Source organism: Nannobrachium achirus (genome assembly GCF_963921795.1).
Source record: "Nannobrachium achirus genome assembly, chromosome: 2".
Classification (NCBI taxonomy): Eukaryota; Metazoa; Chordata; class Actinopteri; order Myctophiformes; family Myctophidae; genus Nannobrachium; species Nannobrachium achirus.
Window position 1 is genome coordinate 40,703,829 of NC_137811.1, and position 144,179 is coordinate 40,848,007.

Sequence of the window (144,179 nt, forward strand, 5' to 3'; positions counted from 1 at the left end):
TCGGTGTTTGCCTGCACACTGCAAAACTCTTTGTTGCAAATATTTAATTTACAAAACAATGCAACTAGTCGCAACAAAACAGTTTTAAGGCCATGTCACATCAATGCAACTCCAGTTGCAACTGCCATTGGGTATAATGGTTGCAAGTAGTTGCATGTTGCAAGGAGTTGCATTGGTGTGGACTGGCCTTTAGAAGAACAAGTTACCGCAGTGGTTACATTTAAGATAAATATTCAGCTGAGTACCAGCATCTGATATAGGAACTAACTGTTTGAACTTTGAAATATAAAAAGAAATTGGGTTCAGGCCATTTTACATTTTCAAGATTAAACAGAAAACGAATTGCACCTGACCTACTTTTTACACCTGTAAACTGTGATGTGACACTTGATTCTGTTCAATACTGATGAACAAAAACTGTTGCACCGACATGCAAGCTATAGATTACCTCCTCTGGTCAAAGCCAGCAAGATCCAGGTCCTCCAGCACTATCAGCATCTCGTCTCCATAGGAATGGGCGGCGACACAGACCGGCATGCGGCACATGTGATTGGTGGAGTAGTTCTGGTACCAGTGAGTCTCCACCTCATAAGACCTGACTTTACGCTGGTGAGAGCCGTCCGTGTTCCAGCGGGGCGGGGACGCGGAGCACCCCGGAGGGTGCTCCGCGTCCTCTGGAAACTTGATGTGTTTGACTACCACTGAGGGCCGTGCACAGCCCTGCAGGTGCACCCTGACTATCTCTCCATATCCGCCCCAGAGGGTCTGGATGTGGGTACCCATGCTCAGTGATGACGCTTCACATGCCTGCAGAATGAGATCCTGGCACTGTTGTTTCATCTCAAAGGCAGTTACACGGGCTGTGGAGGACAACGTATTGTTTTAATGTCCAAGCAGATGAGTCATTCAAGTAACTTTTAGGTGTTAAGAGTCTATTCAATATTGTACTTATGTCATCATTCCCCCTGATTGATTGATTGAATACTTTATTTACTTTATTAACAGTTTGCTTTCAATCATTGTATTGTAAGTACAGTCTATTCAATATTGTACTTATGTCATCATTCCCCCTGATTGATTGATTGAATACTTTATTAACAGTTTGCTTTCAATCATTGTATTGTAAGTACAGTTCAATACAAGGTCTGCTAAAAGGATCAAACCCAAGAAAACACAGCTCATATCTTACATCTTACATCTTACATCTTACATATAGTAATTGGAGAAGGGGTCCATGGAGTCACAATGGCTTATGCTCCCTATTCCCAGCAAACCACTAATCCTAGAGGTTCCACACTTGGCATATGTACTGATCAGTACATACTAAAAAACCACTTACAGGCAGCAGCCGTTCACAACTGGTAAAAACCTAGCCCAACCCTACCCTACCCTCCCTGCCCCTTCCTTGTATATACTGTACATACTGATTGTTTTAGACTTACTGTTACCTGCCCCTTCCTTGTATATATTGTATATACTGTACTTACTGATTGTATAGACCTACTGTTTTCTTTTTTTCTTTACATATCTACTGCATAGTACTGTGTTCTATTTGTCTGTCATTCAATGTTATATGAGATACTTTAATGGTTTTTGATTGATTGATTGATTGAAGGCTTTATTAGAAGTTTGCATAGGAAAATGTACAGATTCATGACGGTACAGTTCACTGGTACAAGGTCTACTAAAAGGAGATCCATGAAAAGACTAAGCTTATTTCAACAGGAAACCATTAAAGTATCTCATATAACATTGAATGACAGACAAATAGAACACAGTACTATGCAGTAGATATGTAAAGAAAAAAAAGAAAAAAGAAAACAGTAGGTCTATACAATCAGTTTCCTGTTGAAATAAGCTTAGTCTTTTCATGGATCTCCTTTTAGTAGACCTTGTACCAGTGAACTGTACCGTCATGAATCTGTACATTTTCCTATGCAAACTTCTAATAAAGCCTTCAATCAATCAATCAATCAATCAGTACTCTGCCAATGTTATAGGCACATTTGCCACCATCAATGTACTTACATTAGCGTACAGTTAATATAAAACAAAATTATTATTCAGGCGCTTTATGTAGGCTACTGATCAGTACTCTGCCAATGTTATAGGCACATTTGCCACCATCAATGTACTTACATTAGCGTACAGTTAATATAAAACAAAATTATTATTCAGGCGCTTTTTGGCCAGCTATGAGCGGCCATTTTGCCCGCTAGGACCACCCATTACCAACTGCGCATGTGTCAGCTGTTGTTATATGAATTCTAGTCATATTAATCTGTGAATCTCTTGCTATCTTTACTTCAGTCATTGGCTTGTCTCCATTGTGGTCCCATCTATTCAATTCATTGCCTGCAGATTAGGAATATAATGGAATATCTATTCGCTTGTCTCTCTCTCTCTCTCACACACACACACACACACACACACACACACACACACACACACACACACACACACACACACACACACACACACACACACAGCAACCACTGTCACAACTCACAATAGTTACACATTTATAAAAGTGAAACACAACAGCAAATGTTTAATTACTGTACATCGCGTGTTTTGGACATTAGGCTACACAGAATGCACAATCTGTCCTCAAATGTGCTGTATTTAAATGTAATGGACGCACCTTTTTCAGTCACAGATATGACAGGTCCAGCACATCACCAGCTCTCTGTCTGAGGTCCGTGAAATGAGCAGAAAGAACGTTTCCGGTCTGGGCGCTGGCAGAAATGCCTATGTGAAATGAGCAGAAATAGCGTTAGCAGAAATAAGACTTCCGGCGCCGATCTCTTCAGAATAAGAGTACCCCTAAAGCCATTGAAAAACTTTGAAAACGGACCATGTTGTCATAATATGGACGTTACAAATATAGATTATTATAGATTAAGTATCTAAACGAACAAACAAAATGCAAATTAGGTTTCTGGGTAAAAAAGAAAGGTTTTAATAACATAAAAACATGATAAATGGATAAATGCTGTTCACTGGAGTGCATAGCCTTTACAAATTTGACTCTGGACAGCAGACGGCTTTTTGTGTCGCCACTTTGGAGACATGCACGCGTGCGGGGAAACCTCCTCTATCACGCCACACTCTCCGCTAAGCGGGGGAGGCGTCCCCTCAATTTCTGCTGGCTTTGCAGTGCAGCCACCCGCTCAAAAAAGTGACATTTTCGGACATTTTCAGACTCTAGTTGGCGCTGGAGAGCAGACGGCTCTTTGTGTCGCCACTTTGGAGACATGCACGTGTGCGGGGAAATCTCCTCTATCACGTCACACTCTCCGCTAAGCGGGGGAGGCGTCCCCTCAATTTCTGCTGGCTTTCCAGTGCAGCCACCCGCTAAAAAAAGTGTCATTTTCGGACATTTTCAGACTCTAGTTGGCGCTGGAGAGTAGACGGCTCTTTGTGTCGCCACTTTGGAGACATGCACGCGTGCGGGGAAACCTCCTCTATCACACCACACTCTCCGCTAAGCGGGGGAGGCGTCCCCTCAATTTCTGCTGGCTTTCCAGTGCAGCCACCTGCTCAAAAAAGTCACATTTTCGGACAATTTCAGACTCTAGTTGGCGCTGGAGAGTAGACGGCTCTTTGTGTCGCCACTTTGGAGACATGCACGCGTGCGGGGAAATCTCCTCTATCACGTCACACTCTCCGCTAAGCGGGGGAGGCGTCCCCTCAATTTCTGCTGGCTTTGCAGTGCAGCCACCCGCTCAAAAAAGTGACATTTTCGGACATTTTCAGACTCTAGTTGGCGCTGGAGAGTAGACGGCTCTTTGTGTCGCCACTTTGGAGACATGCACGCGTGCGGGGAAACCTCCTCTATCACGCCACACTCTCCGCTAAGAGGGGGAGGCGTCCCCTCAATTTCTGCTGGCTTTGCAGTGCAGCCACCCGCTCAAAAAAGTGACATTTTCGGACATTTTCAGACTCTAGTTGGCGCTGGAGAGCAGACGGCTCTTTGTGTCGCCACTTTGGAGACATGCACGTGTGCGGGGAAATCTCCTCTATCACGTCACACTCTCCGCTAAGCGGGGGAGGCGTCCCCTCAATTTCTGCTGGCTTTGCAGTGCAGCCACCCGCTCAAAAAAGTGACATTTTCGGACATTTTCAGACTCTAGTTGGCGCTGGAGAGCAGACGGCTCTTTGTGTCGCCACTTTGGAGACATGCACGTGTGCGGGGAAATCTCCTCTATCACGTCACACTCTCCGCTAAGCGGGGGAGGCGTCCCCTCAATTGGCCCTATTCACGGCCCGCCCACCTACTTCCGTTTCTCAGTTTTCCCCGGGTGCTGACTTCAATTTCGAAGGGGAAACTAGACTGGACTTAAAGCCAACAAATCGTTATTTCTAACGGTAAAGTAAATTATAATGCTTTGTGCTGTTTACCATCTTGTGTTCTTGATCATGCTAGCCGTATTTTATACTTTACTATTCGGAAATTGCATTAAATTTGCGATTTCTGTGCTAACTCCATAGGCAATAGTAGGATTTACCCCTTCAAAACGGGACTTCAGCACCCGGGGGATGCTGAGTGGGCGGGTCGTGAATTGGGCCAATTTCTGCTGGCTTTCCAGTGCAGCCACCTGCTCAAAAAAGTGTCATTTTCGGACATTTTCAGACTCTAGTTGGCGCTGGAGAGTAGACGGCTCTTTGTGTCGCCACTTTGGAGACATGCACGCGTGCGGGGAAACCTCCTCTATCACGCCACACTCTCCGCTAAGCGGGGGAGGCGTCCCCTCAATTTCTGCTGGCTTTCCAGTGCAGCCACCTGCTCAAAAAAGTCACATTTTCTGACAATTTCAGACTCTAGTTGGCGCTGGAGAGTAGACGGCTCTTTGTGTCGCCACTTTGGAGACATGCACGCGTGCGGGGAAATCTCCTCTATCACGTCACACTCTCCGCTAAGCGGGGGAGGCGTCCCCTCAATTTCTGCTGGCTTTCCAGTGCAGCCACCCGCTAAAAAAAGTGAAATTTTCGGACATTTTCAGACTCTAGTTGGTGCTGGAGAGTAGGCGGCTCTTTGTGTCGCCACTTTGGAGACATGCACGCGTGCGGGGAAATCTCCTCTATCACACCACACTCTCCGCTAAGCGGGGGAGGCGTCCCCTCAATTTCTGCTGGCTTTCCAGTGCAGCCACCTGCTCAAAAAAGTCACATTTTCTGACAATTTCAGACTCTAGTTGGCGCTGGAGAGTAGACGGCTCTTTGTGTCGCCACTTTGGAGACATGCACGCGTGCGGGGAAACCTCCTCTATCACGCCACACTCTCCGCTAAGCGGGGGAGGCGTCCCCTCAATTTCTGCTGGCTTTCCAGTGCAGCCACCTGCTCAAAAAAGTCACATTTTCAGATTCTAGTCATTTTTATACACCACGCTTCTTTATACGGCTTAGCAGAGAATAAACAAATACAATTTAAAGTTGTTTAAAAATACCTAGTAGGCTACATTGAGCTCCTATCCCCAACCAGAACATTAATGTAGAAATAATACAAAATAAACCTCATATATCCACATACAGGTTATTACATTTGCATTATGTACCTGTGAGCTTGTAGATCAGGGCTGCCCAAAAGGTAGATCGTGATCTACCAGTAGATCTTTAAAATGATAAACAAAAATCACAACCCCTCTTTTTGGCATCTCTCAATTGAATTAATTTGACTTGGTTGATTTACATCAAGAAGGGCCTGTCAGAGTCAGCTCCCTTCTAAAGTGCAATGCTTTGTTTTCAAGAGTCAGTAGCATTACAACGAACTTGAAAACCTACCACTTCCATACAGAATGTGATGAAGACTTTTTTTTACCACCATTATTTCCATATTTTTCCTTATTATATGTAAGGCCAGTGCCACTATTCCAAAGCTCCCTCAAGTAACATTTTTTGGGAGGGTAGATCAGGTTTAGCTCATCATTTTAAAAGTAGCTCTCAAGTCAAAAAAGTGTGGGCACCCCTGATGTAGATCTTCTATTTTCAAAATATATTTATGTATACATTTGAAAACTTGAAATGGGACATTCTGCATGTTGGGATTCTATCTGTACTATTGATACTGCAGTAGTTCATTTTAATACCAATACTTTATACTTTTACAAGCATATTTTGAATTCTGGAACTTTTACTTGCAACAAAGTATTTTTAGATTGCAGATTTATGGTGACCCCCCACCCCAAGGTTATTAATAGTAAATAGGCCAGGTGTTGTGTAGGCCTACAGCCAATTGGTAGGAGTTGAATTGAATTGGATGGAATTGTGTTAAGTGGCCTTTAGCTTGCATTCCACGAATTTCAATCTGAAAGAACCTGGAAAATTGTGTATGAATAGCCAATTGATAGTACAGTAAAACGAATTGAATTGGGATGGCATTGTGTAAAGTGGCCTATAATAGCTTGCATTCCACGAATTTCAATCTGAAAGAACCTGGAAAATGTGTTGGGACAATTAGAAGTACACTAGTATAGAGACATTATATACTCATTTAAATACATTTGTGTCAGTTTAAATATACATTATTTACTGTACTTTTATTTTGAAGGCTGGAGCCTGGCTTATTTCTGCCAGCGCCCAGACCGGAAACGTTCTTTCTGCTCATTTCACGGACCTTTGGATCAGCGTGTATGTGTCTCCCGCTCTCCCGTAGGAAGTGAGGCCGATCGCCCCCCGCTACCCCCGCCTCCCCGTTCTTTGCTCCCAGACCACGCCCCCCGACCGTCGCGATTGGCCGGCTGTACTCTGCTGTACTTCCTGGCCATGTCCTGTTACTGTTGTTGTCGCACATTCATTTTAACTTTTACTGCCACTATATTTAATCACCCACGTCCCAACAAGTAATGTTTATTTGAAGTTGAAACTTTTTGTTGCACTGCCCTGGTATAACAGTTGTAACTGCACATTCATTTTTACTGTGAATTTTACATTAAAGTGTATCAAAACTGAACTAATGTCCCCTCATTTATGTATATGTATTGTATTTTGTATACTATATAAACAATGTATACTATTCTAGTACTTTTTAGTCCCACACTGCTCCCACTGCATTGATGAAGTGATCACTCAGGAGAGCACTTCACACAGTACAATTTATGTATTTAGCAGGGGTTGCAACGACGCGTTGTGAGCTTGTAGATCTGCTATTTTCGAACATTATGTACCTTTACCTTTTGAAGTATATTTGTCTGATCTAATGTAACGCCTCATCAAGCATCTCTACTAACAATGATGTCATGCAGACAATAGGCCTATAAAATAATGTAGGAGGAGGAGGAATGGATGGAATTCTGATGGCTCATATATCTACCTTTCAGGTGGTGTAGAATTAGCATTCTCCTTCCATCCTTCATAATAATGATAATAATAACAAAATAACTCAAAATAGCCTGATTCCACGCTGGCTACCCCCCCCCCCCCTCTCTTCCCAAACATAATAATAATAACAATAACAATAATAAAATGAACTCAAAATAGTCTGATTCCACGCTGGCTACTTTAGACTAAAGCATCAGTCTCCAGACGTTTTTCCCCCTCTCCCTCTCTTCCCAAACCTGCAGTCACACTGCTTTTCTGTGGGCAGTAATGCCACGCTATTCATGTGGTACAGTAATCGAACTTTACATCATTAGATGGTATTTAGCGACGGTCCAACAACAATATTGTCATCGGTCGGTCGGCAGCGTTGTAAATCACGCGCATTTTCATTTTTCCAAAAGTCCAAACGTCTCCGCGTATTCAAACGTCTCCACGTATGAGATGTGAAAATACTTTTCGCTGTACTGTACTGTACTTGTACTGTACACTGACAATAAATTGAATCTCATCTCTCTCAAACATCCTTCTACGCGTGACAGCACTAGTGCGACGCGACAACAACAGTAACAGGACATGGCCAGGAAGTACAGCAGAGTACAGCCGGCCAATCGCGACGGTCGGGGGCGTGGTCTGGGAGCAAAGAACGGGGAGGCGGGGGTAGCGGGGGGCGATCGGCCTCACTTCCTACGGGAGACACATACACGCTTTGGATCACTACCGCATTGTGTTTCCTTTGACAGTGGCACGTAAATAAAAGAGTGTGATTTACTGCCACCTGTTGGACAGGAGTGTGCACAAAGCTTTTTCAAATTGAGCCTTTTAATTGTATCCACATGATCTTGGAATAATAATAACTGTTATTATTATTATAATTATCATCATCATCATTATTATTAGGCCTATAGTTGTTTTTCTGCTTGACCCATAAATGCTAAGTATGATATCTAGATAGCATGATGTTTTTTTTTTTTTTATAATAATTTTTTATTGAGTTTACACAAAAATATGAGTGACAGAAAGGTATTAGTATATAAAATATACAAACTGCAATAAAACAAATTAAATTACAGACATCAAACAGAAACAAGAACAAAAAAGAAAAGAAAAATACAGGCGGGCGAACAGCACAATACAATATTCATACTGTTATCCATACTTATCCATACACAGTCAATTATTCAGAGTGGTATCAACTCCACACAAGGGGCAAATCAAAAGGTAAATTGAAGGAGTACAGCTGGGGCTTTCCAAACCAGGTCATCACTTCCATTATCAATAAGTGTAGCTAGATCTTTGGGCAAATAGTTTATTAGCGGCTGCCAAATATTTAGAAAATCATCTTCCTTCTCTTTTAGTTTGGCACTGAGTCTTTCCATTGGTAGCACTCTGTATATTTCTCTGTACCATTGAGTCACTGATGGAGGTTTCTCCTGTATCCAGTTGAATAGAATGCATTTTCTAGCCAAACAAAGCAGCTTGTTAAGTATTAGTTCTTCTGGGGTCTAAACCCCCAGAATTTGATGGCAGCCCCAATAAAAATTGCCCAGGATCTTTACATATTTTAGACTTCATAATTGAACTCAGTTCCCTTGCAACACGAGACCAAAACCTTGAAATGTTGGGACACTCCCAGAAACAATGTATATAGGAACCCACCCCGGTTTTGCATTTAATGCACAGAGGCGACCTGCTGGGATCAATTTTGTTCAGGAATTGGGGCGTTCTGTGCTGTCTGTGGAGTATCCTATACTGCATCTCTTTGAATCTGTTGCTTATAAAAGTAGAGTGGGAAGATTGGATGCAATCAGACCAAAGTTCCTTATCGTACTCTGTTTGGAAATCACTTTCCCATCTCTCCACTATCTTATCTATGTTTTGTTTGTCGAAACTCAAAAAAGTATCATAAAAATATGAAATCAGACCCTTCTTCATCTTATACAACATAATAGATTCCTCCAACGGACCACGAAGAGGCTTGTCACTAGGCAATTTAATGTCGGTATTAATATAATGGCAATTTAATGTCGGTATTAATATAATGGCGCACCTGAAAATAGGCAAAACGATCCCCCCATGGTACTCCAAACGAGTTCTTAATCATTTCAAATGTTTAATAACTTAAGACAGCCAAACTAGGGGTCCCCACTGACCTAGCGGTCCCGTCACATACCACATAGGCTCTGATGCTTGACAGTGTCGCTGGTTCGCCAATCCCGATTCCAACAACCTTTGCTGCATGTCACTCCCCATTTCCTGACAGTCTACTGTCCTATCAATACAGGCATAAAAGCCCCAAAACCAAATCTTTAAAAAAAGACAAACTATCTTTTATGTTTACCTGGTATCCTATTTTCTTTGCCCTGGGTTCTCGTGACATTTACTGAGATCTCGCCATAAGTCTCTCTGCATATAAGAGCATATAATAAGAGCTTCTGTGTTCATAAACTCCTGTTCGCATCCATGGTTACCATCAGCACAGTGGTCAATCTCTGCAGTGAATCAAAAGGTTGTATAGCATTGCATATGATAGCACACTCTACGGTTAGTAAGAAGGATGCCTCTTTTTGAGACATGGACAGGTTTTGAATGGTCAAAATGACCTGTATCAACTAAAATAATTTGAAAAACTATTTAGAAAATACAAAAATAGTTTTGCTTTTTTGCAGCGTTGTGGTGACACTGTTTTTTTCTTCTTCTTCTAACAGGATTTAGAAAATGTAACCACACAGGAATCTCACATTTCTACATTTACACACACAGGAATCCTCTGTGTTCATAAACTCCTGTTCACATCCATATTTGCAATCAGCACAGTGGTCAATCTCTAATTAGTCAAGGCACACCATCTCTAATGGATAAACGAACCAATAGTCATTATTGGGTTGCATTGATGGAGAGAAGGGAATGCCTCTGACATTGAGTCGATGGGTGAATCTATCACTTAAGTTTTGGTTTGAGGTGATGAGGTGTTTCCAACTTCAGAGGGAGGCTAAGCTTCTAAGCTGGCCAGCATATGATCCAGACTATATGCAAGCACTGATAGACAGTAGATATAGACAATGGGTTCGCCTTGGTATCACTTCCATATGCACAATAATTAAAAAGGGGATATATACAGCTTTGACAAATTAAGTCAGAAATATGGACTGGTCAAACAAGACATCTATAGATACTTCCAATGGAGGGATTTTTTTGGCAAAGAAATAAAAAGGTCTAAAGAAGAGATTACACCAACTATAATTAAAGGTGCAGTATTCACTTATGCCTATGACTCAAAGAGTAAGAGAGGTCTCGTAAGCAAATTATATAATGGTATAATGTCATTGAAAAAAGATTCTACAATGTATATAAAACAACAATGGGAAAAATAAATGGACATTGTGATAAGTGATGATGTACCTGTATGGTTGGATACATGGACAATACAATCAACAACAACCAACTCTGTATGTTGGAGAGAATTCAGTTGAAAAAATGTGCTTCTTTATAACGCCTAAGCAGAAGTCCAAGCAAACAGGCAACCAATCGGACTGCTGGAGGGATTGTGGAGAAACAGCTGCAGATCATGCGCACATCTTTTGGTCTTGCCCTATGATACAAGTTACCTTCTGGACAGAAGTAACGACATTGGTTTAAAAAATAATGGGATTCGATATCAGTAATACATTTGAATTCTTGTATCTTGGACAATTTCCGGATGGACTGTGTCAGTGTGTCAGGATGATTCTTATTTACTCAAGATACTACGCGTTGCAAGTAAAAAAGCTATAACTAAGAACTGGTTACAGAAGAAATGTCCTACTATAGACCTATATGTTAATATTGTGAAACAATTACATCTTATGGAACAAATGACATACGCTCTGAGACTCCAAAAGGAGGCAGGAGAAAGAAAATGGGAGAAATGGCTAAGACATTTGGGTGATACCTCTGATTCTTTATGAAGGTTGATGATATCCTAATCCTACATGTTCATGTTAATCCTGTAAGCATGACTATACAACTGTGCCGGGCGTCCCATGACCTCTTTTATTATTATTTTTTATTTCTGCACCTTATTTTGTTCTATTTTGTTTTTGTCTGTCTTACATGTTGTCTTCGTGCTTTGTATTGTTTAAAAAAATCTTTTTGAAAAATCTTTGAAAAATAAATAGTTACAAAAAAATAGTCAAGGCACAGAAATAAAGATTAGAAAGGCATAGAAGATGCATGTAATTCTTTGTCCAATAATAGACAACTACAAGCTCAGATCTACTATTTTTGGCAAATGTTCCCCCCGATTACGCTTGCTGGGGTTCAAGTGGTGGTTAAAGCATGATTACATGAGGACAATTCACATGGATCATCCATGTGGATAGAAATATGTTATAAGCATACGCAACATGATCATATCATGCTGCAAATGCTAGAATAGCATAGTTCTGTTGTTTTACATAAAGAGAGAATAATGCTGAAATCAATATCCAAGGACATTGTCAGTATGAGAAAATCATTCATAATTTTCCTTAATACAATAATCGAGGTACACTGGTACAGCCAAAGACTCCCCTGGGAAAGATCAAACATCAAATGATCTCATACTTGTTTTGATATAGTGTTATACTAGAATACCACATTTCAACAGCTGGTAGGATGATTGAAAAAGCACACTTCCTTAAAGGAAATCTCCTCCACCTTAGGCTTGGCTAACATCCACAAAATGAACAGGAGTTATACATAAATACAGACAGGATGCAGGATTCTGTGACTATGGAAGGAAATGATGTGAGGAGAGGAGGTAGTGAAGATAGATATAGTATTATAAAAATAAGTGTTTTTATTACTGCTACATGTCTTCAGGTCCTTGCTGAGTTGATAACCTGGACGACAGCGACACTCATAACCATCAGGCAGGTTGGCACAGATGTGGACACAACCATGGTCCACCACAGCACACATGTCCTCAGCTACAACAATGACAGAGGCACCAATAATGTATTATTATTCATGGTGGAATTTGACAGATACAAGAGGAATGGAAGAATATTACATTGGAAAGGTACAGTATCTAGCTTGGTGCAGCCATGCCCATATACTTCATATTAAGCATTATTGCCCGCAGAAAGCACTTTTGAGCTGCAGAGCATTTTAGATATCATGTCCACTGCACAGAAACACAACACTCTGCACTGGGTAAAATATATAGAGATAAAAAGCCACAATCAGTAAAACATCTCTGACACTCAACTCACATCCACAAAAGCCTCTTTCTGTTCGGCCTATTACCAACACTTCGGTCGTGTTGGAAGTCACCATTATACAGAAATATATAATGCATGCTATGCTTAATGTCATACACTTAATGTCATCTTTTCTTTGCATATTTACCGTACAGTTTGTGTTTTTATTACTACAATGCAGGGATCAGTCATGCTCATTATTTCAACATATGTACTATATCTCCTCTGAGGGGGGACAGGAGCAGAGCCCACTCACCTCCACACAGTTTGGACTGGAACACAGAGATCAGCGTTTCAATCTGACTGAAGTCAGGGTACACATGCTCAGAGTGAGGCTCACTCCCTATGGCTTTCAGGGTGTTCATATCCACCCTGCCCACTCCAATTGCAAAGATCTGGATGCCCTCCTGCCTCGCTTGAGACGCAACCTCCTCTACCATGTCCTGACTACTGAGGCCGCCTGTCCGTCACAATATCATAGCGATAGGCGGGATATTGAGGTGTGCTGACCGTGCACCCTCTTCCTCTGTGAAGGCTGTCTCCATAGTGTAGTTGTAGTAGATGGTCATGGTTCCTGAGGCCATGTGTTCCATGTTCTGTACGGCCTGCACTACCTCGGCCTTGGTGGTGTAGGTGATGAGGGAGAATTTGTTTTGGACAACGCTACCGTACTGCAGCAGGCCGACCCGAGTCGTGTCAGGACCTATTTCCAGGAACTGAAGTAGGTTAGCGAAGAAAGTCCTGACCTTTTCATAGTCGTGGGGACGGATGCTGCGAGAGCTGTCGATGACAAAGACGAAGTCTAGCAGGACACCTTTGCAGGGATCATCTGAGATCAGGGACACAGTGAAATCATTATGATTTTATGACTGAAACCAATGTTATTTCAGATCAGAACTTTGTTCATGAGCCAAGTATTGAACCGTAGCATCCCTATTCTGGGGGGAACATTTGCTATAAATATTTAATAAAGGTGGTGTAGGTTGTTTTTGTGTGGTTATTTGTTTGTTTGTATTGTTAAAATCAGTGTCAAATAGCACTATATTCTGCTAGCAATAATTGCTTGTGTTTGTTCGGTAACAAGAAAATATATTCTCAGGTCGGGACTCTGCACCAATTTAACAATTTAACCATTCAGTTGAGAGAACCACACCCACCCACACACACACACACACACACACACACACACACACACACACACACACACACACACACACACACACACACACACACACACACACACACACACACACACACACACACTAACTTTGTTGGTATAGTGGACTCATTTTGGGCCCGGGTAACGTCGGGTCTGGGGCGCTTGTCTGGCCGGGCCGCATCACAGCACAGCAGGCAGAACAGGCCAAGAGCCAGGGTCCTCAATCTGAGCAGACTAACAATGATGCTGGTGTTGAAGTAAAGAGAGAAGACAAACAAAAACACAGGAAAGGTTGACAGTAACACTCTAAGAACACATTGCGAGAGGGAAAGCAAATGAAGGAACAAGGAACAGGCAAAGTGTCAGAGGGACAGTGGGGGAGAAAGAAAGACAGAGTGGAGATTAGAATATCTTTGGTGAACCACAATTAGAAAAGTAAAAAAATAGATGGTAAACAAAATTGGCTTCCCAGGTTGATTGTACTGTCGTCACAAAAGGGACACAAACACTGTAACAAAAGAATGATCAACATAATAACTGAAAAAAAAAGACTAGACAATCAAATAATGAAAACACAGAAAATAACCAAAACGCCACAATTTCCCAACCCTTAGTAAACTCCATTTTGGGTGTGTATGTGTGATCACAGTAACAACAGAAAGACTGAGACATGATACCTGCCGTTGATGAGGAGGAATCATAATAGTCCAAGATGTAAGCAGAACAATCGTTCAGTTTGTGATACAAGCATGAAATTTGGTACACTTATAGCCAAAGGCATTACCAAAAGATTTGGATATGGAGCCATCATGAATTTTCAACATGGCGCCCATGGCAGCGGTTTTTCAAAATGGCCGCCAGCAACGACTGTTTTCTTATGAGTAATGGATATAATATGGTATTTTAGACATATTTACCATACATAGTACTTGGTAAATGTCTTTTGGATAATTGAAAAGTTGTCATTGAACATTCAAGATGGCCGCCATTTTTCAAAATGGCAGCCGTCACTTGTATGACTGATATGGGTGATCTCCATTTGATGCGTGGAAATGTTCGCGGCCGAACCTCTAGAGTTTCCGGCCACTTCCTTACTGTATTGTAGTGTACTGTAGTGTACTGTACCTTACTGTAGTGTAGTGTACTGTACCTTACTGTAGTGTAGTGTACTGTAGTGTACTGTACCTTACTGTACTGTACTTTATGGTACTCTACTGTACCTTACTGTACTGTACTGTACAGTATGGCATGGTACGGTACCTTACTGTATGGTACTGTACTGTACTGTACTGTAATGTACTGTAGTGTAGTGTACTGTAGTATACTGTAGTATACTGTACTGTACTGTACTGTACTGTACTGTACTTTATGGTACTCTACTGTACCTTACTGTGCTGTACGGTACAGTACGGTATGGTACGGTACCTTACTGTACTGTACTGTACTGTACTGTACTGTACTGTACTGTACTGTAGTGTACCTTACTGTACGGTACGGTACGGTACGGTACGGTACGGTACGGTACTGTACTGTACTGTACTGTATGGTACTGTAGTGTAAAAGCGCTATATAAAATCCAGATATTATTATTATTGTTGTTATTATTATGACTATTGTTATTGTTTTCATGTTATTATAAATTATTGTTGGTGATGCAACTGAAATGGAGATCTCTATCTTTATGCATCTGTCTGTCTGTCTGTCTGTCTGTCTGTCTGTCTGTCTGTCTGTCTGTCTGTCTGTCTCTTTCTCTTTATTGATAGATGTATCTATCTATCTGATATGGAGAATTTCTTGTACATTTTCTCATCCAATAAAAAACGATGTTTGCAGTAGGCAGAGGGATTATACTTTACCACCTTTTAGTACAGGGAAACACGTTCAAGTATGGGATATACAACTAGGTTCTGAAACAAAATTGCCCTACACCAAGCCCGATTGTTCATCCAGTACCATTTAATTCCTGTGCAATCTGTACACCATCCGGGTAGCGATGTGAAAGTCATACAAAGCCCTGTTACCCGTGGCTCGGCTCTCCCGTGCTGGCACATCCTGTCCATTCAGGTGTGGCTAACTACATCTAATGTAAACTATGTACCGGTAGATGTGGGGATAACATTAGATAGCATTTAGGAAACTAAACTACACTACCACTAAACTATCACCATCAGCACATTAATAACAGAAACTATGGCATTATTAAGCAGAGTGTATTTAGCTGGCACTGAACCCCATGCTGAGTTTCACAGCATTGGTGTCGCCTGTGTGCCCTGGCTGTGCTTCAACATCCACCCTATTACATTTCCATTCATCGAATAGCCCTATTTTCTTGAAATTATAATTTAGATTTTGGCCATAATGGCTGCCATCTTGAAAGAAACAGTGATAATATACTGTATATACAGTATACAGTGAGATAGAAGGAAGCTTCTGGCCAATTCCACAGTTCCACATTTTAATTATGCATCATACAAAATTACTGATTTAACACCGAGATCACCAGACAGTCATAAAAGTGACGGCTGCCATATTGAAAAATGGCGGCCATCTTGAATATTCAATGACTACTTTTCAATTATCCAAAAGACATTTACCAAGTACTAGTATAGTAAATGTCTAAAATATCCTATTATATCCATTACTCATAAGAAAACAGTAATTGCTGGCGGCCATTTTGAAAAATGGCTGCCACAGGCGCCATGTTGAAAATTCATGATGGCTCCATATCCAAATCTGTTGGGAATGCCTTTGGCTATAAGTGTACCAAATTTCATGCTTGTATCACAAACTGAACGATTCCTTTATATTTAGGAGCTAAGCAGCTGTACTATAAATACAGTAGCAAGTAGCAACACTTTCACCTCTTGCATACTGTATATGACCCAGCCTCAGATTTCACATTTTAAATGTGAATAGTTGTCATACCACAATATTCACAGCATTTAATAGCTCTTTTGGAACCTCAAGATGGAGCAAATCATAGACATTGCAATCAAGCAACCAGCACACAATTGAACATATTTTAGAGCCATACCATGAAAAATATATGATCTTAAGTTATGCTTATACCATCTAATGGATGAAGTGAACAAAAACACAAAGCTTGCACAGTGTTCTAAAGCCACAGTGATGGGTCAGTGTCAGAATGTCCTTGCTTGAGCAAGACTCTGAACCTACATAACATTACTTGTACAAGTCATCATCACAAACCAGAAAACACATAGACGCCAGTTGGGTGTAAATAGAAGCTAAAACCTATGAAGAGATATAGTGTGGTTAACACTATATTAACCCTGACGTCCCTACCTTAATAGGGGCAGAACAATAACCCACATCTTCTAGATCTAGTAGCTTGTAGATCTGCTATTTTCAAAAGATTGTTGAAACTTAAAACAGGGCGTTATGCATCATGCATACTTTTACTTTGGGTACTTTAGTACATATTGATGCCAACACTTGTACTTTTACTCAAGTACATTTACTTGAAACAGAGTGGGCCTATTTATATTTTGCAGTATTGATACTTCAAGTACTTTTTCCACAACAGTTAACTAGCATGGAACTTATTATGCTAACGTTAGCTTGCTAAGCTAACGGCGTCCACCTGAATTAGGTAATTTGTTTTAATAGCCTAAAGTATCATCCTAGAAGACATATTAAATAAATATCCATCAGAATACAGTAATAATCATTATTATTATTATTATTACACTAAAGGCATCATTTACTGTACCTAAACGCAGCTGTCTCAAGTTGTTGATGTTTGAAAGATATCAGTAGCGCGGGGGGCGTGGTCACGACGCACGCGACATGAACTTGACCTATGAAAAGAGAGTGCGACAGCCAATCACAGGCGAGTTACCATTCAAACACGTCAGCAACGTTATAAATAAGGGTTAGCAACCACAGTTCGTTAGTTGATGATGATAGCGATGATGATGGAAGACACACGCAGGAATCAGCTCGTCTCTGGAGACGTTGAGGACTTTTTCAACCAGGACACTTTCTTCTCGTTAGACCTGGAGGATTTGAACTTCTTAACGCTCGACGGAGATAATTCAAACACCGACAACGAGAGCTTGCAGCAGCCAGAAGAGGACGGTATTGCACCGGCTAAATACGCAGAAGAGCTCAGAGTCAGACTTGCCCTGGATAGACACAAGGCTGACAAGGGACTGTTGATGCAAACTCTTCAACCAAAAAAAGAACGTTATCTCAGCCAGCAGCCTCTGACAGACGACCAGAAGTCTGCTCGGAAGATTACGTTTATTTTGGGTGAACTGTTACACACAGAGCAAGCCTACATCAGGGATCTGCGACACCTGAAGAAGAGCTACATGCGGGAGATGACCAGTGGAGTGGAGGAGAAACCTGCAGGCATCCTCAACAATGAAGCCATCATCTTTGGTAACCTGCAGGACATATATGAGTTCCACAGCAATATTTTTCTACACCAGTTGGTCAATTGTCAGCTTCCAGCAGATGTGGGACATTGTTTTGTGGCATATGCTGAGAAGTTTGACATCTATGTTAACTACTGCATGAACAGACCTGCCTCCAACCGACTTGTACTAGACCACCTACAGTACTTTAACCACATCCAGCAGAAATGTGGTCTCACTGGTCTGCTGAGCTGTACCGGTTCTCTGGACTCCTACCTCCTCAAGCCCGTCCAGAGAATTACAAAGTACCCCCTCCTGCTGAAAGACTTGTTGTCTTGCTGTGCCAAGGGAGAGGGAGGAGAGATAAAGGACGCTTTGGAGGTGATGCAAGGAGTTCTGAAGAAAGCCAACGATGCCATGAACATTGCCATGCCGGAGGGGTTTGATGAGAACCTGGATGTGCAGGGGGACTTTATCCTGCACAACAGTTGCCAGGTGTTGTGGAACCCCGGGTCCCTCATGCGTAAGGGGGGTCACATGTCGCTCAGCCGGAAGGACAACTACCACCTCTTCTTGTTTAAAAACGCTCTGGTGTTCAGCAAGGAGGTAAAAGACTCTGCTGGCATCACCAGGTACCAGTACAAATACAAACTACTGACATCAGAGTTAGCTGTGACAGAGCAGATTGGACAGGACCCCTGTAAGTTTGCTCTGTGGACAGGAAGGACCCCCAGTACTTACAAGACTGTACTCAAGGCGTCTAGTATGGAGGCCAAACAGATGTGGGTCAAGACCATCAGGGAGGTGAGCCAGGAGAGGACAACACATCACCTGTCAGTAGCACTATCCAAACCCATGAGAGGGCTGTGGAAATGGCTGTTCAATCGCATGCAAAGACCCAGACAGGTACGTGGTCGTGGATGAGGCTTGGGACTAGTCCAGAGTGAGTTTGGGCTTTGTGGCCTTTAATGACTGCTGTACATAACAGACTCTGCAACAGGCCCTTACTGGCATGTCTTAGCATGGAACCACCAAGGGCAGTTGGTGGACCACAGTAGAGACATGTGGAATTGATAATGACACTGAATTAATTATTATTATTACTGTATATATTATATTGCTTTTTATAGCACATATTGTTGTTATTACCTGTGATTATTAATTGTTTTATTATATATTGTATTATATATTATTATTACCAGTGATTATTATTGTTTTATTGTATTACCGGTATGTATTAATATTACCGGTGACTATTGTGAATAAACTGAGAACACAGCAAAAACCTGACTGTTCATTTAACTTAACCTTTAAGGGTACATTTGCACTTAGTATATGATCCAGACGAGAGGGTCCTATTACATGTAGCTAACCCAATCAAATGTTTTTTTTTATAGCTGTAGTTTTGTTAGTATTACCAAAATACACTGACAGTTTGTCTGCTTTGTCCTCAGAGGATTTTCAGCTACTTTGAAAGGGTTATTATAACTGTGTAAGTGACATTTGGATGGATTTATTCTGCACATATATTCTCATTCTAAAAGCAGTAGTCCAGCAACACGCAACAGTTTATGGAAAGACTCTAATACGGAGAGCGCACAACTCCACTCACCATGAAAGAACCTGCTGACCACAAAATGAACACATTTATTCATGGTAGCACATTACCTCAATGACCAGTTTAAGTAACCTCGCCCACCAAAGTTTAAGAGTATAGTATCTGCGATTTAGGCTGAGAACATGGTGATATCAAAGCAAGAGTTAAAAGTAGAAATAGTCAGGAACATTTAGTGGGTTACTGATGATTGTTTACTGTACAATAAACAGCAATGATTAATGTAATATCCATAGCCCAAAGGTTGACCACCACTTTGAAAACACATATTTTATACTGTGAGCTATAAAAGGTAGTCAAATGAACCAACTGAATGCGTCTACACAGTAAGCAGAAGAGACTTAACAGTATCTGAAATAAAACAACTACTCGAGTGTCAATGAAATTGTATTTTAATAGACAAATAAATATCACAACATTCTGTTTCCATCCAGTAGCAGCCTGTTAAGGGTTGCATTTTTTTTTACCTCAGAGGACACTTTTCCCTCCATGGAGCAGCAGCACAGATTTGTCTGTTTACGTAGACCTGCTCACATCTGCATAATTGAAAAAACACAACCAAAGGTCCACATTTATCAACCGCCTCAGATTGGGGCTGATCCAGGATCAGTGCACCAGATCCTAGTGAGCAGCTCAATTCATACTAGTGACTTCACCAAAAAACCTGATTCTAGACCAGTGTACTCTTCTGCTCTCGGTGGATAAATAGAACAATCTGGACCTCAGACAGTAAAAACAAAGACACTGTTACATATGAAAGAAATCAATCTCTGAATTGAATCCACAGTGGAAGAGGGTGACAGATAGTGTATAGTATGCTGCTCTTCCATCACATCAGAATATAGACAGATACAGTTCTTTGGAATAATGTCACTCTAGGTGACACTTCATACTTAAAACATCACATCTTAAAAGCACACTATCAAAATAAAGGTTATAAATAAAGACCACACAGAGAGAGGAAATGCGTCTTCGAGTTAACTGTTCAGCCCTTATGTGGGCAACAGGATCACATCTTTGCAATTTGTGCTTAAGACTGTCTATAAGTAAAGACTGACCAAATACTATTACAGGTATGCCAGAGCTTATAATTAATGTAATAAAATATATCATTTATTTATATAATTTGTCACTCTTTGCAGTGATGTTGTATTCCATTTCACCCTGTTACAAATGCATATCGCAAATTGTAAAAGGTCATTACAATAATTGTGTTGAATCATTTGTGTTGTTGGCTCTCCTTCAGATGGAAAATTGTAACTGTGCTACAGTCTGAGAATCTTCAAGTCGAAGTTCATTACAATGTCGGATCATTTGTGTTGGCTGTCCTTCAAAATGTGCCCTTCATAGGCTTTTGCATAACATTTTAATAAATGGCATGGCTGGGACAATGTAAATGTTTTACATAAAAGACTGTATAAGAATTTGAGTTGGAACTGTATACCTTAACCTGTGCTTTATAATAAAAATAAATACTATACTCCTAAAAATAAATGATAAAGAAACTATAAAGAAAGAAATTAGGAAAAAGAAAAGTATACCAGCACTCCTACAAAAGAAAGAAAGACCAAAAGGGAGTGAGTCTTCACATTATTCAACATTGTTGCCATTCAAATATAGGAGATTAAAAAGGGGAATTGTAATTTCCCCCACAGTGCTGTGTACTCTCTCTTCATCTCTCCCTCAACAGCACTATTACCACATGTTCAACACTCCAAAGACCTGGCATGAGGCACAGAGGTACTGCAGAGAGAACTGTGTTGATCTGGCAACCATAGACAACACAAGGGAGATGGAGACCATACTTCGGCTGACAACAGTTATGATGATGATTCTGTGTGGATAGGGCTTTGGAAAGGAAACACTGTAAAGTGGCATTGGTCCCTGGCAGACAAAGAATTCTACAGCGTGGTAGAAAACGATTTTAGTCATTTGGACAATTTGTTTGACTTGCTTCTAACAACCCATCACAACTGTGTTGCTTTGAATGCTTTCAAAGGGTAGGCTATCCTGAGCACTGTCTCCATCTACTATACCCACTTTGCCCACCTAACCCTCAGCCTGTACAGTAAAATGTGCCTTGCCCCCACCTGACTATCAGGGACCCCCAGTACTCAATTGGGATATAATATTTCCTGTCATTGAAATGCCATACATCCTGTATGAGAACATCTCTATAGAGATCGAGGGGCCCTATATATTTTTTTGTGTTATAGTTTGATTTCTATGAATTACATTTCGAAATCATAACAGTGTGTGTGTGTGTGTGTGTGTGTGTGTGTGTGTGTGTGTGTGTGTGTGTGTGTGTGTGTGTGTGTGTGTGTGTGTGTGTGTGTGTGTGTGTGTGTGTGTGTGTGTGTGTGTGTGTGTGAGAGAGAGAGAGAGAGAGAGAGAGAGAGAGAGAGAGAGAGAGAGAGAGAGAGAGAGAGAGCGAGAGAGAGAGAGAGAGAGAGAGAGAGAGAGAGAGAGAGAGAGACTGCTGTGCGGCTGCGCAGGACATTCTCGGAAGCAACATGGTTGTTTTGGTAAACACCACTACTGTCAAACCAACGTTAGCAGGCACGATTGAGATGTCGCCAGCGGATAATTAAGTATTTAAGGGCCAGTATGCCAGGGTAACATTTAGTATGGTTTTCAAACCTGTAGACGACTGGTGTCCTCAGTTTATTATATAAAAAAACTGACTGTCGTTAGCTTGTTAGCCAGCTAGCCTATATTTGCTAACTTAATCCAGGCTGTATACTGTGTGTGGTTCACCATGGATTGCACTGCGTTGGAGCTTGATGCTGTCAAATTCGCTAAAACAGCTGTCACCTGTGACCAGAATGGAAAATACAACGAAGCTGTCTTTTATTATAAGGTAAGCCAGGGTTTTTATAACTTTTACATTTCAAGGTTTCCTCTTAACTCTTGACAGTGTACAAATGGAACCAAATGAATGTACTGTCAGAGTTAGAGACTTGTATGGATCAGTTAGAGTTCCATAAAGGAACCCACAGAGACAGAGTCCCTGGAATGAAATGTTTACTCAAGTAAAAGTATCAATGCTGCAATGTAGAAATAATACTCTATTAACTAGTAAAAGTCCGGAATTCAAAATGTACTTGAGTAAAAAGTATGAAAGAGTTGGCATCAAAATGTACTTAAAGTGCCAAAAGTGAAAGTAGGCCTACTGAAATATTTGAAACTAGCAGATAAGAGCTTGTAGATTGGTAGCCCTGAATACATGACTCATATACATGAGAGTCATGTATTCAGGGCTAGTAGATTGGCGTAGAATATGCTATTTTCAAATAGCCTATGTATAAAATAGAGCCGGTTAATGTTGTTGTTTTTTATTATTATACAATAAAATATAAGTAACTAGTAACTAAAGTTTTCAAATGTAGTGGAGTAAAAGTACAGTATTTGGATCTGAGATGTAGTGGAGTAAAAGTAAAATAAATTGGAAATACTCAAGTAAATACAAATACCTAAACAATGTAGTACAGTACATTACTTATGTAAATGTACTTAGTTACTTCACAGTTTACACCACTGTATAAGCTACGGTATCTGTCAACGTTTATTTACATTTTCATTTATTTTATGGTGAACTTTCACAACTTGTTAACGTTACTGAAACAGCTTAAGGATAACTAGAAATACTGTTCCTTCGAAACAGTGTGGGCTCGATTCCAACCCAAAACAATAATAGTAAAAGTGTCAAGTTCCCAGGCAATGCTCTCTTTCATTTTACTGACGTAAAATGGTAATGCAAATACAATGTAGACAAGCAGTGTTATTACATGAACTTAAAGGACCAGGTCACCTTTGGGACAACCAGATCTTATTTTATTGTTGTGTGGGGACACGATCAACACAATGTTGAGTTATTTTTTGTGTTCAATCTGTGTTTTTAGATATTTTAGTATTTCAGTATGCTACAACTGGTCATATGATGCATTTTGCATCATATGATGCATGAGATGATGCAATATCATGCTACAAAGCATCATATGACCAGTTGTAGCATGCTGAAATAATAAAATATCTAAAAACACAGATTGAACACAAGAAATTACAGGATTGTGTTGATCGTGTCCCACACAACAATAAAATAAGATCTGGTTGTCCCAGAGGTGACCTGGTCCTTTAAAGGTATGGACAATTAAATCAAAATAAAATTAAAATATAATGTGGACGGGTAACCAACAACAAAAGTTCGAGACCAGTAGCATGTTGGGAACTGAAGTTATGGCTGTTTAAAGCCTGGGAAGAAAGATGGGGAACCTGTGTGTGTGTGTGTGTGTGTGTGTGTGTGTGTGTGTGTGTGTGTGTGTGTGTGTGTGTGTGTGTGTGTGTGTGTGTGTGTGTGTGTGTGTGTGTGTGTGTGTCTGTCCTAGGGGTCCCTGAACTACACTTTGCAAACCAGCAAACCACATCAAAGTAATAGTACGCAGATGGTCCTAATATTGACAAGCTTTTTAAAAACAGCAGATCTACAAGATCACAACATGTCGCAATGTCACATTGTAGATCAGCTTCTACGTGATTCATCTACCGTATGTTTTGTATTAATAATAAAATCTGCAAAGTAACAAGTAACTAAAGCTGCCAAATGCAATTGCAGTGGAGTATAAGTAACAAAAGTGTAAAGTAAAAGTTGGTATACAGTACGGGACATGCTGATCCAAATGCATATGGGATATACTAGGATTTAAATGCAGACAGGCTGAAATTCATGGCTTTTAAAGTGTTTGGGGTGTGGTTTTGCCAGGTGGGTCCACTTCGGTTGATCGTCTGATTTGGAAATGCATTGGTTGTGATATCTCCCTGACAACCAACAACAACCACACAGAGTGCCCCTGCGGGTTCTAGGATATATACTGTAAAGCCCATCGCCCGGGAACCTTATTCTTTTTAAGTTAAATTTCTAAAACACTACAAAACATGTGTCAAAGACAAATACAAGCAAACGTCTCCACAGTAACACAGTAACAGTTGTTTGTGTGTCAGTGTGTGTGTATGCGTGTGTGTGTGCGTGTGTGCGTGCGTGCGTGCGTGCGTGTTAATAATTATTATTATTATTAATAATAAAATCTGCTAAATAAAAAGTAACTGAAGCTGTCAAATGCTGTATTTATAGTAGAGTATAAGTAACAAAAATGGAAATTAGAGTAAAAGTACCTAAAAATTGTACTGTAGGTACAAGTACTTGTTTGTATATACTTGAGTAAATGTACTTGGTTACTTTGCAGCACCACTAGCCTTACATTAAGACGTCTCTGCCGAGACTTTCGCATTGTCACTGCAGGGCCGACTTATGTAAGGCTACATCACCACAGAGCAGCCAATGACAGCCAAGCCTTTAATCACAGCTGTGTCAATCAGTAGAGTGGAGAGGGACATTTATTTATAGTTTTAACTATAACTATAGTTTTATACATCACACAGCTTAGACATTTGGATCAAATCAGACAGCAGACCTGTGTGAACGCATTGATATAAATAGCATATCTGAAGTGTGAATATTGCAGCCACAGCGACTTAATATAAACATGGGTCCCTTTCCTCTGTCTCACTCTCTCCCCACTCACTAAACCCATTGGAAATGCATTGGGTGCTTAAAGTTAAACATTTTTATTTTTTTATAATTAAACTACAAAACATTTCAAAACCAAAAGTACAAGCACACGTGTCCTCAGTAAGCTGAACACATAAAAATTTGAATGGTGTTGAAAGGTGTAAGCGTTTAAGAGATGAAGCGCGCCAAAGTTTTGAGGAGATACTGACTGACTGACTGACTATAAATAATGAAGATAACATACGTGTGCTCGCCTTCCAGGCGAGCCCACAATTATTTTAACTCACACCCACATTGGTTTGGTTGTTTCCATCCACCCACCTTCCTCCTGTCTCTCCCCCCCCTTCAACTCACCCACCTTCCTCCTGGTTTTCCATCAATGTGAGGTAGTCCTACTTATTCTAATTTCTTGGACAGTATGTCATAATGAAACCATTGTTTCCTTTTGGATGCTTGTGTTGTAGGAGGCAGCCCAAGCCCTGATCTATGCGGGCATGGCAGGGTCCAAGCTTGAGGCCATTCAGGATAAGGTGACAGAGTATCTGGATCGAGTACAAGCCCTCCATAACGCTGGTGAGTTACCGGAAGACTTGAGTTGAAGCCGATTCTACAAATCTTTTCTAAATCCTTCTAAGGTTTTTGAAAAACTCATGTTTCTATGATCAGTGGTTCTCAAACCTTTTCATGTCAAGGACCCCCAAAATTAGATTACTGTATATGTATTTGGCCACGGATCCCCATCTCAAAATATTTTGGTCCGGGGACCCCCCCCCCCCCCCCCCAGAAGCAAAGATTTTAGTTTAAAAGAAATTGCTTTAAAAATATATTAGTCTATACAGTATATTCAAAGATTTGCGTTTCCATAGCCTGCACCAATGCAACTCCTTGCAAATAGTTGCAACTCCTTGCAACAAAACAGTTTTAAGTCCATGTCACACCAATGCAACTCCTTGCAACAGTCATTGGGGATAATGGTTGCAAGCAGTTGCATGCAACAGTTTTAACGATAACTGTCGTCATAGTTCTGCTGTGAACTCTGTCATCCACTTAAGCTCGAACGTTTTTCTAAATAATATCTTTAGTTAAAATAATCGCGGTTATGAACTTGACACCACACAGTGTGCATTTCACAACTCGGTATTGGGGTTATTGCACCCAGCCCTAGTGCTCAGTGTCTTGTTCAAGGATTTGTTTGCTGTTATGGGATGCAAACCTGTGACCATTTAGTTACATAACTCTAAACACCAAGCCAGCCCCTACATTTGAACAGTTTGTAATCACAGATCTAAGCTAACTTTGGTGAAAGGACCAGGGGAAATTCTCACTGTGTCCTGAGTCATTCTTTCCATGATTTCTGTGTGTGAGGCAGAGGGAGGGGGAGAGGGAGAGGAGAGGTGGAGATCAAGAGAGAGCTTGGGAGAGGGAATACATACAGTACATGAATGAAATGGAAACACCCTCCCCTCCCAACACATGCACACTCACACGCAAGGAAGTGTCCTGATTATTGAATATTCAGTGGGTGTTGTCTCTCCAGGGATCCAAGTGCAGGAAAAGTATTGTACTGTACTTTCAGTCAGTTGTGTGCTACTTTGTGCCTAATGAGAGAAAACCAAAAATTATTTTTTTGGTCCCGAGTGGGACCATAACATTTCCATAAATTATGGGACTGTGTGTGTGTGTGTGTGTGTGTGTGTGTGTGTGTGTGTGTGTGTGTGTTTGTGTGTGAGAATAGTCAAATACACTAATGCATACAAGAAAATGCCTATTGAAGTCCATGGGTGTTGCCGCCAGGAAACAGTGTGCAGGAATTTCAAGTTATTGTGCTGTACTTTTTGTCAGTTGTGTGCTAAATTTGTTCCTTATGAGAAAACCCCAAATGAAACATAATTTGTATTGGTGAATTTTATAACATTGATAACAACGTTGAATCATATTGTTTTGGGGATTTAGGGAGAGAGATGGGGAGTGACAGCAAAGGTCGTCGGGAACAGGATTCGAACCCACGACATGCTGTCAGGCATCAGAGTCTATGTGGTATGTGCCTGGATCGCTAGGCCAGCAGGCGACCACCTCTGTATTTTTTAATAATAGTGCAGCACAGTTGGCATAAGTAAGTCTAGTAATATTATATACCTTGACGTTGTGCTGTGTTTCCAGTGGCTGTGGCACAGGAAATAAACTCAATACATGAGGTTATGTATGTTACATTTGACATTGTCAATCAACACAAACTAGCTGTTTTTGTGCGATGGGATGTTCTCACTGAGCAACTATTCTGCCCTCTTAAATCATCCACTATTATGTGCTGTTCCTTGACTTGTATCCCCAGTCCAGGCACAGAGCAGTGATCCACTGAAGTCGAGGCAGCAGGTGGACTTGGAGCGAGCCCACTTCCTGGTCACTCAGGCCTTCGACGAGGATGAGAAAGGAAACAGTGACGAGGCCATTGAGCTCTACATGCAAGCTGTGGAACTGTGCATCCAGACGGTAGGTGTTTGCTCAGGAAAGGCCTTGAGGGTTCTGTTAGCCTGGGAAATGTAGTTTAACTCTAGTCTTCGTTTGGGCTACGTTATACCACCAGAAAAGTTAGTTTCATATTAATTAGTGTAGTTGCTTTTGACTGAAGTTATCTGGATTGTAAGGCCAGATATCTTGGACAATATAATGTCCAATCAGACAGGATTGGTCATGCTTCACTTGACATCACGATATCTAATATAAATGGTAAGACGGGATTCATTTCCCAGTAGATTCCCCACGACTCGCGTCAGTGCAACCACACTTGCAATTTCCCAAAATTGCACCCTTCTAGTTTCATGCCACATACTGTATGGCATCTGAATGTTTTGAGTAATAGTCTCCTCTCAATGTCCTCTTATTATAGATTCATCCATGGCTGATGGCTTGGCATGTACTATGACCTGTTCCTTTGGTCTAAATGTGCACTTGGTGTCAGGTTCAAAGATCATTGGCGTCCTCTAACCTACATCTTTATAGCTTTGCTCTGGCAATGGGTAATGATACTTTCACTACCTCACCCATGGCATCGGAATTGAATTTGTAAATAGGCTTGCTACATGTAGCAAAATGTTTGGAAATTCCATGAGATGTTGGTCATATACATATTTATGTATATGATGTATATATATTATGTATATTTTATTTTTCATAAAATAACAGGCCTTATCTTGGTCTATTCCCTGTAACTTGTATACTCTGTTCTCATTGTTTGTATTTCAACAGTCCAATGAGACATCAGACCAGGCAGTGCAGGTCAAACTGAAGCAATTGGCTCGCCAGGCTTTAGACCGGTAAGACTTTTAATGATCTGTTTCCAGTGTGTGTATATTTACTTTATTTAATGAAGTTCAACAACTACAATTTGTCAAATGTACCAGACTGGAATAAACAACCACTTCCATTTGATTCTCTCAGAGCGGAGGGGCTCAAAGACTCCCTTTCCAAATCGTCTCAAGCACAGCCTCAGGCCAAGCCCAGCAGTGCTCCTACGGGTGGTCCGGTTCGTCAGTTTTTTCCCCTTGGGCCAGACTTCAGCCTTCATGATCGGCCCCAGCCTGTCAGGGCGGTCCAGTCCAGCGAGCCTCAGGGACAGCGGTACACCTCAGAGGAGATTGAGGTGCTCAGGTTCGTAAGCAGGCTGGTGTCAGCAATAATTGTGCTCCACACAGAAATACAATGTCTTGGCCAGAACGGAAAATGTATGGAATTTGGCAAAACATAGTTAGTAGAGGATGTGTTATTTGCATGTTAATAAATATCGTATAGATCTGTAGACCCATGGTCAATATTGCTGTTCTTGTTTATGACGAATAATGTTGAACCTACAGTACTTGAAAGGTGTATTTCCCAGCTAGCCACTATCAACATAAACATTAAACTGACACAGAGCCAATTTCTTCCAAGTCCAGTCTTTAAATTGACAACTGGAAATGTGTGGATTCTTAGAAAATGAAAACATGTTTTTTTTTTTATAAATAAACGATTTTTCCACTGCTAATGAAAGGGTGAAGAACAGAAATGTCTGTCCCGTCAAGATTACTTTAGATACACATAACCAAAATAAGAAAGTACAGTGGCTCTAATGTTTTTATGTTGCTTGGAAATTGTGTAATGTTTCATATTCTACTGCAAGGCCTGAGATCAAATACAACTCTTGTAATTCTTCACTTATAGGAGCACATCTACAATCAACAACATAGCTTATGTTCCCTTTATGAGTGTGGACCTGAAGGAGAGATTTGCCTTCCCTGTCCCTTTCTCGTAAGTCAAATTTGGGCTGTTTGTCATTGTAAACAGTATTCCTGTATAACCAGTCAAATGGCTTCATACTGTATGTGCAATCTAAGATTATGGCTCAATACATCATACTGTACAATCAATGCAATTCAGATTTGTAGATGTGAGCAAAATTATGTCACTCTATTGTATAATGTATATAAACAGTTTAGAATAATGTAACTGTACAATAATACAGTAATCCATACAGGTGCCTCAAAAAGGTGCGTGATCTTCTGTAACAATTGACTGTACGCACACCCCCATATCATGAGATGCATTGGTATTTATAAAATCAAAGCAACAGGTTTTCTCCTTTAGTTTCCATAAAATGTTTGCTAGCATTGTTATCCACCTTTTCTGAAACACTGGAATTTGGTTAAACGATTGTTTTCTATGTGTGTGCATGTTCCCTTGAACAGAGACAAAATGGGCAAGCTGGCGCTATCACCCAAGCAGAAAGCTATCTTCTCCCGCTGGGTCCGACCAGACGAGATCTGCAATAACCCCACCATGATCCTGTCTGTGTCTAGCTTCAGCATCAAACAGGTTGCATTATTAATTAGAACTCTAACACAGCAGTAGTATCCGTTCTGTAATACAGGCCTGCCCCTGAAGATTTGGAAAGGGCGTAGCAACGGTTATGAGGATCATGACACCATGTTATAGGAATAAGAACAACAAGGACAGATTGTACGATTATATTCCTGGGGTGATAGTGCATGCACAAATCCACTCTGGCCCAGGTGCTGGACAAACGGCAATACAAGAGAAGGATAGAGTCTGCAACACTGGTAATACTTAGCTCTGTTTTATTGCTTCAACGTTTCGATCTGTTTGGATCTTCTTCAGGAATAACGTATCGAAACGTTGAAGCAATAAAACAGAGCTGAGTATTCACCAGTGTTGCAGACTCTATTTTTCTCTACGATCATATTCCTCCCTGCCCTGATGAAACAAACAATATGTGTTTGGAAGGAGGTAGTACAGTTAAATCTTTTATTATAATTATTATGAAATTGTCGCTGGTTCTTCATAACCACAGGTTAAACTCCCTGAAATGTTATGTGCAAACTCAGCCACCAGATGGCATCACTTCATATAATGATTGTACAGAGTAAAAAATAAAATGAAAAGTATAACAGGTGTATGTGATTTGTTCTTCTGTGTATTTTCAGACGGTGGTGTCTGACTGTTCGTTCGTGGCTTCATTAGCCATCAGCGCAGCCTATGAGAGGCGTTACAACAAGAAGCTTATCACCAGGTACATTACATGGTCCCAGTAAATAATGAGAGACACTTCAGCATCACTCAGCATCACATCAGCTAAATATTCATAATCGTCACTGAAACGTTTCATGTTTCTCGCAGCATCATCTACCCTCAGAACCGCAGAGGGCAACCAGAGTATAACCCTTGTGGGAAGTATATGGTTAAACTTCATATCAATGGCGTTCCCAGGAAGGTAAGACGGAGATTGGTTGGATAGAATGGGCATCCACACTCAGTCCAGCATTCTCAAATGGTCATTTGGCAGGTATCCTTGATGTGGATGACACAAAATGTTTGATAATGATGAGAAGATGAGCAGCAAATTAATTAATTGTACAGTGGACAGTGTGTGTACTGAGTGACAGAACATGATTTGGAAGTACAACAAATACCAAGGTACATTCTAATTTAGACTTATTTGGTGATTAGATATGATATTTCGGTACATCCAACATAAATCCAGATTGAAACATTGTGATATATGATAAATAAAGTCTAAATTAATAGTAGTACCTGGCTCTACTTCCAAATGATGAGAATATGTCCTCTTATTCAGGGTGAGTGTGAATACTTACCAACTGTGGGAGTTTCATTTACTACTACACAATGAGACGATGTTTGATACGTTTATCTACCTTTTATGACTGCCATCTACCGGTAAGGAACCCACCAGAATGTGTGTCCTCCCTGTAGGTGATCATAGATGATTACCTGCCTGTGGATCGCAACGGGGAGCTGCTATGTTCCTACTCCAGCAACAGGAACGAGCTGTGGGTCTCTCTCATTGAGAAGGCCTACATGAAGGTCATGGGAGGCTACGACTTCCCTGGATCCAACTCGGTACGTTGCAGATGTTCACCCAGAGTAAAAACCCCTGTTTGAGTATTTATACCGTATGATTATGTGGTTATACTGTATTTTATATTATGCTGCTTTGTATTCACAGGGTCCCCGTGGTCATTATTTCCAAAACATGTATACAAGAAATATGTAACATAAGTTGTTTTTCGCCAAACAGATTATAGCCTAATGTGTACTGGACCTGACAAAAAGAACAGATCTACAAGCACGCAACATGTTGCAGCCTGATTATGTGCCCTAGGATAGTTGGTGTAACAAAAGATTTGGCACGAAATTTGGAATGGAATTATACCGTTCTGTATTCTATGCTTTATTTTTTGCTACACTGCCTGCCTGCTGAATGATTGTTTTATAGGCCTGGAAATTGGTTTAAATATTCTGGAAAGGTTTTGGAAATTCATTGGTAAAAATGTGTGGGAACCCTGTATTCACCAAGATTGCTTATGCACGACAGTGTATAATATAAACATTTCCTTGGAAATCTTACTTTCAAATTAACTTAACGAAGCAGCATTGGTACGGTAGGCGTTTGTTCAAGGTAGACTATCGTTACATCTTGTGTACAGGTACATAAGAGTAAAACTTAATTTGTTTTGGCTTCCTTCAGACAAGCTGTCCTTGTAAACAACAACAACAACAACAATGTATTGTATCATTTTCAGTTACATCATTGACTGTTCATCATCGCCATTTTCACTGGTGTTGTCCATTATGTTTTCCTTCATATGTCTAATAGAACATTGATCTCCACGCGCTCACTGGCTGGATCCCTGAACGCATCGCCATGCACTCAGACAATCAGTCCTTCAGCAAGGACGACTCCTTCCGCATGCTGTACCAGAGGTGAGCGAGCTGTGCACGTTTGCAGCTATTATAATCATTCATCTCTTTATTTTGAAAGCAGATTCCATGAGCCTGTTTATCTGGAAGAGATGTAGCCTTGTCCAACAGTTTGGCTTAAATTTCCCTGTCTGTCTGTCTGTCTGTCTGTCTGTCTGTCTGTCTGTCTCTCTCTCCTCCTCTCTCCCTCCACCACCCAGGTTTCATCGGGGCGATGTCCTTGTCACCACGGCGACAGGGGTGATGACGGAGGAGGAGGGGGAGAGGTGGGGCCTGGTGCCCACACACGCCTACGCTGTCCTTGACATCCGGGACCACAAGGTTAGCATGCTAACACTAACCACTTATCACTGCAGTACACTGTTAGCATATTAGAGTTAGTATGGGTCTGTCTGTCCTCGCATGTCAAATCTATGCGGGGACAGACTCGTACTAACGCTAATTGTGCTTCCTCATTCTGCTGTGCCCACAGAAATAACTAATTTGATAAACATGCTCATTCATTATTACGTTGAATGTGAAATAAAATAATGGGACAGATGGTCATTGCTTTAATGTCTTTAATCAGGTAATCATAAATCCCACTGATGATTCTTGGCGTGTCTTTCTTGGGATGCTTAGATTAGCTATTTTAAGCAGAAGGGTCCTGTAAAGGGCACTAAGTAGGGAAGATGAGATGTTTTCATCAAGCTAATGTAGCCAATATAAATAGCTGACACAGTGAATTAGCTTTAAAAAGCTGCATGTTGATGCAAAGGTCCCTCATGATGACACTGTGTACTGGACTGTGTGAAGTTTTTGATTGCCCAGCAGGGACATGTGAAAATAAAAGGTTCAATTACCACACAGGCAGTGACATTAATCGTAATGATTAATTATGCAGCTCTGCCTGGAATAGAACCTGCAACCTTCTCTTTTGGTGTTGTAGGGGATGCGTTTCCTTCAGCTAAAGAACCCATGGAGCCACCTGCGATGGAAGGGACGGTTCAGCGAGAGAGACGAGAAGAGCTGGACTCCTGAACTCCTCAAGTACCTCAACTTTGACCCCAAGACGGCGCAGAAATTTGACAATGGTATAAATGAACACTTCTGTGCCGTTTTGGAAAACCTCTTCAGCAACTATGAATTATCAAGAGAACAGTTTCTAAGTGGCTTGTTGTACCCCAGCCTTATGAAGTCACACTTTTTGTATGAATAATTGGTACACGTTCACATTGTTGAATCTGACATGGGAGCAAAATGGCCACCGTCAGTAAACAAAGCATCATTTCCTCTTCAGGTGTGTTCTGGATAACCTGGGAGGACCTGTGTCAATACTACGACGTCATCTACCTGAGCTGGAACCCTAGCCTGTTCAGGGAATCCTCTTGCATCCACAGGTGTGTATGATGTATGGTATGTGGTGTTAGTGCAAATTGTCTTCAAGAGTTTTGAAACACTAAGCGGCATTTAAACCATGCAGGCATTGACACTAAGGCTTGCCCACCTTCCCTTGGCAGGTAAATAAAACCTTCGGGCGGGTGAAGTTGGCTTTCGAGTTGCCCGACCGTGCAAGTGCTCATTTGCGAGGGGACGCAACAGTCTATAAACACAACACGAGATATCTGTCTAAACACCTGAATGTGGCCAGTGCGCTCTGTCTGGTCTGTTCTGTGGAATATTAAATAAGAGCACTGTTTACCTATAATGTGCTGTTTTTACTGTTGCCACACTTAACTCACTTACTGCCAATTAAAAATGCCCTCGAGTGGCATTAGTGCCAGCCCTCTCCATAGACTTCCATGTAATTTGTAGTGCACAGATCATGCACACCCATGCACAGATCATGCACCATGTTTGTGCAGGCTGTTCACAGCTTTCAAACAAAAAAAAAAGATTGGAAATCCGTTCAGGCATTCTTGAGATAATAGCCATTATGTTTTCCTATAATGTAAACAAAGATGGCTGCCATGTTTGATAGATGGGGTTGCTATGGGGGTTAAACATGCAATTTCGCGATTTCTATCATGCCTACTACATTTTTTGGGGTCCAAAATTTTTTTTTGAAAAAATTTGTTTTTTGTTTTTTTTCTAAGTAAAAGTCGCCCAAAGTCGCTTGGCAGGGAAGCCCATAGTGAGAAAGTTGCTCTAAAAGTCGCCTGGCACTGTATGAGTTAAAAATAAATATAAAGTGTGAAACCATAGACATATTCAATCATAGCTATGCACTGTTGGTATTGGATTTTGAGGTATTGAGGTTTGATATTTTATCGCACAGCCCCAGAAAGTAAAAAAATAAGTGTTAAATTGAGCGGTAATTAAAATCTTACCTATCATTTTATAATGGACGATTTACTTTTCGGGCAAGTGGCCATGACCTTTGGGCAAATAGAACATGACCGGTACTTGCCCGGTAGGCAAGTGCCTCTGAGACCTTAGTGTCAACCCCTGCAATGTACCCAAATGGCACGCTGCACATTCTTTTAATATTAGTGTGTAGCTGTTCAAAACAGGCCATGAACCATGCATCAAAACGAGACATTGATGACAATCAATTATGCTTATGAGTGGATATAAATGCACCCATTTTCTCGTGTGTGTGTGTGTGTGTGTGTGTGTGTGTGTGTGTGTGTGTGTGTGTGTGTGTGTGTGTGTGTGTGTGTGTGTGTGTGTGTGTGTGTGTGTGTGTGTGTGTGTGTGTGTGTGTGTGTGTGTGTGTGTGTGTGTGTGTGTGTGTGGTTCCTTTGGGCTGTGAGCAGTAGCTGGGATGGGAAGCAGGGCCCAGTGAAGGATGCTTACAGCTTGGCCAACAACCCCCAGTTCAGACTGGAGGTCCAGTGTCCAGCAGGGGGCGCAGCCGTGTGGGTGCTGCTCACCAGACACATCACTGATAAGGTGAGCTTTAGCACAATAGAGGGTATGCTCATGCATAAAGTGAATGGCATATCAAGTGACAAAGTGAGTTTAACATTGTTTAACATTGTTTAATGCAATCAGATAGGACTTTTCTGTTTGGATGAATGGACTGTCAAGGACAGAAAGTAGTTTTTTTTGCCACCCAGTAGGTGTTCCCGCATAACTTCCGGGTATGATGATGATGTCACGCGCATACCCTCTATATCGTTGCTGTTCCAAAGCCGTTCCCTTTTTGTTATTGTTTTAATATTTAAATATACGATGGGCTGTGGGCTTGTAGCTCTGTTGTTTTCACAAGAGGGTGACATTCTTGTATGGTGAAGTAGGACATTAATTTATGAACAAACATTAACACATTTAGTGCCAAAAACAGATCTCCGACTTGACAAAACTAGCGGTTTTGTTCCAAAAACGGAGATCTCGCCCTTTAGGGGCTAGGTCGCTTGTCGCACTGAGGCGTCATATTAGTAAATAAATGTACTCTAATGAAGATTTAGTGAAGAGCTGACTAATTGAATCATATGACCTCTAATTGTGCATTCTAACCATCTTTCTGTTAACTTTGGAATATTTTAAGTCTTTTACCGCTTTGGACGTTCCCGTTCGCCCCATTTTTCACGGCGGCGCGATGCCAATTGTAAGTTCTTTGGCTCGTTCTTTTGTACCTTGTTTTGATGTCTGTAAACTGATGAGGGGTCGCGCGGGTGTGTACCGTTAACACATCTCCCGTAAAAGTGCTCTCAAAAACCCACTGGACGTTAGCATCAATGGAGTAACAAAACGCTTCCTTGTTATTTTCTCTGGGTCTATTGCTCTGTAGCGATTTAGTGGCCTGGACGGATGGGAGCCGACCGCGGCTATTTCACATTAATTCTTGCATGAGGCTGCCCTCTACTGCTAGTATGACCAAAGTGCACTATGTAATGAGGAAAAAATAAATAAAAATAGATCTTTGTCTATAACCTCGCAAAGGTAAGCTGCTTTTGCTGGCACAAGACCCAATAAGTAAATAATAACATCTGGCAGTAAAACTGTTAAGACTCAAATTTGATTGCAGTCTTTTACATTTACTGCCAGCTCGCTTATGTAGTTTCCAGTATGTCTTTATGCCTCTTTGCTTTAAAGAGTTATCATCTGTTACCATTTCATATACAGTACTATATATTAATATGAAGCAGCACTGTCACATCATAAAGGCTAATCGCCCATAATGACCACTGTAAATGTAGAAAAAAACATTTTTATGGAGCTCTGTCATCACCTCAGCTTTAATACAAGCACTTGTTACATGGCATTTTTTCATATAATAATAATAATAATATGCCAGGACACAGAGAAGCTGTGACGGTTTTGATTGTAAAATGCGACCTACGGTCGCAATAATATATCTACTTTTGATTAATGTTTTAATGACTGGTATTTTCTTTTTTACCCAGGATGACTTTGCACAAAATCGGGAGTTCATCACCCTTGTTGTTTACAAGACAGATGGGAAGAAGGTTTACTACCCTGGTAAGTCAAGGGTTTAAGCTGTAACAGTTTGTGATCCAGCGATGCCTCTCCAAACACACTGGAAGTAAAGATTTTCTTTTGCAATACAGAGCTGAGAAATGAACCCTGTGTTAGAAAACAAAACGAGTTGTCATCGCACTATCCAAAAAGTGTGTTGCTAACATTGGCCTGTGTGTCCATCAACAGTATGTTTTACTATCATGTAATCATTGACTAAAATATAGAGTCCTTTTCCTTATGTCACTCTTAAAGGAGTAGTTCACCCCTAAAATTACTTATTTTTCTATTGATTACTCACACCATGGTGACTTGAGTTCAATAAAAATAAATGACAATAATTACAATAAATGTACCCTCATTGATTCCGGATGGGGACCCAAATGCATGTATGCAGGCCAGGGTAATACAACAAAATATTATTGAACTCAAGTCTCCATGGCATGAGTAATCAATAGTAAAAAAAAAATACTCCTTTCCTTTAATCAGTGTGCTGTGTTTTGTGTTAAACTGTCTGGTGCCAAAATGTTTGCCTGACAGCATCTTGTGTGTCTGTCCTCAGCTGATCCTCCTCCCTACATCGACGGTATCCGTATCAACAGTCCCCACTACCTGACCAAGATGAAGCTGACCAGTGCAGGGACGCACACCTTCACCCTGGTGGTGTCCCAGTACGAGAAGCAAAACACCATCAACTACACACTCCGGGTGAGACAGGACACACACACACACACACACACACACACACACACACACACACACACACACACACACACACACACCTATACATTATGTGTACATTATTATGTAAACTTAATTTACATGATACAGCTACTCTCTTTTTGGAATGAACAAGAACCCAACTAACTAATGGACGAGGTTTTACACCACCTGTACACCATTTTATTTATTTGCTGTATTATTATTTATTATTTTGAAAATCAATGTTGAGAATCCTTTGAATGGAAAGTGAATTGACTCCAACCCCCCCCCCCCCCCCCCCTCCACACACACACACACACACACACACGCACGCACGCACGCACGCACGCACACGCACGCGCGCGCACACACACACACACACACACACACACACACACACACACACACACACACACACACACACACACACACACACTACTTGGACTACTTAGTTCACCTGTGTGTGTGTGGAATAATCCTTTTGAATTGAGAAACACACTGTGGTCTGTATCTTATGGTGCAGAGGTCAGCCTAGTGTGATGGCAGCATATCACCCTGCAGTCTAGCTAGAAGGGAGGTAAGGGGTGGCTAGAAGGGAGATGGAAAGAGAGGATGATGAGTCAGAAGAGAGAGGGAGAGAGAGAGATGAAAGGCGGTCTTTGTGTTCTGTAAGAGTCAGGGATGAAGTCCCCCAGAGTCTGCAGTATGCAGGATGAGATCTGAGCTACGTTTGATGCTGGGACTGAGGATAATACATTAATGCATTGCTGGGGCTATACTTGGGTCCCTTGGTATGTATGCGGTGTTGTGCACACATTAGTGAGAGTGAGAAACTGTGTCTCTGCAAGCCTGTCCAAGAGTGGGTGAGTGTATGCATGCGTGAATGATGCCATTAGTGGCCTAACACAATGCTATCACCACTTTACCTATAGAAGTGGCTGTTTTGTCTAGGGGTGCAACAGGTAATTTAACTAAATGTTTTGTGCAACACTGTTTGTGATGAAATATAAAATAGAGCTTAAGAGGTTAATAGATTATAAAATATCTATTCAAATGTATCTGCGTCAATTTGATGATTATATAAAAAAGACAATAATTATGATTATTTTTTTAAGTAATGGACAGAATAATCACTATGAGCGATAGTTGCAGCTCTAGTTTTGTCAAAGGGTGTGAGCGTGCATTTTGTACACGCCTGAATGATTTTTTATCTGCATGTCTTGCCATTCTTGCAAAACAAGATTAGGAATTCAGTGTAGTCAATCAGTATTCTTACACAGAATACTGATTCTGTGTAAGAATACAGTGACATACAGTATAGACATGAACGATTGTGTGTGGCAGTTTAAGTCTACAAATGCACGATTGTGTGTGACACAATGTACTGCACTACATCTGTGTGTTTGGTTTCCTGTAGTGTGTGTACTGTATGTGCAAAAGGGAGAACTATTGCTGGCAGGGTTGAGAGAGAAGTTGTTGGCTTGGGTTTGTTGCGAGAGAGGGAGACGTGCAGATGCATGGTAAGACCGCATGCTCTCCTGTCTTGTGTCATCTCATCTCCTTTCCTCTACACTTTTCACCCCCCTGCGGACCAGTGTTGATTTTAACAGCACATTTTGATTTAGTTTCATAGTCTTTTGAATAAAATTAAATGTACATTTTAGTCGCCTGAAATGTTTTAGTTTTAGTCTTGTTTTAGTCGACTAAATTTACATTTACAAAAAAGATATTTTGGCAGGCCTTGATGACATAGAAACTGACAATTTTACACTTGGTTGCATGCTGAAAATAGCAGAGATACAAGCTCGTAGAGCTCGTAGATCTGTACTGCTATTTTCAGAGTGCAACACCTGAACGCAACCAAACATAAAATGACTTGGATCTCTTCTCCAGTCGTCCCTCCCTGACATTTTTCGTCATAGTTTTAGATACTACATAAACTGCCCTGCAGACTGACATTAACCACTCTGATTATTATTATTTAATTACAGCCTGCATGGGAAACCACCACCTTGGGACTGTGAAAGCAACTGAGTCAGAGTGTGTGCGTGTGCATGTGCATGTGCATGTGCGTGTGCATAACTGTGTGAGGGTTGACTTGAGTTTGTATGTTCACATTCTTTTCTTGTGCATGCAGCTGTGTGACTCATATAGGTGTTTTTTTTTTTTATATGTACGTGTATACAGATACACATGCGGCTGTCCTCAAGTGTGTCTGTCCATCCCTTTATCAACACTACTGCCATACTGGCATTGCCAGTGGCTTATAACAAACTAAAGAACCCTACAAATGTCCACCAGGAGGCATGCCCAAGCTTCAATTTGGCCCTTACAAAGTGTAAAAATGACTCAATATCATATCCTCTCAGCTTCTTCACATAGGAATCCGAAACAGCCCTGTACTGTAGGTAGGTACTGGCCACTACATCACTTTGGGAAAAAAAATCACTCACTCTGAGAAAGCTACACTACCATCCGTTGACACAACAGCTTTATACTGTCTGACGGAGTAATGTAAAACTCTGTGTGTGTGTGTGTGTGTGTGTGTGCGTGCGTGCGTGCGTGCGTGCGTAGGCACTCTGTGTGGATCATAGATCATGCAATAGAGGTACAGTAGAGGCAGACATGTACTGAAGCATTCTGGTGTGTTTCAAAAAGCAAAAGAATTGAGAAAAACATTATATCTAGCTTTACTAAATGATTACCGCTGTTGCATAACATGAAAACAAATGATGTTAAAGAATTAAGTGATATTCATTTTGTTACAGGTGTACTCTGGATGTAAGTTCACCTTCTCCAAGATTCCAACACCCTTCACAAACATAAAAAGGGTACGTACTGTAGTACACGCACGCACGCATGCACACACACACACACACACACACACACACACACACGCACACACACACACACACACACACACACACACACACACACACACACACACTGTAACAATGAGTCCATAATCGTTTATAAATACAAGACCAGTGCCACTTGGGTACACAGCCTTGCACAGCCTACTCTGGGGCAATGCAAGTCAGGAACAACACGAGTTGTGAATACAGAGCCTTTTGCAATACTACTGTTATCCTGTGATGTCAGAGTGATTTTAACCCCAGAAAATGTTGTCACCTTTTTCACCTTGGGGCTGTTTGCATGTCTGGGATTACATACATACATACATACATACACGCACGTTCGCACGCAGGCAGGCAGAGACTTCTCGCATTTATTGGAAGATATAGATGACAATGCAGTTCCTTAATACATTATAGTACTACTATTTTCTGTTCTACTGCCAGCATTTGTTTAGGTTAAGAAACCTGTACCAGTGTTTGTATGTAGTACCATGTTTCAATGGCCCAAATAGCAAATATCCCTTTCTGTGTCTGCTGGTGAGGTTTTTCCATTATTACTGAGTCATCTGTAGGGGTTCTCTTCTCAGTCCCCATTTCACCCCTGGTTTTGTCTTTCCCTATAAGCCTCTCCCTCCCAGCGTTCGTTCACTTCTCTCAAGGTACCCTTGAGACGTTTAAGCCAGCAGTAGTCAGACTGTGGTTGTGCAGGGCACAAATTAAGTGGAAAGTGACAGTGCTGAAAAGCAATGTGCATTCTCTTCCAATCCTGTCCCTGGCTTCTGAACCCAATTCTCTCTCTCTGTTCCCAGTGGTGGAAAAATTACTCACATATAAAGTATCAATACTGCAATGTAGAAATACTTACAAGTAAAAGGCCGGGATCCAACATGTACTTGAGCAAACGTACGAAAGTGTTGGCATCAAAATGTACTTAAAGTACCAAAAGGTAAATTACAAAATGTTTGAAAATAGCAGATCTACAAGCTCATAACGTGTTGTTGTTGTTCGGCTATTTTCAAATAGCCACGGTATAAAATAGGGCTAAAGTGGTTAATGTATGTTTTATAATGTTATAAATTTATATCTGCAAAGTAAATGTAGTGGAGTAAAAGTACAATATTTGGATCCACCACTGTGTGTTCCTCAGCTCAACGGCCAGTGGAAGGGGGCCACTGCAGGAGGCTGTGGCAACTACAAGGACTCCTACAAGCACAACCCCATCTACCAGTTCAACCTGGAGCGATCAGGACCCCTGCTTATTGAGCTCAGAGGGTCCAGGTAAGACTCATCTCAGACCTCATGCAATATGGGCAAAAGCGCGGTCGTGAAATTCCTGGAAATATTTTGAAATTGGAAAAATATTTTTCCAGTACTGGAAAAGTTTTGGAATTGATCAAGGGTCCTGGAAGGTCCTGGAAAAATAGCTATGCATTGTCTTTGGTTATTGATTTTGTTAATACCTCTGAAATGACAAATTAAAAATTGGCCAAATTGTCAAAATTAGAGGCAGAAATTGTGAAAATAGCCTAGCTACATGCTCACAACGCCTCGCAACAATAAAACCGTGTTATACAAAATTCCTCTACTCTTAGTGCTCGTCAGGGTGCCCGGGTCCCCAGTTCAAATATGATTATTTTGTGGGTCACGGCCAAAAAAGGTTGATAACCACTGCCATACGCTACCTGTCTTTGGGCATTGCGCATAGGAGTAAGCGACTCGTTATTGAGCTGAATTATTGTTATATAGTCCTAGAATTCGGGTTAAATAGTCTGGAAAAGTTTTGGAAATTAATTTGTAAAGATGTGTGGGAACCCTGTTTATACATTTAGTATTAGTGATGTGGTCAGCTTTGGGAAAAATATGCGGGAGCTGTGGTAGTGATGATGTGTAGCCCTGGGGGACTCCAGTCAACTTCATTAAGTATATCTCGAGGGTTTAAGTCTATAGGTGTGAGATAGAGCTGTGGGAACTGTATTTAATGATATTTATGTACATTTTAAATCTTTCAATAATCTACTGATTAAAATATGTTTGTAACAGATATTAAGCACATCACCTTTCTTTTGGTGTCGAGATGAATTGTACGGTTTAAATTTTAAACGAGGGTTCCCATTAAGAATCGCAACTCTTCCTGTAGAATAAACTGAAATAAAGCATTACTTGCTTACGTACTGGCCTTTATGCCGACTGGCATGTAGGGCAGCAACTAAGGATTACCACAGTCTACTCTGTTCTGGGCCAGTGTCTTTAACAGACAGAAGTGGAAATCCTTTGCTGCCCTAGATTCCAGGCAGCAAGTACTGTAAATAAGTAAAGGTTTATTCCAGTTTATTATACAAGAAGAGTTGCAAGCCTTTGGAGCATAAAAAGGGCTGATTGAAACAACCATTAATAGACTGCCTCTCCTCGGCCTACATTTTAACTACAGTAGCTAGTAATGATGTAGAGTCTCTCTCTCACATGTACACACATACAGTACACACAGTTCAAAATGACTGGGATCACTGCAGTGTGACCTTTCTGATCTCACTCTACAGCATCACAGTAATGGTAATCGGATAAATATTCTGTTCACTTCTCACACACACTGTTCACAGTGGAGCCCCTACTCACACGCTCATCTCCCTCTCAACAGAGTGGAACAAATACATTTGTCTCAGACTGGCTGGTACAACAGCTATTGTAACCCAGAGTAAAGCACTATAAGAGATAACACCCCCAGTTTGCAGACAACATAAATGCTGTATGTGAAATGTTGTCTACTCCTAAACATTAAACACTTTGTTTGTGTGTCTTTCTGCAGGCAGTACAGTGTTGGCTTTGAGGTGGTGACTGTGTCCACAGTGGGGGATCCAGGCACAGCAGGCTTCCAGAAGAAGAGCAGTGGAGATTACAGGTAGGTCAGGCCAACCCCCAGGAATATATACAGTAGAGTACACCTTTTAGGGTCTGGATGATATCCAATATTTAATATTGCAGTGTATGTAGGAAAATATTATTTTACGACAATGAAAGCCAGGTGATAATTACATACCCACACATAGGCATTTATTTACAAAGACAGAAAGAAAGTGATTTAAATGTAATCAACACTTTGTACATTTCGGAAGGGGTCAACGCCCGAAGGGATCTTTTTTCTTGTAAACCATAAATTAGCATGACATGACATGCATCATATATAGTTCATGAGAAACCGTTTTTATTTATGTCCCTTGCACGCTGTAGTGTTGTTGTTGTTGTTGTCACATGCCCGAGGTCATGTGTTTGGTACCTTAACATGTGCATTGGCTTGCTTTCACAGTATTAAGATTAGATCAAACAGGTGAAGTTACACTGCACGTGTTCAGCAAATGTTTATTTTGGTCTGTCTGTGTGGTCATGGCAACTGAGGTGCGATCTATATCTCCTTATTCCCTGAAGGAGTAAAACCACGTCTTGTTTGTTTACAACAGTGGTTCTCAACCTGTGGGTCGGGACCCCCGGGGTCCCAAAATTATTTTGGGGGGTCCCCAGATGATCATCTTAATTTGCAACGTTGTTTTATCACTCAACAGCAAACAAACCAACATAAAGTTTAAGTGTATAGATAGAGGGTATCTGCACATTTCTAAAGTGACAATTTAAGGACTCTTTTTAATACTGTACAGTAGATCTAAAATGACAAATTAAACATTAAGCCTCTCTCCCTCGTGTCTTTGCAGGTGTGGTTTCTGCTACATGGAGGCAGACCATATTCCAGCAGGCATCTACAACGTCATCCCCACCACCTTTCTACCCAAACAGGAAGGACCCTTCTTCTTGGACTTTGGCAGTGCCACGCCCCTCAAAGTCTCCCAGCTGCAGTGAGGGGAGCAGGGGCGTCACAAGGGCTAGGAAAGTGGGACTGAGTTACTAGGGCCCAAGGTGGAGGGGCCCTAGTAACTTTAGCTATTGAAAAATAGCAGATATACAAGCTCACAGCGCGGCACCGAGTGCTGCGCTGCGAGCTTGTAGATCTGCTATTTTTGAAAAGTCGTGAAAATGTGCGCAAATCTTTGAATATATGTATTTTTTAAGTGAACATTTGTAACTCAAATTTTGCTTCTGGGGGTCCCTGGAACTAAATATTTTGAGATGGGGGTGGGTCCTTCACATGAAAAAGTTTGAGCATCATTGACATGGAAACATAGGTTTCTTGGCACACATTTTCATGATTTTTCAAAAATAGCAGATCTACAAGCTCGCAGCGCGGCACTCGGTGCCGCGCTGTGAGCTTGTATATCTGCTATTTTTCAATAGTTAACATTCATGGGGGGCCCGCAGTGAATCCTTGTACCCAGGGCCCAGAATTTGGTGTGACGCCCCTGGAGGGGAGATCTGCAGGGAGGAGGACTTGGCAGGGTTTAGGAATGCACAGCAACAGAGACATGAAGTGGCATTAAAGGATATTCTCAAGCCATACATTGGATGATGTGGTGGTGGAGAGGCCTGAAGAAAACCCTCAAGATGTTGGATTCAGCTGTTCTCTCCCAGCATCTCTCCGGTCCCCAACTAGCCTTCCGTGGACTTGAATCAGTTTCAGTGGATCGGTTTAAGCCTCAAAGTTGATTCTTAGTTGTTGCCATTTTATAATTGATGGTTCTTCAAAGACTTGTCAATAATGGATCATCAAATACAATGAAATAAAACAATTGGTTCTATTACAGTTTGTAATAGAATCAAGGCTTTAGGGGAAGATTAAAAGTAATGAAGAAAGGTGGCCACAGAAGGCCACCACGCTGTCTTTGCCATAGTAACATAGTAGATACAGTAGTCATCTATTCAGAAATACATGCTGACAACGATATATAATTACTCTCATGTGGCTCTCATGGCCACAACAAATGACAAGATATTCATGCAATGATCATTGTCTTCTATTTGACAATAGCGTTACCCAGATATGGCTAGCAGGATAGGAAATCAACACAAACCTCCAGAACAAGCGCTGTGTCTAGCAGGTGTGTCTAGAGCAGCCCAGAAATACACTCCTGATGGTCAGTGTAACACGCACTCAGTCACTCTGATTTTAGGGAAGCTTCTTGTTGTCAATGCTTTGTTTCACGCCACCTTGACAGGTAACCAGTTTTCTGAAAATTCTTTGCTCAAACAATCCCATCAGGCTCTTAAAGTGTTAACATTTCCTGGAGCAGTTTCAAGATTTGGGAATAAAATACAGGCATTTCAATTCAATACAAAGAGATACAGTAAAATACAACTCCTTGGTAAACAGGTATTATAACAGAGGAAGGTCAGTAGATGAAGAACACTATTCCTTAAAATGTATAAACCGCAGATCAGAGGCTTTAGATTCTTTGTATACAGCTGAGTTCTCTTATGCACCTGTTACCAAATGTACTCAGGTGTGGACTTCAGGACTTATTCAGTCATGTCTGTTGAAACGAAAGCCACCAGCATCTATGGCTAGTGGACAGAAACACAAGGTACAGTATGGGTTTCTACTCAGGACCAGCACATGTGCGACAACACAGGGATCCACAGTGTGGAAGCAGATTGACAATGTCCTTGTTCTGTCAGTGGGCCTGCTAGCTGCATACCGAATATCAGCCTGCCTTTGACAGAGAGGATTCTCACTCGAGAATGATTGATACGACTACGAGCATGAAAACCTGTGTGTGTGCGTGTGAGTATACAGGTACAGTCTGTATCGTAACCATGTATTGCCAATGCTGTTCACTTTCTTTTTGTTTGCTTTTTTGGTACTTGCACTTTTCTACCATTTCTCATTTTATTTTATTTTTATCCCATAGACAATACCAAAATGTAATTGTCAGGTCTTCTCTTGAACAACCTGTATAACCTTGTAATCTGTATTCCCTGCCAGGTCTATCAAATCCACTTGCCACAAATCCACACTTCTAAGACCAGAGAAACACTCGCCAATGTTTATTCTCCTTGTTCGTTGTTCTGAAAAGCAGGTGACATTTATCGTTCACAGCACATATACCGCTGTATATTCCATCAGTCTCTAGGGCCCTATAAACGCCATACTCTAGCTGTACAGTAGCTAGTACAAAAATAATTACACTCAATTGTTAAGCCTAGCCTAAAATTAAATGTCAGCCCCTACAAACAATGTAAACATGGAAACTGATATTCTTGTTTTCTGGCCATGGGGGAAGTTTTGTGTTTAGTAATTATTGATTGATAAAAGGCCAAAGCCCCACTGTAACTGTCCCACCGAAGTGAATGTCACTTTAAATAACAAATGCCAAACAAACAATGGTCACTGCCTCTTGATTTATGATTGTTTCATTACGTTTTAACAATGGTGGTAAAGTTCTCTGATTTTTTACTTGGAGCTATAGTCAGCTTTTTCTTGACAAACGGATGCTAAAATAAAAATTATGTTTTGAAAATATTAAGAAAAAAAATATGCTTCATATATGTGTTTCTGTTCAAAAATGTCCACAAAAAGCGTAAAATAATGATAAAATAATCATTTTGGCCTTTGTCAGACCGACACTTTGTTTACATCCTATGTGGACATTTTTGAACAGAAACACATAGTTGAAGCATTTTTTTTAATAAAATATTTTCAAAACATTTTAGCATGTTTTTCAAGAAAAAGTTGACTATAGCTCCTTTAAATATAAGTAAGAAATACCATAATACAGAATTACTCAGTTACAAGTAAACGGCCTGTATTAAAAATGTTAAATCAAATTACTCAAATATAAATCAATTTAAATGTATTCAATTATGAACACAGCATGAAGAGCTGGTCTTTTCAAAATAGAGTATCAATATCAGTGTTCATTGAACACCCTGCAGGATTGGGCAAATTGTTTACAAATACTGGAAGAGTGGACACAGTTCAACTCATTTTTACTTCGCTACCCTGGTCCTCAATGGGTTGTCAGACTCAGATCGGGCAACATATGTGACCATAATAACCCCAGTCACCACAAGGGGTTAACCATGCCTGTACCCATCTCTCTTGGTGTAATCTGAGTTCCCAGAAGTTCTTTTTTTGCCACAAGGGGGGCGAGAAGAACTTCTGGGCAGAAACCATTATCTCTCTGGGCCGGAAGTCAGCCCAGCTGAGTAGCAGGAAGTTGCACAACTATGGGTTACCAGAGGCAAAGATGGAGGAGGTTTCAAAAAGCCCACGTATCGAGGCAAATCCTCCAAGACTACTCTTGGTGTGTACACCACACATGCACTTGTGAAGAATAATGGTAAAAGACGACTCAACTTCCACACTGCTTATGCTGGCCACATCTACTGACGAGGACATCACCAGTGTCATGTTAGTACTGTATGTTAGTATCAAATGGTGCTGACTATATGATTATGGTTTAATGACTGGTGCTGACTATGGTTTAATGACTATGGTTAATTATGGTGCTAAACAAGTCATGTAGTGGCGGAAAGAAAAAGGACATCTGGGAACTCAGATTAGTCATGATGTGGTCAAATGTTTGCATGTCTGTCGCGATAATGGATTCATGAGCATTTACCTCCCCATAAACCTGGATTCTATCTGTTGTGCCACAACTGAGATGTTCAATGCTGTTTGGATTTCTTTTTTTTTCTCATTTTGACAGAGCCAAGTCAGATTCAGCAGTTATTTGTCCATTTTAGCCAGTAACAGTGTAATACACAAACACAACTCACATTAAAGTTGAGGATGCAACATTTGCCAGTTTAAAAGCATACTGGATGCCTTACTGTACCATTCTAATGGCAAATAGACTTGGATGAGAGCAGGGCAACAATGCAGTGAACAACCTTTTATTTTACGCTCATCTGAAAAACAGGCACATAAGATGTGGAAATAAGATGGAAAGTTCTATCATAACATAGCCCACTGGAAAAATACAGCTATCAAAGAACATTGGTCATGGGTACATCGTTAATAATTCCACACCAGAACGTGACATGTATACACGCATAACATTACATGTTGTACACACACAGACAGGATAAAGTTTACAGGAGCAATGCTTTCCTAACAGCCTCCGAAGCAAGGAGAGGAAGCTTGTAATGGATTTGTTATTTTATTATTTTCATCACCTAACACTGTTCACAATGTGATTTTTATATTTGGCACTCAAGCTAATCAACAATTGAGCATGCCTCACTGAAAGTAATAGGTACGGGACTGTTAACCACAAGTTAATTCTATTCAACTAGAGCTAGTGGTAACAATTAATTTCAATGAAGAATGCCAACAATGGCAGATGTTTTCTCTCATAATGTGACAAGTGCATTACAAAGACAACACAAAAAAATGGGCATATAAAAAGGTTAATCTTAAACTAATGTAACATAGCCAAGTCCACACATACAGTATAATCCTAAGCACTACTGTGGTACATTTTGGACAGCGTGTATCTAACCGCTAATACAGATCAATTTGTTGACACTGCAGAGGATACAATCTCAAATATCACTCATCCATCATTCTGTCAATGTACACAAATCGCTTCATTCACTTCCACGTCCCAGCAGCAACTTACTCCCTCTCCACTCAAGAGCCCTGCAATCTTGGCTGTGTTTAAGGTACGGATAGACATCTCCATTTTTAATGTGGACATCACAATCCAGAAAAAGGTCCATATTTATAAATGTCCATGAACACACTCAGAATCAGGTCATTTTATTGCTTTATCTTTTATCGTGGACATCCTCAAGAGAAAGTGTGCATGCCGTCCCAATAACCGGACAACCGTTTCTCTGCCACCACGCAAAAGCAGAACTCATCATTTAACAAATGGGTCATGGAGGTGGAAGAAGAAATTATTCTTCACTATGAATATTCTCTATCCAATCCATCCATTATTGGACATTTTGAGAATTAAATCCTCTTCAAATCTATAACAATATCCTGCTCACGGCCCGATTCCCCATAGTCTATGCAAGATCCAGACTTGATCACATGCTTACACTGCCTGTGGATGTGGGTAGTATTTTATGCAACTCAATGGAAAAAGTAGAACTAATAATGCTTGAGGGCCCATGATGTACAAACCATGGCGCCCATACGTCTTTCTGAATGCAAAGAACAACACATTCCATAGTACAGGTATTTATAAGGGCATATATGTGAAGGCTTATTATTGAGGTTATTCATTAAACTATTCAACACCTGTGACTTATTTTAAAATACTAAGCAGTCGATGACCATTCAATGCTTTAAAGCATGCTAAACTTTAAAGTCCTCCATTTTCATCACCAGCCATTCATTTTCCATTTGGTAATAAAGGAAGGCAGTCACAGACCTACAAACGTTGTAAGAATAATCTCAAAAGGTAGCATATGCAGTGTATTTACTTTGTTTTTGACATTAAGTGCAGTTATCCATAAACAGTAAAAAACAAGAACCTGGACCCCTATTTTCCCTTCAATAACCATTCACTATCAACATAAATTCATACACCAAAAACTGTGATACTTTAGCTTTAAACGTTCAAAAGTGAATAGTCAGGAAGTGGGGCTAAGAAACACAAAAATCCTAGAACGCAGAGAATCCTTTACTATCAGTCTATCATTACTATGATCCATAGGAACCGTACTGTATATACTGTACACAAACCATAACATTTAGTCACTCACTCATTGTTCATAGAGTTCACAAATGGCACATAGCTGTGACAGTTAGCATGACGATCGTATCTTTAATCAGACAGCTTGAGTTAAGAGCGTCCCTTTTCCCCTAAACCCAAACCTCAAACTCCATTTTGGTTAATGGACGATGGTCTGGGTCGGATTCTGGGGAGAGGTCGCGCAGTCACTGTCCAATTTCCTGGTGTTGTCCGTACGAGGGCGTCGCAGATTGAGAAAGCTGAAGCGTCCCTCCAGATTAATGAGCTTCCTGGTGTTAGTTGTGGAGTTGTTATTGTTGTTGGGAGTGTTGTCCATATCTCCTTCTGCCCCCTCTGCCCGGTCACCTGAACCACAGAAGACATTATATTGTTTTCTACCAATTTATATAATCATCAATAATAAAAAATAATGGATAATTGTTCACAGTTAAAGCTAATACTCCTGCTGCTGTTTCATGCATTACTGTTGGTGTATTTGTGAAAGGTACTATGCACCACAGAAACACTACAAAAACTGTCTCCAGTCCGTGTACTGTACATTCACAGGCCACCCAAATCCCATTCACAAAGATGTTCCCTATCACGACTGACATATACTGTAGTATGAAACACAGCAGCAACAGAGCTTTCCTCCATCCTAATGAGCTGGAGCAAATTGCACTCTGTCTGGACCCACAGGAAGCAGCAAGTGCATGCAGGCCACCTGGTTGGCTGTCACTTTGACTAATAGGCTTTTCCTGTGGTGCAGGTGTTGAGTCAGACAGGCACCACACTATCATAAATCTTACTTGGAACAGATTCTCGGGTACCACAATATCATATGTCTTACTGGGAATAGATTCTCACACTCCATTCATCTCACTTCCGTTTGTCTTCTGCACGCACACGCATACACACGTACAGTGGTGAAAAGTAACGAAGTACATTTACTTAAGTACTGTACTTAAGTAATCTCTCGAGACAGCCTCAGAGTCGCTACGCTTCAAAGGAAGAGAGACAGGCCGAGTGGGCGTCGCCCTTGCTTTGATGATGTGGTTCCCAGATTGGTACTTAAGTAAAATGTTGAGGTATTTGTGTACTTTACTTGAGTATTTCCAATTTCCAATACTTTTACTTCTACTCCACTCCAAATATTGTACTTTTACTCCACTGCATTTATTTGAAAACTTTAGTAGTTACTTTGTAGATTGATTATTATTACAAAACATACATTAACCACTTCAACCCTATATACATTTTGGTCATTTGAAAATAGCTGATCTACATCTGCTATTTTCAAAAGATTTTTATACATTTGAAAACTTGAACAGGACATTTTGCATAACGAGTACTTTCTACTTTTGGTACATTAAGTTTAGCTCCCTTTCCACTATAAGGCCGAACCAGAACTAGAACCAGAACTTTCCAGAACCAAACACTTTCAAGAACCTGTGAAGTTCCGGGACCAACCCTACTACATCAAGAGCAGAACCTAAAAAAGGGTTCCAAGAACCTTGTCTGAAACCGGGCCGTGCGCTATGGAAACATAACAAGTAAAATAATTGGTTCAGCTTCTGGAAAGTTCTGGTTTTGCCTTGTAGTGGAAAAGGGGCTTTTGATGCCAATACTTTTGTACTTATATCCAAGTAAATTTCACTTGTAACATTTCTACATTGCAGCATTTGCAGCATTGATACTTTTACTTAAGTAAAACATGCGAGTACCGTTTCCACCACTGTCTCACACACAAACACACACACACACACACACACACACACACACTGACTAGTCACCCACCTCTCTCCAGGTCACAGTCGGGCGAGGACGCCCCGCTGCACTCGCTGCGCGGGCCCAGGACGGGTGAGATGAGGCCGAAGTCTGACAGCGACACGGTGCTGGGGAGGTCCAGACTGCAGGGCCTGGACGAGGACGACAGAGGGGGCGGAGAGGAGGAGGAAGAAGAGGAGGAGGAAGGGGAGGGGCTGGGCGACGGCGAGGAAGACGGAGAGGAGGAGGAGCTGGTGAAGGGGCAGGAGGAGGACGTGAGGAGCAGCTCCTCCTGAGGGCTGGTGGGGGAGGAGCTGAGGCTGCAGGTGGAGCGGGTCTCTGAGTCGTCCTCCTCGGACATGACGCTGCCGCCGCACGCCTCGTCCTCAAAGCACACCGACGTCACTGCAGAGAGAGGGAGGGAGAGAGAGAGAGAACGGTGATGTTAACATGTTAACATGTTAACATGTTAACATGTTAACATCCATCCAAGGCAGCCCAGAATTACATTGTTACTTTATAATACCTTAAATTTATGTGAATCTTCCCGCTGAGATACAGTATGTCACAAGGGAAACTTGAGAATATCCGTTTCTATTTAGAACCGATAGAAAATATCTTGACGTTTAACCACTTCCCACCAAAATCACCAAGAATAGCAGATCTACAAGCTCTCAACGCGTCACAGCTTGTAGATCTGCTATTTTTGGTGAAGAGATTGAAAAGAACGAACCAAGTGCAGTGCAACTCAAGTCCGTTTTAGTGTAAGCAATAAGTGATCAAGCGATAGTGATGAATTCCAAATATTATCAAAGTATTCTGAGTCACCCCTGGACTTGCGTCACGGCACCCACTTTGAGAAACCCTATGTTAGAGGGACGGAGAGAGAAACCCTATGTTAGAGGGACGGAGAGAGAAACCCTATGTTAGAGGGACGGAGAGAACGTTGGGGGAAGATGGAACATGTATGGGAAGAAAGGTGGTGAGAAATGAGGCATGGAGCAGAGGACGAGAGAGATGAAAGGATGACAGCAGAGGAACAGAGGGGCAGTGGTAGGATTTCAGATGATGGAGAGAGGGAGCATGGATGGAACGCGGATGAAAATGGATGGGAGGACAAAGAGGCGGAGAAGACAGATAAAGACAAGAGGGAGAGAATGAAATTGGGGTGAAATTAATGTAAGAGATTAATGCTTGCAGTATCTGCATCGCAGCATTGAGACAATAATCACTAAACAAGACTGCCGGGTGTTAAGGAGAGGAGGAGGAGATAAGAGAAATGGAAGATATGAAACAGAGAGAAATCAAACAAGTGTTCATAGTAACTTACATAACAGTGACAGGGAGGAGCCAACAGTACAATTACTCATCAAATATGTGTGTGTGTGTGTGTGTGCGCGCGCGCGCGCGCGCGTACGTGCGTGCGTGCGTGCGTGTGTGTGTTACACAAGATTAAATTGTCATCGCTTACTTTTGCTGCATGTGCATGTCCACATTCCAGCTCACACCCATGCACTTTAAACTGTCCAGTTAAAATTACAGCCAATACAGCACATTCCATTTTAATATGGGTTAACATGCAACAGTAATAACCTTGTCTGCATTTGGGTTGGCCAATGTTCTGGTGCAGTGAGGTTAGAATGGGAACGCCGATGCATATATATCTCATAATCAAGGCCGAATGGAGGTGGACCACCAACTTACTTCTCTTTATTCTCCACAGTTCAGCTGCAGTTTCACAATATCAGTGCCAGAACATAATCTAAACTGATCTAGACTGGAGCAAGTACTTGTAACTCAAGTCGTAAATTCTGCAATGTAGAGCTATACTGTTGTACATGTGGGTTTGGAAGAATGGCCATTGTATGGACAAATAGAATTAGAGAGTTAAGATAAGTGAGGGCTCTATCTTTCCTAATGGGCCATAGTGTGGATCAAATCAGACTCCGGCATTAGATCCAAGCTTGATACCACACACACAATGTTATAGTACGTTATTGGGAGTTGGTGACAACAAAGCTGTTGCATGCCAAGTGCTTTCAAGATCTTTTTCTCATCTCCAACTCTGCAGGCTCCAAGGACTTGAGAACTGATACAGTATCTAGAGTTGCAGCTGTCAAAACAACACCTTATTGAAGTAAAATATGCAGAATAATCATTTTGTTCAAGTAAAATATGCTGAATAGTCATTCTCATTCAACAAAGTGGAATATTTTCCACTGAAAGTTGTCAACGTCAACACTTTTTCCCAGTCAGGGAAAAAAAGAACAAATGAAAAAGAATAATAAATAAATATAAACATATATATTTATCTTTCATGAAGTATAAATTAACGTTAAGCTTTTGCCAGTGCTCCTTTCTATCTGCGTAGGCTACAGCAGCCAGAGGACACTCTCTGTTGTTTAGCTTTCACCTCAAAGTTTTCTGAACTTCAAATCTTTATTCAAAAAAAGAAATAAATTGCTATAGCAACAACTTAAATGACACTGACGCATTACCGGCTTGAAATGTATAACAACGTATAGGTGAAGTCCCCAGGACTTTTTTGTGTTATCCTTTTTATCTTTAATGTGTTACTGTACTACGTGCCGTTTATATTTCAATCAAATGGGTGAAATGATACAGGAAAAGTTCTGTTGCAAGTTACAAAACGAGGACCCTTGTACTTACTGGAAATACCATCTGACTCCATCTTGAAGCTGGAGATGTCATCCCCGGCTACGCTGTCTCCCTCGGAGCCGACACCCCGCCCCCGGGGGCCGATGGTGGAATTGCGGCGGCGCTCGTGGATCTCGTCAGAGATCATTTCCAGGTTCTTGAGGGCAGTCTTGTACTCGCCTTTGGCCTGGGACAGCTTGGCCTGGAGCTCGTCCACATTCTTCTTCAATTGCTAGAGCACACGCAGCACAATACATAATGGAGGGATGTTGTGCTTATTTTATAATCTGTTGCGTGTGGAAGGTCTGTGATTTCAGACACGCCACAAAGTATAAATCAAGCTTTAGATTAAGTATGACGGTGACGATGAAAATACATTTCTCAAAACACATTAATTACCTGTTGTCAGACATAAACTTGGTATTACACCAAAGAATACATTCTTCTGATGATTAACATTCAACAGTAGGAACAGTAGACAGATAAGCTATCTAATGCATTGCTAAAGATAATAAGTAGCACCAAAAAGGCACTTTGTTTAACCACCGATTAAACCAAACTTTCCTGCTATGGCCACAACAACACAGTAATTACTTAAGAGGCAACCAGGAGCCAGCACATACCTCCAGCTGCAGATAGTACTTTGCCTTCAGCTCAAAGTAAGGCCTGTGGAAGAAAGGGGATAGAGAAGGAGGGGGTGTTAGAACCAATAGGAAAAGAAAAAACTAATAACCCAGAAAAGCACTGTAGCAACATTATTGCCATGACAACCTGGAAGGGGTGGATGCATTAACTGTGCAGAATGGATTAACACACAGCTGAGGCAACACACAGCAAGCCTGAAAACATAAGTCAGCTCCGTTCACAGACAAACCCAATCATCACATCTGTTAACTTAAACTGACCCTGATCCTGAAACACTATGGGTCGAACATGGAACAAACACTGCCAGAGTTATGCAGCGTTCAAACCTAGATAGTTTGAGCGGCGCGATTACATACAAAGTGAATGCAAAGACGAGACAACGCGCGACAGGGCGCGGCTGGAACCATCCGAACGGGGCGGCGCAAACGGCGCGACTGGTCACTTCGGTATCTTCGCCCCAGTTGGAAAGATCCAAGGAGTTCCCCCCCGACTACACCCATCGTGTCCTGACAGCCAATCAGCGTTGATGTTGTCCAGAGGGATGAAAATGTTTTGGGTGTTTGGTTTTGTGACTTTTTTCCAGGTGTTTTGCCTCGATTCTGACGTGATTTATTTTATTTTCAACGCTAACCAGCACGACCAAAGTGAAGCAATTGAAGCGACTAGAAGCAAAGAAATAGCTTCAGGTTTGAAGTTCTGTTCCTTTTGTAAAGGGCCAGCCATAGCTGAATGGTTACAGTTAGAGAGCCTGCCTGGGAGTACGGAGGTACAATTCCAAGCACAACTCAGCGCGAAGCGACGCATTGTGAGCTTGTAGATCTGCTATTTTCACTAGTTTGGGTGCCGGGCAGTCGTCTAATCTCTCTTTTGGGTCTCGACCTGAAACGTTTGGGAACCACTGGCCTACAGTATTCCTCCATCATCCATCCATCTTAGGCCTAAGTCCGATTTGAAAATTACCAACTGTTTTACTGGAAAAGGTATTACTCAGCCTCTGTAGCAGCTAGAAACTATAAAATCGACATAATGTACATGAACTGTAATACACAAAAATGTGTTCCCGGCCTGAGGGGGTAATACACACAAATGTGTACGTGTCCTTACTGGGTTAACCGCTTATCCGGAAACAATGTATGTAAATACGTATATGGTTTCCAGCAAGCAATATGTTGTGCTTTTACAGCACAGTACAGCAGGTCAGGGCTAACAGAGGCAATGCAGAGAGGACTTTCAACCCTATTGGCCAATGAGCTCACTCTGACAGCTGAAGAGACTATAGGAGTGTGCCTGACACTGCCTTCCACAAACACTGTCTAATGACTGATGTATGGACACGGCACTCGCGGAATGTCTTACGTAAGTTCTGGTTGAGGATTAACAATGTAGTTGAACAGTGGTCTTACTTTATGTTAAGAATGTCCTGTCTTTTGTTCAAGGGTCCTTGTCTACATGAAGGGAAATGGCTTTTTAAAAAGATTCTTACACTCGTCGTAGTAGGTCAATGAGGCGAGGGAATGCACTAAGCTGCACTCGCCGTGAAGACTGTTCTGTTCCCTTGTTGTGGTACCCTGCCTCCAAAGTAGTTGTGAGAGATAAAGTACCTGATTTAACAGTCCACAACTCTGTTGTTTGCCAATATTGGAGTATCACTGGGAAACAGTTACATACTGTATATCACATTTTGAATATATACTTGTATATAATTATACTTGTATCACTTTTTACTATAATGGATCTCATCGTTCTGCTGAATGTACCGCAAGTAGGACTTTGTAGCACTGTCAGTGCAGATGCTTTTTTTTTTCTTTCTCTCTCTTATAGCTTATAGTCTTATAGTTTCATTATTGGTGCTCTACCTAGCATTCAGCCAATTCCAACTCAATGAATGGAGGCAGAAAGTAGCAGAGCAATGTGGTTGCACAGAGCAGGGGGAACTCACTTGGACTTGTTGATAGTGCGTTTGAGTTTCTTCTCCAGCTGTTTCATGCGACTTATAGCTGATGTGTACTTAGCGGCCGTCTCCTTATGAACCAGCTCGCTTCTCGTCTTTGTCTGCTCTGCCTCCATCACCTGCAGAAGACAATCACAAGTCAATGATGAGTCCGTTTTACATGTTTTAATACCCAGAATTAACCATGGAAAGAGTTTAGTGTAAGTGAAATGCAAATAGAACGACCCCTAAAGAAATGAAAAAGCACAAATGAAGTGCGTTTCTGGTGCCCCCTTCTCTTCAATTCACTGTGTCCTCACCCTCTGAGTAGCATGGTTAAGCATCTCCTGCCAGGCAGAGTCAAATTGACGGTTGTCCTCCTCCAGGAGCCTCTGCTCTGCCAAGGAGATGGTTTCCTTCGCTGCCCGCAGAACCTCCGTGGCCCTCTGGAAGTCCTGGGTGGCCTTCTGGGCTTCTAGCTGAGCCTGAGAGGAAGGTAGGAAGAGAGGAGCCCGTTAGGTGTTGAACATATACTGTAAAAGATATAACCAATACAAAATATTCACACAATTTCAACGTACCACATAAGTAACAAGATATGATTTAGTCATATTTATGACATGTCGCACGTGTAGTACGTCCATACACGTGTGCTTATATTTCCATGGATGTAAACATCCTTCTTTGTACTGGCATATACCTACATACATGAACAAATGGGTATACACTATGCCTGAGAAGACACTGAGCCCAACACCACCACAGATATACTATATATACTGTAGACATACAGTATATACGGTACAGTGGCCGAACACAGTATTCCATCGTGCTTATAATGCCATACTCTGAGAGGACATAAGCTACGGGGCCAGCCAATGAGGAAAAATGTACGATTCTACCACTTTTTCGAGTCACGTGTTCAAATACTGGATTCTGATTGGCTAAATTCCGGAGGTTATGAGAGGACAACTGCCGCAAAGTTGTGTGATGACTTGTCCGAGATCAATGCGCCTCAGTGTACATCCGGGGACTTCAGGAGGTAGTCGGAACACCTTTCCCCCAACCAACAAATGAAGGTCGCAGCGGTCCTATGTTTACTAACGTGCGTACTATCGTCGCCGATTTATTTGGATCCAATGCAATCCGCCAACTTTAAAGCCCCTTTTCTCTGAACCTATGCCTTTCTGGAAGCGAACAGCCTCTATTTACGGCCGGAACGGTGCTTTTAACTGACGTTAGCTTAGCTGTAAGCTAGACGCATGGATTAGTATGGAGTTGGCGCCATCTGTTGGTGAGTAGAAGATGTTGTTGGTGGAACTATCTGCTGTCTCGCGGAAGTTTTATAGGCAATAATGATTGTAACTTAAGATCCTTGCAAGTTACAACTATGTGTTTTCTTTCATGTATAAGGGAAAAAGTGGTAGAAAAGCTATTTACCACTCGGGGTCGGACATTATGCTCTGATAATGTCCTGTGTTAGGGTGTTATATAACACCCTAACACAGGACATTATCAGAGCATAATGTCCTCTCACTCGGGGTAAATTGCTTACGTAAGTGACGAGAAATGTGATCACGTGATAACTAGTTGCCCGTCTCTCTGTTGATCAGGCAGTCTATGATCTGATAAAAAAGAACAAACAACATGGTTACTGTAAAAGGAACTCATTAACTATTAACTCATGTAATTGTCACTTCCCATCACAGTGATTAAACCATAAAAAACCGTTAAGATGGGGCACCCAGTGGATCACCTGGTTGAGCACATATACCATCCGTGTGCAACTGACCAGGATTTGGATCCGACCGAGGCCCTTTGCTGCATGTCCTTCCCCATTACTCTCTCCTGCCATTTCCTGTCTCTCTTCACTGTCACTATACAAAATAAAGGCTTGACAATATGATATGATATGATATGATATCAGAGCTTTTTATAGCAAAAAGAACGCTTTTTTTTAAATGAGGGTTTACTGCCAGAATACTCAGATACTCAGAGCAGGGATAACGCCTGACACTGTGGTTCACCTGACACATCACTGTGACATCACAGGTGACATCACAGTGATGTCAGATACTCAAAGCAGGGATCCCCATGTATGGGCATAAAAGGGATTGTATGTTGTGATGTCAAGGGAACCACTCTAACACAATCCCTTTTATGCCCATATATGGAGATCCCTGATGTCATCAATATTAAGCCCATATCTAACAGGACTTCATATGAGAATGCCCATATATGGAGGAAGACAGCCCATATCTGTGTGGCTGGTTCAGACAGGGATCTACATGTATGGGCATACAAGGGTGCAAGGATGTCAGATGTGACGTCATAGGATTTTAAGTATGTTTGGGGTCATACAGCATATCTCCATATATAGTACATGGATCTCTAAATATAGGTACCAGGAGTCTCCATATATGGGTAACTGGTCCGATATACATCACTGGCCAGATGGCCAAGACATAGTGGCTTGTCGCTTGTCGCCTTGAGGCGTCTTACTAGTTAATTATATATGCATATTTTCCTCAGAATTATTCAGAGCATTGTTGTTGTTGATCTATTTTATACTAAGACCATTATAACCAACCACATACACAGCTGACTTGGATAAAAATAGCACAAAATCTGATTTGTCACTGAAAGAAATATGACCAGTAAACAACAAGTAAACAACACCAATAGGCTTTGTGTCCCCGGATGGACCCAAGCCAAGCATTACCATGCATAACACATTAACACATCCCTGACATCAGTGGACTAACCACTCTCACACACACACACACACACGGACACGGACACGGACACGGACAAACAGACACAGCATTGTGTTCTTGCTCAAGCTCAAAGTAAAGGGTTTTCCTCACACATAGGGAAGTGCTTAAAATTTGAACGTTTCATGCTAAACTATAGCCTCGGGTTTGAGTTTTTCTCGACACAATAGGTTTGCATCAATGTGACATTCACTCCATTTGAAGAAAATATGTTCCATCTAGCAAAAAGCACTATAATTAGTTTTCATTTGAAAATAGATCAGATCAGAAAAGGCTAACAACAAAGAACAGTCAGGAACAGACAGTCAGGCTTCCAAACTGGCTCAAAATAATGGGTCATTGAACGCAGCTAAATATTTTTATATTTAATCGTGCTATAAGACAGTAAACTACAAAGTACAAAAAAGGCACCTTTAATGGCACGGAACACTTCAACGTCTTCAACAGACACATGCAACACACAATGGCAGTGTGTTTCAAACCAGAGTTCTTCCTGGCATTGTCACTTTTGTTGCATGTACACAGTATGTCAACATGTACAAGTGCTATTTTGTATTACATGTTTTTTCTGCATTCAAGGAGCTTCCATTTTCTTGATTCTTTCATTAACAGGTATCACAAGTCTATTTTAACTAGCCCTTACCCGTTCAAAGATATGAGCTCCGAAATGATGTGCAGTGTGTGGGTTATGGGATGTGCACTGTGCACACAGTATATGAGGGATGGAAAGTAACTTTAACTGGTGCTTGCATGCTAATATGTAGGAGCATCAATGTAAGAAATACCCGTTCCATTTAACGGCTACAGAGATACTGTGTACCGATCTGCATGATTTTTGGACAACATCTGTAACAGGGCCAGAACCCCCCCCCCCCCCCCCCCCCGCCCGCCCGCCTGCCTGCACACACCCCCCCCCCCCCCCCCGTGTGTGTGTGTGTGTGTGTGTGTGTGTGTGTGTTTGTGTGTGATTGTGCATGGCCTGAACAACAGCGCCCCTCCCTTAACATGTGTGGTCACAAAAGGTACTGTAGGCTAAATAGATATAGATACACCATAAAAATGCTAATATACAGCATACGATTTGTGAAAGTGACAAACGGGCTTCACAGTTATGTCAGGTGTGTTCATATGCTAATGGTGATGCGATTTCAGATCAATTGCTCCAGCCACTGAGGAGAAACGCTGTGACAGACAGACAGACACTCACTCACTCACTCACTCAGACATTCGCAAAATTATAGTATAGATATGATAGATGTCAGATTTAAATAACATCTCTGCTTCATCAGCCACAGTCAGCTCGGTCTGAACACCTTCACTTTAATTTATGTGTTTTGTACCAATGATCCTCATGAGAGAAGTCCGGTAAGTGGGGAGAGTAAAACCGAATCCACAGAGCGTTGCTGTGTGGTGGTTGCGGTGTCGCGGTGTCGCTTGACACCGCAGTTATGATTTCCACTCTGTGGATTAGTCTACAGTATAGAGAACCATCCTCATTTAGCTGGAGACCCCTTGGAACGCCCTCAATGACTCCTGGGGGTTCCCGGACCAGACTTTGAGAAACTCGCACTGGCCCAAACGTAAGGGTTAGTATTGCTGCATGTTCAACAGCCCCTCTGACTCACCCTGTAAGATCCAGAATGATACCTGCCTGTTACGCCGTTACAGTAATGCAATAAGATGCTACAAACAGCACAAAGTTCATCTTTACTTGCGCCAGCAGAGCGTGCAAGTACTGCGTTTGGTAATTTTGTATGTGGCGTATCCGTTTGTGTTTACGCCCATAGCCAAACATGAACCAGCATTCTTGGTGAAGTCACCATCAACAAGTGCAACCTCACCTGATATAAATAACAAGGCACACTCTGCTGGCACGCAAGTAGACCATACACATGGCCAATGAGTGCACAAGGCACAAGTTGGCGCCTCGACAGAGTCAGTCTAGTTTCCTATACTTTACTCTTTTAATCTGTTCATTGTAGCAGCTGGCAGTATGCCTTCCTAGCTGACTGTATTGCGTTAAGCTCTTTATATATCTGTGGGTGAAAAGAGCCGAGTCATGGCTTTAAACCAAACTAAGCTGTGTGTGTGTGTTACTGTGTTTGTCAGAGTAAAGAGAGATACGCGTGCATGCATGCACATTTTTCTTTCCAAAGAACATTTTCTGGATGTTTCACGGTTTATTGGTTCTGAAGCACTTAATTCTCTACTTGAGAAGATGACCTTGCGGTACAGTACCGTATGAGTGAGAATCCGATGGGAGGTTGATAGTGACAGATATCCTTGGCCACAACACATTTTAAGTATATTTTCATTTGTCTAACGATACCAGACAATCAATGATCTCCACCTAGACCTATTGATCATCTGGGGACATCTATAAATACAACTACAAATACATTGGGTAGTTGCTAGAATGGCACTAACAAACCTACACCTTCTGCTTTGGAGACCAATCACTGTTCCAATATGAAGGGCAACCCTAAAGTAATTGTTTCCACCTCAAAAAGCAGTGAGATTGTCCTCGGTCTCTAGTTGAGTAAAACATTTAAGACTGACTTGAGGACCCAATAGCTCCACTTTACTCTCGCCATCCCTCTTTTATCAGTTAAATCTGGGTCACCATCACAGACAGACATCAAGTTCCAAGTACAGAATTATATCCCATCAGGCTACAAATTAGGGGATTCCTCCCCGAACTAACCATCAGTCAACACGTGACAAATTTTACTTGGAAAGGCCAAAGAGAAGACCTGCAAGTTAGCATATTTCCAGACCTTCTGACATCACCGCGTGCTCGATGTAATCACATTATCCGTGGTCATCAATGTGCCAGTGCAGCAAAAGCCAAAACAACCTCTGCCTTGTTCACCATCATATATGGCCTCTTGTGTATACCGTGCTCCTTGAATGCACAATGCTTCAATGCTGTATGTAGAATTGTAGACATGTCATGTGTACCTTATTGTCTATACTATAGCATGCATCTGTTACTGTCTTCTTGCATTATATGCCCCATCCTGTCATTCTTGTACCAGGCTCAGGAGGTAGAGCCACTGTCTTGCGAGTCGGAACGTTCCTAGTTAAATCCCCTGGTCCTTCTGGCTGTGTGTAGACACTTAACCCATTACTGCTTCCGAATGGGCAGGTTGGTGCCTTGCATGGTATCCTCCACTTTCAGTAGGAATGTGTGGGTGAATGTGAAATACATTATAAAGAGCTTTGAAGGGTTGGAAAGACTAACAAGACAATATAAATGCAATCCATTTACTATACCATTTATGTCAGTTATGTCCCATTCCTGTACTAATTCTGGTTCCCCCTTTCTGACATGACACACCTGGGTATAGGGTGGGGAATCAGACCCATCATTTGGGTCTTATTGAGAGTCACAAGTCTACGCATTTGTTCATGTCAGAAATAGAAAGCCAGGGACTGTAGCTTTTTTTTCCCTTCACCCATAACATCATCCTGTAAAAAGTGTGTCAGTCTGTCACGTTGGCCACGAGGCTTCCAAACTACAGTACACGTGTTTTCATCCTGTGCCCCTGCCCCTCTCTCTCTCTATCAAACACTCTCTAGACTAGTAAACACTTCCAGCCTGTTTGGTCTATTTTAGTCAGGAAGCTTTAAAAGTCCATTTCAAATACTGTGTTTTTTATAATTTATAAAGTGGAGAACATCTTCTCTGCATGCACAATAACCATGGTTACCATGGTTACACATTGCAGTTTAACATTCCATATTTCCCCTGACCCAATTTTCCAAAACATAATAGATCATTGCTCTTTTCCTGTTCGTCTTGAACAACAGGCAGATAATGTTGACACTCTTTCAGTAGTTACTAATCTTCCTCAATAGTGCACATCAAATAAAAAGTGCATCTTTCAATTGTGCTTGGCTGTGTACGTGTAATCACGTGACTTTGAACAACAAGAATAGAGTAAACTAAACTGGTCTGAAAGATAGAGTTCTCAAATTCTGCCCGAACCTGACCCGACCCGACCCGACGTTTTCAGGTAGGTTAGAGCCTAGAATAAATACTAATTGATCGGGCCGAGCAGAGCCTCGGGCTCCATGACTCGGGCAACAGAGAACAGAGTGTGTGTGAGAGAGAGAGAGAGATGATGAGAAAAGAGGTAGAGAGAGCTGGGCAATTAAATAATTGAGGGGAATAGAGGACAGCTGAGGATGGATATAGATGTAGACAGGGTTAGAATGGTGAACACCGGTGGATTAGAAAGGGATAGATGGAGAGAGAAGAGAGGAGATCTTTCTCTCTTCAATAGATATAAGTTGTTATATCTATATATACGCATGGTCCATTTCTCACAGAGATGTATTTATTATGTTTGGTTGTAGGTACTGAGTAAGTAGTATTTAATAGATCTCTTCCACATAAGCTCCTTGATCAGCTCTCCAATAAAGCTGCCTGGATTCAAAGACAAGCTAATCCACACCCCTTTGTCACTGTGGTGTGGGTGTGTTGTTGTTGGTGTGAGCGGCCCTGACAGTTCATCTTGGTGCAAACTTCCCGTTTACTCACTGAGCTCTACATTAATTCACCTGCAGGTGACTCCATTCTCTCATTTCCCCATTCTGCAGTAGAGTTGAGACTGAGCATTTGTTTTCACTCCCTTTCCAATTCTCGCTCTCACACATCTGATATTTGGGTTCTTACTCGGAATTTTGATCGCTCTGCAGAACTTTGAGTATCAACATTAAAGCCCCAAGACAGCAGCATGCAATAAGTAATATGTATTAGGAAAGCAAGTATTTAAAGAAGCCACACTCCGCTTTGAACATTAAGAAAGTTGATTTAAATAATAATCTGTTGGAATTATTCACAGCAACCCATGACTCCTTTGAGAGCCCTTAACAGAGAACTCACTAGTGAGCTGGCATGTTGAAGATAAGCTCTTGGCTGTGTCCATAGGCTCCTCTGTTGTCTGTGAAGTCAGCCCATCACAGCCTGACTCTGGTTCATCAAGAGGCCTTCCTGTCTTCCTGGCATCAACAGCATGCCAAATTGCCAACCAAAACAGACTTCAAAGTTCACCCAACTCTGAACCACTTTCACCCCCGACTTCTCTGGCATATAAGTAACACAGGAGAAAGGGGGACAATTTTCCACCCCGAATTTGCCACTCTTAATCTATCCTGCTCAAGTATAAGCAGAGTTCGAGTTACGTGGGTGCCAGTGGGGTCTTAGCTCCCATAGTTAAAGTCTGGGACCCCATAGTCAACAACCCCCTTTGGGGTCTCTTTTTTTCTAAGTGTGTTTTTTTTCGTTTTTTTTTTCGTTTTTTTTAATTTTTTATGTTCCATTGGAAGAATTTATATTATTTATGTTAACTAGATATACTAAATAAACATGTTAGACAGTAAGACTGAACAATGACATCACACCGTTTAATCCTACTATTCATTTTATTATTATAAATCAGGCGCATTTAATGTGGGGTGTGAGTCTTCCTTTACCGTCCGGGTTATAACACACTCGCTGCAATGGTTCCTACCTTTCCCCCAGGGCCGAGGAGGCCCTGGATGCAGACCTACCCAGCTGCGTGGTCTCGCCATGGCCTGGGCATGGGGTAAGCTAGGAACCACTGCATCGAGTGTTTGTTCTAGCCACGGCCCGGACGGCAAAGGAAGGCGGACACGCCGGACAGCAACAAACAACCAAACAAAACAACGCTGTCTTCTGAGCAAGACTGTAGCCTTAGTGTGCCTGTGCCCGTGACAATGTTTTTTTTAGTAAATAAATATGAACCCGACCCGCCTTGTTTTGAGAAAGAAAAATACCCATTTTAGCCGACTTTATGCTACCAGAACGGGAACTTTTGGCTGGATGGCTCAGAGCTCAGATCATCAGATGGAGGAATTGGGAACTGGAGGCTGAGCAATAATGGTGAGTTAATATGAACAGAAAAGACTGCCTGGAGTTGTCAACATAGCCAATGTGAAGCCCGAATTAATATTGTGAAAGGAAAAATATGATTTAATATAGGAAATACCCGTTTTAGCCGACTTTATATCCGCGAAATACCCGATTTAATATGATTTAATATAGGAAAGTACCCGTTTTAGGCGACTTTATATCCGCAATTACCCGATTTTTTTTCGCCGCCGCCGAGCCCTATTCTGGCGGCGCCGCTCTGTGGGTATAACTCGCTCACTGAGTATAAGCCAGGCAGTTAAGGTCTGTGACAAGGAAGTAAGTATTAGTCAACTAAGTAGGGATGTTGATAAGCCACGTTTTCCACCCGGGTCACTTTCAACTAACCATGACCCTCATTGGGACAGTCGCCGTTTGGGGAGAGTCGTAAACAAGTTGTGACTGGCCTAGATATCTGCAGAGTTCAAAGACGGAATGGACGCACGTGCCTCAAGTGTAGGGATGTTATCAACTACTGATGATCTTTAAGTTACGCTCTTATTTTATGGACAAAATTAACCCAGATATGTCACGTCTCTTAGCTGTTTTGACTCCTGCCCTCATTGACCCTATCAATTCTTCTCCCGTGAATGCTGTGATTGGCCTGGATAGTTAAGTGAAGGGTCAGACTGAGGCTTAAACAACCTTGAAGTCGTGAGATCATCATTGCTCAATCTCTTCAAACCTTAAAATTAGATTTCATTTTCCTTTTCAGCTCTTAAAGGGGTATGCTAGCTTTCTTACTTGTAAGAAAGCAGTATAGCTCTATATAGGCATAAAAAGGAGCTTAGAAAACAAGCCATTTACACATTTTACTGATATTCCACATGTCTTTGTTTTCTCAAGCTCACACTTTGAGTAGGTAGGCAACATGTAAACCATTTAAAAGTAGCAATTAGGCAAGCTTGATCATTGGCAAATTTCATCCTATCGTCAATATTTCTCAGCCTTTCGCCTTTATCAGGACATGACAGAGTCACAGGACATACAGTAGATAGATATATAGATAACTTTATTGTTCCCGCGGGGGAATTTCAGTCACCCAGACAAACATCACAAACAAGACAAAGGCAAAAGTCAAAAACATGCAGATGGCATGATGATATTGGTCCAATAAATACTGGAACAGTATGCATTGTGCATTTCTGTTCTTTTGTACAGTTTTTGCCTCTCCTTCCAAAATTAGCTTACTCTGCTGTGGTTTAGGGCTATAGTCTGATTCCCTCACAGTTGTTGTCAGATGAGAGCATTTTTCTGGAACCAATAAAGATTAAGCTGACAGCCATGTAGCTTTCAAAAGGCAACGTGGGTTGCCCTTTGAAACGGAACCAAGTTGGAGATGCAGATTTTCCCCTGACAGCACTTAACTTTCCATCGACAGCTGCATCTCGGCTCAGACCCTGTCCCGACGTTAAGACAATGGAGCCAGTAAAAGCTGTCCATTGCATAACATGGAGTTTCTGGTGGAGAAGAGGGATTGGGGCATTGAGGAAGGAGTTGCTTTTGTCAGACTAATGTGCAGCAGACTGACTGCAGTGTCATGATGACATGAAAGGATAAAAGATTTGATCTAGTGCTACGATAGCTTTACACACACACACACACACACACACACACACACACACACACTAACAACATAATACTTAAATGCATGTGCACACACAGTATGATATTACATATATTCTGATACACAGACACAAGAAATACACATTTATCAGTTTGCATGTATTTATATTGGCTAGGCACGCACGCACGCGCACACACACACACACACACACACACACACACACACACACACACACACACACACACACACACACACACACACACACACACACACACACACACACACACACACACACACACACACACACACACACACACACACACACACACACACACACACACACACACACACACACACACACACACACAGAAGAACAATAGGAAACCCACACCCATACACACAACATTGTGTCAAGGCTGCTACTATGACGCGCATTACTGCGATTACACAACTAAGGACTGATTGGTGTACTACTACTGCAGAGTGAAACACACACACATCCCACGAGGCCGGTACAAGACCAGATGGCTTTGACCTTCTCGCAGTTTCCCTTTCCCCTCAAATCCACCCATCCATCCATCTCTCTACACAACCCCCCCCCCCCCCCCTACAAGTCCCACTGGCCCTTGTCAGCTGTGCCATGCATGCATCATCAGCGAATCCCCCAAAACCTATGAGACAAAGAGAGAGAGAGACGGAGACTGAGCAAAAGCAAGAGATAGGGAGCGGATACGAGTAGATAAATGAAAAAAGAAATGAGAAGCGAATGACAAAAACGAAAGCAACAGAAAGCTAGTCAAAGGCCGAGAGAGAGAGAGAGAGAGAGAGAGAGAGAGAGAGAGAGAGAGAGAGAGAGAGAGGGAAAAGTAAAGGTCACAGATGCAGGCTTGCGGGATGACACAGCACCAGCCAACAGATCCACAGGGTTCTGACTAGACTGGCTTCATGACCATATGGCAACAGATCCCTGATCAAATCTCACGTCTGGAGCATTTCCCACAGTGAAAAAGAAAAAGGAAAAACATTCATTGAGAAGTTGATACTATCTTAAGTTTTGCACTTTGACAGCAAATCGTTAACAAGGATTCATCATGCTTTCACAATTCACACACACAGTGCCGTAGTCCAAAAACACAACCTGCTCCCTCCTGGCACAATGCACTGCAGGTCTAGCTCCACCCAAAATGCTACGCCCTGCTATTTTCCATTCATCTTTAATGAGACAGGTTTGTGGGCTTCAGTCTCCTCCTTTACTCAGAGCCAGAACAATCTCATACATCAACTGAAGTAATCGTCAGTCCCCCCCACCCCCATCTCTTCTTGTTCTCTTTAGCCATCATATTACCCTCTCTCCCCTCACTGCACTCAACTCCAGCTGCGCCAAAAAATCCCTACTACTAATTCAGAGCGATTATTTTTCGATTATTTTTAGGCAATTCCGCGATAGAATCACATTTACACTGCTTCTAAAGACTCCACCTTTTGCACAAAAATCGCGCATTTTACCCGAATGTTCCTAGCTGCTTCTCCTGAAGCTATGGTATTTGCACGATGTACACTTTGTACAAAAGTAATGTGTAAATTTACTGAGCATATCTTTCCCGGAAGTTCTCCTACGCAATTTTCGTCACGAAAGTATCAGGTTACAGTTTGCTTCAAGCCGCCCCCCCCCCCCCCCCCCCCCCCCCCTTCCTCCGAGAGAGAGGGAGAGGGAGGGAGGGCAGTGTTGCCAGACGTACGATAATTATCGTATTTGTACGATAATTTGACCCTCTGTATGATGTACGATCAATAATTCCAAAAATGCCCAAATGTACGATAATTTCGGCATATCATCAAAAAGAGCGTGAATTCACTATTTTCCCTGGCTGCTGATCTGGGATCTGGTTTGGCTTCTCAAAATAAGCCAGGAAATCAGTCAATCTGACCCTAGATCTGTACTTGGAGGCATTAAAAACACTGGTTGCATCTTTCCAGACCAGTTTCAGGCTTTTATTTGTGTAAACTCCAAGAAGTTGCCTGCCTCCACACAGCAAATCTGATGCGTTTTTGTCACGCAGGAGTCTAAAACGAGGTCGTTTCTTACACTAAAGACGCATTTTTTTGGTGAAATTACGTTTTTACGCGAGTGATTTCTCTTTTTTGGCCGTGTACGATAGTTTCATGTCAAATACGATAATTCTGAGCCTCCGGTACGATAATTCAACATTTCCCATCTGGTAACACTGAGGGAGGGAGACAGTAAGCTGGAATATAGGCTACCCCTCTCCCACTACTTACATTGCGCGTGGAATGGATCCAAGTACAACATTAACCTCTATGCTGGATGTGTGAATCACCTAAAAACAGCGATGTTTGACGAGACACACGTGCGTTTGTGTAGTCTGTTAATAACAAGCATGGTACGTTGGTAGCGATACTTTTGTACTTTTACTTGAGACCTGAAGTTGGGAAGTGTTACCGAATATGTGTCGTGTTTCTATGCGAGTCTAGAACGTAACTCGACAAGTGTTATCCTTATGCATAGATTAAAAGCTGCCATTTCATTTGCCTTGATGTTGAAAGTGAACACGTAACGTGTGAAATCAGTGGTGGACATTTTAGACTGAAGTAAAAGTATCAATGAGCAGAGTGAGACCAGCACAACAGAACAGAGTAGCTCAAACGGGACCAATAGTTTGTCAATAGACAGTGTCCACTCTTGCTGTAGCCTCGCGTAACCCATGAGTCCCTGCATGGGCTATAGTGCGCACACATGACAGATTTGGTGAGAGGCTGATAGCCTATTCATTCACTTCACCTATATACCCAGACAGTACAGCGACATAACGCCGATACCTACTCAACCTCTGTAACAAAGGAGGTTTGCTCATTGGGATGATGCATTTGCGACGTCGCTTGCCACACGGCACGGATATTTTTAAATTTTCAACATGTTACACCCATAGAGTTATAATAAGTAGGTTACACCACGGACAACCGCTTTTCGCTTGCGTCGCGTGTGTGAGTGAGTGAATGAGTGAGTGTGCCTTCATGCCTCGGAGATAGAGAGAGCACAGATACAGACAGCGTCTATAAAGCTGCGTGAGTATGATGTTTTAAGCATTGTTTCCCAAGTACTGTGTGGGTCTCGACCCACGGGTGGCTCGCGAAATGGGACTGTGTGTGTGTGCCAATGTTGTGTATTGTAACTGCGTCTTCTATTGCAAACAGTGCTAAACTCTTCAATCAATCAATCAGTCTAGATACAACAACCTCGCAAATTTGCCTACAGCCCCCCCCACCCCCACACCACTCAAAAGTCCTCAATTCAACATATAGGCTACGTCAGTAAAAGTACAAAAGTATTGACTGTCAGCCCAGACTACACTGGACACCTTACACAATTGTTCCTGTTTCCTGAGTTATTGGTGTCCGACCAAGTGTGCCTTTTTGTTCATGATAGATATTGACAATAAGGTATTGAAAACATTTTAATCTGAATTAAAACCTAAACCCTTATGTTGATCAAATATAGAGCAGTCCTGCCTGAGCGCCCCTAAACCCCTTATGTTGATCAAATATAGAGCAGTCCTGCCTGAGCGCCCCTAAACCCCTTATGTTGATCAAATATAGAGCAGTCCTGCCTGAGCGCCCACAGGGCGCGAAGCCTTTCTAGTAATAATAATCCCTGCTGTCACCATTTCAGAGGACCATGGTCTGAAGGACTGAGATATTGGCTCATTGCTTCTTCCTCTCCTTTTCCCTCGGTTATCCTCCCTCCCCCCTTGTATGTGAATCGACAAAGCCTCACATGAAGGACTTAACTTGAACACCAGGCAGAAGACGTCCTTTTCAGCGGTGCTAACCGTTCCTATATCTGACTGTGTGTATGTATGTCCGTCCGTTCGTATGTTAGTCCCGCAGAGCTTGGCATTGGTGTGTGTGTGTGTGTGTGTGTGTGTGTGTGTGTGTGTGTGTGTGTGTGTGTGTGTGTGTGTGTGTGTGTGTGTGTGTGTGTGTGTGTGTGCGTGCGTGCATGTGTACATACGGCACATTTCTGTCAACATGAATTCCTCTGCATGTGTTCACATACTGTATAGAAAAGGCAGAGAAGCCTGTGGCATATGATTTATTCAAATAAGTTCTTGTTAAAGGACCTCAGTCACTGCAATGCCATTGTTGCAGATGCAGAGAGGTGATTGGCAGTAACAAGTTCTGCTACAGGATTGGATTGGATGATGAATGGGGGGTCATCCACTGTCTAAACTCTTTATTTGTCTTGGACCTACACACCACCTTCTGTCTTATCTCCTACTGTATGTTAAGCCACACAAAGGGAGAACAGATTTTAAATTGAGTGTAATGTTTCATGACAAATGAGATCTTTGTTTTTTCTTTTTAAGTGATACCTACACTTACACACCATTTGACGAATGGCACAAATTAAAACAAGCATTGGCGTTTATAAAAAGGAGAGTATGTAACATTTACTGGCACAGAGACTTGGAAGTACATGCCAAGAGAGTCGGCCACACCAGGGCACAGATGGAGCTGGAGTTTGGATCAGGACCGTTGAGGGGTTGAAAACTCCTGAGTGACTTTCTCCAAAAACTAACTAAATAATCGAGGGGCATGGAAAGAGGAAAGTAAAATGGAAGTAATCTTTATTTCATGATGTTACAAAGAACACTGCTCATGGGTTCAGCGACCAGAGCAGCAGACTCAGCACACAGAAAGAAATGTGCATTCAAAGTGGTTAGTGATTGAAATATGCAGTAGCACTATTACGGAGCATGTGGGGACACATGTGGGGCAAAATAGGTCATTCCATGAGTGAAAGATCACAGGTTTTATTCGTGAGGAGTGAATTCGAGGCAAGTTATTGTAAAGGTTCACACCCCTTGCAGCTTTGGAGCTTTTGGCTGGTGGAGACCACAGAGGCGCCGTCTCAAGTGGACTTGAGACACCGCAGAGCAATCTAAAACCAACAAGTCGCAGTGTCGACTCGAGCGTTGCGAAGTCCGCTTGAGCCGACTCAGCGACGTCCGAGTTACGAGGACAGAATCGTAAATCTTCATCCCCCCCGACTTTCGGCACCTCTGCGGGGTCCGAAGGGGGTGCAGCCAAAAGCTCCCATGCCACGAGTGGCCTGAACCTTAATTTACAATAACCCGGGCTGAATTCACTCCTCACGTTTCATTCCTACTGTAGGGCATAGCAGTGAGTGTCGTTTTCTGGTGCCACAAAAAGAAAATTGGTCATTCATTTTTCCCATAGAGATTTACAAGTGTCTAAAATGTGAGTATTATAAATGTTCTTCCTCTGTTACCCTTAATTGACAGGTTTTAGATTATGTAAATATTATAGCATGTACCTGGGGGTTAGAGAGGCTGTTCTATAACCACAGGACAACATGTTCCTGGGAGTTAGATGTCTTCCTGTTACAGGATAGACTCTCTGTCTGGTTTGTTTTACAACAACAGTTTAGTATTTTATACTCCAAGGTTAAAGTAAGTGGTTTTCCAACCGCCCTTCAACACTCCTTGCTGCTGTTGCTTATCTGCAGTAAATAATGTGCACTTATCAGTACTACAATATGGTGGGAGCGTGCAAAGACTTTACAATTCACTGATACCAACTCAATATTAAAAACAGTCCTAGTGTTGGTGTATAGTAGAACATGACAATAAATGATTGGGAAAGGCAGAGCAGTGCAGGGATTAGGGAGGAAAAAAGGAAGGATGGAATGAAGGAAGGGTAATTTGGAGGGTGGATTAGGAAAGCTGTCATCTTGTGTTAAAGTGCCATTACGAGTACCTTAAAGTTATACCATGTAACTTTTTTTATAAAACAAATCTTAAAATTGTCCTAACTGTTAAATCGCTAAAGTTTTAGAACACCCACTCCGTTATTTTCAGCTTCTAAAGCCTTCTCTTTATATGTTTTCTATGATCCTGACCGGGCCCCGGTTTTCGCGGAAAAATTACGTCATCACACTACCGGCCAATCACAGCGAGGGTTATACACTGCCGGCCAATCACAGCGCATCTTGAAGTGGGGTCGCTATGGCGGCCATATTTGTAGTCGCCTGTGTGTCTCTATACTCAAAAGGTAATCTCGCCTACCAGGCAGGGTGAAGTAGTCCGTTTCTCCGGAATGCCTGAACGCACAGGAACCAGGGACCCCCCTAAAGATAGATCTCGGCGAGGTGGAGGCAGACGCGGGGGTGTGAAGGTACGAAACACGGCCGAAAGACGCGGACGCGACCGCGGTTTGCTATAGGGCTACTGACCACTAGTTGAGCATCTTACACAGTATAGCTTTAAGTGTGTAAGTAAGTGTGAAAGATAATGTTGTGAATGTAGTCAACCCTCCATGTGGTCCTGAGAGTCTCACTCCAACTAAAGGTGGTTGGAGAACAAGATGACACCAGGCAGTATCACACAACAAGTGACATGACTAGAAGATATGAGAAATGGAATAGAACAGAATGAGTAGGAAAACAACAGATGCATCTCGTAGCATTGCCCACAGGCATCAGTCTATCTGATAAAGCAGTTGATGGCCATGGTGTCAAGTGCATTAGTATGTGCTTGCTAACACAGATGAGAGTGAATCAAATGTATTCACTGGTCAATCAGATAAATGTCAGTCCTAGTCATAAATGTTTCTGTGTCTGTCTAGGCTTGATATTGATAATATTTTGCATTCATGAGCTTATGGTGAGTGTGATAACATTACCCGTTACCCATCTTCAAACATTAGAACTAGTGTTGTTTTTCAGACCAGGATACCCTCCAGGGTACAAAACAATTGTGTCTTTCATTAACTAAATTTACTTGGGTACAGTACCCCTTTCCAGGAAAACCTTCCTGTATCCAAAAACACTGCAACATGTGGGAAATTATCTAAGGATTCTTTGTAAGACCACATATGCTTTTTGGGGTCCACCGGTGGGAAATGGGAGAGACAGAGAAGACAGATACAAACACCTTTTTAAAAGGGATGCTGGGTTAAAACAGATATGTATAAATGGTTGAAATGCAGACATCAAGTGTATTTATGACTCTTCCCCAAAACATATGTTTTTCTCCTCTTCTTTTTTTGGCACGATTAATAATGGGACAAGAGTACACAACAGTGCTATTGAGCATGACTGACAGCTGTAACAGGAAGATCTAATCACGCCTGTCCTTCACATCCACCATACATTAAACAGGAAACAAGGCTGGTCCATTTCAGAATTCGTGGCAGGAAACTAAGTGATGCCAATGAACCTTCGCCATCCTCCTAACCACTATGAGGGACAAATTGCCAAATTGCAAAATGTGCACCAGGAGAAAGCACACACATAAAACATTTATTTTAGAGCCCCCACAGTACAGAATGTTCTTACTGTCCAGATCAATTTCAGGGGTGAGCTACATGTAGGTTCATAGCAGCGCACAGCACAAGGTCTACTCCACTGTGAGGATCAAGGGCCAAATTGTAAAACAGCCAAGGATAATAATCTCTTTACTTGCCAAGTCCCAAAACTAACTATAAAGGAAATTGTCTTGGCTTAAGTATGTTATGATACATACAGTATGGTACTGTACATGTTACAGACACGTGTATGGTGTACACGAAGTTTCAGCCTGATATTATTGCATAGACTGATGTAAGAATGATGCCAATGGAAATAAAGTGTGCTGGCCTTAATAAATGTTTTCAGTTTTGATTTCAAAGCAATTTGTGCTCATCATCAAGTGAATGCACAATGCAGACACTTGGAAACAACGTAGTGTTAATAGGCTAAATCAGGACGGCTCTTTAAAAAAAAAAGAAAAAGGAAATGTGCATGAAGTGCAGTTATCGGTATAATCAGTGTTGAATTGATCGTGTCAAGCGTGTACACGCCATCCCGAATCTTTCCGCAGGAGCACGCACACAGCCATTCATCGATGTAAAACAAACCCCCAAGTTCACACCTCTAAAATGTTTCATACACTATAGTGTCACAGCGATTATCTACCACAAGTTCAAGATACATAATAATACCATGCATCTGTATGGTAGAGGGTGAGTTGGATGTAAGTTCTTACATCTTAGTATTATTGAAGTACAATTAATCAGTATTTTAGGTATTTTATCAAACACAACAGTCTTAACCAGAACAACTCTTCCTTGACTCATCACATTCCTTGCAGCAGGAGCAGCCAGTGTAAGATTCTCATTAGGAGCTTGGCTGCTACTGCAGTGCAGCGAGACATAGATCTGATCAAAAATAACTCCACTGCAGTCTAGCTAGCAGTGAGCGGACCGAGCAAAGAGAGACAAACTGAGAAAGGATTGATAACAATCTAGAAGGTCGCTTTCCAAGAAACATTTTGGCCCTCATATTATCTAGAAAACAGAGGGCTTTTCTAAGAAGCTTTTGAGAAACCCATTAAAGCTTACTTAGATCAGTGTGTAGAAATACAGATTGAAGATGAAGCTGGCTTGTTGTTGAAATGTTTCTCATTCAAATTGTTCAAACAAGGGGCACTTTCATAGGCTGGATTGGATTCTTGGGGACACGAAGGATGAAATATGGGATCACCAAACTAAAGCTCCCGGAAATTAAAGTTTAATCCTGACCACCAGATAATCTTGAACATAATTAGTGCTCTGCTTCACCAGAAGAATCTGCAGATTTAGCCTGAATTACCCTTTAATTTCAGCGTGCTTGGAGTACAGCCCAAACTCTAAACTCCTACTACCTTATATTCAACACACACACACACACACACACACACACACACACACACACACACACACACACACACACACACACACACACACACACACACACACACACACACACACACACACACACACACACACACACACACACACACACACACACACACACACACACACATCCTCCTGAGAAAAGACAGACATAAATCTGTCAGCAGGTGAGCTGAAAGGTAAGGAGAACCAAAACAACCAAAACTAAACTCTACATCCCCATCTCAGTTCCCATGGGGAAGCTTTGTGGTTTGATGTTCAATGCACCAAAGCCATAAGCCATAATTCCAGATACTTTCATGAAACATACTGTATTCATAGCATCGTGCTGTACTTCACAAAATCAGCTCAGCTCTTAGAGCTGGATTAGAGTCCCATTTATTTATTTATTTATTATCAACTCGTTCCAAACGTTCCAAGCTGCTAGCTTATGATTTTGAGATTACCAGCAGAGGCATTCTGGATGGGTGAAAAAGGATCATCTATCATCTACTGAAGTCAGTCAGTCCTGCATCCCTCATCAGCAAGTGTTGTATTTACTGTACACAATACAAACGAGTCCATCAGCTTGCCAAAAGAGACCACTTAAAATGACTGTGTTGCCATTGGGCTTTAGCAGGACTGGGCAGTGGACTTTTTGCCCTGTGCAGGGCTCTAATGAGATCCAGACCATAATTACCCTAATTAAAGTCAAAATCGATTTGTCGATTGAAACACATCTAATGCCGCTTGATGACCTCTGCGACTTATAGCCAGTGGTCCAGGCCACCACATTACGACATTGACAACTTTTTTTGTTTTGGCGCTGTTTGCTAGCTTACAGTATGGGTCACCAATTATTTCCGGTTCGGAAGGTCATCTGACACGATGACGTAACCAGAACAAAAACAGCTTTCCCTTTTTTTGGGGAAAAAAAGGAAAAGCCTCATAGTGTTAGTCTATGGGACGAGTGGTGAAAAAAAAAAGGATTTCGATACAAAATCGATGAATCGCCCAGCCCAAGTTGCCAATACCCAGCATTGGCATAATTACAGGAGAAAAATTCAACAAATTGCACAAAGAAACCTTTCAAACGGTTTCACATGTCAGTCGATCCCTGCGCTTCCTCTGTGAACATTTACAGCTGTGTGGGCTTATCTAGAAGCACAGGTGGCTGCTTATTCTGCTGCCCCCCCCCACCACCACCACCACACACACACACACATCAGGCTCAATGGGGACAAAGCAAGCGACAGTGTCAAATAATTAATCACTTCCTCTGCACTATTCTCAATCTCAAGCAGAAAGGATGCCATGGCAACTAACTGATGTTGTGATTTGTGGCTACGTGTTAATCTGGTTTATTAGGCGGAGTGCGAATGAAGATCAAACGTATGTCTTTTTTTACTGGGAGAAAAGGGAATGTATCATTGTACAATCCTCCGCTGATGTTGTCAACAGAAACCTCTACTGAAGATGATACGATTCTTCTACTCTTAGTATAGCTTAGCATGCAAAGAGACAGAAAACAAATTACAAATAATCAATTTAAATGGTCTGGCATTTTATATCCTTGTTCATTTGTCAATCACACCTCCCCCCACCTCCACATCAGCCCTTCTGCCCACTGAGAATATGCAGCTTTCCCTCCCTTCACTCATCCATCCAGTTTCCCACTCATCCATCCATCCATCCCTCCCTCCCTCCCTCCCGCATATATACATTCTGCATCTGGGTTACGTCTTTCCGTAACCCAGATGCAGAATGTATATGGTGTCCTGGTGGCTGACCTGTCGGGCTACCCTCCGGGCTTCCCAGTAAGGCTTGGACTCCTCTACAGCCTTGCCAATCTTCTTCAACAGCTCATCCAGCTTCACAGTGGCCTCCACCAGCACAGAGCGGAACTTCTGCCTGGCATCCTGATGGCAGAGGGAGAGGAAAGAGAGAGAAACCAAGAAATTGGGTTAAATAACTTAGTCCGGATAAATAAAAGCATACTAGGCCACATGTATAAACCTTAGATGGCAAGTTAAGACAGACACGATATGAGACATACAGAAAATAAAACCAATTCATACAATTTCAAACTTACTAGTAGTAGACAACTAAGATATTTTTTTACAGGATATAGCTAATGGTTATAATTAGGTCCAGTGTGTGTGTGTGTGTGTGTGTGTGTGTGTGTGTGTGTGTGTGTGTGTGTGTGTGTGTGTGTGTGTGTGTGACCATGACCATGTGAGGAGGTGGGGAGGGCGCCAAGAGTTTGATTTATTAAAGATTTAATATAGCGCATTAGCTTAATTACATCAAATGGCATGGTGGAAAATCTGGGCTAATTAAATCAACAATAAAATTGAACATTCAAAGGAAACTCAACACACTTGACAACTAAGAATTTATAAATAAATGCTTGACCTAAAATAACTATTTTCAACCTCTCTGAATATCACAGAGATTCAAGAATCACATTAGCATTAATTAGATCAAACACAGGGAGGATGGTGACTTGAAGACAAGAACAAGATCTCAGCTTTGCATGGGACTTACAGTAAACACAGTGTCACTGGCTGTTTTCCTCATTCTTTCTGAGAGAGTATTCAACTTGGTGTAAAGTACATTTACTCAAGTATGGTACTTCAGTACAATTCTGAGGTACTTTTACTTTCCTGGAGTATGTCCAATTTTCAATACTTTTACTACTACTCCACTACCCACTACTCCGCATAAACATTGAACCAATAGGAAAGGATCGCAATGAACAGATGAACAGATTAAGTAGCTGCATACAGCATAAATAAAACATATGCATGAAAGTTAGAACGATGAAGCCGTTTTCTGAGATGCATACAGTAGATATACTGTATCTTCTAAATTCTGCACATTCACCATTGCTGCTAAGAGGTTTTTAATGAGTGTCTTACCAGTACCTTTTAACCTCATTTTTATGTACATTTTAACCTCATTTTGTATCCTTACTTTTATTCTATTTTATTTCATTGCAATCCAGTATTATCTCTCTGGATAAAAGCCAACTTCTACTTTATCAAACGACTATGTTGTCCAACAAGAATAAAGTGATTTCAACAGTTTCCATTCTAGAAAATACTAATGCTGTTGCATTTACTTTGATTCTTCATCTCCATCACTCCTGTGATCCCCTTCTAATCGTCACTGTCGGGCAGAAAAACGTCAAATTTCAAATTTGCATGTTTTTCGTAAAGCAAAGCCCCATTTCATCACACAAGACTGTCGCACAAAACTGATGAAAATAGCAGATCTACAAGCACACAACGCCTCGCGGTGCGAGGTGTTGTGTGCTTGTAGGTCGTCTATTTTCACTACTTTCACTACAGTTCGTTTTTAAAAAAACAAACTGTTTTGGACATACAAGGTTTCTACCCGACAACAACATAACTCTTCCTCTCTTGCTGATGGCAGAGATGCGGCGGCTGCAGTGCGGACACTGTGTCCTCACACAGCTGGGGTCAAACAGTGATGTAATTCTTCTCATCAACTATAGGGATGCAACAGTTAATGGACTAATGGCTTTTTACTCCACCATAACAAATAAACCATTTAAATGAAATAATTGATTTTGTAAGTGTTTCCTTCTTCGCTGGTGAAAGTTATGACAGTGCCATGTGTGTTATGAAAACAAGCTTATGTTTAGTTAACATCATTGGCTTCATGAGAAAGCACTTCTGCTTTGCATGCAAGGGGGAAGTACAGTACATTAATAAACATGGGGGATTTCTTCTGTTTGTCCAATTTCTTTGTAATTATTTCTATAGTCAGGCTTGAGTACATGATATACAGCATATCCAATTATGTTCAATTTAATATACACACACAATACACAGACATAAAAGGCATCCTAGATGTTGTTTCTACATGTATTTTAAATATACAATAACATAAACGGACCATGAGGTCCAATAGGGTACGGTCTAACAGTTTGGGAATAATCGATTTAAACAATTATTTAAATTGAGTAAAACATTATTCATGTTGATTCATTGATAATATACAAAACAACTAAAATGTACTTCTATGATTATTCAAAAAAGCAATTGATAGAATAATCACTAAGATAATAATCAACAGTTTGGCATTCGGGGGGTGCAAGTGGTTAAGTGCCTGCCCACCACCGCGGAGGCTGGGTGTTGGAATCCACCGCGGTGCATCCAGCTTTGTCGAGCGTCTACTACAGTGGTTCTCAAAGTGGATTCCAGGGACTGTCGGTTCCTTTATGGGGGTCTAAATGGACCCATACAAGTCTGTAACTCTATTTGGTTCCATTTGTACACTGTCAGAGTTAAGGGGAGACGTTAAAATACGAAAGTTTGAGAACCCCTGGTCTACTATGAACACATGTTCAGGGGAGGGAAGCCGGGCAGGGAGGGTGGTATTTCTGTCATTGAACGTACTCCTGTCAGCAGGAGTGTTGGGCGGGAGGAGTAAAACAGAGGCTCTAAGACTACATCCTCCTGGTGGGGGCTCCTCACTGGCAGGTGAGTCAGTAGGATACAACAACAGTAGTGACAACACACAAATGTGTGGGGGGAGGATTAATTGGCATAATGACTACATTGGGGAGAAAATGGGTAAACAGCAAAAATGTAAATAATCAACTTAGCTCTATCGTCAACATGTTAATAGCATCCAAACTCTCTGACTGCCCTTCATATAAGAGTTAAGGCCCATTCCCACTGGGCCAGATATCAGATAAAAAAATCTTTCTCCAGATACTTTTCCATTCAAAGTGGATGGTAGATACAGATAAAAAAAATATCTACCACAGATATTTGCCACAGATACTTTTATCTTTGGTAAATATTTTTTTATCTGTATCTACCATCCACTTTGAATGGAAAAATATCTGGAGAAAGAGACTTTTTTTATCTGGCCCAGTGGGAATGGGCCTTAGGCAGGTTAGTTTGATGTTGACTCCTTCTTCATGTTTTCAACACTATTTCTCAAGGTAATAAAGGATCATTTACCTCAAAGCTCTAATGATAAACTAAGCTGTTATAATTCAGGCTGTGAGTTCACTCTCTCCATCCCTCCTCATGAGAGGACACAAACACTTCAAGCAAATAGCCTGTTAACCACTTAAACCTTACTTTATACTAAAATAGCATAACGACAACAAGCTCACAATGTGTTTTTTGAGCTTGTAGAGCTTGTAGCTTTGATTTTATTATTATTACATGCGCAAGCAGAGCGTGCAACTGGTTATGTACGTATGTAGGTGACTGTTTTTTTTGAAGACCGTAGCCCTGAAACGGCTGGGATTCTGGGAATGAATGTATGTAGGTGACACCTACAGCCAACGAGGCACCAGGAATGCCCTGGTGATGATGTCAGCAGAGTTTGGTATATAAGAGCGCTCTTGGTAATGTCTTCATTAACGGGCGAAGACATCAGGGACATGAGGCCAGCAGTGCACACTATGTGGCGCGCTCTGCTTGTGCACAAGTAGGCCATGGGTTTGTGGCCTGCGGTGTTCAGCACCTTACTAGCACAGGTGTGCGCTCCCTCCTCTGTGTTTCCCACCCATTATTATTATTATTATGTCCAAAATAGGCATGGCACGTTGACAAATTCTGACCACCACACATGCCACTGGCATAATAAATTAGCTTGGACTGATATAGAACCCCCCCCCCCCCCCCCCCCCCCCAACACCCACATACACACACCACACATTTGTGCATCAGACTTACAAACTGTACAGCACTAAAGATATTTATGGCCTGCAAAGAGAAGACACTGCAAGAGGTCTTACAAGTTGACTGACCCAAAGAAATGTAAGCCATCATCCTTTATAGGCCAATAGCTTCCAAAGATCAGAGTTATGTAAGTCGACTGAGCTTGCTGACACCAATAAGGGACACACTGGATTCCCAAGGTCGAAGTCTGTGTTTTATTGGTTATAGGTTAATGGCACTTACTGTACACACCAACCTTGCAATTTGGATGACAGCGTCTGCTAAACTTCTAAATTCAAGTAATTGTACTGTAGATCACAATTGGTAGCCAATATTGCTGCAGTTACCCTGCCTTGATACTGTGGTGGTGTCCACTGTGAATGTTAAACAGCACCAGACCTTAACACACCTTAACACAAGCATAATTACATGTGAACATATTTCTTCTTCCATAAAGAAAGACTAAGATAAGAAGGACTTTATGTTAATTGTAATGATTGAGCATCATACATCTGAAAATGTCTGTTTAATTTCACTGGCTGTCAATGTCTTATCTGGTCATAAGTTGGCAAGTTGCACAGTGAAGGACAGTTCATGTACAAGGTCCAATAGTTATGTCCCTGGCCCAGACATTATGTAGTGTGCGTGTGATATGATATCCCATAAACTCACCTCCAGTTCTGTCTCACATCTGTTGATGTCATCTGTAGACTGATTGAGTTTCTCCAGTTCTCCCTGGAACAAGGAGAAGTATGGAGAAGATTGAGCAACAGTGAGGAGGTGGAGGGAGAGAGAGAAAGCAATCCAAAAATGTATATTGATATACTAGTGGGGAAAAGGCCAACAGCTGGAATGAATTAGCTTATGTAATGTTGAAATATTATATGCAAAACCCATAGGAGAACAATGGTTTCAAAAGAGCCCGTTTCAACCATGTGTAGCCTATATTGAAAAGGTTTGAAAACGTAAACATTATTATTATATTTTAATAATAATTATTATTAACCTACATTAAAATAGGTAGCCTTAAATAGGTAGCCTAGCCCAGGTTTAATGCAGTTAAAGAATCTCCCCTATAGTCCAGTCATTTTAGGGTTAGACCTAGAACAAATTGCAATAGTAGCAAACTCAACTGATTTTGTATCCTCATTATGTCCTTAGTGAGGGAAAAAAAGTCCCAAGGAATCCCACCGGGGCAAAGTTTTGAAAACGACCTATCTCTTCACTTACTATACACTACAATATAAAGGAAAAAATGACTGAAAAAAAACCTGCTTTAAGTGGGATGTGAGGGGTCTAACTAGGGGTTTGTCATCATGCTGAATCCATTGCAGGCATTTGTTTTGCACAAAAAACATTCTGTGGGCTAGAAATGGCCTTAGAAAACAATACACGTATGGGTGCGTTTTCATGTTAGTCGGAGGCCTTAGGGTTTTTTTTTCTCGTGCTAATCAGTCTAAAAGTTCAAAATTTTGCACAGATGTAGCTCAGGGCATGCTCTAATGATTTAGCTAGGGCGCGCGAGTCTGCAACATTCGGGGTCGCTACAGCGGCCAAGTTGGGCTCCCATCGACTTTAGTGATGAAAAGTGACTTTTCAGAGTTTTGTTGGTGCTGTGGTGACCCCGAAGGTCGCAGACTCGGGCGCCCTAGCTAAATCATTAGAGCATGCCCTGAGCTACATCTGTGCAAAATTTTGAACTTTTAGACTGATTAGCACGAGAAAAAAAAACCCTAAGGCCTCCGACTAACATGAAAACGCACCCATATGTGTATTGTTTTCTAAGGCCATTTCTAGCCCACAGAATGTTTTTTGTGCAAAACAAATGCCTGCAATGGATTCAGCATGATGACAAACCCCTAGTTTGACCCCTCACATCCCACTTAAAGCAGTTTTTTTTTTCAGTCATTTTTTCCTTTATATTGTAGTGTATAGTAATTAGTAAGTGAAGGTAGATAGGTCGTTTTCAAAACTTTGCCCCGGTGGGATTCCTTGGGACTTTTTTTCCCTCACTAAGGACATATTGAGGATACAAAATCAGTTGAGTTTTCTACTATTGCAATTTGTTCTAGGTTTGGCCTAATTTTGGCCTAAAATGACTGGACTAATTTGTACAGCCTGCAAAACACTATATGAATCTTGCCAAAAACTGCATGGGATTAGCATAAATCTGGTATGTCTGTATAGGGGAGGCTTGTAGGCACCCATGGAACCCATTTCCAGTAACATATATTGAGGTGGAAGGTCACGGGACCATTTGAAAAATGATGATGTCCATATTTCTCTCGCCAAAAAAATCATCTAACTTTGAATCATTAGGTATTTAGCCCTCTTCCCAATGAGCTAACATGACATGGTTGGGCCCATTGGAAACCTGAGATTGTCTTGAATCAAATGCTATCTTTACTTTTGAGCTACCTCAAAATCTGAGCGCGCCACAATCTCTGAAATACAGTGTCGTCAGTGATCCTGCCAGCAATCGAGTAGGTGTCATAGGGGTAACAAAACAATGAAAAAAACACATTTGCCCCGGTGGGATTCCTTGGGACTTTTTTTCCCTCACTAAGGACATATTGAGGATACAAAATCAGTTGAGTTTGCTACTATTGCAATTTGTTCTAGGTTTGGACAAAATTTTGGCCTAAAATGACTGGACTACTATCCCTATAACCCTTTAACGCTTAGCAGTTCGGATTGCCATAGAGGTCTATAACAAATGAAAAAGAACTATTCAACAAATCTACCCATTAATGCACAGAAGCTATTCTTGCATTAGCCCACATGCTTTGCACAGCGCTCTCGACTCGATTGAGAGAAATTCGGAAATGAATTTCATCATCAGACAACATGTCAATAAATAAACCGCACCGCATGGTATTTTTGCATGTTTGTTACCTGAATTCTAGGGTCCACCTCTTCTTCTTCGTATTCAGTTTCTTCATCGGATCTGTTTTCCTTTAAATTATCCATTTTGCAGCGAGAGTGAACAAAGACAATCTATCTGACGTTACTGGCGAGACCAACTGACAGCGAATGTAATTTAACGGTCTGTTGAAAACGTTAAATTCCTCGTTTTCTGGAGGAGCCCTAGTTGATGCTGTTGCTGTTTAGCCTAGGCTTGTTTTATTGTAATGTTTGTATTGTATTGTGCATGAGGAGCATCTTGACGAATATCCACGGTCGGACTGAGCCAGCGGCGTCCTTCCACGGTGTCCTCCAGACCAGAGCTCAGCAGAGTAGACAGTCACAGAGTGGGAGTGGGACTGATGATGATGAATGTGCTTCGTGCTGCGCGCTTCTGGAACGCCCCCTCCAGCCTGCGGAACGCCCACCCCAACCCCCCAAAACAAAACGTCAGGAGCGTCAATTAACCTTTTCGCGTCACTCACCAGACGGCCAATGCATGACGAAGGTAACCGATTCACCGACTTGACTAAATCAACCAATGAAATATTATAATCGTCTATTTGCCTAAATAAATGCCTAAAGCTCAGCCAATTAGGTATTTATTATCATCATTCAGCCGTGACCCTTAAAAGGAGTAGCCTAGTTCACCCCCTAAAATGACTTCAATAATAGCCTATAATTGGTATATATATAGACCTATATATATATATATATATATATATATTTATTTATTTATTTATTTATTTATTTTTATTTTATTTTTTTTTGGGGGGGGGGTGTACATTTACTATAATCAATATTTTGTTTTGGGAATGCGACAAAATACATATTGAACTCAAGTCTCCATCAGGAGTGAGTAATCAATAGAAAAAAAGTCATTTTGGGGGTGAGCTAGGCTACTCCTTTAAGACAATTAGAATAAATCTACCCCATTGATTCCGGATCCATTGGAACATGACCTCTCAAATAAAAGGCACAGGTTGTGAGCTGCTTAAATGATCTATATTTAGCAATTTTTTATTAGGTATAGGCCTATCTTTTTAAGTTGAACCTTTTCCCCAACAACAGGCCCAAAATATATAGGGACACCGGTTGAAAGTGATCTGAGGCTGGTATAGCCTGGTATATATCCTGAAGACAAGGCGGGTCGCTGTAAAATTCACAGCTCTTTGGTTCAGATATAGATATATAAGTGTTAAACCAACCAACATGTGATTGATGCTACATGACCTCAGTCAAAGTTGGGGTCGAAGCATTTGTTTTTGTGTTTATGGGTGGCAGTTTTTTTCTTTTTCCTCTAAATTAAGTTAAACTGTCACCACCAGACTATTATGACCAAGATGTTTACTGCAGGGCTCTCCGCGCTGGATGACCATAGAAACATCACACACACACGCTCATTCTCAGATTTTTTCTTTTTTACTTAATCACATGAATATTTTCTTCATTATTTGAGTAATTTATACATACTGTACATTTTGCCTTTCGTATTTCAAAGGTTTTTATGTAAATGATTTACACATTCTTTTGAATACAGGCCAGATGGTATATTATCCTTATTTATCAGCAGCAGCAGCATCAGCAGCAATAAGGTGTTTGACACTTTTCTGAGCTGTTCCCAATGTTGTAAAATGTTGTATAGGCCTATGTTATATTTTACTTACATTTAAAATATGTATATTCTGCAGAATTATTTAGTTGTGGAATTTATTGGGATTCAAATTCTTCTGGTCTTGACCCAGTATTGGGCATGCGCCACCTCAAAATGTGTTGCTATCATTGTCTTATCACCACAGTGCTTTGTTTGGAGATGACAGAACTCATGGTTCTGTTACAAAGAAGAACACCACAGTCTTTTATAAACTAACAGAATGCTTTGTCACTGAAGGTATATCTATCTTTTTTTAGACAATTCAAACAAGAGCCTATCTAATGTCCTTATCCATATCCAACAGCGCCATGAGCAGGGGCGTCACAAGGGGTAGGAAAGTGGGACTGAGTTACCAGGGCCCAAGGTGGAGGGGCCATAGTAACTTTAGCTATTGAAAAATAGCAGATATACAAGCTCACAGCGCGGCACCGAGTGCCGCGCTGCGAGCTTGTAGATCTGCTATTTTTGAAAAGTCGTGAAAATGTGCGCAAATCTTTGAATATTATGTATTTTTTAAGTGAACATTTGTAACTAAACTTTTGCTTCTGGGGGGTCCCTGGAACTAAATATTTTGAGATGGGGGGTCCTTCACATGAAAAAGTTTGAGCATCACTGACATGAAAACATAGGTTTCTTGGCACACATTTTCACGATTTTTCAAAAATAGCAGATCTACAAGCTCGCAGCGCGGCACTCAGTGCCGCGCTGTGAGCTTGTATATCTGCTATTTTTCAATAGTTAACATTCATGGGGGGCCCGCAGTGAATCCTTGTACCCAGGGCCCAGAAATTGGTGTGACGCCCCTGGCCATGAGATGTCAGTGTGACTGGATGAGCTCATTGACGTCATCCTCAGTGACATTCTCTTCTAGACTACTAGTAAGACACCTGAGGGTGGAATGCGACCTCAGGGTGACATGCGACCTCGCCCTAAAGGGCGAGGTCGCGCCAATTCTTGACTATCTGGCCAACCACAGCGTTTCTCTGACGATTCTAGTTGTTATCATTCTGGGGGGAGTTTGTTCATGTTTTTGTGAGGGTATCAACCCTAGGAGACACGGGGAGAACATGCAAACTCCACACAGAAAGGCCCTATCGCCAACCCCACCTAGGGTGTGAGCGATAGGGCCTAAACATGGAGATGTGGAGAACACTATATATGAAGATAGTCCAGTCCATCATGTCATATGGGACTACCGTCATAGACAGTAGCCATTGTTAGGCCGGAGTCAATGGCTGTCTGTCTGTACAGGAAGTGATGTCACATGACATACTTTTTATGCCCATATATGAGTCATTCTGTACCGCATCTCCAGTAGAGCATGTCACCCTGAGGTCGCATGCAGTAGAGCAAAGAGCACGGCACACAATCTCATTTTTGGCAAGCTATGGACAGAGTGTACACAAAATACTGGAGGAGGTGATCTTTCCAGTTTCCACTGAGCAGACTGACAAGTTAAATCCGCATGAAAGCCATGATCTGTTTATGCCTCTCTGTATTTCAGTCATGTCTCTGAAGGAAGTGATGATGAAAAGGGAGGGAGAGGAGATAGAGAGAGTGAGGAGAGTTGTCAGAGAAGAGGAGAGGAAGTGGAGGTGAGGGGTCAGGGAAGAAGAAGAAGAAGAAGAAGAAGAAGAAGCAAGAGGAGGAGAGAGCAGTATGAGTGGGAACTAGAGGAAGGAAATGGGTATATCTGTCATCAATGCATTCATGTAGTTTATTGCAATTCCCATTACTCTGTTGTTAGAAAAAGGGTCACTCAAGGCCATGGCACAAAAGAACAACAAGCCTTCTTTAAGAAGGCTTGTTGTTCTTTTGTGCCATGGCCTAAGAAGCCTAAGAAGGCTTCTTAATGTCTACGAATCTCAGTTCAAACTTCAAGCTGTTAGCAGTCTTTAGCCCGTTTTTGACGAACAAGCATGCATGCTGGATTTGAAAAGAACATGTTTTGGGCAATATGATCAGAATATCCTGGGAGGTACTAGTGGCGAAAAAAAAGAACCTCTGGGAACTCAGATTGCCTGGGAGGAAGCACAGATAATATTATATACAGCTGGTGGTCACATGCCACCGTTCATGGTGGTATGTAGAAATGTAACTGCATCGCTATATTACTATTACTAGGGCATGCCTCCTGGCACAGATTTGGGCTCTATTGAGGGCAACACGTCTTGCCTGTGTTTTACGCTTTCATTATTCTGGTCATTGTTTCAGAGTTCTTAACATTGGATTGTTGTGTTGTTTTATATTGTTTTGTGTTTCTATACTGTTAAGAATTTTGTAAATGTTGTTTATGAAAGGTATTATCTATTAGTATATGAATTATCTATTTATCTACACCTGTCTCTCCGTTTGGCTTCAGAGAAGAGAGGAAGAGGGTAAGTTGTGAAAAGATAGGGTTGGACCTCTGTGCCACACACACACACACACACACACACACACACACACACACACACACACACACACACACACACACACACACACACACTCTCTCTCTCTTCCTTTCATCCTTTATTTTTGAGCGGTGGTCACACCGTCTCCATAGCGTGGCCGTGTGTGTATGTGTGTCTGTCTGTATGTAGCCTCTGGTGTAGCCTGAGTACCCTGGGTGACCAGAGAGGTGCTGTTGAGTCTAGCCTGCCCTGAGCATCAACTGCAATACACACACACACACACACACACACACACACACACACACACACACACACACACACACACCCCCACAACCACCGCTCAGTTCACACGGGTGTGATTTTTTTATTTTGCTTTCATGTTTTCATTCTCACCACTCACCAGCGGAGAAAGTATAGATAGAGGCATTGGATGACCATCTGGCAGATTGCATAACCCAGACATTTTGCGTGCTTACCTCAAGGACACAGGGTGACAGACCGGGCCAGACAGAACATGTTGACACTCAGTGCTAACAAGACCCGACAAGTAGAGGCAGTGAGAACCGTTCAGGAAAACCTGAATGACTTCCCCTTGCTCTCTCTGTCGGCTGCAGTCCCCTCAGGGAGGACAAGCTGTAGGTCACCTCAACATTTCCTCTGTTTCCTGATAAAGATGGCCTGCGGGTGGAACATTCAAATGTATAACTGTCCTTAGTCTACCTTAAAATGTGTAGTACTTTCTAGCCATCTTATCGGGTTCAGGGGTCATCACCATGCCAGCTGGTGATGGACATTTCCATCAATATTTTGTTTTTGCCATGGACATGCAAAAAAGTGATCAATAATATTACCAGAAACCAATATTATAATCAACATGTCCGCGCGCACACACACCATTATAATTTTCTTAGGTCCCAATTAGGCCAACTGAATGTCAGTCTCCAGGTTTTCTTCCAAATATATATGACACTTACCGGTATTTACTATGACACTATGGCATATAGGGGTCCAATATTACTAGTGGTTCTCAAATGTTTTATTTGCACGAACGCCCATAACACTGAGTGTGTACAGATGGAGCCAAATGGACCCTTAGGTCCATTTGGTTCACGTGTACACTCTCAGTGGTACAGACCTGTTATGGTCATTCAGGGATATCTCTTTATGTGTTTCTGGTAATATTATTGTCCTCTCATTTTTATGTCCGTGCTGGCAAAAATTTAATTTTAACAAAAATGTCCACCACAAGCCAAATTTTAAAACAAGCCACTTATCAAAACATTTTGAATAAAGAATAAAATCTAATTCGTTTTGGGGCTATAAAGCCAATCTACAAGCTCACAATCATGCATCACAACATGTTGTGAGCTTGTAGACCAGCTATTTTCTTTTCTTTTCAGCCTATAATGGCTAAAATATCAGGGTTAAAGTCACTAGCGGCTACTTAGAAAACTTGGAGACTGTGAAGTCGTCCTCTGTATACTGGCAGCTAGGGAGCAGTCCTAAGGACATGTGGCATGGTCCAAGTATGTCCATGTCCTTATCAGTAGCCTTACTAGCCTAGGCCTACAGACAGTGTTTCCATCTTACATTGCAGGAGCAAATGGCCACTTAGCTGCCAAGGTATTATACTTTGTATGGTTGTTATTATTATATCGACAGATGGCTTTTCAGAGGACAGTGTTACTTGAGGACAGCAGGAGACAGGATGTTCTACCAGCTGAACTAGTTTTTTGTTGTTAGATTCAACACGTGGTTTCCATGAAGGTGAACAGGTACTGTAGTCTATGTTGATGAGGAAGTCTAAGGTATGCCAACAATGTAAAAAGATACTTGAGTGTCAAATCAGATAATTGTGTACATGATGAGTGATTAATGAGGGGCATGGCAGGATTAAAAGAATGCAGTGTCACAATCATTTTACAAAGGTGCCTAATTTTGATGAGGTGAGGTGAGGTGAGGAGGAGGTCTGGTGGTCAGGCTGTGGATCAAGGGTTTCCATGGATTATGATTGTGGAGTGTTATTAGAGTTGTTATTAATTATTATTGGACACTTTGAAACACTTTCTCTCAACTGAGAAAAATCTTCTTTACTTACTTACAGTTCTGCTCTCTCTTACCTTGGTGCTCCTTCTCAACAGAGGACATGCCATCTGTTTTTGCTCCTTTCTTGCATTTCTTGCATTGGTCACTCACATGCCATTGAATTTAGTTGTTTAATTGTCTGACACACGTGCACCTCATACTCTCCATTATTCCATATTGTCTAAATAAATATCTCACAAAGGATTGAAGGCATGTTTTTTCACGGAATTAAGGCAGCTATTAGCACACATCACGTCTAGCTATCTTATTGTCCTCACCTGATGCAATTATGTGCCGCGTGCCGTACAATACCACAAATCTCCTGCAACATATTCGTGTGCATGCCATCCTGACACTGTATGAGTCACCAAAATGATACACACCTTATTTTTTAGATTAGATTGTGAATATTTAGAATATGTTTTTACATTATAATGAAAATTAATATACAATATTTTTCCTTTAAATAAATTGCCACGGACACAGATAAGTCTTGCCACGGACATGTTTGTCCATATTGATGACCCCTGATTGGGTTCAGAATCTCTCTCTCTCTCTCTCTCTCTCTCTCTCTCTCTCTCTCTCTCTCTCTCTCTCTCTCTCTGTCTAACATAAGATGACTTTTCTGGATGGATCTATGTTTTCCATAAACAAAGCTGCCCCACTTAAAAGGTGATAATAGTTTTGTCTCTATGAGTGACTTTGACCCAAGTGCGTACTGGCCTAAAGTGTGGTTTATGCTTTACAGACCTACAGTACCAGGTCTGTTTCTATCAGATTGCTACCCTGTAGCTCTGCAGATGAAGATCATAGAGAGACCTAGCTATGGTCCATAGCGTTAGTGGAGTTAGGGAGAACTCCACTAACGCTATGGACCATAGCGTTAGTGGAGTTAGGGAGAACTCCACTAACGCTATGGACCAGAGCTAAGAGAGACCATGACATAACGACTGAAGGATATCCAGGGTCCAGTCAGCATGTTCTGATTTATCCAGTGTTGGTGGCGGTGATTTGTCTGAATAACAGGATATGTCAAAACCCCTCCTAAGAGGAAGAACTGGGACTGTGTCCTTCTGTGGCCCTTGAACCCCGGACACAGCCCTGGCTTACTGACCTGTGTATGTGTGTGTGTGTGTGTGTGTGTGTGTGTGTGTGTGAGTGTGAGTGTGAGTGTGTGTGTGTGTGTGTGTGTGTGTGTGTGTGTGTGTGTGTGTGTGTGTGTGTGTGTGTGTGTGTGTGTGTAAACACTTGTTTACTGTCAATGTGATAAATAGAGATTTCTAGACAAGGACATCTGTCTTTAGATAGCCCATGACATAGTAATGTGGTGGAGATTGACTGGGGGTTGGAACATTATCAAGACATCTCTCCATGGTCAAGAATATAGGCTACTCACTGTTTTGTTTTCCTGTGTGTGTGTGTGTGTGTGTGTGTGTGTGTGTGTGTGTGTGTGTGTGTGTGTGTGTGTGTGTGTGTGTGTGTGTGTGTGTGTGTGTGTGTGTGTGTGTGTGCTGTAGCCTTGAGTGTGAGGCCCAGCACCTGTACTTTGTCTCTCTCTAATTAGGCTTCCTTTCTACTTTCTATTACAGGAAGTGGAAATGGAACATGTACTACTAAAGGAAAGCCTGTGACAAAGGACAGAAGGTAAATGAATGCCCAGTAATTATCAGTGGGCATTTAGCTGACATTCTTATCAAGATAAAGCATAATAAGTAGTGTAGCAGGGGCAAAAGCCACAGCGTCAGTTAAAGTAGCAAATATTCAGGGACAGGAAGTTACTGTAATTGATTAGCTTAGAGTACATTCTAAAATCACTAATTAGCAATGCACTCAACTACTCTTGATAAGGCAGGAATGACATCTTATGGCTTATGCTGTTGGTACATTCAGAATGATATTCCATTTATTAATGAACAATTAGCAGTACTTCAGTTGCATATAATAGCTGCACACACCGTCGTTATCGAGGCTTGGAGTGAAGCTGTGGAAAGGTCACATGAACAGAAGGATCCAGTCACAGAAAGAGTGGATAGATTTGATGGCAGCATAAAATAGTCTGATTAATTTTGAACATGAAATGTGTTTGATTTATTGTCTTTTCAAACCAGTATAACAGTTATATTTTGGTAAGCTGCATCATGCAATACTGAAGAAATATGTCACCATAACACTGCCCTCTAGTGTTTAGGTAGGGTGTATGCAGGTTACAAATACAGAATATTTTGTTTCACACTAATTTGTGTAGAGGTCAAGTCGAGTCGAGAACGTATAAATTGTGTGGTCCTCTTCAACATTACAAACAATAGTAAGAACCACATTGAAAGTGGAATGAATAAACACCCAAATGTACATTGACTAATCCAGAATCATAGCAAATACATCTTAATGCATGCAAAACAAGCTCTTCCCAAAATAGTTCAATATACAGTACAGCAACCTAATGTAATGACTTTGATGTAGCTAGTCCATTGCTAACCTAATTAAGGGGGGTGTCATCATTACCTGATCTGTAAGTAAGTAGGCTAAGTAAGTAAGTATTAAGTAAGTAATAACAAGCAGACAAATATTTTTTTCTTATCTTTTCTTTTCTTTTGCTTTTTTACTTTAGGGTTAGGGTAGTAATTCTCAAGTACTGTGTTGTCTCCATGTGCAACTTCTAAAAGCTTTATACTTAGGCAATACCTTCCCAGAAGGTCATGTATTTTCTGAGCATTATGTTTCATGCAAATCTTCCCATTACATTTTGAGATGTCATGTGTGCAATTGGAGATTGAAGCCTATTGGTGGTGCTAGAGGAAAGGCCTTAAACGAAAGTCTCCTAAATCAATTGTGTGTGTGTGTGTGTGTGTGTGTGTGTGTATGTGTGTGCGTGCGTGCGTGCGTGCGTGCGTGCGTGCGTGCGTGCGTGCGTGCGTGCGTCTGTGCGTGCGTGCGTGCGTGCGTACTTGCGTGCGTGTAGTAAAATATGGCAAAGAAGTTTAGGGATAAGGGGTAAGGCACAGACAGAAATAGGGTCCTATAAACTAACCCCGCTCATCACATGATGAGCTCTTTCTCACATAGCCAGTGAAGGTAAGTTCCACAAGGAGCATTATGCCAACTGGCCATCACAGGCTGGCTGTGATTAGAGTACACACAGTCCTGTCTGGAGGGCCCATTGGCTGGCTGTCGGTCTGCCCAAAACCTAGAACACAAAACGTGTTATCCAAGAGTCTCACAAGAAAGATAGCAACGAACATGGCGGGCGGAAGTGGCCGATTTTTGCAAGGCCACGCCCAGTCCTCACCCCCTATTGTTGCTGTCGGGCAAAAACCTCTTATCTCCATATTTTTACTTTTTGTATGTTTTTTCAAGCTTCTCTTCTTGTAAACTGATGCCCTACTTGATCACACAAAATCATCAAAAGTAGCAGATCCACAAGCTTGAAACGCAGCTCAAAACCCGGCATGTTTTGTAGATCTGCTACTTTTTGCTGTTTTTGAATTTGAATCCTGAAAAGCAACGGTTTTGGAGATATGAGGTTTCCACCCGACGATATATGATTGTTCATTGTTCTCAATTAATTCTCACCTTGTGTTCAGCAGGGTTTCATCCACCCATGTCCACCTTCCGCCCCTGATGGACAGACCCATCCACACGTCAACAGGGTTATCTGAGCCATAGGGGAGCGCTATCTGTTGGTAGAAAAGTAAAGCATAATAGGATTACAGAATATATTCATGCAAAATTGTTATGTCATACATTGCTAATTCATCGTTGGTTATGATAGGCTACTGGAAAATGTTCAGATTTGTGATAGACAGTGAGCATGCTGAACATCAAAAATATTAAAACAAAATAGGATTTTCTTCTGTAGTCTATTTCTCAAAAGCTGCCCATATTTGGGATAAATTCGTTTATTTTAAAATGGCATACAGACCTATTGATTTATACTTATTTTAAGCATGGGCCCCCATTCACAACTAGTATAAATTTGGTTTCAGAAACTCACAATCAAACACACTCACGCATGCACGCATGCACGCACGCACGCACGCACGCACGCACGCACGCACGCACGCACGCACGCACACACACACACACACACACACACACACACACACACACACACACACACAGACGCACACACTCTCACACACCTGTTCCTCTCTGTTGTTTATCACCACTAGGTGAGCTCCTCTCCTCAAGCAGTCCAGCCTCGCCCCCTCCCAGCTGTTGAGCTCAGAGGAGAGCAGGTAACAGCTGGACAGGTGTAGGCTCCATCCTACAGGACACAGCTGGTGTTGTTGCTCTGGTCCTAAACACAACACAGGGTGGAATGATGAATATAACACGTTGGGATGATGGTAATATCTAAGAATTGTAAAGCCTAATTTATTCAGATTTTGTGCAAAAATCTGTCCTTGCAACTGGCACTGAGAAACTCCATCCTACAATGAATTAAGCTTAAGAAAGAGAGTTTGCTTTTTGAAAGTTTATTCTACTATTGGTCATCTCATATTCACAAATTAACCTTCAAGCTGTAAAGGACTTGACAAATGTATCGAACACATTTCCCTCACAAACTATTGTATATTCTTTCAATATTTTGGAAACATTTTGAAGCCATTTAGAACTGATTTATCTTTTTGCAGTACTGGGCCGTTCCAAGTTGGGAATGTGTGTTAAAGAAAGCAATTAAGCAAAGCAGGGCGTAACAAGAGAATGTTGTTCAATTGTATTAAAATATAAACTGTTTGCAAGGCATCATATCCATCACTCACCCTGTAGAGCCCTGATGGGAGGCGTCCGTCTCTCGTTCTCAAGAGCCCTTATGCGATTCATCAACATACTGATTTCGTTCCGCAACAGGTCTCTCTCTCTGGTCAAAGCATTGAAGCGCTCCACCAACTGGTTCTTGTCTGAAACTGCTGTGAGGTTCCGGGTACAGTCATCATACCGGGCCTCAATCTGCTCATAAGCAGCTTGTAACTGGTTCCTCTGATCAGCACCTGCAGTCAGGTTCCTGGCACAGTCCTCATACCTGGTCTGCAACCTGTCATAACCAGCCTGTAAACGCTTCTTCTGCTTCCTTAGATTGTTCAGTTGGTTTCTCTCGTCTTGAGCCAGGTCTGTGGTCTCTTCTTGAGCCAGGTCTGTGGTGTCGTTAGTTGGCATCACAGTGTTGTCATATTTTGCACAGGACTCATCTGCAGGCAATTGAGATATGAAGGTTCCTCATTTTTATTCAGTGTTTACAGTGTAGTTAAACCTAATCTTGCAATGAGACTAGTCTACCAGGACAATGTATTTACTCTGCCTTGTTTTTATTTTTTTATGAAAAGTGAGCTCAAACCACACTGAGCATAAAGCCTCATTGTGCAATATGCCATATAGCACTACTGTATGTGTCAATGGCATTATTTCCAGGCCATGTGATCAAACTAGTACACTTCAACATACCTACTGTATATTTAAACATTTTGCTAATTAAAGAACATGCGTAGCTACAACTATGTTGTTATACTGCAAAAGGCCATGGCATTCCCAGCATGTCCTGGAGATGCCTGAGGGGAACAGGAGTGTATTTTATCCTGTGCTTTTATCAATTGTTTAATGATTAAATACTCACAGGAAAACACCCGTAGAGAAATGTTGAGAGTGGCTTGTAGGAAGCACAGTAAGCCAAAGCTGATGGCAACCGCTCTGTAGACTTTTGAGTCTGGTAGAAACACACACACACACACACACACACACACACACACACACACACACACACACACACACACACACACACACACACACACACACACACACACACACACACACACACACACACACGAAGAGGAAGTTGTTTTTAAGAAATCATGTAAGAATGCAAGACATTTGTTTCAACATTGTTACCACATTTTGAGAAATGTACTGTACTGTTACTAACATATATCTAGAAGGGGTCTAAAAGAAGCGCTGTCCCACAAATTACAAATCATCAATCTTGCAGAGATTGCTGTATTAGAGAACAATCTCTGCAGAACAGCTATTTTCAAATAATTGCATAGAGGTTAATATATGTTTTGTACTAATACAAATTTACAATGTACTATATAGGCCTAACTAAAGTTTTCAAATAATTGTTGTGGAGTAAAAGTACAATATCTGCCTCTGAGATGTAGTGGAGTAGAAGTAAAAGTACTGAGAATTGGAAATACTCCAATAAAGTAAAAGTACCTCAAAACTGTAAAAAGTAAAAGGTATCTGGTCACCAAGTAAGAGTGTTTAAACGACTGCATCATGCATGGTGTCACGGTGGGATATTCGATTTGCATATTTTCTCTCACATGCATCATTTTAGCGTACTGCAGATATTCTATGAAGTCAAGTACCCTGCCTAGAATTAGTCAATATCACAAATTAGAAATGTCATACCCCTGTACCATAGTAAACATTGTGTGATGAGAAGTCTTACCTCTATCGTGTCTCTTTTTCACCCCCTCCCGCTTTCTATCATCTCCTAAATCCTGACAATTGACATAATCTGCCATCTCTATGTCCTCCATGACAGCACAGTGGAACCAAATGTTAAACAGCACACTTGGTTCTCTTTTTAACACATTTATTTCACAAGATGTGCTCGCGCATGCGTGCGTTTGTGAGTTTGGAAATCACCCACAAAAAAGAAGAAGTACTAAAAAATCACATACTTCCCGCGTTCGTGGTTCATGCTGGATTACAATTCAAATGTTGTGCTTTGACTAATTCATAATTATAATATATACTGTATATACGTCTATTAACCAATGATCCATTGTGTGCTCTGTGTATTGCTGTTGTTGTTGTGTTATTGTTGTATGTTTTATTTTATTTTATTTTATTTCTATGTTTTGTTGATGTTGTCTGAACTGTCTATGAAAGTTTTGTGTCTAAATGTATGACAAATGTATGAATTGTGTAATCTGTGGACCCCTTTGAAAACGAGATGGTACATCTCAAGGGGTTATTCCCAATACAATAATTTAAAATGTCCCTTTATCTTCTCCCCCCCCCCCCCCCCTCTCTCTCTCTATATATGCTCATTTATATGCCATGACACAGGCTGGCATAAACACATCCAGAACAGCAATACAGTGTCGGCACAGCTTGACACTGCATGGACAAGTGTGTACCAAAGTAATATAAAATGTATACCATCTTAAACTAGACATACAAGCTGAAAATATTCTGACAATGGAACATTACACAGGTCTCAGAACTGTACACAGGTCAACATCCACCTCACAAACACACACACAACCATATGTACTGTACAGAGTGCGTCTACCCCCTCACTTGCTTTGAGGTCGGAGGCTCGGAGCACATGCAGTTTCTATTTTACCTTCAACTCGTCTCAGCCACATTCTGTCCTGCTGTGTCTACAACAGCCCTTTCATTAACTTGTGTGTGAGTGATTGAGGATGATTTGTCTTGGTGGATCCAAAGTACTGTTGCTGGTGACACTCTTACAATTTGCATCAGCGTTGGATGACATAGGTAGAGTATAACAGTCGTTTTTATTCACCATGGTAGCCTACAGACATATTACACAATGCTTGTTTTAACACAGTTTTGAGTATTCTTTCTCTGCACACAAATAATCAATGCAGTAGGGGTGTATTTCTTATTTTCTTATGTTCATATAACTCATATTTCTGCAACGCTGACGATACAATTTCACATTTGATGATTAACTACTATTTTTTCGTACTAGTGACACATTTTGTGAATTGCGAATTTATATCCCAACAGTTTGAAACATATTCATCCATGTGCTTTTTGAATTGTGTATATTGTATGCAAATACCTTTTTGGTAACACACTTCTCAATGGTACAGCATCACCCCAGTGTATTAACATAAGCTATAGCAACATGCTGTAAATACAAATTGAAGTCTCTTAAGGTGTACACAGAGACCATGAAATGTAAGCACTGAAATGTTCTGCATACAGTACTTTTCCATTGTTGAATACAAAATGAGACCATTGCAAAGTAAAAGTATTATGTTGTCAATTGTCATTCAAATGTGGAGAGTATTATAAGTTAAGTTAATATTTGGTCATCATTATACATTTTTACCAAAGATAGTGTTCTCTAAGCCCAATTCAATTGATCATTTTATTTAAATAATTGACTGAGTGATTATTTTAAATCATACAGCCTGGTCTATCTCTGAACTATCTCAAAATAGACATATAGTTTTTTGTCCAAGGTGTTCCTCATGGTGACAACGGGGCAAGACAGGTTAAACAAAATACATCATATACATCATGATAACAATTTAATCTGCACACTATTACCCTCATGGGTATTTTTATTGATGATGTTTCGACCCGGGGGGCTCTTTCTCAGACATTTATTTCATGTTATAGTTTTGATCCAGCACCCCAGCCTAAATTTGCGTGACCTTTGTCACTTTGTGACACCTTTTTAATAGACAAAATCAACATAAGCAGACCAGTAGGCCTACTGTGAGAAATTAACATTTGGTTTGTGCTTTTGTTTTGATCTTTCAAGAAAACATAGTATAAGTTTGTATTTAATTGTGTTTCTACAAATTTGAAACGCACAATGTACAACTTTCGTTTTCTTGCCTGTTCTATCTCCTCCAGGTAATCTAAATCTCACGTACCCAAGGGGGCAAATCAATCAGGACGCGGGCACATCGGCCACACTTACCTGTAAGGCATGGTACAACTTCAGGCTATGCGGCTTTGTTGAGGTGGCATGGTATCAACTTCCCAGTACCAAGCTGACCAATGTCAGCAGGTACATTACCACTGTTAACGAGACGGTGAGAGAGGGCGACACCAGACTGCGACAGGTGGTGACAGAGATCGTACAGCTGACCCTGGAAGACAAAGGGGAATTTCAGTGCAACGCTGAATGTGAGAATGGCGAAACAGCAAAGGGGCACATTGTCGTGATCAATGTGGAATAAGGTACCTATCTGTGGTTCAGATCTTCTATTTGGTTAACTTACCATTTGTAAAGACGTTACATTGATCCTTGTTAATTCCTGTTCAGTTTCTCTTTCTTGGTTGTCACTTAATTCATGTATTTTTCCAGGTCCAATGTGGTTGCACATTTACTGTATATCATAGTTATTAATACTTGTATAATTAACTAGAGTCCAGTCAATGTCCTTTGTTTAATTGACTGGCTACATTTATCAGCACAAGTATATTCTCTTCTCTTGCCCGTCAAGGTCAGAAGCATCCGATCCGACAGCTGGAGTTCCAGTCTGGCAGCTTTGATGCAGGAGTCAGCCATGTACCCAGATTGGTTTTCTACCTGGGTCTAGGCCTAGGATTTTCACAAAGGGAACATCTGCTACTATGAATCCCTGGACAAAATACTCAAAGCTTATCATCCCAGTTAGCCCAAAGTCTGACAACAATGGCTGTCAAATAAAATAAGTTTGAAACTTATTTTAGTGCAGAAAAGGTGCAGTTGATGCCTGTAAAATAAAAGATTTTCTTATTTCTTATGACAAACTATTCAATACCAAGCAGCTTCTCTGTGCATTTTAAATCTGAGCCCCTCTAACTGTATATAGCCTATGTTCCCCATTTTCAACTGTTTTTATTTTATTTTGACACTTGCATTGGCAATGTAAACTATGTTTTCTCATTTGAATTGAATTGAGTAACAGATTATACAAGATTTGGATCAAAATTGTTGCAACATGTGACATTTACAAGTGTTTGATCTTTAGGTTGTGCATGTTCCTCTCAGTGGTCTCACTCTGTGTGTTACTTGTCGCAGTGGGCCATGTAAGCCTCGCTTCAAGACAGGAAACCACATCTGTTGAGCTCACAGTAGCAGGATGTTTGTTTAAATTACATGACAAATTTAGCAATCTAATGTGTCAAAATTGTGTTCCAACTTCCAAGTCCAACCACTGCTTAATTATGTATTATATGCTTTTTTAACCATTGTACAAAGACTATATGCTGATTTATTCACTTTGATGATCAATTGTTAAATGATGCCAGCATGGAAACTGCACAACATTTCTCACAGAAAAGGATGTCATCTTGGGTAATGTTGTCGTTTCCTCTTAACGACCACTGTTTGTGTATTCTTATGATGGAGGGCTACAAGCTTCACGTTGAGACAGGAAACCAGAGTGTTGCAGTAGCAGAATGTTAAAATGATGTGCAGGTCGATTCTCAAGCTTGTGGGGAACGTCTGAGAGGTCTGAGGTGTTCTGTTGAAATCACACGTGTCTGGCCTTTGTCATTAGCAGCTTCCATTTACAAATCATGATTGGGCCATCTACTCAATGACAGTGTTGATGTAATTACTCAATTTAACGGTGTAGGCCTAAATAATACTAAAAGAAAAATCACAATTACAACAATTAAAAGGTATCTCTTCAATGACATGATGGGAGAGAAAGATAGCAGTAGAAACTCTTGAAACAGGAAGAAGTCCACCAGAGGTCTATATACTAAGCCCCGATCATTTTTTAACCCTGTCTACCTACATTAAATATTTTTGCTGAAAATAGCCATGGCGACATCTGCTTAGCGGCACGTTGTTTGTGAGCGTGTAGATTTAGCAAAATGCTCGTCAATTATGACGTGCCCAGAATTGGCAAACTAGGATTCAAGTTGTTAACAGACTAAATGGATTTTACATGTACTGTATAACGTTTTTGATGCCCAAGTAAAAAAAAAAGTCTTTGACACTGAAAAAGATTATAAAGAGTCTTTGACTCTGATAAATATGTGTTGCACTACCGTTCCGTTTGTAAGCATGTTAGTAAAGTAATCAATCAAGATATTTTCATTGTGCTCCACTATCTTCCTGGGTTACATTTTTTCTTTCTGCCCAAACTCCTTTTATATCGATTGTACATGTGGGAAATAGGCGAAGAGGTTAACCTTTTGGATGTTAAAGTAGTTATTATAACTCAGCAATTATGAACAACCTGATGTAGACTGTACGTACATTTAATATTGTACTGGTATATCCATGTCCATATGGGATATGTTCAGATTTCTCTTTTATTAATCACTCAAGAATATAATGACAAAAATAACTGGCCTGGGTGCATTTGATATAGAGAAGAAAACTAAACCTTCCAATTTTTAGTCACAAACACACTTTAAAATTGATCAAAAAGACATACAATTAAACATACAGTAATATACAGTATTTAGGCTTTTGCACCATTATCAGCAATATAGGCATTTCAGTACTCATCCAAGAAACATTGTGTCATTATATATATACAGGATATAAAGATTTGGAACAAATCAGCATTTCTTTTTAATATAATTTAAATAGTATACAAAAGAAACCCGATTTAAAATGTGTTTAAAGGTAGCAGCTCTGTTTCATACTGTATGTGCAGTAGGTCTAGATCAGATGTCAATCAATGGTTTGTAGTCCTTAGGGTGGTTGTGTTCCAGTCTCTAGCCTTCTTTTATCGCAACAGTTCACAAATCTTGCTGCTGTGTTTGCACATGGTTGTATTTCTCCCAGTAGGTATGGGAGTTTTTCAAGGTGGAGCATCTAATGTAGATGTTTATCTGGGGTCATGTACAGCATAGGAACATCAGGAGCTCTGAGATTGCCCAAGCTTGGTGAATTTGCTCTGGAGGAATACTCTGGGGACACATAAGCCCTCTTTCTTGTTGATGGTTTCTCTGAGGACATATTCATTGACCACACAGCTGAAGCCCGCCGCCTCAAACAACTCAGCCAGGAGCTCTGAAAAAAAAAAAAAAGAAAGGAAAGAAAAGAAAGAAAATGTGGTCGCTAAGTTTTACGAAAGGAAAATCAGAGTGGCAGCAAAACAAAACCATCTGACATCTCATTCATAACATTCAACTAGGGCCAATCAAGAAGCATGTGTTTTTTTTTATAATCGACTAAATTGATTAGTCTAATAATCACTAAAGCCATATTTTACTTTAACATAAAACGCTGTTGCGCAAAAATATCAATCTACAAACACTTTGCATTGTGAGCTTGTAGAGCTGCTATTTTTTTAAACTCGATTAAATCAATTTGTTTGATTAACTATTGCATCTCTACATTCACTGTAGAATTCTGGTTAGGAATGCTGGTCTATAGAAAAATAAATGACATTTTAATCTGAACAGATTAAAAACAGAAAGAATATTTAGGGGAGAATGTCTACCCACATGTATCCCAATCACAGAAAAGAAAATGAATTTGTTCAGCTGTAATGTAAACACAATACTAACCTTTAGAGAAGAAGTAGGACCTGGTACCGTCCTGTCGGCTGTAATGTAAACACAATACTAACCTTTAGAGAAGAAGTAGGACCTGGTACCGTCCTGTCGGACATAGAAGTTGTCACCCAGCTTGCTGCCAGCTTTAAAGCGAAGCATGGCGTGATCATTAAGACCATAGTCTCTGAACAGGACAATACCTCCTGGCTTTAACACCTGTGAGTGAGACACACACACACACACACACACACACACACACACACACACACACACACACACACACACACACACACACACACACACACACACACACACACACACACACACACACACACACACACACACACACACACACACACACACACACACACACACACACACACACACACAGCACTTTAAATGGGTGCAGAGAAAATATTTTATACCGATTTGCGTGATGTTTGGACAAAATCTGTAGGAGTAATATGCAAAAATCGGCCTTCTGGTGGCGCTGTAACAGGCCAATGTGAAAGCTTTGTGGCAGATGTTCTGCTCTGGCCTCCAGGGAGTGCGTATTCTTAAATTCCTAGCACGGCTCTTGGCTATGTAATAAAGAACATTAATATCACTTTCTTGGACCGCAAATTCCAGGCAGATTTGCCACACTAGGAGGCAAATGGAAGCCGATGGAATGCACTGAAGTCGAGAGAGATGAATGAACTCTGTATCTTTGAATGATCGTGACCATTGTCAGAATCAGTTCAGGCAGACAAAAGAATACCACGCGTTTTGATGTCTTGTTTTTCGATGTACACAATATATACTTTTGAGGCGTTAACAGACAAGACCACCATTGCTAGAATGTAAATTAGCCTCAGCCCATACAACCCAGTCAGAAACTAATGTGTGCCCTTTAGATACCTCAAAAAAGTGCTGAGCTCAGAAAACAACCGCTTATGTCTTTAAGAGTTTATCTGACAATGGTTGCAATAATTACAAAATATTGTTTGTTCATACGCTTGTTGTTCATCCGGCTCTCTAAGTGACTTCTAGCTCTAGTTTGCCTCCTGGTGCATCTTACATGCCATTGCGTACAATGTGTCCATACCTTCTTTACACAGCCTTGGTACAGGTTAATCTACTAGAGCAGTGGTTCTCAAAGTTTCATTTGGTTCCATTTGTACACTGTCAGATACAGTTAAGGGGAAACCTTGACATTTGCAAGTTTGAGAAACACTGTACTAGAGGAGGTAAAGCACACAAGCTTAGCAACCACACTCAAAGACTTAGAAGCTTTTTACTAGTAGCACTAGGATGTGTTTACCTTGCAGATGTTCTCCAGAGCCTGCCTCATCTTGTCAGGGTGGATGGCTGACAGGACAAAGATGAGTGTAACCACGTCCACACTGGCCTCTGGCACATTGTCCCTCAAATCATTGTGGGTCAAGTCACACTGGAAGGCACAACACCGCTCAGGGCTGTACAATGGATTTTGCTGTCAGCAGAAGAAGGAGTTTGTGTGTTAAATCTATTTCCCCAAGGGAAAAGAGTTGATGACCTTTTAACCACAACCACAACATGGCACATTTTTCATCAACTATTTTACATGCAATATCTCTTCTGGGGGTCGCTGGCACAAAACATTTTCAGATGGGGGTCCACGGTCAAATACATATCAATTTGGGCCGTCCTTGGCACAAAAAAAGTGAGAACCACTGAACTCGAGCAATATGGGTTGGGTTGATTGCTAAAGGGCACCTCAATGTGAATTATCAAGAAAGGGGACTCGACAACAGATTGCTGTGATGGTGTGCTGGAAGCTGCCTTACCTTGACAAAGTCCACAGCTCGTGGCGAGAAGTCACAGGCGTAAGCAAATATATTGAGATCCTCTCCAAGGAGGGGGAAGATACAGTTTCCTACCCCACAGCCTGCTTCAAGCAACACCAGTCGCTGGGACTCAAACTGGAAACCATGAGGAAAGACAGACAATGAATGGCCTTATTCTAAAGACGTCCACAATCACAACACCAGAGGCAGCTCCACTGGTCATGTTCAACCCAGATTTGGCTCAAACAAAGGGTTAAATTATTTCTCCTGCTATGCCACACAAATGTGGCATGCCCTACCAAAGGCCTTAAGGCTTAGAGTGTAAATCCCTACTCTCCTTTAAAACTGCCCTGAAAGAACACTTACAGGTGGCTGCAACTCGAAACTGGCCCCTAAACAGTCCAAGCCTATCCCTAGCCGCAAATTGCAACACTAGATTTTATTTTAATCGGATGAATCTAGGGTTGCAATACCTCCCATAGGCAGCCAATGCATCATTTTTTGCTATCTGATTGTATTAAACGACTTCAAACTCACCAATATCGTGGCTCTATGGAAAGCTTGGAATTTACTCTTGCTATCTGCAAAGTGTTTGTTTCCGAAAAATCCACCGTAGAAATGTTAGGAGGTACTTTCTATCAAGAAATTGGCTTCAGGTGATTATTTTTTCTAAGTGCTGGAGATTGGAAGCGCTTGTGGGAAGTCACTCAGCGGTCCTGTGTACCACCTGGTTCTAAATGTCACATAATGCAGGAGGCAGCGGGACGCTGCGTAATAGAAGACGAGCGCTTCCGAAGTTCAACACTTAGAAAATAAACCATGTCTGCTCGGATTTCTTGACAGAAAAGAAATCATGACAATTCTACGGTGGATTTTTCGGAAACAAACACTTTGCAGATAGCAAGAGTAAATTCCAAGCTTTCCATAGAGCCACGATATTGGTGAGTTTGAAGTCGTTTAATACAATCAGATAGCAAAAAACCGTTTTGATGCATTGGCTGCCTATGGGAGGTATTGCAACCCTAGATTCATCCGATTAAAATAAAATCTAGTGTTGCAATTTGCGGCTAGCCTATCCCTACCCGTTTACTGTACATATATTATTCTTTTTCTTTCTTTGTTTTGCATAGTACTGTTATATATTAGTCATTTAATGTCTCAATTAATTGTGTACAAAGGACCGAAATGTAAACAAGCATAGTGCTTTCTTGGGTTTAAAATCATATTAGTAGACTTTGTATCTGAACTATATTGTCCTGTGCTTTTCCAATGGGAACTGCTAATAAAGTAATCTATCAGTTTGCAACCACTTGTTTAGGAAGCTAACACTATACCTGTCGACAGGCCTTGAGCTCTTCAAACTCCCTGGTGGTCCAGTGTCTGTCCTTGAAGAAATTCGTGGCGTTTCTCTTGTAGAACAAATCCCAGTTCTTCTGCGCGTCTTTCTCCAGCTTCAGCTGTTTGAAGTCACACACCAGACTCCTGTCAGTTGTTGTTGTCGGGAGTTTCTCCGACTCTTCTTTGGTCAAAGTTCTGTTTATGATCCCAGTGTTGGTTTGTTCGGCCAGGGGGACCGAGGGCTGGATCTGTTGAGCATTCACTTCTTCAGGAGCTGCGACCTGAGCTGAGTCCACTTCTCCTTTCATAATGCTGCTGAAAACCTTACAGTCAGGCCACAAATAAAATCACTGGGGGGTTAAGTACTCATACACTTAACTGAAATGACATTAAATAAATGTGTCCAAAAAAGGTCTTGGTTTCTTTATAAAACACTTTTCTAACTAAACGTGTACACATTTTTCACAACGTGAAGACATCTTGTCCGTCACATAAATGATTCCGTCCGGGTACGAGACCTCGATCTGTTGTACGTTCCTCCTCTTGTAAGGGTTACGAGGACATTGTGGTAATAATATTTTCTGTGGAGTTTTGGCTCTGTAAATACGATATCTATATGCTGTGTAAAGTTGTATAAAATATATTTACATCATTCTAATTCCAAAAGTACAAGGCATTGGCTGTTGGTTCCTTGGTATCCATCGGTGGTATTTGATGAGTGGAACACAACAGGAAGAGGAGTGTCCATGTGAAGAGGAGTGCATTGTTTTGCTAAAGCTTAGCCACAAGGCTAACTTTACACTGCAGTTGTCTTTTTATTCAGTTGTCACTATTCTACTTTATCTCGGCATAAGTTAGTTCACTCAGAAGAAAATCCGATACGAATGTGAATGTTATTACACATTTTAAAACGACGGCAATGAATGGAAGTACGAATCCACTCTTGGACAAAGAGGAGCATGTTTTGAAACTCGGAGAGAGCTTTGAGAAGAGGCCAAAATCCTCCTTTCACACAATCAGATGTGAGTGCACACAATGCACTATAGACGTAGATTATTATTACTACTCAAATTATTATTATCTGAAATTTCCTGGGCATGTTTGTTGATGTGGTGTATGAATATGTTGCGGTCCCGTGCGCCAGCAGGCCCGTATATAATTAGAATTAGATCCAGAGGCTTAAAATTCAAAGTGTCTTTATTCTCGACAATACTATATCATATCACAGCATTCGACTGGTTTCAGAATCGTGGGAAATGAGAGAAGCAGTAAGAGTAAAGAGACAAACAATATGTTATCACAGTTTGTTATCCCTGCAGACTCAGAGGTGGGACCTTGCTATTAACCAATCAATGAACAGAAAAGAGAAAACCTGAGATACTCTTCTCTCAACTATCTGAAAGGCTCTGTGACCAAATGGTGACTTTAATCTTAGATTTTAACTTTAATCTTGATTATTATTACCACCAAAAATATACATGTAGTCATACATGTTCAGATATTCTTTCCATATGTGTACAATATATAGGACATTCTGAGACTGTCTGGTCTCAGACAGGGCTAAACAGAGATCTCTTCAGAGTGAAGAGGCTTTTCACATGTTAATAAGAAGCATGTGAAAAGAAGGGAAAAGAAGCAGAAAGAGATGTCCCCAAAATAGGAACGTAAAAACCCTCTGACTCTCTTCTACTAAATGTACTCTTAAATGAAATAATTCCCAAACATATCCTAAACCTAATACAGACATAAATACGTGGTAAACATTACAATGAATTCAATACAACGTTAATGAAAATACACCTTGGGTAGATAAATGAGACCTACAGCTTACATTATAAATTATAATAGGTGAGAGGCCGAACTGTTATTGAGCGGTGGTCACACCGTCTCCATAGCGTGGCCGTGTGTGTATCCGTGTGTAGCCTAAGTACCCCTTGGTGACCAGAGAGGTGCTGTTGAGTCTAGTCTGCCCTGAGCATCAACTGCAATACCAGTGGCGGCCTGCATGCTGCATGCATGCATGCATGGATGGATGGATGATGGATGGATGGATGGATGGATGGTGGTGGATGGATGATGGATGGATGGATGATGGATGGATGGATGATGGATGGATGGATGGTGGATGGATGATGGATGGATGGATGGATGGATGGATGGATGGATGATGGATGGATGGATGATGGATGGATGGATGATGGATGGATTTGACGGATGGATGGATGGATGATGGATGGATAGATGGATGGATGGATGATGGATGGATGGATGGATGATGGATGGATGGATGCTGGATGGATGGATGGATGCTGGATGGATTGATGGATGGATGATGGATGGATGGATGGATGGATGATGGATGGATGGATGGATGGATGATGGATGGATGGATGGATGATGGATGGATGGATGGATGGATGGATGGATGATGGATGGAGGATGGATGGATGGATGATGGATGATGGATGATGGATGGATGGATGATGGATGGATGAATGGATGATGGATGGATGGATGATGGATGATGGATGGATGGATGGATGGATGATATATTTGTTTTGCTGTTGCGCAGCCTCCACGACCACCGCTCAGTTCACACAGGTGTGATTTTTTATTTCTGTGTGCTTACTTTGAGTGTAAATTTGGGCATTTCAACTATAGAAATAACTGGATAAATCTAAACTTAAGGTAGGTCATTAAAGGATCTCCTGAGGTCATCTCACAGTCTCACAGTCAGTGTGCTCTGTTTTCTGTCTGGCACCGAAAACAAAGCCACTTGTGGCTTTGACCCTGTCAATACCTGAAACTGGGGGTGATTTTAAATACCAAGGGACAAATGATTTTAGGGTGAGGGGAGAATGCAAGCCTCAGGAAGCCTCGCAGCTACAGCATGCATTCAAACAGAATACAAATGACTGTAACTTGTCTTTTATGTTTCTCAACTGAAATAGTGTCCAAATGAAGGCCCAGCGGTGCATTAAGATACTTCATTGATTGGTGTTGTTCCTCACTGACATGTTGTTACACAACACAGCCAGTTAATTCACAGCCAGTTAAACTAGTTAATTCACTTAGCTGAGGCTTGAGAGACACCACATGCTCTGCAGACCCGTTAATCCTCAACGTTATTTTTGTCACCACTTAAAGAAGCTGTTTTATGTTTTTGCTTTTGGCCAATTCAAAGTCCAATCAAACGACATAACATTTTAAAATAGTTTTTGTTAAGATGTTGCCAAAACTTCAGTTCCCAAATTATGGCAGATCAAAGTTCAGATCCAATCAAATATGTATAGTGTCTGCACTGTATATAACTAGTAAGACGCCTCAGGGCGACATGCGACCTCGCCCTAAAGGGCGAGGCCAATTCTTGGCCATCTGGCCAGTGATGTATATCGGACCAGTTACCCATATATGGGGACCCCTGGTACCCATATGGAGATCCATTTACTTTCCCTTTTATGCCCATACATGGAGATCCCTGTCTGAATCAGCCACACATATATGGGCTGTCTTCCTCCATATATGGGCATTCCCATATGAAGTCCTGTTAAATATGGGCTTAATATTGATGACATCAGGGATCTCATCCATATATGGGCATAAAAGGGATTCTCTTAGAGTGGTTCCCATGTCATCACAACATACAATATATTTCATGCCCATGCATGGAGATCCCTATCTTAACCAGACACACAGATATGGACCATGTCTTGGCCATCTGGCCAGTGATATATATTGATGACATCAGGGATCTTCATATATGGGCATTAAAGGGATTCTGGGGAATACCCATATATGTCACCTTTGATGTCACTGTGATGTTTCAAGAGAACCACAGTGTCAGGCATGACTGTCAGAGATCCACAGATATGTGGACAAGATGTGCCAGACCAGACATCACAGTGACATCAGAGCGGCAAACCCATAGACCGTAAAAATCTGTACACGTCTACACACGGACAAGCTGTGACATTTCTCATGGTAAACTGTGACCTTCAGTCGCAATTATGTGTGAATGTAGCCCTAGAATGGCTGTGTGTGTAATGTGTATGCATACAAACTATTTACTGTACATATATTTATATTTCCTTTTAGCAGACTTTGTATTGAACTGTGCTTTGCTTGTGCTTTTTTGTTGTTGAAACGGCTAATAAAGTAATCAATCAATCAATCAATCAATCAATCAATCAATCAATCAAACAAACAAACAGTATGTATTGTAATATCACATCCATCCTAGGGCTAATGTTAATATATTGTATTATATGTATTATTTGCTGTATGTGAGGCACTGTGCAGACTGTCACAACAAATATATAGAGTGATATTAAGAATATATTTATACAAAAAGTGTTTTCCCCTTGAATGCTTAGTATTGTATATAGACAGTAAATTCATATTGTTCGTCTATGACTTGTCAGTTGTCATCATCTTTCCTTTGCAGATGACTTCAAACCGGCATCTATTGACACAAGCTGTGAGGGAGAGTTGCAGGTTGGGAAGGGGGATGAAGTCACCATAACATTACCTCACATTCCAGTAAGAATGTCTGCTTTTGTTTTCTAATCTGCTGTCCACTGACTACTGTGAATGATGTCTTTGGAGTCAAACTAATAAACAGCACTAAGGCTGCAGTCACCAAAGTACCTATGCGAGTGGATTCCCCATTCCGCCAATGTATTTCAAATGGGAATGGAGCGGTTTCATGCTAGTAAAGGATTTCTGCGTGCCGCACAGAAGTTGTGTTTATGCTGGAGCAGATACATTATCCACACAGATTCTGGTTTTCCCCCTCTGTCCAATCGGGTGAGTCGGTGCTGGATACGGGGAGGGTCCTGGAAGTGAGTGACAGGTGTGTCACATGCTTTGGGACAAAATGCGCACTCTGCGTTTTTAGTCAGCCGTGCACAAAAAGTTTATCACCTGGCAAGTGGCAACCATACGTTGGTGTGACCGCAGCCTAAACAAACAGCTGCAATGTAGAAATACTCTGTTACAAGTAAAGGTCCGGAATTCACAATTTGTGTGAGTAAAAGTACAAAAGTATTGGCATAAAAACAGTAAAACAAATACCGTACTCATTATGCAAGTGTATGTTCTACAAGCTCACAATGCGACACGTTGTGAGCTTGTAGATCTGGTATTTTCAAATGGCCGAAATATATACAGAGCTGAAGTGGTTAATGTGTGTTGTGTAATAATAATCAAAATCTACAAAGTAACTAAGTAAGTTTACAAATAATTGTACTGGATTAAAAAGTACAATATTTTCCTCTGAGATGTAGCGGAGTAGTAGTACAAATATTGACAACTGGAAACACAACACAAGTAAAGTGAAAATGGCTCAAAATAATTGAGTAAAAGTACTTGGTTACTTACTTTACACCACTGACAACTCAGTGACAAGATATTTACAATACATACTGTCCTTGTTGCAGGGCTCCACACCGCCCATGACGGTGTTCAAAGGGAACAAGCGGCCATATCAGAAGGACTGTGTGCTTATCATTAACCATGACACTGGAGAGTTTGTGCTGGAGAAGCTGAGCAGCAGCATCCAAGTCAAGAAGACCAGGTGAGAAGGAAAACCAGACCACTTACCAGAGAAAGGTTGCATTCATATATTTAGGACATGTTTTTTTTTTTGGGATAATCGTCATTGTACATTTGTACACTGCTCATGAAATTCATCCTGTGGTTGTCTGATCGGTGGAGATGACTAAAACATTTTTGAGCGGTGGTAAACCACTCCATAGAGCGGCTGTGCGTGTGTCTGTAGCCTTTTTCCTCAGCGCTTTGCCATAGCAAAATGTGTGTACGTAGCATCATGTTTGTCTAGTGATGTCATCATCGTGTGTCTGTAGCCTTTTTCCTCAGAGTTTTGCCATAGTAAAATGTGTGTGTGTAGCATAGCCTGTACATCCTAGACTCAAACAGTGATGTTACTAGGTTTTCAATGTAATGGGTCCCGGGACCCACAGGTGGTCATTCAAATGGGTCCCAGAAAAGTTTTATGAGTCCTCAATAAAATGTGTTTGAGCGCTGTGAGTTTGTAGATCGGCTATTTTCAAAATGTTTGCCTATTTCTTATATTTATTTTACAATTTGGCTAATGTTTGAACTTAGAACTAGGATAGTAGGATTTCTAAATACACTAGGCTACATACACCCATTTATTTATATCACTGGGACCCCAATTTATATTAAATGTTAAAATACAAATGGAACAGGTCCATTTGGTTCCATTTATTCACTGAGTTACAGACCCATAAAGTTTCAAAAAGATTCCCCTTTACTTTGCTTATTAGCAATATAAAACGTTTTTATATTCAGCAAAATGTCAGTAATGGTATTGTCTGCCTCTCATTATTGTCAAGGAAGAAAGTACCGTATGTCGCTGCCTTGCTTAAGTTTCATCAAGGCAAAAAAAAAAGCACCCTAAGACACACACCAAAAGTTTCACTTCACATGTGTGCGGGGGACGGAGGAGGGGGAGCCACGTTGCTCAGAAATCACTTTCACTTTCAGCTTAGGACAAACGGCAGCTTTTAATCAATGCACAAGGATTTAAGGACATTATTACATTGCTTAGTCAATTATGAAGGGATTTCTAAAATTAAAACGTCTCCATATTGCTTGGGAAGTATACTTTGCAGAAAATCACGGCCCGCGGCCTTTGTTATTCGGTAATCGGCTCGCTAATGTTTTTCTTAACATGGACTATGGAGGCGCGTCCCCGGGACCCCAGGACCATGGCGTGAATGCGTCTCTGGGCGATGTGAACGCGTATTTGAAGCGGGATGCGCACGTAATGACGTCACTGCTCAAATCCTAGTCTGAAGACGTTATGCAAGCACGACCACCGCTCACTTCACATTAGGTGTGATTTTTTGTCTAAAGGCTGTTTCAGACGGGGTACTTTCAGTGTGGGAAGCAGCTGAGAAACACGGCACCAGATGATTCATTATGCATATTTCTGTGTCACAGGGCGGAGGGCAGCAGTAAGATCCAGGCAAGGATCGAACAGCAGTCGGTGCGATCCAACAATAACCAGCCTAGCTCCCAGTTCCGAGCCCCGACCAAGCCTGGTGCCGGAGTCAAGACCTCTCCCTCCCCATCCAAGGACAACCCTTCTCCCTCCAAGGACAACCCCTCCCCTTCCAAGGACAACCCCTCCCCTTCCAAGGACAACCCCTCCCCAGAGCCACAGTTGGATGACATCAAAAGGGGTGAGGAGGGACCAGTTGCCATATATGATTGGCTTTGCCTGCATTTTGCTTTGGCTTTTCATGCTTCATATTGTCACTGTTGTGCGGAAACCTCAATTGTCCAAAACCGGTGCTTTCCAGGAAATGGAAAAATCAGTCTTCCAGACGCACTTAACCACTTTCCCTTTAACTTTCAAAACCTTGTGAGCTTGTAAATATGCTTTTTTTGCTACTCTTGCGTGACACTAAAAAAAAACATTAATGTTGAAGATAGAGATAGAATGTTTCTGCCTGACAGCAGCAACGATATCCGTCTAGGGAGAGCACTGACAATTGTAAATGTTATAATGGATGGGAAGGAAATAATCAAGACAAAAAGGTTCAAAGGGGGAAAGAAAGAAAAAAAATCACACCCGTGTGAAGTGGAGCTGTGTGTGTGTGTGTGTGTGTGTGTGTGTGTGTGTGTGTGTGTGTGTGTGTGTGTGTGTGTGTGTGTGTGTGTGTGTGGATCATGTGTACCGATTTTTGTGACATTTGAAGAAAATATGTAGGAAAAGGAGCAAAAAGTGTGTTTTGGAGAAAATTCAAGATGGCGGAAAATCTATCATGGCGCAAATGGGCGTGGCCTATATGGGGAGATGCGTCATGACCCAAGGAATCCAGGGAAAAAATATTTTTAATTTTCCGACCTACGGTTCAAGAGTTACAGGCCAAAACGTAAAGTGGGGTGTTATGGCGCCACCATGCGGCCAAATGACACAATTATTTTTTATTTAATCCTTGAAATCATTATGAACCTCCTCTCCAAGTCTTGAAACTCTAGCCCCTATGGTTTGCGAGAGACAAATAATTGAATGTGAGTTTTTGCGATTCCCATTATAAGTCAATGGGGAAAATTAATTCACTAATAAATTAATATCAATTAAACTATTGAACCTTTCTCTTAGCAAGTTACTAGCCCACGATTCCCGAGTAAGCCGGTCGATTTGACATATGGCGCGAGTGTGTGGTGGCAAAACTGTGGGACTAGTAGCGTGCCGAAGTTTAGGAAGTTCAGGCTACATACACACACACAGACACACAGACAGACAGACAGACAGACACACAGACCCACACAGCCACGTATAGGGAGCCTGTGCTTCACACAGCTCCAAAAAGTATGTTCTTTTATACATGACATTTCACTGTCACTGATCCTGTGCTGCCCCCTACTGTCTGCATTCAGAGCTGCGTGCTGAGGTGGAGGTGATCGAGCAGATGAGCAGCAGTGGCAGCAGCAGCTCCTCAGACTCGGCCAGTGGGTCTGGGAGCGGTGATGACAGCTCCAGCAGCGATGGGGAGCACAATGCCCCTCCGCTTCCCAGTCAGACCTCCCCCACCCGCCCCCCGATGGCCAACGGAGGGGCTGACAGGCAGCCGGGCAGCACTCATCTCATGAACACACTCCGTAAGTACCAGAGACCTGCGCACAGTCGCACACTGACACGTCAAGGTGTTCCCATCACAGGTGTGTCTGGGGACTGACTGACACGTTTCTAACAGCCACTCAATTCATAGTCAAAATATGCAGGTATGAAATAGCAAGTGAATCAATCAGTCGTTCAAATTAGATCTCTCTTCTTGTGCTTCTGTAACGTTTGCCCCTCCCTAGCCTCAGAAACCCAACTCAAGCGAGTTTGGCTGAGCGCTACAGTCAGGGGATGAAGAACCAAGAGATGCTGTTACCAAGTTGTAGCGCTGTAGGCAGTGGCCTATTACTATGGTGCTGATAAACTCAAACCCCAAAATAGCCGTTCCACCAAAGCCACTAGGCGGAATGAAAAATTAAGCCACACCAAGACATTTGTTACATCCAGCCAATGATACCGACTGGTTTTCATGGCTGTTTCTGCCACGAGCTGCAATTAGAAAGTTTGTCCAACCCGTTTAAAAACAAAAATCTGTTGCAGGAAATGATCTGCAGCTGAGCGAGTCGGGCAGCGACAGTGATGATGATTGAACTCCTCTCCCTGCCTCTCCTCTTCACCATATCTGCTGTCTTACTTCTGCGCAGTTCACCCTTTCCACACCAGCTGTATATCTTGGTTTGACTTTTTCTTTTTTTATTATTATCTTTTAGTATTTCCTAAAAGTTGGCCAATCTGAGTATTTAAGAGTGTATTTTTATTAGCTGTATATTTTGTTTTACTTATCAAAAAGAAGAGAAAAAAAAAACATTTTACATTTGTACATTTGGGAAATGTATATGAGAGTGCACATACATATTTTCTGTACTGCAGTTTTATTAACTTGTATCTTGTGATGTTTGTTTTCTGTTGGTCTCCACGAGAGGGTAAGGAACTTTTCCACATCTTGCTCTCCTGCACTCCCACAATGTGTCTCCTGGCAAACCCTATATATTCTGATCTGTATGACAGATCAAAATATCTGATCTAGCGCAAATAGCTGATCTACAAGTTCACAACATTTCACATCATGACACATTGTGAGCTTTTATTTTGGAAAAAATGAACCAAGTTTTGAATCACTTCATTGCGATTATAGAAATCCCTGGCAGCAATTCATTCAGGTAGCCCCAAAAAGGGCCCATGAAAACGTAGAATGCTGTTTATTGTATCACTGCCGTCAACAGATGTCGTGATCACATCCACTATGTCTGGCATAATCCAGCCGACAGAAACACTAAAGAACTTCAACAACTGCCTTCTAGGCACACATCCTAAGTCAACTATCAATTGCTTTGGAATAAATTGAATCAAGACCATAACACCATGCTCATATCAGGGAATATTTTAAAAAGCATGTGTGTTTAAAGGGGTATGATGTCATTTTTTAGGTTATGTTTCTGTAATTTCCCTTCCCCAGGAAAATCTCATATTCTCATATATTTACTGACATTTTGTTGCATTTTGTGGCTCAATTGCGAAGAAAATACAGTCCAGTGAAATTAATTCCTTTACCTGATATGTTGGTAAATAAATACCATAGCTGATTTCTTGCCAGTGGATACGTGTTCAATACTCTTATAAATGAAAGGAAATATCAAGGAGGAACAGGTTGATACATTTTTATGTTTTTCTTTTCTAATGGACTTGGTAACGCACTTTAGCTGTCATCACCTTTATCCTGTCCATGTGAATTACATTTTTGCATGCATCTAATCAGGTAGGAGGGCACTGAGGACGTACAATATATTAGAAGCACTTTGTTCTTACTCAGATAGATATTTGCCATTTGTGTATTTAACATGCAGACATTTAAAGTTGAACTGTGTTGTTTTAAACAGAAACAAACTTTTGTTTTGTTTACACTCCTAATAATTTCCCAGAAGCAGTGTTTTGTTGAAGTAAATTGACTGTGATATTACTTTCAAAGATATTAAGAAAATATTACGGCTGCCATGTCATGGCTACAAAGTTGACCAGATTCGATGCTGACGCTTGGCGAGGAAGCTTGCGCCACTTCGTTTGATTGGTGGCCTAAATTCCTAAAGTTGGCAAGCTAATATACCTGTAGACAGTACCAGTCCAGAATGAAGAATGTTAACAACACATCGATATGAAATCCTTTCTCCTATGTAACCTTTATTATGATTTATTGTGAAAACTCAACATCACGGTCAAATTCCTTTTGATTGCTTTCCTTTTTTTGTCTCTATTTTCTGCTGACTTGATTATGTCAGGAAATACAACCTGGAATGGCTCTATGAAGAAACTCTTAAGAAGATATGTCAAGGTTTACATATCCAGTAAGATGTATAGCACATGCTGAAGAGTCTGGTAGGCTCTTCGAATAGACGTTATGCATTGTAATACTCCACCAGATCATTTAATTTCTTATTGTGCATGTGTCATACAACAATTAAAGCTTCTTTGATGCTGCCTTCCTAGATATGGTTTGGAACTGTGCCCAAACCTGACCCCTCCATAAACGATGTGTGCACGACTGCACGTACGTCCTCGTGCATGCTTGAGAACCAGGATCAGTGTTGTTCTACTACAGGGATCCACATTGCTTAGTAGCGCTACTTAATATAGTGGCCAAAAACTCTGCAATTCAACTTTAAACAATAGAGAGCCAAAGTCCTGATGTTAAAAGCCATGCATTCTGTGTCTTTTTATTTTATTTTTATTGCTCAATATAACATAAGCTAAAGTGTGAACTATACACTTTTTGATTGGGAAAATGTCTTTATGACCCAGGGGCTGTGGGTTTTATGTCAGACTTTGCTAGGTCTACTTAATACTATGTTTCTCACTTGGGTAAATTGCCCACAAATTCCACTTCACAGCTAAAACTGAACTTGCAAGATTTAGCCTGGCCATGCAAGGTTGTCATAGTCAGCGTATCAAGCTGAATGAATGTCTTTTCTCAATAAATGCCAAAGAACTCTGGTCAAACACAGAACAGAAATATAATCTCAATCATGTTACAACGTGATGTGAGGGTAATTTGGTTCCTTTTGGTTTTGTCTGAGATTTTGTTATGCATTTGAGTTGATGATGTCGTACCATAAAGCCTGAGTACTTGGTTGTGCATTGTGTCATGCACTGAAAATAGCCAATCTACTACTTTTTATATTGGCAATTTTCAGAGCACCACAACATTTGTAAAATAAATTGCTTATGAAATTGAAAAGTGTGAGTTAACAGACTGTAATCATCTTTATTAAGACAATGAGGAAAGAATATTGGAAATTTCCCAAAATGTACTCAAAATCTTGAAACGAATGCCTTCGACTAATGGGCTACTTGTACCAAATTGTCAATTGTAACTAGCATTAAAACCTATTTCACATTGAAAGTAGGCCAGGGCCTAATTGGCTCTGTTCTAAGTATTAAGAGTCTAAAGTAAATCTAAAGTATTAAAGATTATGGTCAATTTTCCAGAAGTATCTTTAGATCAAGTTAGTCTTCGCTCCATCCGCTGACAGTTGAATGAAGATTGCATTAGTCTGAATTATACCATATACTGTAGTAGCTGTAAGTTATGCATTATGTCTGATTCCAAACACACTTCCAGTTACTGTACATTCTGGCATCTGTACCTCTGCGGTTGTGACCCATTTCTGTTCTCAGACAAAACCTCTTGTATTTGGTGCTTTAATTCTTAGGTTTTTATTAGTGCTGTTTGTGAATTGTTTCTACAAATCTGAAGTGCATTAAAAGTGTGCAAATACATTCCAGTTAATTGTTTGTTATATTGTGTATTCTCTGTTTAACATTATGGTAGCACCGAACAGTGTACAGTGTCATAACCTTTGGAAAAGTACCACAAATTCCATCGATTAAATCTAACTAGCCCTTACCCGTTCAAAGATATGAGCTCCGAAATGATGTGCAGTGTGTGGATTATGGGATGTGCACTGTGCACACAATATATGAGGGATGGAAAGTAACTTTAACTGGTGCTGTCCTGCATGCTAATATGTAGGAGCATCAATGTAAATACCCGTTCCATTTAACGGCTACAGAGATACTGTGTACCGATCTGCATGATTTTGGACAACATCTGTAACAGGGCCAGAACACCCCCCCCCCCCCCCCCCCCGTGTGTGTGTGTGTGTGTGTGTGTGTGTGTGTGTGTGTGTGTGTATGTGTGTGTGTGTGTGTGTGTGTGTGTGTGTGTGATTGTGCATGGCCTGAACAACAGCGCCCCTCCCTTAACATGTGTGGTCACAAAAGGTACTGTATGCTAAATAGATATAGATACACCATAAAAATGCTATTATACAGCATACGATTTGTGAAAGTGACAAACGGGCTTCACAGTTATGTCAGGTGTGTTCATATGCTGATGGTGATGCGATTTCAGATCAATTGCTCCAGCCACCGAGGAGAAACGCTGAGACAGACAGACACTCACTCAGACAGACACTCAGACATTCGCAAAATTATAGTATAGATCTACTTTTCTAAAGGTAGAATTCATGGAAATAAGGCCATTACAAAGGACTAAGGCCTTTTCAGAGTAAAGATTAATACAGTAACAAGTACCAGTGTAACACTGGTAGTGTTGCATTTGTTAATTTTCCCAAACACAATCTTTGACACTTGATAATTTTACACAAATCACTTTTTTAACCAATGTTTATGAAAGGAAGGTTTACTGAGCATTGTTTTTCCAAGGTGGCCAAGAGGTGATCAAATCAAGAGTATTGCAAGAACAGCATTTATTTCACCAAACAAACAAGTGGCGTTCTGTGGAGTGCATATCTCCACCAGGCTGGGTTGCCTACCCAGGGCAGAAGCTGGAGGGTAAATAGCTTCTTGCATTTGTGGTGCACCCTATGGGCAGAAGTGAAAGCGCTTTTAGAGGTGCGCTCTAGTGGATTCTAATTTGGGGTTGCCTGGATGTTGTGTTCATGATATATGCTGCTTTCACAACATTTGGAAGCCAATTGTGGGCGTGGCCTTAAATAAATTATGATTTTATGACCCTATGCTAAAATGTAAAGCAGGCTGATATAGCACCACCGCTGACAAAAAGAATATTGGGTGAAGTATCTTCCTTGGATTTTGACAATGATCTGTCCAGTGGTTTGCGAGATTAACTGCAAGATTAACACACACACACACACACACACACACACACACACACACACACACACACACACACACAATCACATACTCTGAGAGCAATAGCAAGATCCTCCGGGTGGAGATAATCAACACAGATTCATTCAGAGTTCATTATTTTATACTTTAGATATTGAAAAATAGCAGATATACAAGCTGCGAGCTTGTAGATCTACTATTTTTGAAAAGTTGTGAAAATGTGTGCAAATCTTTGAATATATGTATTTTTTAAGCAAAATTTGTAACTCAAACTTTGCTCCTGGGGGGTCCCTGGAACTAAGCTATTTTGAGATGGGGGTCCGTGGCCAAATACATATCATGCTGGGGGTCCTTCACATGAAAAAGTTTGAGCACTACTGACATAGAAACATAGGTTTTTCAAAAAACCTTCAAAATATTCAAAGACTTGCACAAATGTTCATGATTTAGAAAAAAATAGCAGATATACACGCTCGCAAAGCGGCACTCGGTGCCGCACTGTGAGCTTCTATATCTTCTATTTTTCAATAGTTAAAGCACAAAATAATGCGTAATAATGTGTTCCCAGTCTAAATGGGTTAAACCCCTCCCCCTATGAAGAACATTCATGGGGGCCCGCAGTGAATCCTTGTACCCAGGGCCAGGGAATTTGAGCCTTACCTGATTGCAGGCCACGGCACGGGGCGGAGTGACCGCGGCAAGGGGCGGAGTGAACGCGGCGGTTATCGTGGGCTTCGGTGACGTGTGCAGTGGGGCGACGGTGAGATTCGAACTAGTGATCTCTGGCACTCAAGTCGGCGACGCTATCCATTCAGCCATCAATGCTGATGTTTATCGTGGGCTTGCCCAGGCCTTACGGCCTGGGCATAAATATAACGATTGCATTCACCACGGCTTCGTAACTCGCGCGGCGCTCCGCCGGCCGCGCGGCCCTGGCCCGCTCTTCGCGGCCACTCGCGCCTGCGGCGCTCGGGGGCGAAGAGCAGGACCAAGGTCCGCTGGCCTTCGCGCCGCTTGCAATGTCGTGGACAATAATCAAACGCCTCCAAGAGTGTATGGCTGCAGTTCACTTACGGTAGCGTTCACTCCGCCCCTTGCCGCGTTCACTCCGCCCCTTGCCGCGTTCACTCCCCTTGCCGCGTTCACTCCCCTTGCCGCGTTCACTCCGCCCCGTGCTCCGGTCTGCAATCAGGTATACTAGGGGAATTTGGTGCAACACCCCTGCAGGTGGAAGTATGGGGAAGGCAGTCTGCCATTCTGCTCACAACAGAAGATCTGGCGACATCTGGTGGACAGGGAAGTAGAGGAAGAGACTGGATCAGTTTGGAGAAGCACAGCCATGACAACGAATCTCCTGCTCCATCACAGCATCACTTATTTCCTGAGAGAAAAAGAAAAACTACATTTGATTGCATATTTCTACTGAGTCTGAAAATAAGAATATCGGTGAGGAGTAACTACTGACCTTCGGTGACTTTTCCTCTTCCTGTAGCAGAAGCAACATATACGTAGACACCCATTTTCATGAACACATTCAATACAACGGCACTCTTCCTCTACATCATCATCATCATTGATCAGTGGTTTTATCCCCGCCTCTACATCTGTACAAGTTAAAGTAGAGTAAAGAACCAAACCAAGATGAATGAGAATACAGATCAAATTACATTAAAGTAAAAAGGCTTTATTGTCAGATATTTTGCTCCACACACGCATGTGTATGATGGGCTCTCATAGATCTCAAAGTTTTACACACGCGCACACACGAACGCACACGCGCGCGCGCACACACACACACACACACACACACACACACACACACACACACACACACACTCACACCATATATTTCAGTGATCTGGTTAAGAAAAAAACTGTGGAAGAGTTTGTTTTGTGCAGATTAGATAAGTCAGTATTTAAAAAAAAGAAATGGCTTTACCATTGGTAATCATTTTGTAGGCTTGACTAGGAAAACCAATTGTAGTTGGTTGGGTGCTGATGGGCTCAGCTAAGTGTGACTGCAGCAGGATTGTACCATGACATTGTCTTCAGATCTGGAAGGATATCTGTCAGTCTTACATCATGTAACAGATTCAGGAATGCCCGGCAAGTTACGTCCCCCTTGAAAATCATTGTGTCCACAAGTGCAGTGGCTGCGTCTGATGGGACACTGATTCTTGTTAGGTTGGCATACTCAAATTGCACTATTAGCTTTTGTTCAAATACACACTGGCTGACAAAGTTCATGTGTGGCATTAGAATGCGTTGAAGCGCTATCTTGTTCCGTGTAACGAGTTCGGTGGCCGCCATGATGATTGTCCCTGGAGGAGAAAAAATAAATCAGTGTGAGTTAATTTCATTGAATGTCCTGCGAAGCTTGGCCAATGCCCAGCTTTGTGGGACGGACATACTGTACATACAGACAAAGCACCGCTCAAAAAGAACAATATTGGTTAAATTTACTTTTAGCCCCCATAGTAACTGAAGAGCTATCAAATATATTCGTAAAAAGGTCACTCAGTAGGGTGCAAATCTCTCCATCGGTCTCTGTCTCTCTGTCACTGGCTTACAGTATGATGACAATGCTTTGGGGTTGTGTGTATGTATGAAACAACACAGGGCAATGGGGGATAGCGGGGCAGTTAAGGAGAACAATACTTCAGTTCTGGAAAGAAGCACCAAAATTTTACAGAGTGTACCTCTTGGGTCATTCTTTAGAAAAATCACATTAGACACTTAATTTTCAAAATGGCCGCCAGTTTTAAAGATGGCCGCTTTTTCGGATATGTTTTACAGGACGCCAGCCAGTTAATATCGAATTTTCATAATATTAGAGTTGTTTTGTAGGTTTTAAAACATCCGGAGTTCAGCAGCCAGAATAACCTTTCTGACTTTTGGTTGGGGTCTTTCCTCACCTGGGACCCCCCAGACAGACCCCTGAGCCTATTTCAGAAATCGCTCTGCTCCTGCTCCAGAACAATGTTAAATTAGATCTGAAATATGCTCTGAAAATAAAAAAATGACTAGTAGCAAATAACAGAGGTCTTCCACGGGGGGTCCGGGACCCCTGGGGGGATCCTCAGAGCTACTACAGGGGGCCTGCCAAATCTCGACGATTTTTTTTTTTTTGAAACTTCGAATGTTTTTATGTATCCTGGTTTTATGTATTGTACTTTGATGGTTTATTAGTATTCTCAGTATTATTTATAATGTTTTTTTTTGTGTTAAACAGTTATGGTTGACAGCTGTTACTGCAGGGATTGCAATAATGAAGGTATTGCAACTTTTCACTTTGGGCGCAGAACAACATTTCCATTTATTGCACTGCACTCACACTGACCACACACACACACACACACACACACACACACACACACACACACACACACACACACACACACACACACACAAACACACACCCACAAACACACACACACCTCTTTGTTATTGTCACCCCAAAACCCTCACCTTATCCTCTTATAGAGCCCATGGTCAATTACGCCCAAAGAGATTCACTACAATACAGTAATTTCAGACATGCAGGATATATTCATCTTCATCATCATCATCTTCAATGTCCAACCTAATAGTGTTGACACAGTCTCCACCATAGCATAGAGTGAAAGGCAGGTTATTTGAGCAGCTGCACCGTCCCTTACAACCTGCTTTGCAGACACATTTGATGAGCTCAAGTACTGCCTTTGGAGCAGGGAGAGCAAGAAACCTGACTGGAATATACCCTCCACTCTCTGAATTCCATCTATTTTCTTCGGTTGGTGGAAGCACAGGGCAATTTGTCAGGTATGATTTATCCTGCATTGTGACAGAGTTGGGGCGGAGGTAATGTGGTAGCAGTGCAGCACGAGTTGGAGGTAGCATCTCACCCTCCAAGTTCTTTGACAGAAATAGTTCCCATCTGAGTAATCCCAGGGTTGTTGGACCTTTTGAACTGTAAACATGGCATGCAAAATGTTCCGACTGCAATGTTGATGGAAGCTCACCATTTATAAGCTCAGGAGGAATGGCCAATGACCTTGCCAAGGTCCTTGAAGCGGTTAATGGCTTGGTCATCATCATCATCATCAAGTAGGCATTGACCCATGTCTTTTTGGTGATTCCAACAAATGTTCTTCCCCAGTCAGCACCTGAAAAACTATGTACGCAAAGGAACCCTTTGACATTTGTAACATCCAATAACTTGAACTCACTCGAATATATAAATTTGCTTTTTTGTACCGGAGGCAAGGACTTGATAAGGAATCGGGGTATCAGCCTCTTCATGTGTTTGCACTTCCTCAAAATCATGTCCCTTGATGAAGGTATCGTATTATGATGCCTACTTTGTCATACCTGACAAATTGCCCTGAACTTCCATCAATTTAAACAAAAAATAGATGGAATTCAGAGAGTGGAGGGTATATCCAGTCAGGTTTCTTGCTGCTCAAACAATAACCTGCCTTGCACTCTCCTCCCTGCAAATGCTATAGTGGAAACTGTCAACACTATTAGGGAGGACATGTATAGTAGTGGATTTCTTTGGGTACAATTGACCGTGAGCTCTTTAAGAGGATAGGGTGCGGGTTTTGGGGTGACGATAACAAAGAGGTGTGTGTGTGTTGTGTTGTCAGTGTGAGTGCAGCGCAATAAATTGACATGTTAGACTGCGCGCCCAAAGTGAGAAGTTGCAATACCTGAATTCTTGCAATCCCTGCAGTAACACCCGTGAACCTGTCTGTCTAACACAAAAATGTAATAAATAATACTGAGAATGCTAATAAAAACAGTTAAAAAAAAGAAAAAAACTTCCCTATCAAGATTTGGCAGGCCCCCTGTAGTAACTCCGAGGACCCCCTAGGGGTCCCGGACCCCCTGTGGAAGACCCCTGGGTATTTGCTACTACTCATTTTTGCTTTCAGAGCCCAGTTACAACAACTTTAATGCTTCAATTATGATCTAATTTAACATTGCTCTGGAGCAGGAGCAATGTGATTACTGAGATAGGCTCAGGGGTCTGTTTGGGGGGTCCCAGGTGAGGAAAGACAGCAACCAAAAGTCAGAAAGGTTATTCTGGCTGCTTTAAAAGTGTAATAAATGAACTCAGGATGTTTTAAAACCTACAAAACAACTCTAATATTATGAAAATCAGACATTAACTGGCTGGCGTACTGTTCAGAGGCAGCCATCTTGGAAACATGGCAGCCATTTTGATTTTTCAGTGTCTAATGTGTTTTATCATAGGAACAACCCCTAAGGAGTACTTGTGAAAAGTTTTAGGTTTCTTTCCACTTCTGAAGTATTTTAGTGCAAAAATGCATTTATCTGCCCCGCTAAGGAGAACAATACTTCAGTTCTGGAAAGAAGCACCAAAATTTTACAGAGTGTACCTCTTGGGTCATTCTTTAGAAAAATCACATTAGACACTTAATTTTCAAAATGGCCGCCAGTTTTAAAGATGGCCGCTTTTTCGGATATGTTTTACAGGACGCCAGCCAGTTAATATCGAATTTTCATAATATTAGAGTTGTTTTGTAGGTTTTAAAACATCCGGAGTTCAGCAGCCAGAATAACCTTTCTGACTTTTGGTTGGGGTCTTTCCTCACCTGGGACCCCCCAGACAGACCCCTGAGCCTATTTCAGAAATCGCTCTGCTCCTGCTCCAGAACAATGTTAAATTAGATCTGAAATATGCTCTGAAAATAAAAAAATGACTAGTAGCAAATAACAGAGGTCTTCCACGGGGGGTCCGGGACCCCTGGGGGGATCCTCAGAGCTACTACAGGGGGCCTGCCAAATCTCGACGATTTTTTTTTTTTTGAAACTTCGAATGTTTTTATGTATCCTGGTTTTATGTATTGTACTTTGATGGTTTATTAGTATTCTCAGTATTATTTATAATGTTTTTTTTTGTGTTAAACAGTTATGGTTGACAGCTGTTACTGCAGGGATTGCAATAATGAAGGTATTGCAACTTTTCACTTTGGGCGCAGAACAACATTTCCATTTATTGCACTGCACTCACACTGACCACACACACACACACACACACACACACACACACACACACACACACACACACACACACACACACACACACACACACACAAACACACACCCACAAACACACACACACCTCTTTGTTATTGTCACCCCAAAACCCTCACCTTATCCTCTTATAGAGCCCATGGTCAATTACGCCCAAAGAGATTCACTACAATACAGTAATTTCAGACATGCAGGATATATTCATCTTCATCATCATCATCTTCAATGTCCAACCTAATAGTGTTGACACAGTCTCCACCATATCATAGAGTGAAAGGCAGGTTATTTGAGCAGCTGCACCGTCCCTTACAACCTGCTTTGCAGACACATTTGATGAGCTCAAGTACTGCCTTTGGAGCAGGGAGAGCAAGAAACCTGACTGGAATATACCCTCCACTCTCTGAATTCCATCTATTTTCTTCGGTTGGTGGAAGCACAGGGCAATTTGTCAGGTATGATTTATCCTGCATTGTGACAGAGTTGGGGCGGAGGTAATGTGGTAGCAGTGCAGCACGAGTTGGAGGTAGCATCTCACCCTCCAAGTTCTTTGACAGAAATAGTTCCCATCTGAGTAATCCCAGGGTTGTTGGACCTTTTGAACTGTAAACATGGCATGCAAAATGTTCCGACTGCAATGTTGATGGAAGCTCACCATTTATAAGCTCAGGAGGAATGGCCAATGACCTTGCCAAGGTCCTTGAAGCGGTTAATGGCTTGGTCATCATCATCATCATCAAGTAGGCATTGACCCATGTCTTTTTGGTGATTCCAACAAATGTTCTTCCCCAGTCAGCACCTGAAAAACTATGTACGCAAAGGAACCCTTTGACATTTGTAACATCCAATAACTTGAACTCACTCGAATATATAAATTTGCTTTTTTGTACCGGAGGCAAGGACTTGATAAGGAATCGGGGTATCAGCCTCTTCATGTGTTTGCACTTCCTCAAAATCATGTCCCTTGATGAAGGTATCGTATTATGATGCCTACTTTGTCATACCTGACAAATTGCCCTGAACTTCCATCAATTTAAACAAAAAATAGATGGAATTCAGAGAGTGGAGGGTATATCCAGTCAGGTTTCTTGCTGCTCAAACAATAACCTGCCTTGCACTCTCCTCCCTGCAAATGCTATAGTGGAAACTGTCAACACTATTAGGGAGGACATGTATAGTAGTGGATTTCTTTGGGTACAATTGACCGTGAGCTCTTTAAGAGGATAGGGTGCGGGTTTTGGGGTGACGATAACAAAGAGGTGTGTGTGTGTTGTGTTGTCAGTGTGAGTGCAGCGCAATAAATTGACATGTTAGACTGCGCGCCCAAAGTGAGAAGTTGCAATACCTGAATTCTTGCAATCCCTGCAGTAACACCCGTGAACCTGTCTGTCTAACACAAAAATGTAATAAATAATACTGAGAATGCTAATAAAAACAGTTAAAAAAAAGAAAAAAACTTCCCTATCAAGATTTGGCAGGCCCCCTGTAGTAACTCCGAGGACCCCCTAGGGGTCCCGGACCCCCTGTGGAAGACCCCTGGGTATTTGCTACTACTCATTTTTGCTTTCAGAGCCCAGTTACAACAACTTTAATGCTTCAATTATGATCTAATTTAACATTGCTCTGGAGCAGGAGCAATGTGATTACTGAGATAGGCTCAGGGGTCTGTTTGGGGGGTCCCAGGTGAGGAAAGACAGCAACCAAAAGTCAGAAAGGTTATTCTGGCTGCTTTAAAAGTGTAATAAATGAACTCAGGATGTTTTAAAACCTACAAAACAACTCTAATATTATGAAAATCAGACATTAACTGGCTGGCGTACTGTTCAGAGGCAGCCATCTTGGAAACATGGCAGCCATTTTGATTTTTCAGTGTCTAATGTGTTTTATCATAGGAACAACCCCTAAGGAGTACTTGTGAAAAGTTTTAGGTTTCTTTCCACTTCTGAAGTATTTTAGTGCAAAAATGCATTTATCTGCCCCGCTAGGAGGGATGTAGGCCTGATAAAGCAATGTTTTCCAACCTGAAAAGGGGCCCCTCCTTGGGGGCATGAGGCCCCTGTTTAGAGGTATCATATGTTGCATAACATCTAAACCTAAGGTTTGCTTTCATCTACTGTTTCTGCCTGCGGGTTCCCAATGTGATATCAATCCAACTCCTCAAGTATTATTATCCTGCAACTGTGGTGTGTGTGTTAGGTGTGCAGTCCTAACATTCTACATTGCCTGTAGATGTCCCTATCATCAGATATGTGATAGGCACATCTACAGGCAACGCAGAATGTTACGTGCGCAAGTTAACATCATCGTTTGTAAGTTTCCATTTAATTTCCATTTCTCTGAAGTTATTCTCCCATCTTTTCTCCCGTCTCCCTCCAACCTGTGCGGCATTCAAGAAGGCAAAACCCAACATGGCGGCTGTGGCGAACAGCACGGATACTATCTGGTTGCGTCTCTTGTGGGGCTCATTGTCAGAGTCGCTGCTGGCGTCTGCCTGAGGGGGCGACTTGCTGGCTGGGGCCTTTTGGCCCGTGGAGGGAAAGTACACATCTAGGATGTTGGCGCAGTACTGATTCAAGTTTTCCAAGGAGTGGAGGTGTTGCTGGAGCTTCCCGTTGGGCATCCTGATCCTGAACAGAGGCAGGAGGTGGCCATACATGTAGGCATCCAGTGAGGATGGGGAATCACCGAAGAAGAACTTGTGTGAGCCGAGGCGCTGAGAGAGCAACGTCAAACACTCCAGAGCATCACGGTACAGCTCTTCTTCCAGTTGTTCCACGGACTCCAGCATGGGATGTCCTCTGATCAGCCTCAGCTTCTCCAGCTGCTGGTTACGCATGCGGTTCGCCAGGAAGAAGTTGAGGGGGAACCGAATGTTTTCACCATACCAGCGCTGTGTCACGTCCACATAGTTTTTAGCGTCCACCCATTTGGAGTAGATCAACGCAGGAAGCAGCTTCTCCTCCAGAAGGGATACAAATGCCAGGGTGTCGGCACCCTCCCAGGGTGACAGGTTGCAGTCGGCATTATATTCCAGTTTCTTGAGGTGGATAATGACATCAGTGGTTTTTGAAACAATGCCTTCGTCCCCGGTCTTCAGTGCAGGTAAAACACCTGTGGGACTTCTCCAAGGGTTGGTGATCTCGTGGGTTATAACAGGAGCACCAGCAAACCTGGCGTACGCCAGTACGATGAGAGAGTCTACATCGAAACCCCAGTCGCCTCCCCAGCAGTACAACTCCATGGTGTCGACCAACTTGGATGTTATAGCCAAAACACCTTCACAGACTGTCAAGGGCAGAATGGGAACAGAAATTTCCCTGGGAATTTAAATTGCAGTGGCCCTTGTGGAGGCTAGTCTGTGACACCACAAATGTCTTATTTGGTCCAGACAGACACAGACTGTCCGAGATCACCTATTTATGATCTGGTTGGGTTGGCTGAAATGTCATGTGAAGCTTTACCAATCCTCAAGCTTGAATACGGGCATTTATGCCCGTCTGATTGGCTATACAGGCATAAACGGCCTCTCTCTGATTGGCTACGGGCAATAACACAGACACACAGATGGCCAATTTATAGACAGATAGACTAGATCCTTACCCCTCTCCTCAGCCCTCTACTGACCATGATACTGACTAGATCCTTACCCCTCTCCTCAGCCCTCTACTGACCATGATACTGACTAGATCCTTACCCCTCTCCTCAGCCCTCTACTGACCATGATACTGACATGACGCTGACCATGATACTGACATGGTACAGACCATGATACTGACCTTGCTACTGGCCATGATACCATATTGTTGTAGTGAATCAGTGTCATACACATGATACTTACTTACTGACTGATCATGATACTACCATGATGCTGACTGACCATGATACTGACATTATGACATGATACTGAACATGATGGTCAGTATCATGTCAGTTTGTTAGTAATGTCTGTAGACAGAATATACATTATTGACACATTTTACAGTTCCAAATGTGCACTTGCACTCTGTGAAAAATGCCTGACACTTCTGGCAAAATCTCATCATAGTACTGTGGTTTTTGACATTCTCCCTTATCATGGGTGAAAAAATACAGGAATAAATAAGTAGGGAAGTGAATAAAAACAGAAGTAAACATAAAATTATTACCTTCCCCTTTCTTTCTTTCTATCTTTCTTTATAATGGCTTATAATTACTTTCTGTTTGTTATGTCTAAGTTTGCTTGGACATGTTAACTGTGCTATTACAAGATTGTTGCCAAAAACTGAAATGTATTGAGATCACTTAGTTTATGCTAATACATTAACATCACATTACATCATAGATACTTTAGAACCGAACCTATAGTTAAACAAATTGCTATCTTGGAAAAAGACAGATTAGCTTTGAATGACTTCTTACAAGCAAGCAAGGATTTAAAAATGTAAATACATAAATATAGCCTAATGGGAGCTAGTCTATTTAAAGTATTCATATAGGATAGAATAGCTTAATTGTCCTACCTTTACTTATCAATGAATCAATCCACAAGCCAAGACTTGAATGTGAATTCACAAAGAGGAATCGACAAAGGGGAAATAAATAGAAAGACAAACTGTTTACGTCATGTGAATAAAGGGTTAGGTAGTTACCGGTAACTAAAGGGAGCGCAAACAACAAACTGGTAACACCCACCCATAAGATGAATATGAGTACATTCTCCTTCTACAGCACTGTCACCCAAGTGTGGAATTCCTTGATCCCTTCCATTAAAACATGTAGTTCACTGGCTTCTTTCAAAACTGCCAATAAAATTCATCTTTCAGGAGGCCAAAGGCGGAGGTAGTTATCACTTCTCCCTTAGACAGGCGAGAAGTGATCACTTTATTTCATTAATTGTATATTGTTGCGACCTTAGGTCCCAAGTTTAGTATGTGAACGGTCACAGCTTGTCCGTATGTATGTAGGCTATGTATGTATCTCTGTCACGCCTGACACTGTCGGTTCTATGGGTTTGTCGCTCTGACATCATGCTCTGACGTCGCTGAGATGTCAGGGGAACCACTCTTAACAGAATGGGTTTGCTGCTCTGACATCACGCTCTGGCTTCACTGTGATGTCACACTAACAGAATCTCTTTATGCCCATATATGGAGTTCCCTGATGTCATGAGTTCCCTGATGTCATCAATATTAACTTATTAAGCCCATATTAACAGGACTTCATATGGGAATGCCCTTATATGGAGGCCAATACCACACTAACTGGTTCTACAGACAGGGATCTCCATGTATGGGCATAAAAGGGTATGATGTCAGATGTCATAGACATCATAGGACTTTCACATAGCTAATAACTGCGTAAGCATGTTTGGGCTCTCACAGCTTATCTCCATATACAGTACATGGATCTCCATATATGGGTACCAGGGGTCTCCATATATGGGTAACTGGTCCGATATACATCACTGGCCACAGTGGCCAGATGGCCAAGAATTGGCGCCCTGAGACGTAATAATTGGTGTCACTGAATAAAACGAATAAAGTATTTTAAACGTAAGAGCATTGGTTTGGATGTGAGTGTTCTTAGTTGCGTGTTATACAGTTTTTAATCTCCCAGGCTTAGCCTAGCAGCTGGTTAACTTATTGGGGGTTACTATCAGCCCCTTCACACCATTATAATGTTCTTATTTTGATCAAGACCCAATTAACTGAATGTGAGTCTCCAGGTTTTCTTCAGAATGTTTATGACACTGCATTCACTACAACACTATGGCATATTAGGAGTCTGACTAGTGGTTCTCAAATGCTTTATCTACAAGGACCCCCTTAACTCTGAGAGTGTACAAATGGAACCACATGGACACATAAGAGTCCATTTAGTTCCATTTTAACACTCAGAGTTACAGACCTGTTATGGTCATTAGAGCTAGCTCTTCATGTGTTTCTTGTAATATATATTGTCCACTCGTTTTGTATGTCGTTGGAAAAAATTAAATTTTGACCAAAATGTCCACCACAAGACAGCTTAGCAATGACCCCTGCTCAGAGCATTTTTGAATGATAGAGAAGAAGAGGAGTAAGTTAGTATGTGATTTCGGGGGAATGTAGAATGCATCTCACATAGTAAGCTTTCAGACATACTAAAAGGTCATTTGTCATACTAAATAGTATGTTAGCATCCGATATCGGACGGGGCCTGAATTTAGTATGCAATCTCACATACTATTTAGACACTCCTAAGTTTTGGACATACTAAAAAGTTATTATTTGGCATACTAAATACTCTAGTATGTTGGTATGCAATTTTAATCTATTAAAATCATTCATCCAGAAGACATTGTGTAGTTATTTTTTTGTGGTTTTCTGTTGGTTAGCTGATGTTTGGAAATGTACATTATTTTAACGTAGCCTTTCATAGACACCAGAAATCAACGCACACAATAATACAGTACAATACAATACAATGTTTTATGGTATATCTTTAAGAATATTTTCCACTCTGTAATTATTCCAGTTTTATCCTGAGCAGTTATTTTTATGTTCTTTACATCAAAATAGAATTATTAAATACACAAATATTCACAAATTATTCTCTTTTCTAAAAAGCAACCAATTATGTTCTTCACTAGCTTATGCAAGTGACATCAGATCTGCAATGTACATATACCTATCCTTTCCGTTAGGGATATGAAAGGTTGTCTAGTCCATCATTTGCTTTGTCAATTTATGTTTTATGCTCATTTGGTTACTGATTTGACAATATTTGTTTTGAAATAATGTTCTCATGTTCTAATGTGTTTTCTGAGTTGCTAATTTGTCTTGTGAAATATAGCTGTGGTGCCTGGTGAATTTGTTTTCAGTGCTTTGTGTTTGCTTATTGATTTGTCTATTCATAATTTGCTATTTTGGGTTGCGAAATGTTGTATTTTTGCACTTGTAGGCCATCGAAAATTTAATTTCTGTGTCAGTCCTCTGTCTCCTTCATACAGTAACATAACCAGGGTGCTAGGGGGATGGTTTTGATACCCCCCGTCTGGTCATTATTTATATATATATATATTTTTCTCCTTTATTATCTCCAATGGGGGTACAGTATGTTCTATCCCTGCATCTGGTAACACCAAATTAAATACATGCATTTCCTTCAGGGAAATGCAGGCTGAATGTAGACACTTTATTATTTCTGAAAAATGTGGTTAAATAGTGATATCAAACATAAATATTAAACAAACAAGACATTGTTTCACTATATAACCACATTTCTCGGCAATGATAAATTGTCCATCTAGTATCTAAGCTCACAACGCGTTTACTGTCTATTTTCTATATCATTGTTATTATATTCTGTATTTCAAGGATGCTTTACTTTTTAAAATGTCACCAATATAAAATAAACTCAAACTGTTGGGCTGGCGTCCACTGCCACAGACAGAAGGAGAGCTGCGGGGTGGGCACATGACCAGATGACACAGTGACTTGTGGCACTGGAGTTGTAGAGTTTTGACCCGAACACAACGTCGTACAAAGATAGGGCTTATTAAGAGGGTGAGAAAATGCCCCCCACTGTTCTTTTTACAAATAGAACCCTGACTATCACATACTCCTGGGATATGGGCAGAACAACCACAGCCAAGGACTTGGTTAGTGAGTGGGGAAGCATTATTCCTTTACTTTTCCCTTGCAGATTTCTTCTTGGCTGTCTGGAAACTGGATCTTCTCACCCAATTATTGTAGATTTGAACGGATTGTATGGAAGACAACAGAAGCCAAGAGAGGAATTAGATGAAAGGTTATATTGCTGGTCTTAAATAATTTCTTTGAGTCAAGTGAGATAGGTTTAGAGCAGTGGTTTTCAACCAGTGGTCTGGGGACCACCAGTGGTCCTTGAAGGGACTGCAGGTGTTCCCCAGCTAAATGATGGAGAGTAACCAAATGGACCTTTATAGATCTTTAACTCTTGAGAGCTTAAAATGAAACCAAATGGACCCGTGCGGAGACTGCGGACCCGTACGGGTAATCATTTTTTCGTGTTTTCGTCCATTTCGTTTTACGCTCTCAAGAGTTCAATTATTGTTAAACATCTGCAATACTTAATTTACAAGAAGTCTACACAATTAGAGAATGTAGAAGAATTGATATTTTGATTATTTCCCTGTTATGTCTCCTATGGTACCAACATCAATACAGCATGTGATTGTGGACAAAATCGTATCGAACGAAAACAAAAAAAATCTATGTTTTGGGGTCTGAGAGGCTACATCTCATCAAATGATAGTCCGCGGCTCAAATGGCGAATAAATAATGGACCTTGATATGAAAAAGGTTGAAAACCACTGATTTCGAGGAACACCTTCAGTTTGAGAACAACCACAACAACAACCTGTACACGGAGCAGAATACAGTACATTTTCTTTCCCTGCGATGGTGCGACAGACAGCTGAGTCACATTTGGGTGTTTCTCTCTTCAAACAATAACACAAAATGTACACAACTAATACATAAATAGCTTTTTTTCCCTTTAAATCATTTATAACATAATTATATTTATGATTCTTGGCTCTTGCTACGACACTTAATTTGATAGCTATATATATATATATAATTAATATATATAAATTAACAATATCAACAACAAATAATTATAACAATAATACAAAAAGCTGTCTTTCATATAAATCTCATGAGTTTACAGTATAAAATGACCCTAAGCATGGCGGTGGTTCAATATGGTGCTTCGTGGCGCTTATCTCTTCTGTTGGCACTATGAACATGCCCTTTCAAGATGCACATTTTTTCCCGGTTAGTCATATTACAGTTTATGAGCGATTAAGGGGACATATTGGCTCAAAAACAAGTCTGTTAGCCAAGTTCTTTTCCTGAGGGTCCATGGCAGTGTGCTTGCACATTCCTTGAATGGGGGTTCAAAAATGATTTGGCCTCCAAATGTTCAATAAGGCCCCTGAGTTTCCCCCACTGAAATGATTCTTATTTCTGCAAAAGAAACACTCTCCCCCTGCCCTCCCTGTGGTGGTGAACGGTACTGTGGGGTATCTAAGATCTGGCGCCCTCTTGTGGTGATGGCATGTGGTATTGCAAGAGGAGCCAAAAAGCAGCAGTAAAGTCCCAGTCTTCTAGCAGTCAGGATTGATACGGCAGCTCCTCCGTTCGCCTGTCCATTGAGTTTCCCTTCAGGCCAACACCTCAGTACCTCAGTCTGTAGTCACTCCAAGTCACCACCACACTGCGCATAATGCACTCCCTTGGAATAATATGGACCCTGAGTTTCTCACCAGACTGAGCCTTTTATGGCCCCAGTTACCCCCTAAATGTAATTGACCCTTCAGCCATTTTTGGCCTCTTAAAATTTTCGACTCTGGGCGGCCACCCAATGCGTCCCCCCCTTCCCCCGCGGGACCACTAGGGTCACCGACCAGGGCAGGACGTGGGCTTGATGCATCGGCCCTGGAACAGCACCAGGTTGGCGGGGCAGTGGCAGCCGGCCACGCAGGGCTTGTGGCACGGCCCGATCTCGTTCCAGTTGTCGCAGGTCTTCATGCAGCCCGGTCCGCACGTATCGTAGACGGCGCCGTGCTTACACTGCGTGGCTGGAAACACGGGGAGGAAGCAAAATATAAGAGGGATTAATGTTATTCAGTCACTCAGTGCTCTGTGTCTACGTCAGGGGTCTTCAACAGGGGGTCCAGGACCCCTAGGGGGTCCTCAGAGTTACTACAGGGGGTCCTCGAAATCTTTGTGTGATAGAAATCATTTTTTCTCCTTTTTTATATTTTTATATTAACCACTTGAACCCCAGCATCCATATTCTGAGAACTTTAGCCAAAAATAGCAGATCTACAAGCTCACAACGCCTCGCGCTGCGAGGCGTTGAGAGCTTGTAGATCGTCTATTTCCGGCAAAGCGGTTTGGTGTAGAGGGGGAAAAGAGCAGACTAAGTACAGAGTGAAAGGTCAAGTTTATTAAGTAATGACTGTTCAAGTGGTTCAATATATAAAAACACAAATTGACATGAATCCAAAATACACGATGATTGTGCTGTCAAACGATGAAACTATATGGAATCTTGGGGTTGTGGGGGTCCCTGCTTCATCTCTTTCTCAACTAAAGGGTCCTTGGCCTGAAAACATTGAAGACCCCTGCTCTACATAATGTTTCTGCTTAGTGACACTTAAGCCTGATTTATACTTAGTAAAATTAGTATACTTAGTAATAGGCTATTGATTTATATGGTAGTTGTGTGCTAGAGTTGCGTGCCGAATATAGCCGATCTACTGTATAAGCTCACAACATGTGGCAAGTTAACACGTTGTGAGCTCGTAGATCGACACATGACAAAAAGTGTAAGCCACCAGCACTAAGCCCAGTGCATTGTTGTTACTCACCCTGACAAGCTGTGTCAGCTCTCCAGAGGACGGGTGATCCTTCTCTCTCACAGGCTCGGCTGTAGGCGATGAAAGACTCACAGTAACAGTTCTTATGTACCGGACACTCACACATATCTGTGACACAGGACCTAGAACACACCATGAAACACAGAGGTTATCTTTTAGGATGAATGACCGACTGGATGAATATGATTCCAAGTGGAATGTGTACCGTATAGTCATGTTGTAAGCCCTTGGTGTGATTTATGGTCGTCAGGTAATGAATGCCCTTTTGATTGTTCGCTGTTATGATGATACTGTTATGTAGATGATGCTGCATTATTGGTTGTGAAAACTACAGTATGTTATTTTGTATCCATCTTTTATTATTTATATTTGCATACAGTTGTTTGTGTTTTTTTTTTTGTGAACTTAAACAACCAACCGCAACTCGAATCACACTTGCAAATGAATTCCGTCCTGTGGGAATGAATTCCTTCCTGCACGACCTCGCCATTTCTTGCTTTTCGCCCTTAGGCGTCTTACTGGTATTATTTATTCTGCTAAAGGTAAAACTCAATTTATTTACACTACGTTTGGGCAGTTAAATATGTTGCTCTCTGATGGCATGGAATTCTGTAACCCACAGCACTGCATTGCTAATGCGTTGTGCGGCAGGTTTGATCCTGCTCATCATGCTCACGTTATGTCAGTGTGAATAGCTGTTTTGTCAATCAAAGTCACAATGAAAACCGCTCATGAAAGTATAACATCAACCACATGAAAGTGCCATGAAACCAAATAATGCCTGTTTGTGTGTGCTGGCAGAGTTGGACTGTTGGACTTGACACTTGATTCTACTCTTTCAATATTTCCAGTCAATATGAAAAAACAAAAACAAAAAAAACATCAACATGACATGATATCATTATTAACCCATTAAAACTGGGAGCATCTGTGTAATTTTAGATTTTAGAGTTGGCTATTCAAAAATAGCAGATATACAAGCTCACAGCGCGTCAATTCAATTCATCTGCTATTTTTGAACATTTTAGAAAAACCTTGAAAGTGTGAGAACTACCGATTTACACAGCATTTGTAGAATCGGCATAAGGTCTTAATGGTACATTAAAACGGATAATAATCGTTATTCATACAAGACATATATCGATCATCCTAACTAAACCCTGGACTCTGACCTGTAGAAGGGAGCAAAGTCGACCACGCGGTGGCACTTCTGGAACTCCCACGACTTGATCTTCTGGCACTCGCGGTGGGCGCGGAACTTGACCTTGACGCTGCCGGAGCACAGGAAGGAGGCGGGGCGGCGGGGCGGCTGCTGGGAGCACACCTCGTTGCCCTCCACGCGCCACGACTCGGCGAACTCGTCCACGTCGAACTTGAAGTGGCCGTCTCCGCCCATGGTGTCGTCGCGCTTGTGGCCGTTGTAGTTCCCGCAGAGGCCACACAGGCGGCCGCGCAGGTGAGGGGCCGCCACCACCTCCACAAAGCTGTCCCCGTCCCACGTGATCTCCAGGCCTGGGGGGGGGGGGGGGGGCGGAGAAGACACAGTGGTGTAAAGCAGTGGTTTACAACCCTTTTCAGGTTGAGACCCAAAAGAGAGATGTTTGCCCGGTGCCATGCCCGAGGAGCCCGGAAATTTAATTAGCGTTAATCATTATGAAACAATTAAAAGTATGATCGCAGTTTATCGCTGATTCGGGCTCTTTAGGCCCGCCTCCTAACTGTATCCGGCCGTATTTCCGGTTCTGACCGGATCTAGGTTTCCGTATCCGGTCTGAGGCCGCGTCATAGCTCCTATCGCATAGGTTTCCATTGTAAACAAAGGAAGGAGCTGCACGGCCATAGAATGGTATTTTTTTCACGTGTTTTTTTTTATTTGGTAGCTGTTTGATTCCTCTACCCGCCTGGCATATGATCTGCGCACATATCGTCTGCTATGTGCGCGAACGTGCCCACGTGTTACCATAGCGCACAGCTGGCTGTTTCCAATGTTTTTTTTATGTAAACACTGGCGGATACAGCAGGGATACAGCCTGGCAACGGATATGTCTATTTCAATGGGGGTTTTTTTTATTCGAAAGCTGTCATCGAGTCTACACGTCTACTAGACGTGAAGAGAAGAGAAGAGAAGCTCACAAGCTTGTCGGTCTGCTATTTTCTATATTTACACTGCTATAAATGTAAATCAGTAATATCAGTATAATAACTTCATGCAAACAACATCACTGTAATACGCCACCTGGTCAGTAATAGCGCAGTTGTTAAGACTACACTGTGGCCCCTTTTCCACCAGGGTTGAACCGGTTCAGTTGAAGTTCTTTTGGTGGAAAAGGGGCAGGGGTGTAAAGTAACTAAGTACATTTACTTAAGTACTGTACTTAAGTACACTTTTGAAGTATTTGTACTTGATTCTTTCTGATTTCCAATACTTTTACTTAACTTCTACTCCACTACATCTCAGATCCAAATATTGTACTGTTACTTCACTACAATTATTTGAAAACTTTAGTTACTAGTTACGTATGCAGATATAACATACATAAACCACTTAAGCCCTATTTCATACCTAGGCTATTTGAAAATAGCCGATCTACAAGCTCAAACATTTTGTACTTTTACTTTTGGTACTTTAAGTACATTTTGATGCCAACACTTTCATACTTTTACTTAAGTACATTTTGAATTCCGGACATTTACTTGTTTTACTTTTACTTGTACATCTACATTGCAGTATTGATACTTTTGCTTAAGTACAAAATGTGAGTACTTTTTCCACCACTGAAAAGGGACCTGTAAAGTGCTACTGTATGTTTGCGTAATATTACATGACATGGTTCTGAAGTGCTTACCGGCTGTAATATTACATGACATGGTTCTGAAGTGCTTACCGGCTGTAATATTACATGACATGGTTCTGAAGTACTTACCGGCTATGGTGGTGAGGTTTGCGTAACATTACATGACATGGTTCTGAAGAGCTTACCGGCTATGGTGGTGAGGTTTGTGTAATATTACATGACATGGTTCTGAAGAGCTTACCGGCTATGGTGGTGAGGTTTGTGTAATATTACATGACATGGTTCTGAAGTGCTTACCGCTATGGTGGTGAGGTTTGTATAATATTACATGACATGGTTCTGAAGTGCTTACCGGCTGTAATATTACATGACATGGTTCTGAAGTGCTTACCGCTATGGTGGTGAGGTTTGTGTAACATTACATGACATGGTTCTGAAGTGCTTACCGGCTGTAATATTACATGACATGGTTCTGAAGTGCTTACCGGCTATGACATGGTTGTGAAGTGCTTACCGGCTATGGTGATGAGGTTTGTGTAATGTTACATGACATGGTTCTGAAGAGCTTACCGGCTATGGTGGTGAGTTTGAGCAGGTATCCGTCCAGGTCGATGTGGACCCCAGGGCCGTGGTAGGGCAGGGCGATGCGGGTGCCGTTCCTCCGGACCGTCAGGTGCTGGTGCAGGCTCAGGCTCAGAGAGCCCAGCCGCAGCTCCACAGACTGGGTCCAGGAGAAGGAGCGCGTCCGCCTCGCGTCGTTCCTCACCAACACCTGGTGGTGATGGAAGGGGACGATGAAGGTCACAGTCATTGGAAAGTATTGAGAAGGCCAAGCGAGTAATTAAGGCAGCAGCGTTTAACCCAGTGACTTGACAAACGTATGTGGAATGAATGGTTCAGTGACATGGAGAGTGAGCCCTTTTCGACCTCCATTTTATGTCTTTATTTATAGGATACAAGCTAAAACAACAACTTATTTTCCATTAAATATTTTGAAACCCTGATAATATTTCTTTTAATATCATATTGCAGAACTCAATATATTACCCATCACCTAGTCTCTGGTGACATCTAAATTCAATGTAGTGGATTCACATTATTCACATTCACATTATTTAAAGGTAGGTCAAATTTCTAGGATAGGATAGAATAGAATAGAATAGAATAGAATAGAATAGAATAAGTCCGGGAGCCAAATGGTGATTTTTGGCTGAACGTGGATTCGCCTGTAAAAGTTTTTTTCTCAACTGATTCTTGTAGCTTGGGGTCACCTCTTAAGGATTCAAGATGATGACCAGTGATATCCATTGAGCATTTTTTATTATTAACCCCTTAATGCCTGAAACACAAGAAATCCACCCAGGAGGAAAATACCCAGAAAAAGATTTTTTTTTTTCTGGGTATTTAAGGAGGATCTGAGGGGTCTAACTAGGGGTTTGTCATGATGCTGAATCCATTGCAGGCATTTTTTTTTTTGCACAAAAAACATTCCGTGGGCTAGAAATGGCCTCAGAAAACAATACACGTATGGGTGAGTATTCATGTTAGTCGGAGGCCTTAGGGTTTTTTTCTCGTGCTAATCAGTCTAAAAGTGCAAAATTTTGCACAGATGTAGCTCAGGGCATGCTCTAATGATTTAGCTAGGGCGCCCGAGTCTGCGACATTCGGGGTCGCCACAGCGGCCAAATCAAGTTGGGCTCCCATCGACTTTAGTGATGAAAAGTGATGAGTCAGAGTTTTGTGGGTGCTGTGGTGACCCCGAAGGTCGCCGACTCGGGCGCCCTAGCTAAATCATTAGAGCATGCCCTGAGCTACATCTGTGCAAAATTTTGCACTTTTAGACTGATTAGCACGAGAAAAAAAACCCTAAGGCCTCCGACTAACATGAATACTCACCCATACGTGTATTGTTTTCTGAGGCCATTTCTAGCCCACGGAATGTTTTTTGTGCAAAACAAATGCCTGCAATGGATTCAGCATCATGACAAACCCCTAGTTAGACCCCTCAGATCCTCCTTAAATACCCAGAAAAAAATCTTTTTCTGGGTATTTTCCTCCTGGGTGGTTTTCTTGTGTTTCAGGCATTAAGGGGTTAATAATAAAAAATGCTCAATGGATATCACTGGTCATCCTCTTGAATCCTTAAGAGGTGACCCCAAGCTACAAGAATCACTTGAGAAAAAAACTTTTACAGGCGAATCCACGTTCACCCCCACGGCTCCAGGACTTTATTCTTCGCTGTTCGATCCATTACAGTGAATATAAATGTCACCAGACGTAAGGGGAGATCTCTGATCGTGTTAGCCTCGTAAACCAGACTCTCCTTTACTCCTCGAATTCGAACAGAATACTAGGCTATGAATACTAGAATAGAAATGGCCGAAGTTAACATCCAACGCTTACCGTGAAGCTGGAGTCGGGGTTGTTGAGGTTGCTGTTGCCGCCCCCGGCAACACCACCGCAGTCTCTGGTCAGAACGTACTGACAGGTGCCCTGGAAGTTAAAGGTACGGCCATCGAAGGTGTTGTAGTGTGGGTCGCCAAAGACCGTACACACACCTGGCTCTGGACGGAGAGAAGAGAAGAGAAGAGAAGAGAAGAGAAGAGAAGAGAAGAGAAGAGAAGAGAAGAGGAGAGGAGAGGAGAGGAGAGAAGAGAAGAGAAGAGAAGAGAAGAGAAGAGAAGAGAAGAGAAGAGAAGAGAAGAGAAGAGATAAAGAAATGGGTTTGTTGAAGGGTAATAAAATGCCATTTAATCTCTTTCATTATGATACTTATATTTACTCCACACTATCATTATAATATTGTAGACGGTTTAACTGGTTTCAATGGTATGTTGATCATTAGCAACAGACTGAATGTGCACTCCAAACAAATTAGAACGAGTTCAAGGAACTACATTGGCATGTTCCAAACACATATGGCCAAATCATCTCCCCTTTGGATTCCAAAATAAATTGGAAGGGAAATCCCAGATATATCATCAGACTTTAAATTAATGTGTAATTTGCTGTACTTAAGGATTTGGGGATTTACAGTGGAAGTGAAGGCCAGTGGAAAAACTTACTCACTTTCAGTGCAAACTGGGCAGCATCCAGTCCGGTTCAGGATCTTGTTCTGGGGGAGATAACACAGACATTATATTATAATTATAATAAGAATACATTTAGAAACACAGGGATGGAGTCAGACAGAGGGACAGAGACAGAAAATACACAGCTCTGTGCATTATTCTAGTCCAGGGGTCTTCAACAGGGGGTCCGGGACCCAGAGCTACTACAGGGGGTCCTCCAAATCGTTGTGTGATAGAAACTTTATTTCTCCTTTTTTATATCAACCACTTGAACCCTATAGCGTCCATATTCTGAGAACTTTAGCCAAAAATAGCAGATCTACAAGCTAGACAAAAGCTAGGCAAAGAGGTTGGATCTAGAGGGAGGAAAAAAGCAGACTAAATACAGAGTGAAAGAGTGTCAAGTTTATTACGTTTTGACGGTTCAAGTGGTTAAATATCCAAAAACACAAATTGACATGAATCCAAAATACACTGATGATTATGCTGTCAAACGATGAAACTGTATGGAATCTATGAAAAGGTTGTGGGGGTCCCTGCTTCATCTCTCTCTCAACTAAGGGGTCCTTGGCCTGAAAACGTTGAAGACCCCTGTTCTAGTCTTTTATTCATTGACTCGGCATTGTCAGCAATGTGTCAAAGCGTCCCAGAACAAGACACTTAAGCCCTTAACTGCTCCCAGAGCCCTACAACCAACGGCGGCTCACTGCTCCCAGGATGGGTAGAATGCAGAGGACACATTTCACGTATGTCCACAACCTACAGTAACAAAAAACACCCAAGGAACGCCGGGGACTAAAGGATTATTATTATTATGAACTGAAACACACACGTGTGAAGGTGTCATGTGTCCTTCACGTTCAAACCTGCCGCCGAGCCAATCAAACCAAAACGAACTGAGACAGAAAACAGGTGTGCCACCTCCTGAAAACATGGGGACTGCAGTTCAGCCTATTTATCCATTTGTAACTCTGACTTTCACTTTTAACTATGCGACGCGTCGCAAGCTTGCTGATCGGCTAGTTCTGCTACTTCTGAGTACACAAAAAAGTCGAGATATGGAGATTATAGAAGGTTTCCAAAATGCCAAAAGGACCCGTGAGCATTTTTACAGTGTAGTAGAGCAGTAGTTCTCAACCTGGGGGTCGGGACCCCCAGGGGGGTCCCCAAATAATTTTGGGGGGTCCCCAGATGATTAACTTAATGTGCAACATTGATTTCTCACTCAACAGTAAACAAACCTACATAAGGTTTAAGTGTATAGAGGGTATATGCACAATTCTAAAGTGACAATTTAAGGACTTTTTTAATACCTCTAAAATGACAAATTAAACATTGGCCATATTGTCAAATATTAGAGTCAGAAATTGTGAAAATAGTCAATCTACATGCTCACAGCGCCTCGCAACGCGAGGCGTTGTGAGCATGTAGATCTGCTATTTTCACAATAGAACTGTGTTATACAAAAGGTAATTCCTCAACTCTGCAGTTGCTCGTCAGGGTGAGGGGCTCCCCAGTTAAAATATGATTATTTGGGGGGTCACGGCCTGAAAAGGTTGAGAACCACTGTAGTAGAGGATTGACACCGAGAGAGAACTCGTACATGTGATAACAGCTCCAGGCTGAGAACAGATGAAGAGTTCAGATAACAGCGTCATTGTGTGCGGAGCGGTGTGACAGGTTCATCGGAACAGAGGATGTAATGATAGATTCACACACAGACTGATCAGCGACGCGGCGGGGTCGACCCCGGTCATACCGGGACACGGCCACAAAGACACTCTGATGCAGGCCCTACATACAGCTGATTGTTGAGCGCTGTCTGTGTAACAGGACACTGTGTGCGTGTGCGTGTGCATGTGTGCGCGTGTGCGTGCATGGCACGCACGCAGGGCGGAGCATATGTTTCAACTTCCATCAGAAGCGCAG

The 144,179-nt window shown here is 41.6% G+C and overlaps 8 protein-coding genes across 9 annotated transcripts in view; 2 read left to right on the forward strand and 6 right to left on the reverse strand.

Annotated features, from left to right (window-relative positions):
* pkdc (protein kinase-like domain containing) overlaps window positions 1-2,702 on the reverse strand; it is a 3,770-nt gene extending 1,068 nt beyond the window's left edge. The window contains exons 1-2 of the mRNA XM_080720689.1: window positions 2,645-2,702; window positions 449-860 (exon numbers count right to left, since the gene is read on the reverse strand). Coding sequence (XP_080576815.1) covers window positions 449-840 — 392 coding nt within the window. The 5' untranslated portion in view covers window positions 841-860; window positions 2,645-2,702. The remainder of the gene's footprint in view (window positions 1-448; window positions 861-2,644) is intronic.
* A 19,500-nt stretch (window positions 2,703-22,202) lies between these two features.
* LOC308306129 (calpain-7-like) lies at window positions 22,203-46,709 on the forward strand. Of its 2 annotated transcripts, XM_080751027.1 has the most exons (22): window positions 22,203-22,555; window positions 25,726-25,834; window positions 27,215-27,298; window positions 27,594-27,751; window positions 28,508-28,575; window positions 28,700-28,909; window positions 29,459-29,545; window positions 29,983-30,109; window positions 30,739-30,824; window positions 30,932-31,025; window positions 31,526-31,672; window positions 32,430-32,536; window positions 32,734-32,854; window positions 33,462-33,606; window positions 33,813-33,912; window positions 35,272-35,407; window positions 36,865-36,940; window positions 37,500-37,645; window positions 40,408-40,470; window positions 41,645-41,775; window positions 43,301-43,393; window positions 44,199-46,709. In XM_080751027.1, the coding sequence occupies exons 1-22, from the start codon at window positions 22,454-22,456 to the stop codon at window positions 44,341-44,343; spliced, it is 2,535 nt and encodes an 844-aa protein (XP_080607153.1). In that variant the 5' UTR covers window positions 22,203-22,453; the 3' UTR covers window positions 44,344-46,709. The 2 variants fall into 2 exon arrangements, with proteins under 2 accessions (XP_080607153.1, XP_080607154.1); XM_080751028.1 differs by lacking the exon at window positions 27,215-27,298.
* Window positions 46,710-48,474: 1,765 nt separating this feature from the next.
* sh3bp5b (SH3-domain binding protein 5b (BTK-associated)) lies at window positions 48,475-85,008 on the reverse strand. Its single transcript, XM_080737445.1, has 9 exons — window positions 84,685-85,008; window positions 82,462-82,524; window positions 77,869-77,997; window positions 57,387-57,551; window positions 57,076-57,206; window positions 55,115-55,157; window positions 54,504-54,723; window positions 51,864-52,238; window positions 48,475-50,432 (listed from the first exon to the last, which is right to left on the reverse strand). The coding sequence occupies exons 1-9, from the start codon at window positions 84,757-84,759 to the stop codon at window positions 50,227-50,229; spliced, it is 1,407 nt and encodes a 468-aa protein (XP_080593571.1). The 5' UTR covers window positions 84,760-85,008; the 3' UTR covers window positions 48,475-50,226.
* Window positions 85,009-93,861: 8,853 nt separating this feature from the next.
* On the reverse strand, window positions 93,862-97,365 carry LOC308298356 (asialoglycoprotein receptor 1-like; the record flags this gene model as incomplete). Its single annotated transcript, XM_080741939.1, has 6 exons — window positions 97,271-97,365; window positions 96,437-96,526; window positions 95,589-96,014; window positions 94,965-95,122; window positions 94,396-94,499; window positions 93,862-94,009 (listed from the first exon to the last, which is right to left on the reverse strand). Exons 1-6 carry the CDS (start codon window positions 97,359-97,361, stop codon window positions 93,862-93,864), a joined length of 1,017 nt encoding a protein of 338 aa, XP_080598065.1. The 5' UTR covers window positions 97,362-97,365.
* A 4,621-nt stretch (window positions 97,366-101,986) lies between these two features.
* Window positions 101,987-106,501, reverse strand: LOC308298365 (tRNA N(3)-cytidine methyltransferase METTL6-like; the record flags this gene model as incomplete). The annotated part of the gene is made up of 5 exons (XM_080741951.1): window positions 101,987-102,559; window positions 103,122-103,263; window positions 104,351-104,521; window positions 104,856-104,990; window positions 106,190-106,501. The coding sequence occupies 5 exons, from the start codon at window positions 106,499-106,501 to the stop codon at window positions 102,405-102,407; spliced, it is 915 nt and encodes a 304-aa protein (XP_080598077.1). The 3' UTR covers window positions 101,987-102,404.
* Window positions 106,502-106,948: 447 nt separating this feature from the next.
* eaf1 (ELL associated factor 1) lies at window positions 106,949-118,522 on the forward strand. Its single transcript, XM_080747289.1, has 6 exons — window positions 106,949-107,215; window positions 110,638-110,732; window positions 111,632-111,768; window positions 113,181-113,422; window positions 114,627-114,848; window positions 115,351-118,522. Exons 1-6 carry the CDS (start codon window positions 107,113-107,115, stop codon window positions 115,398-115,400), a joined length of 849 nt encoding a protein of 282 aa, XP_080603415.1. The 5' UTR covers window positions 106,949-107,112; the 3' UTR covers window positions 115,401-118,522.
* Window positions 118,523-128,278: 9,756 nt separating this feature from the next.
* On the reverse strand, window positions 128,279-129,238 carry LOC308298375 (metaxin-1-like; the record flags this gene model as incomplete). Its single annotated transcript, XM_080741961.1, has 1 exon — window positions 128,279-129,238. One exon carries the CDS (start codon window positions 129,236-129,238, stop codon window positions 128,279-128,281), a length of 960 nt encoding a protein of 319 aa, XP_080598087.1.
* Window positions 129,239-134,478: 5,240 nt separating this feature from the next.
* Window positions 134,479-144,179, reverse strand: part of bmper (BMP binding endothelial regulator) — a 39,773-nt gene continuing 30,072 nt past the window's right edge. Inside the window, exons 11-16 of the mRNA XM_080738188.1 lie at window positions 142,249-142,294; window positions 141,583-141,743; window positions 139,750-139,951; window positions 137,557-137,896; window positions 136,376-136,506; window positions 134,479-135,580 (exon numbers count right to left, since the gene is read on the reverse strand). Coding sequence (XP_080594314.1) covers window positions 135,399-135,580; window positions 136,376-136,506; window positions 137,557-137,896; window positions 139,750-139,951; window positions 141,583-141,743; window positions 142,249-142,294 — 1,062 coding nt within the window. The 3' untranslated portion in view covers window positions 134,479-135,398. The remainder of the gene's footprint in view (window positions 135,581-136,375; window positions 136,507-137,556; window positions 137,897-139,749; window positions 139,952-141,582; window positions 141,744-142,248; window positions 142,295-144,179) is intronic.

Excerpts from the sequence above, each read along its gene's own strand:
- LOC308306129 (XM_080751027.1), top strand. The coding sequence starts at position 22,454 with ATGGATTGCACTGCGTTGGAGCTTGATGCTGTCAAATTCGCTAAAACA. Across the intron at positions 30,110-30,738 it reads CTAGCTTCAGCATCAAACAG|ACGGTGGTGTCTGACTGTTC; the intron begins GTTGCATTATTA and ends GTGTATTTTCAG. Across the intron at positions 31,673-32,429 it reads ACTTCCCTGGATCCAACTCG|AACATTGATCTCCACGCGCT; the intron begins GTACGTTGCAGA and ends TATGTCTAATAG.
- sh3bp5b (XM_080737445.1), bottom strand. The coding sequence starts at position 84,759 with ATGGATAATTTAAAGGAAAACAGATCCGATGAAGAAACTGAATACGAA. Across the intron at positions 77,998-82,461 it reads GATGTGAGACAGAACTGGAG|GATGCCAGGCAGAAGTTCCG; the intron begins GTGAGTTTATGG and ends CTCTGCCATCAG. Across the intron at positions 55,158-57,075 it reads CGCACTATCAACAAGTCCAA|GCCTTACTTTGAGCTGAAGG; the intron begins GTGAGTTCCCCC and ends TTTCTTCCACAG.
- eaf1 (XM_080747289.1), top strand. The coding sequence starts at position 107,113 with ATGAATGGAAGTACGAATCCACTCTTGGACAAAGAGGAGCATGTTTTG. Across the intron at positions 107,216-110,637 it reads CTCCTTTCACACAATCAGAT|ATGACTTCAAACCGGCATCT; the intron begins GTGAGTGCACAC and ends TTTCCTTTGCAG. Across the intron at positions 111,769-113,180 it reads ATCCAAGTCAAGAAGACCAG|GGCGGAGGGCAGCAGTAAGA; the intron begins GTGAGAAGGAAA and ends TCTGTGTCACAG.